This window comes from Ochotona princeps, chromosome 10 (assembly GCF_030435755.1).
Source record: "Ochotona princeps isolate mOchPri1 chromosome 10, mOchPri1.hap1, whole genome shotgun sequence".
NCBI lineage: Eukaryota > Metazoa > Chordata > Mammalia > Lagomorpha > Ochotonidae > Ochotona > Ochotona princeps.
The window spans coordinates 66,083,074-66,227,252 of record NC_080841.1 but is presented as its reverse complement, the minus strand read 5'-3'; the positions used below and the strand labels follow the sequence as shown (position 1 = coordinate 66,227,252).

At 44.2% G+C, this 144,179-nt stretch overlaps 1 protein-coding gene across 1 annotated transcript; it reads right to left on the bottom strand.

Moving 5' to 3' along the window:
- Window positions 1–35,175: 35,175 nt before the first annotated feature.
- On the bottom strand, window positions 35,176–132,876 carry LARP4B (La ribonucleoprotein 4B). Its single transcript, XM_058669546.1, has 18 exons — window positions 132,599–132,876; window positions 107,729–107,848; window positions 106,572–106,631; window positions 90,079–90,226; window positions 89,741–89,881; window positions 75,868–75,946; window positions 73,588–73,724; window positions 66,854–66,957; window positions 64,181–64,291; window positions 63,146–63,199; window positions 62,857–63,066; window positions 53,582–53,688; window positions 52,881–53,132; window positions 47,697–47,742; window positions 42,395–42,559; window positions 41,606–41,730; window positions 41,387–41,495; window positions 35,176–39,033 (listed from the first exon to the last, which is right to left on the bottom strand). Exons 2-18 carry the CDS (start codon window positions 107,807–107,809, stop codon window positions 38,746–38,748), a joined length of 2,217 nt encoding a protein of 738 aa, XP_058525529.1. The 5' UTR covers window positions 107,810–107,848; window positions 132,599–132,876; the 3' UTR covers window positions 35,176–38,745.
- Between the last annotated feature and the right edge of the window lie 11,303 nt (window positions 132,877–144,179).

Here is a 144,179-nt window from a genome sequence, read left to right as displayed (position 1 = left end):
GAATCCTGGAGAGGTGGGGAGGAGGCAGCAAGGGCTGGGTCAAGTACCTGGCTCCCTGCCATGCAAAATGAGTGTCTAGCTACTGGGTATTTGGGGGAATAAATCAACAGATACAAAAATCCCTCACTCTCTGTCCCTTTCAAATGAGTAAAAGATAAAGAGACAAACAATTAGAAGTATATGGTAACAGATCTCTTTTTAACCAATTCTACAATTTCAGCAGAATGTGTGTAATAGGGCTGCTACCAATAGCAAGCAATTATTTTTCCTCCTAATTGTGTGACTTGCAGGGCTGGTATGGTGGCATAGTAGCAGCCTAAGCCTCCTGTGGCATCTGCATTCCATATGGACATCAATTCAAGTTCTGGCTCTTCCACCTCCAATCCAGCTCCTTTTCAATGGCCTGAGAAAGCAACAGAAGCTGGTCCAAGTCCTTGGGCCTCAACACTCATGTGGGAGAGCCAGAAGAAACTCCTGACTTTGGCCCAGCCCAGCTCCAACCATTGTAGCTGCTTGGGGAGTGAACCAGCAAATAAAAGGTCTCTCTTTCTCTCTCTAACTCTACATTTCCAATATAAAATAAATGAAATCTTTAAAAATAATAGTTCTAGGTCTTGGCAAATTCTTAAAACTTAATCAAAGACCATTTCCTTCATTTGGCTTCCTTCTAAGTGACAGCCACTGAGCAAAGCCCTGGACAGTCAAGGGTGTATGAAAACAGATATGGTCACATTCCCCAAGGTTGGGTTTCAGTCTTGTGCTGGTCAGTCTCCAAAGGTATAGCGTCCTGACGTGTTGTTACCTGCTACAAGGGCTCCATCTGCTTGGGGTGGAGCCAGTGCAATAGCCTCAAGCAGGAGTTGCCCAGAGGCAAGCTTTATCTTCTTGTGATAAGGGAGACAGTGAGAAAAGCAGAGCTCCCTAAACAAGCTGCCTCCCCAGGAGGCCGTTTGCCAGCACTTTCACAGCTTGGGTTAAGGGGAGGGTCCATAAGGCAGAAGGAAAACGGGGATGGACGCTCCGGCCTGCACGGTGCAAGTAAAATGTATCTGCATACATTATGTGTTGAGGAAATGGCGGCAGACTCTTCTCCAATGGATAAAACTGGATATAGTGAGAAAAGATCAACTTTGGGTCCCGGATGTGACTCAAATGAGTTTCTTGTCATTTCAACTTCTTTTTTCACAGAGGCCTGGCCCCTTCTGAGTGCAATGCTGCAAACCAAGTTTTCCCAGAAAAACCTCTGAAAGTATTACTCAAGAGAGCTCAGAGTCTCTGCCCATGTTCTCTTGTTCATACCCACCCCACTTTTACCTATATCCTACATTCTGTTTTTAAATTTTTTATTAATATAACAATAGTGTAATTCATGTATTTCATAGGTAAAATTCCAGAAAAACAGCCATATCATTCTCCCTTGCCCCATCAACCCCTCTCCTGCCTTGCAAATAAACACATATTACAAAGCAAAACTACACAAAAGGTAAAGGATTAACTTCCAGGGTCTTATAGAGCTCAGGAAAGCCAACAACAATGAAACAATCAAGTTAGAAAATGGGCAAATGACACCAACAGGCAGTCTACAAAGGATAAATTACAAATGACCAACAGACAAAAGAAAAAAAATGCTCAGGATTGTAGTCATTACAGAAATGCAAATAACCTAACCTAATTCCAGTTAAGAATGGCTGTCATCCAAACACCAAGAATGGTAAGTGCCGGTGAGGTTGTAGGGGGAGGTATCCTAGTGCACTGTTGGGGGGAATGTAAGCTTGCACACTGATAATGAAAGACAGTGTGCAGACTCATCAGAAATATGAAAATAGGTCTATCGTATGACCCCGCTACCCCATTTCTTGAAATTTTCTTAAGTGAAATGAAATTAGCTCAATTCACAATAGCTACGACATGCAATCAACCCAGATGTCAATCAACTGATGACAAAGAAAACGTGAAATACATACACACACACACGCACACACACACAGTGGAATACTACTCAGCCATAACAAAAGTGGATGCTACTGGAAACCCTTATGCTTAGTGAAAGCAACCCATGCCCAAAAGACAACTTTCAGTCCACTCTACAATCATAGGCCTAATGCACCACCAACCATAGTATTCTGCAAGTAGAAAAACAAAACCACAGGAGTATAAAACAAGGGCTAAAAGCAACAAACATCAGGATGTCTATTTTGCTCCCATTTGTGTGTGTATGTGTTCTACGTTAACTACCACATGCCTGAGAAGTGAGCACAGATGCCACTCTGTGTCAATGGCCCTGTGAGATTCTGTGCCCCAGCCCAAGCCTCCCCAACCAAGTCTAGACAAGTGGTCCTGGTCTCAGCTTCCTTCCAGCCTCAAAGAATCATTCTAGTTAGAACAGTGACCTTCCTGGTTAACTCTGGGAAAGGTTAGCAGTCTCTGAGCAAACTTGCTCATCGGCGCTTGACTGCCTGTGCATCATGCTTCATCAGGGAGATAGTGGGGATGAACCTGGCTTTGACCCTGGCAGTTCAGCAGGAGGCCGTGCCACAGCCAGATGCTGTCCTTGTTTATTTTCTATCTTAGCACAGCTTGGCTTCTGAGAGCACCAAGTGAGCCAGGCTACTTCACCTGCCGAGTCAGGCTTCCTGAAAGCAGCCCAGGAGTCAGCATTGCAATGTTGCAGAACCCTTGCCCTGCATTCACCTTTTCTGCTTCCAAGGACATTCTGAGGCCACCGTGGTCAAATCCAGACACCACACAGGAGGTTCTACTAGCTATCCCCAAGGTCTGAATGGCTCACCTTATTCTCTGAGAAATCAAAGCAAGCAAACACAGAACAGCTTCCCTGAGCGATGCTTATCACAGTCCCAGCCTCAGGGAAGGCTGTTCATGGTTTGGATTATTTATAAGATAGGTTTACTCCAACCAATCCAAGCCATCTAGGCTGTGTTGCAAGGTCTGGCAGACGGCCAGGGATCCACTCAGAGCCAGTTCTGTTGACCGACCCGTCCCTGCATGAGGTTAGAAGCCAGGATACTTTCCATTCTGGAAAGGCAGCTTTCAACCCACACATATTGCATGCTCAAGGCAATCAGGCTGCTCAGTGTCCAAATACAGGTCCGTCTCTAACACGAGAATGATTCAAGGGAAACCTTCGTGCCATGAGTCTCTTTCTAGTAACCTGGGCTCTTGCTTGTTGTTCTGGAAGCAACCAATTCCTAGCGTTTTCCAAGTCCAAAGCCAGATTGATGCATGGTGAGGGTTGATGTGATATCTTCTCGTTGCCAGGGTGGGGGAAGGGACAACTGAAAGCCAGTTGCCTGGGAGGTGCCAACTGGATGGCTTATTTCACTTGCCCCCTGACCTTGCTTCTCTCTGGCCATCTTTGGCCTGGGAGTTTTTCTTGGCCAAAGAACGGGGCCAGAAAGGAGGACGGGTGTGCAGGGGGAAGGGCAGAACCTTAGGAGTGGGCTCCACCAAGTGTAGCTGGTGGATAAAAACACCACCTTCCTCCCTCAGGGAATAGCTGAGGAATGTTTTCTCACAGTCTCTGGAAGGTTCCTGAAGGCCTGAACCCTTAGCTGCACACATGGTCAAACAGCTAGGCAAGACACCCATCTCCCTCTACCTCTTCAACTTGCTGCTCCTGGGGTGACCTTCCAAATAAGCTATTTGCTATCTGATATGGCACCTGCTTTTCTCATGGGAGAATTCCAACCTCAGGCATGTTGCATGTGGCCTCCTAAGACGAGGAAGTTATTTCAAGTCCCTCTCTAGATTCCCCGAGCCAGTGCGCAAACTGCACAGTGGGTAGGGCCAAGTGACTGGAACACGGAGACACACAGTCATTTTGGGAAGCTTTGGGAGTTGAAGAGTTTATCAGGAATTGATTCATAGGCTGAGGTCGGGGTAGGAGGGTCATCACCTTTACAAGATTTTCTGGGGAGACTCCTGGCTCTATGGCCTGGATACAATCCTGGAGGAATTGAACGCGTAAAGGAGGATGGATTTGACATCTGAGAAATCCCACATGATTTGAACACCAAGCTGAGGGCTGCAGCTAAGGTGGTATTCCCTAAGTGGCAGCTTCCATTAGTGATGGGCAGGTAAGAGCAGGTGGGTTCTCTAACTGTGACAGTTGAGCATCTTCCTGAGGCTCAGCATGCTCAGAACATGGTGGTTTCACTTGGGTGATAGGTGGCCTCTGTTCTGACCCAGGGATAAGTGAGTGAAGCCCTACCTTGCAGGGAGGCAGGCATGGCTCAGGCATGGCTCAGATGAGCTGCGGGGTTTGCTATCTCCAGAGCTGCCCGGGTGGGCACAGCCTGAGGCAGCATGGGTCCCTGGGTTTAGTGTCAAAGGACTTTTCCAAGTCCCAGTGCAGGGGCAGGAGGCATGAGTCATTCCTTCCTACTCAGCAAGGATGAGTGTAACCAAATGTTTCCTTTAACCACTGAGTCAGCTGGGAAATGCCATTTTTAGAAGTCTCGAAGAGGCTTAGCATCAGTGAATCAGAATTTCCAATGTTGAACCAGAAGCCCCAAAGCCTGGAGGGATGGAGCACACAAGTAGACCAAGGCCTCCCACATAAGTTCCTATGCTCATAGACCTCTTCCAGGACAGGTTCAACGTGTCTGCCTGCAATTATGCACCCACAGGAGGGTCTACAGGACTGTGGCTCACAGTATATGGAGACAGAGGACAGGTCTTCAATGGAAGAGTATATAGAGATGAGGCAAGATCTACAACGAGAGGTTCTATTAGGGCCGGATCCCAGGTCTACCACAGCAGGGTCTACCAAGGGCAGGAAACCTTTTTTTTTTTCTGCCCAGGGCCTTCTGGAAATTTATAACATCTTGGACCATTCAAAAATGTAAACTTAAAAATTAGTTAGAAATTGGTTGAATTTTCAGTCCCACCTGTGGTTGCCTTGACAAAGTCAATTATTTGTGGACCTCCTGAAGCCTAAAAGCTGATGTTCTTCTCCCCCAGCTAGTGGGACAGACACAAGATCAACATGGGAGGGTGTATGATGAATTGAGTTCAGGTCTACAATGAACGGGTCTGAAGGATGAGGCCCAGATCCACAATGGAAAGTTGTACAAGAGACTGGGCCCTGGTCTGGAGTGTGGAGGCGGGCATCAAGTCTGCCATGGGGGTGGGTGTGCATCGGGGATAGGGCCAAGCCCGAGAGCATGAAGGGTGTAGAGCGATTTCCTCACCTGGCACTTAGGAACCACCGGTCCAGAGCAGCACAGTGTCCTGGGCCTCCTTCTTTTGTCATGCTCAACCTGAGCCAGGAGGCCCCAGGAGGGTGCTTCCCAGGATTTGTGGGAAAATCTAACTAAAATATTCTTTTTTAAATGCAAAAGACATCTGAAATCAAGCATAGTTTTTTGACAATACAGTTTTTCCGTGAACTTTCAAGACCCCTCTTATGGGTCTATTGCATTGTTAGGACTAAGTCATTTGGGAGCTGTGGGATGAGAGTTGGGATGTCCTGTGAAGTTGTGACTAGCTTGGTGGCCCTGACATGTCTCCCAACCTACAGCAGAGTTGTGGACACCCAGCTCAAAAGTGTGTCCCAGGGGGTCTTTCTTTGGCACAGACCTGCTAAGCCAAGTGGGAGTGGACAAGCCGTGGTGGATATCACAAACCTGAAAGTGTGGTCAGGGCTGTGGTCCCCATCACTCAGTCTTCCATCTCCCCCATCATAGCAGGAGAGAACCTGCTAGATACTAACTTTGGGGCCAGGATTCAAATGTTAAAATGGGGTTCATTAGGCTTAGCCCTGGGCTTCAGGCAGCCATAGGAACAGAAGGCAGAAGGATCTGGGAATGGAGTGAACAATCCTAAATTATACATGCGCTATTCCTGATTCTAGCCCCACGAACCAGCTGAAGACAGGGAAAGTCTGGCCATCCCAGGCTGGAGTTTCCCACCTGTGGTACTTGGGCCTCTCTTCCAGTCTAATCCCCATCTAATCACTTACTGGAGTCCCTGGCAGCAGAGAGAGCCCACCCAGCAGTGGACACATGGCTGCTACTACCTGGATATTTTCCCTGCGTGTTCACATAGGGCAGCCCAGACTTGGATTTTTGCATCTGGACAACACGGCCCAACCAACACCTGGGCTAAGCCCTGGGCTGCTGGGCTGCTGGGCTCCCAGGCTGAGGCCAGTTGGATTTGAGAAGCACTTGTGAGCACTTGATGGTTTAGTATGAGAAATACAATGAGAGAATTACAGTTTTTGAGATGAGTACATATGGCAAAAGTCATTTTTGGGTGATTGGATCTAATATCTATTCATGTGACTGCCTTGTTTTACTTGGATGCAGCTGGCATTGTATTGTGATCGGGATATAAGCAAAGAATTTATCAATTTCCAAATTCTTGACTCCCTCAGAAGAGATATGCATCCATAATAAAGAAGAGAAGGAAAAGAAACAAAGAGAGGAAGGAAGGAAGGAAGGAAGGAAATGGGAACTCTTGAGATAGAGGGCAGCCTTGGAAGGGGAAGACGTGCCTCTCCATCCAGTTTGGGAGCATTCCTGCCTGATGGGGTCCAGGCACCAGGACCATCAGCCCACCCAGGGCAAGCTGCTATTGCCTGCAACAAACTTCTACAAAGCGGCTCCCTCTGTTCCTTCATCCCACCAGGGACCCACAGGGAAAGCTGCCTTACATTCTCCACAGAACAGACCAGCCTGGCCCTGATCTCTGTGACCAGGATCTATTGTTGGGACTGAAAGGAAACTTACGGGTACTTGGCCGCTGCGTCCCTCCAGTGGAGGGTCCACCAGCAGCCCACAGGACAGGTGTACAGCCTGCCATGAAGCAGGTGGAAAAGGAGCTGAGTCACTCCTTGCTCCCACGCCATGGGCTCTTCCATGCACAGGAACAATGAGCTGTGTCCTCGATGTCACCTCCCTCCAGCTCTTCCCCAGATGGCTTCTCTCTGCCCTGTGTCCCCTGTCCTCCTGGCTCCCTTGCACAGCGCCAGGGAGCAAAATCCGCTGGCACTCCTATCCCTGTGGCTGTGAACATGGCATGCTTCTTCTAGCCCTCTAGAAACCAACCCCAACTCATTTCAAGTGTGTGGCTGTGTACTTCCTGTGCTGAACTGGAGTTAACATGCTCTATTTGAAGAGGGGGGAGAGACTTAATTCTAGCAAGGCACCAAATAGTTTTCTGTTTTCAAACATCGTTACTGATCTCTTTTCTCCTCTTTCTGTGTGATTTACTCAGCTGATTAGTTTTAAGGAGCACCTGGAGAGTAATTCAGAAAAACACTAGAGGAATTCATGGCCCGATTATTGGAAAAAAGAGAAAAAGTGAAGAGAGAGAGAGAGATGGTGAGCACTTAAGAGAGATTGCGTTCAGCTGGTCTTCTTGCAGGAGACACACCTGATACCCTCCCAGCGGAACTGAACGCAGCGAGCAGGTGTGCTGGGAATAGCTGTATGCTTCCAATCAGCTTCTGAGTCCCTGTAGTTAGAATTATCGGGAGCCTCCTCCCTGGGGGACAGAAAGGTCTTGGACCCTGCGCTGTCAGGGCTGCAGGTCACCCAGCTATCATCACCGCTGCTGAAGTTGATTCTGCAAAGCCCTGTGGAGACTCAGGTTCCCAAAAGCATGATCCTCCCTAAGCTTAATCGGTTAAGCCTTGGCCTGCAATGCTGGCATCCCATACGGCACTGGCGGGAGTACTGACTGCTCTACTTCCGCTCCAGGTCCCTGCTATGATTTGGGAAAGCAGTAGGAGATGATCCAAGTGCTTGAGCTCAAACACTTACATGGGAGACTCAGAAGAAGCTCCTGGCTTTGAATGGGCCCAGCACCAACCGTTGTGGCAATTTGGAGAGTGAACCAGCAGATGGAAGGACGATCTTACTCTGCCTCTGTTTCTATCTCTCCTTCCTTCTGTAAATCTGCCTTTCAAAAAAAAATAAATGTCTTAAAAAAAAATACGATCTGCAGTGGCACTCCCAGCTCCCACCACAAATCACAGTGGCAGGAGAGGTGGTTGTCGTGGTCATTCCTCTGTCCCTTCTCCTGCCTCTTTCCCCTGCCATCATCATGAAGTCAGAGAGCAAGTTTTCCTGGTTTGGCTGCTCCATCCTGTGTGCCAAGGTGTCCGGATGTCCAGATGTGTAGGGACCACCTGGAGGTGTTTTTTTCCCATATGGGAATGACTCAGGACAGGATTCCATCAGTGAACAGAGGCAGAAACTAGAAAGTTAAATAGATGGATTTGAGTGGTTTTCTACCACAAAGGAGCATACTTTGGACCTAGAACATAGAGCGTAGTGATCTGCTTCAAGTGATTTAAGGGAAAGACACTGTCAGGTGCCAATATTACATGATGAAGTGGATTCTTTTTTTTTTTTTATTGAAAGGAGGAGAGGAGGATATACAGAGAGGAGGAGAGACAAAGAGGAAGATCTTCTGTCCGATGATTCACTCTACAAGTGACTGCAACGGCTGGAGCTGAGTCAATCAAAAACCAGGAGCCAGGAGCTCTTCCAGGTCTCCCATGCAGGTGCAGGGTCCCAAGCACCTGGGCCGTCCTCCACTGCTTTCCCAGGCCACAAGCAGGGAGCTGGATGGGAAGTGGGGCCGCCGGGATTAGAACCGGCGCCCATATGGGATCCCGGGGCGTTCAAGGTGAGGATTTTAGCGGCTAGGCCACGGTGCCCGGCCTGTGTTCAGATGTCAATTCTGAAGCATTCCTCCCAGTGGAGATGGGGAGGACAGGGTGGGTAGGGAAAGCCAGGTGATGCAAGGAAAACTCATGGCTTCAGAGTCTTGGAGCAAATCATCAATGATGTCAGAAAAGGAAGAAGGGGGGATTTGGGGAAAGTGCCCACTAAAGCCTCCAGCTGTGCACACTGGAGTGTATTTTAATACAAAGCAGGCTGGTGTTGTCAGTTCACAGAAGGCGGCTGTTTAATAGGGCTGTGCAGGGCCCGGCATGGTGGCCTAGTCGCTAAAGTCCTCACCTTGAACACCCTAGGATCCCATGTGGGCGCCGGTTCTAATCCCAGCAGCTCCAATTCCCATCCAGCTCTCTGCTTGTGGCCTGGGAAATCAGTCAAGGATGGTCCAAAACCTTGGGACCCTGGACCCATGTGGGAGACCTGGAAGAAGCTCCTGGCTTTGGAAGGGTTCAGCTCTGGCCGATGTGGTCACTTGGGGAATGAATCATTGGATGGGAGATCTTCCTCTCTGCCTCTCTTCCTCTCTACATATATCTGACTTTGCAATAAAAATAAATAAATCCTTTTTAAAAAGAGCTATGTAATCCAAAGAGCAGTTTAGAATGTGTACTGTGTAAAAATCCCGTTCTTCTCACTGGATAACATTTCTCAACTGAAGACTCCTCCTCTCAAGAAAAGTTAAATGTCATTTATTTATCCCCCTTTGCAAGGGTAAGCATGCACACACAGTGCACATTTCGCACAGTCACACCCATGTTGGAGTGCCCAGGGTCAAGTCCTGACTCTGCTCCCAATTCCAGATTCCTGCCAACGCATACCCTGGGCAGCAGGTGATGGTCCAAGTAGCACAGAAAACCTAGGTTGAGTTCCCAGCCCCAGGCTTCGGTCTGGCCTAGCCCTGGCTGCCGAGGGCTTTTGGGGAGGGAACCAGCGGAGGGGAGCTGGCTCTCCCTCTGCCTCTCTGCCTTTCAAATAAGTCAGAGGAATAAAAGGGGCTGTGTGATGATGGTTTAGTTAGCTAATCCTCTGCCTACAAGTGCCCACATCCCTTATGGGTGCCAGTTTGTGTCCCAGATGCTCCACTTTCTCTCTCACACACAGAGAGAGACAGAGAGAGAGAGAGAGAGAGAGAGAGAGAGAGAGCCAAATGTTTATTTATTCATTTCTTGCATTTGAAGTAATCCTCGATGACACCCTTGGATGCTCCACTTTCAGTCCAGCTCCCTGCTTATCACCTGGAAACGCAGCAGAGGATGGCTCAAGTCGTTGGACTCCAGCACCCCGTGGAAGACCTAAAGAGACTCCTGGCTCCTGGATTCCAATCAGCTCAGCTCTGGCTATTGTGGCCATTTGGGGAGTGAGCCAGCAGATGGAAGACCTCTTTGTCTTTCCTTCTCTGTAACTCTGCCTTTCAAATAAAAATAAATAAATATTTTTTAAAAAGTGTTCACAGCGGGCCCGGCGGCGTGGCCTAGCAGCTAAAGTCCTCGCCTTGAACGCCCCGGGATCCCATATGGGCGCCGGTTCTAATCCCGGAAGCTCCACTTCCCACCCAGCTCCCTGCTTGTGGCCTGGGAAAGCAGTTGAGGATGGCCCAAATGCATTGGGACCCTGCACCTGCGTGGGAGACCCGGAAGAGGTTCCTGGTTCCCGGCTTCGGATCGGCACGCACCGGCTGTTGCGGCTCACTTGGGGAGTGAAACATCGGACAGAAGATCTTCCTTTCTGTCTCTCCTCCTCTGTGTATATCTGACTGTAATAAAATAAATAAATCTTTTTAAAAAAAAGTGTTCACAGCACAGAGGGACCCTAAGTACAAGTTCAAGGTAAAACACAAATCTTCCTCCACCGGGGCCAACTCCACATACCAGCCCCCCACCTTGGAGCAACCACATTTTCAGCTCCAGCCATTGCAGTCTTTTGGAGGATGAATCAGCCAATGAACTTTCTCTCTCTCTCTCTCTCTCTCTCTCTCTCTCTGTCTCTCCTCTTCCTCCTCCTCCTCCTCTTCCTCCTCCTCCTCTCTGTAGTTACCTTTTAAATAAAACTAAAACAGATCTTAAAAATAAAAAAAGAAGTAGCTTATGATACTATGCCTTTCCCTAGCCCCTTGTAGTTGAAGTTTGTGGTAGCGTTTGAAGCCCTAACCACAGGCATGCAGGCAAGCACGTGACACTGTACTGCATTCCTGCACAGGTTCCCTCTGCGTGGGTGGGGGAGAGGAAGGAACATGGCCAGGAAGGGAAGGGTGTTGGTGAAGACAGCTGTATGAGGTGCCTCCCTCACTCCCACACTGTGACTTCTTCACATTCCCCCTAGACTAGGAGGGCCAGAATGGAGACCAGTAACCCCTGAAGAGCCAGGGCCCCAAAGGCTGGGTGGAGATCTGGGGAGAAAACCCCTCACGAGGTTTGGATGAGGCCTTGCTCTGCCCCCTGCCACCCGAGGCTGGGGCCAAGCAGCCATAGGGACGGCACCTGAGCTCGCGACCTAGGAACACACCGCTCCAGATAGGGTGGCAAAGCAAGTCCACAGAGGTTGGTTTGCTGGCTCTTTGCCCAAATGCCTGCAGGAGCTAGGCTAGGCCAGGCCAAATCCAGGAGCCTGGAACTCCATCCTGGTCTCCCAGGTGGCGGGGGCAGGAGCCAAGCCCGGCCATCATCCACTGCTCCCCAGTGCCTTAGCAGGAAGCTGAACTGGAAAGTAGGGGGTAACCAGGCCACACGATCAGGCATTGCGTTGTGTGATGCTGGCTTTTCAGAAGGTTGCAAGCCACTGAAACAAAGGTTCACCCTTTCTTATGTAATTTGAAATGTCCTAATAGCCTGATGAAAGTGGGTTGGGTAAAGAGAATGTTAATAACGTTCCTTGAGCAGTTCTCCTTAATGTACATTTCAGCATGCTATCTGCAGAGCAAGTTGGAATATTTGTTCCTACGAACTCACCTGATCCTGGAGAGTGTTTTACCTACCCAGTGCAGTTCACTTCAGACCATTTCAAGAGTTTGGGGACCATGCATGGCCAGTGACTGCTACTCAGGAAAAGCAGGGTTCAGCCAGAGCTTTTGAGACAAACAATACACAGATATCCTTTAAAGGGGAAATGAAAATCGTGCCAATTTCCAGGGCTGTTTTTACTTTGCTGGTACTTAAACTAGCTGGCTATAAAACTGAATATAAACCCCCCTGATGACTCGCACATTGCATAATGCCAAATAATAACAGACAGAATGAATGCCATTTGAAAAAAAAAAAAAGCTAGCTTTTATGTCATTTGGTGGGTGATGTTTTGCTCCTGGGGGTAAGGGTGGAAGGGGAATAGGTTACTCGCCTCATCACCTGCCTTTGATCTGGTCACAGGAGACTCAGTGAAAGCCCTGTGGCTTGGGGTGAAAAGGTTGGGGAGATAAGCAGCTCCCCCCAGGGTCGACGCCAGGGCACATACATGGTTGACCCCAGATGGCATCTGCCAGAGGAAGCACAGTATTGCAAAACCTCGAAAACATCTCCCTTGGAGCACTGGGCTCTAGCCCCAAGGGGAACTCAACAAGAGTGCCTTTGTAAGCTCACAGGCAGCTCTTGGAGGCCAATGCGGCAAGGAAGTGAGGGCTTGCTCCCCGTCCCACCATCTCCACTCCCAGCCCGTTTCCTCCTTGGGGCCCAGTACTACTGCCAAAATCACTTCCTCACCCCCCGGAGGGGCTTAGCCAGCAACAGAGGAGCAGAGGGAGACCCTGTCCAGCTCTCCTGGTCCATTCTTTCTGTCCAAGTTCATTACTGTATATCTGGGCAGGGTAGTGGAGATGGGGTTCTTTTCTCCTGGCAATGGCATTGAGGTTTGGGGGTGGATAACTGAGAAGGATGTCCAAGAGTTGCTGCAGAAATCAGCAGGTCAGCTCTGGTCATCCAGGAGCCCTGCCCAGCTAGCACTCTAGCTCAAGGGATGCGGGGAAGGGCGCCGAGAGGGTCCTTGTGAAGCAGGCTGGCGGCAGTGGTCTCTGTGGAGTGCCTGTTGAAATCAGACCAGTAAAAATGGGAACTCTGTCTTCTGGGGCCTGTCTCAGTAGGGACACCTTAGTCACTGTGCCCTAGCCACACCCCACACATGCGCTCTCTTCCTGGTACATTCTGGGTTGCTGGGCAGACTCTCCTGGGTCAGGCGCTTCTGACACATGGCAGCTAGTGGGGCCCTAGAGGGAGGCTCTGGGCACTGGGAGTTCAGATGGGAACACCTGAGCGTGAAGCCTGGACTTCCTTCTGTGGTTCTCCCAACGTATGTGATGGCAAAGATTGCAATGGAAAGGGGCCCAAGGTTTTTATCACAAAGGGGCTTGCTGGTGGGAAGCAGCACAGGAGAAAGAAGACAGGGAAGACACTAGCTTTATGCCTTCTAGATAAACCCAAACCCTGGACTCTGCAGCCAATGAGTTCCAGCATTGCCTGGCTGTGTGTGTGGACTCCAAATGGTCACATGAGCTGTTCTTGCACATCGTGGTCCCTGGCCACCCTCCTCATCCTTACCCTGGTCTCCAGCAGGTGCGCCAGTGAGGTGAATACAGAAGTGCGATGGTGATGCAGGAAGGCAGGCAAGTGCTGGTCCTACTCCGGAGCAAAGCGGCAAGTGTTTGCAGATAGAGATAGGAATGCAGCGTGCAAAGAAGAGGTCTGGGCTGCTTTGGGGCTGGGCCCCCAAGGGCAGGTGACACCCTAGCACTGGCTTCTGCCTTCCTTCTCCCGATGCTCCTGCCTGCCCCGCCCTGCTCTGGGGTTGTTCCTGGCTCACTCAGCCCAGCAGGCTGCTCAGCTCTCAGCAGGGAGGAGGTTGCATCCTGCTTCTAGAACAGCACTACACCTCGAGTCAGAAAACCCAGACTCAGAAGCCCATGGAGAGCCGCTGAAAGCTCTGGCTTTGAAAGCCCCAGGTCACCTTAGCGCACTGCGTGTGCGCATGCCCTGACAACCGCTCAGGTCAACGCATGCAGTCTGCCGTGAAGTATCTGCTCCCAGCCCTGCGAACCCACCTTCGGGGGCCCACAGCTGTGCAATCCCAGCACCAGAAACGTCCACTGTCGTCCCAAGTAGATGAGAGATGAAGCCGGCTCTCCTGCATGGGGACAGTGGCCTCTAGCCTGGTGCCATCTTCATTATCCTTGACCTCCACCCCCTAAGAGATGGCCCTTTGCCAGCTGGCCTGGGTATCTGTATAAAACAACACGCAGATGGAATCATGACTTGGATGGGCATTGGAGTCCAGCATCCCAGGAGTCCTCTGAGGTTGTGTGCTTCTCGGCCGGAAGGAAGAACCACTCCATGCAAGGGATGGTCTTTGGATCACACAGCCACCGGGAAAGCTATCTGTCCTTCCAGCTTTGCACAGACATCAGCAAGTCAGCTGGCCACATCAAGATCCCAGAGCCTGACTCAGCACAGGTAGCTGGACCTGCTCAGCTTCCTAACCCAGCAGGTCATGTGTACAAAACACCTAAACACATGAGGCTGGCTCTCTTAAGACAGTAGTACATTTGGGATCGGCAGCGTGGCCTAGTGGCTAAAGTCCTCGCCTTGATCCCATATGGCCCCTGGTTCTAATCCCAGCGGCTCCACTTCCTCTCTATCTCTCCTCCTCTCAGTATATCTGACTTTGTAATAAAAATAAATCTTTAAAAAAAAAAAGACAGTAGTACATTCACAACCAAACAAAATTATCAGGGCTGGTATGGCAGTATAGTAAGTTGTACTTCTGCCTGCAATGCCAGCATCCCATAAGGGCACTGCTTCAAGTTCCAGCTGCCCCACTTCTGACTCAGCTCTCTGCTAACGGCCTGGGAAACAGTGAATGGAAACTATCTTTCTCCCTCTTTCTCTTTGTGATTCTGTATTTCACAAATATATATATATATATATTTAAAAAGTCAATCCTTTAATACAAATCTAGGGATGAGGCTTCTGTTGGATGCTGATGCAAACAACAACAGGTGCAGTTTCAGCTGGCAAAGCATCAACCCCCTCGAAAAGGCTAAAAGAATTTTCTCAGGGTTGTGGGTGCAGGAAAAGCCACAGGTCCTGAGCACTTGTGCCCTGCCATATGGCTGCTGTGACTGGGGTGTCCCCCATACCACCATGTTCCACACCCCAGGTACCCACCTGAGTGACAGAGAACTAGTGACCACTTCTTCACTTACTTATAAGCAATAGGTCACTGCTAACATAAGGACTGGCTGGTTTGGAGGTTAAATGTTCACCCCCAATTTGGTCAGCAATAGTTGGCAAAGGACTGGGGTCCCCCATAGTGCTGAACACAGCTGGGCTGTTGAGGGACGCTCCCTGGACGCAGGAGGTGGGTACGGCAGATTGGGATGTGGTCATTCACATGTGTCACATTGATAAATAAAAAGGAAATATTCCTAAATACTTCAAGCTGATTTGAAAACATGTTTATGAACCTCTCGTGTTTCTTTTTATGTTTGTTGTTGAAGATAAGCCCATGCCAGAGGATGAATGCTTGGTAGTTGTTGTATCAAATTAATCCAAAGTAACCACATGACAGTAGTCACTTCTCACCCTCTGTGGTGTACCCAAACACTCCACAGAAACTCTGCAGTGGGACGAGATGTGGCCAGAAATCAGAACAGAAATGGAGTCACATGTCTATGTTCAATACTTGAGCTCAAACCATAGTTTTTCCAGGTTGACACCCATTTGTTCTCTAGAACTCAGTTCCCTTAAAGTAAATGGACTGAGGTGCAAGCCACGGGATTTGGACTTCCAGCCACACTTCTATGTTGTGCTTATAGACCTTCCAGACTGGGCCTCAGTCCTCAGCGGCCTAATGAAAGGGGATGAAATGCTGGCCCCGGCAGAGTCCGACTCACAGCAATCTGCGTCCACTCTCCAAGGTCAGGCCAAGAGCTTTTCCTTTTTCTGCGGGTTGGCTGGTGGGATGCTTGCTGCTTTTCTTGTCTTGCTGGGCAGGGCAAGAGCTGCTCCAGCACATTGGAAAGATTAACTCGCAAAGGCTGGAGAGATGGCAAGATCTGTCCCCAAAGGACACTGGGCAAAGGGGCCACTGTAGGTGTTCTGGCTAGGTTTGGAACCTGTTTTGATGGTAGAAGTAAAATCAGTTTGTGAAAAGTAAATATAAGGTTCATTTCTTTCATTTTTTAAGATTTATTTATGGGCCCGGCGGCGTGGCCTAGCTTTTGGCTAAAGTCCTCACCTTGAACGCGCCAGGATCCCATATGGGCGCCGGTTCTAATCCCGGCAGCTTCACTTCCCATCCAGCTCTCTGCTTGTGGCCTGGGAAAGCAGTCGAGGACGGCCCAGAGCACTGGGACCCTGCACCCGTGTGGGGGACCCGGAAGAGGTTCCAGGTTCCCGGCTTTGGATCGGTACGCACCGGCCATTGCGGCTCACTTGGGGAGTGAATCATCGGACGGAAGATCTTCCTCTCTGTCTCTCCTCCTCTGTGTATATCTGAATGTAATAAAATAAATAAAATCTTTTTAAAAATTATTTATTTATTTATTTGCAAAGTCTGATATACAGAGAGGATGAGAGACAGAAGATCTTCTGTCCCATGATTCACTTCCCAAGTGACCTCAACGGCTGGTCTGTGCCAATCCAAAGCCAGGAGCCGGGAATTTTTTCCAGGTCTCCCATGCGGATGCAGGGTCTCAAGGCCCTAGGATGTCCTCAACTGCCCTCCCAAGCCACAAGCAGGGAGCTAAATGGGAAGTGGAGCTGCCAGGATTAGAACCGGTGCCCATAATGGATCCTGTTACGTTCAGGCAAGGACTTTAGCCACTAGGCCACTGTGTCAGGCCCATAAGGTTCATTTCTAAAGTAAGATGTTTAGCTGTGGGTTGATAACCAGGTAGCCTAACAGCTAGAATACAAGCCCCTGGAAGTTCTCAGAGAAACAGAACTTCAGTGGCCAAAATCGAAGAAACGCATTCTGAGAAGATCATAATTGTGAAGTTACTCGGCCACGAAGGACCCGGGTAAGGGACCTGTGTCCTAGCAACTAAACAATTTGCTGCAGCCCACCCAAGGTGCGCTGGCCCACCGGGCACCCGGTCCTGCAAGATCTTTCACTAAATCTTGCTTTTGCTGCACTTGTTAAGTCTGAATCCATCCATGAAGTGAGCTGGAGAGGCCGTTCCTCTCAAATTCAGTATACAAAACAACTGCGTTTCTACACACCGGATTAGAGAATAAGACATTGGGGTGGGGGTGGGGAAAACCACCATTTATAATCACAGCAAAAGCCACAAGTTTTCTGGATAAATCTAACAAACAATGAGTATGACGTCTGACTACAAAACACAGCGGGGTCAAATTCAGACTGTGATGGAGGTGAGAGGACTCAGAATTGCCAAGATGCCATCCTCTTCGAGCACACAGAGCCTGCAGGCCATGCCAGCTGACAATCCCACAGACCCTGTGGAAAGGAGAGCCGGCTCTAAAGCGTGTATGGAAATACAAGCAACCTCAGTGCCCACTCCTGAAAACCACACACACACCTTTGACAATGAAGATCAAAGTCGGAGCACTGCTTAACGTAAGCCATGTTAAAAAGTGACAGAAAGCAAGATCTACATGTAACTGTTGAAACCATAGAACTTCTCGGGTGGGGGGTGGGGGTGGGGACCAGGAAGGAACTCGGTGATCTTGGCTTTAGCAAGACGTTTTTGACTAAGAACCTCTCTGCTCTAAAAGACAGCTATACAAAACACTCATCAATGCCTGCCTGCCGGCATCCAATCTTACCATGTCATTGGAACACCATAGTTCTGCTTCCAATCCAGGATACTGTTAATCCCTTGGGAACCTGGGAAAGCAGTAGATAAAGGTCCACATGGGAGACCTGGATGAAGTTCCCAGCTCCTAGCTTTGGCTTGGCCCAGCCCTGGGCTGCTAGGGCCATTTAGGGAGTGAATCAGAGGAAGAAAGACCTCTCTCTTTTGTTCAAATAAATCAGTTTTTTTTTTTTTTTTTAATGAGAAGTGACAGACTGAGAGAAGTATTTTCAGAGCAGAGGACTAGCTCTGGAATACATGAGGAAAAGAGTGTTGTGGGGGGCTGAGTGGGTCCCCTCAACCTCCACAACAAAGGAGTCCTGTTTTCTTTAAGATTTATTGATTTATTTGAAAGTCAGTTATAGAGAGAGAAGGCAAGAAAGAGATATCTTCCATCTCCTTGTTAACTCTCCAGATGGCCTGAACAGCTGGAGCTGGACCAAGGCTGAAGCCAGAAGTCAGAAACTTCAATCCAGGTCTCCCATGTGGGCAGCAGAGGCCCAGCCACTTAAGCCGTCTTCTGCTGTTCTCCCAAGCCATTACCTGAGAGCTGAATCAGCAGTGGAGCAGCCGGGACTCAAACTGGCACCCATCTGCGATGTTGAAGTTGCAGGCAGTGGCTTTACACAACGCTGACCCCCTGAGGAGTCTTAAAAGGGTGGCCCAACAGGAGACCTCTGGTACTAGCTTGTCCGTTTACTGGTGCAGCAAACTCAAAACCGCTGGGGAGCAGACCTCAGAAAACAACAACTCCCATGTGTATCCCCATGGGATAAACCTGGAGGTTCTAAAGACTGAAATCCAAGGAGGAACTTCTAAGACGAGCCCTCACGAGACCCTCAACAAAAACAAAACATTGCACTGAACACTCTGCAGAGCTGAGCTGGAAGCCGGCTCGCATCTCTTTGCCCTTCAAACAAGAACAAAAAGGAAGACTCCCCACCTCCTGCAGGAAGGAACTGAACCCTGCTTGCCTGAAGCCAGGCGCAGGGCGACCCCTAGTGGCTCCGACTGGCTGTGACCGGCACATCCAGCTTGTGGAAGTTTAAGGTCCCAGGTGTGTCCAAGGCCCCAAACATCCGGGCCAGCTGGGCCAAACAAGATGTGAGGATTGAGACCCTCAAGATGGCCGAGGACTGTGTCTGCAGTAGCTCGGAGTTCTTTCTAGTTCTGTTCTAAGGAGTAAGACCAAAGCAATTCATATTGTTTATTCCTAATTCCTTAATATGTATGTTCAAGTGCGTGTGCATCTGTGATCACAATCATAAAATCCCTTGATTCACACCTTTTCCATGTGACCTGGACCCCAGGCACAAGGAAGCCATGGTCTTCAGGACTGAGCTCTGGGTACAAGAGCCTCGAAGGGCATGATTACCTAATGTTCCTCTTCCAGCTCTTAGGAAAAACTCCAGAGGAAGAGCTCTCTTGTGGTGGAAGACCAAGCGGAGCTGACTGTGTGTGGTCAACACACAGTTCACCACTGGCCATGGGCTTCCTGGAATCCTGGAAGTGCCAAAGACTTCAGAGACCTGGCAAATACTCCACATGGATGGGTTGGGCATTGTGGGCCACATCCCACACCAGTCAGAGTCCTGGCTGCTCCATTTCCTGATGATGCACTCGGGAAAGCAGCAGCAGATGGCTCAAGCACAGCTGAAGTCGCTCCTAGCAGGCCCAGATGGAGACCCAGGCTCCTGGCTTCAGCCTGGACCAGCCATGCCTCGTTGCCAGATTTGGGAGGGTGAGCCAGCAGATGGCAGATCTGTCTCTGCCTGCCAAAGAAAAATCAACAAGCACTACTTTTTAAAAGAAAAAAATGAGAAAGTGGGGCCAGTGCCATGGTACAACACGCTAATCTTCTACCTGCAGTGCCAGCATTCCATGTGGGTGCCAATTTGAGTCCCAGTCATTCCACTTTGAATTCAGTTTGTGGTCTGGTAGGACAGAAGATGGCTCAGCTCCTTGGACCCTGCACCCACGTGAGAGACCCAGAAAAAGCTCCTGGCTTTAGAGTCACTCAGGTGTGGCTGTTGTGATCATTTGGGGGAAGAATCGGCGGATGGGGGGCCCAGTGCGATAGGGTAATGGTTAAGGTCCTCACCTTGAACGCCCCGGGATCCCATATGGGTGCTGGTTCTAATCCCGGCAGCTCCGCTTCCCATCCAGCTCTCTGCTTGTGGCCTGGGAAAGCAGTCGGGGACGGCCCAAAGCCTTAGGACATCGCACCTGTGTGGGAGAACCAGCAAGAAGTTCCTGGCTCTTGGCTTTGAATCGGCGCAGCACCAGCCCGTTGTGGCCACTTGGGGAGTGAATCATCGGACGGAAGATCTTCCTCTCTGTCTCTCCTCCTCTTTGCACATTTGCCTTTCCGATAGAATAAATAAATCTTTAAAAAAAAAAAGAATTGGCAGATGGAAGATATTTCTTTGTTTCTCTTGCCCTCTATAACTCTGCTTTTCAAATAAAAATAACACTTTTAAAATATGTGACGTGTGTGGGGGGGATGTTCCTTTGTGTCCAGGGCCATGGCAGAAGCCTGGGAGGGAGGCAGGCAAGGGCTGGGTCACCTGGCCTCTGTCTCATTGACCTACTCCTGGCACTGTGAAGCAGGAGAGGCCCCAGGCAGCCAGTAGGGGCTGATTGCACCTGTACCCAGCCCAGCACCTGGACCTGCAGCTGCCAGGCTGACTGGTGCGGCAGCTCCTTGGCTATTTTCCCATTGTGGAATTGCCAACTTGGGTGGCCTTATCTCCCTGGGTTCCCCTTGCTGCCCAAGGGGACTGAGGGAAAATCAGTGTCCAGGCATGGGTTAAGCTGGGCGAGGGTTTGGGGCTAAGGACTTCTGCGGGAGGATCCATCTGCTTTGGAGAGTGAAAAGCTGCTTGGTGAACACAAAGGAGCTGCCCTGGTTGGACATCAGTGCCACCTGACCCTGACACCTAGAGGGGCAGGGATAACAGCTCAGCCTCCCCAAGACCGCCTCCCTCCCTGCTGCAGCACTACAGCCTGAGACCCTCGGGGTAGCTGTTGCTATGATGTCTCGCTTGGGTGGGAGTGGGGGTGGCTGGCAGCAAGCAGGTACTTGAGTCAGCCCACCCTGGCTTCTTTTCACCTTCTAGGGCTGTTGGACCACAAAGACCTGGAACGCCCAACTGCTCGTGACAGGAAGTTGGGTGGGTGTCCTCACCCCTCCTCCCTTTAGTACACTCACAAAGTCCTTAAGATGGGCAAAATGGGCTGGTTAATGTGGAGGGAGGCCTCGTCTACCACATTCCCCTCCACCACCTCCATAGTGACACTCAGGACCCTGGAGTTCAGGAAGAAAACACAAAACTGGAGCACACTTGAAATGTGCAAATGGTGCTATTTCCCAGAAACACTGGCAAGTATGAAAAACATGTTTTCTGAAAGGCACTGCATTAAGACAGTCACTGAGTTGCCCGTTTGTTTTGCATGAACCCGGCATCTGTGTTGGGTTTTATAAAGCTTGAAGCTCAATCCCAAGTGCATCGCTGTGTACTTGAGGAATATAAGTTTTGCATCAAAACAAGCCAGGAGTACCACTAGACAGAACCACACAGAATGGCCAGGATGGAAATGTATTCGACCCTCCCAGTGGCCAATTCATACAGCTGAACCCAATGCAATTGTAAGCAGGACACATAAACCGCCAACAGGAAGGGGGCGCATGTGTCTGCAGGAGCTGGGCAAGGTGCATGGATGGCGGTATCCTGTGTACACAGCTACAACAACTGCTGTTAGAACAACGAGGCTGGCCATGTTGGTGGGTGGAGTCCAGATGAGGAATGAATCCTGAGGGATACCAAACGACAGGGCCACTGACCTGTCAGGTAAGTGAGGAGACTGAGTCCTGGTGGTTTGGGGGGAAGAGACCTGAAGATCTTTATGGGTCAGACTGATACACCAGTACACATGGAAGTCCTGGATTGGACTTGTTAGCATGGAACATAGCTGATCACCACACACCAGCGCACATACAAGCTATGGCTGGGGGTCTGCCTGGCAGGGCTAGATCCCAGTACCTGACAGTGAGTGTCAGATTAGGGGATGGGTCACATTAGACTGGGCCATGACACCAACCAGCAGGCAAGAGAACCAGGACCTGGGTTGGATTCTGTGGGGGATATGTGGGCCCAACCCTGTGGAAATACAAGTCCCACTGGTTAGCTTGAGAGTTGGGATGACAATGGGCTGAGCTAGGTGTGAGCCTGGAACTCACTGATGCTTACCAGTACTGGGGCTGGGCAGCACCTGCATGGGCACCCTAAAACAGGGTGTGAGGCATGCCAGGCCGCACCAGCTCATACAAAGGCCAGGATGGATCGGGCAGGCCATGCCAGATAAGGGCCAAGCACCCACTGGCATGTGTGAGATCTGGATTGGGAGTGGCCTGAGTGGGGGAACCTGGGAAACTCCATTAGTGGATCATAGCCCCCGCTGATGAGGTCTGGGTGTTGGGCAGGCTGACAGGGTAGCACCATCCGTGGGCAAGCATGTGAGCTGGTTTTGGAAGGGGGCAGACTGGGCAGGGCTGAGCAGACCATAGCAAATGCAGAAGCCAGGTTGGAGTGCAGGTCATACCAAGCTAGGCTGTCATGCTACTGTTGAGCTACTGGTTTGCATGAGCCAGGGATGAGAGCAGACTGAGCAGGGCCAGGCTGCAGCACCTGCCAGTGAGAGTTAGGACTTGGGGCCACGTGGGCCAGGCTGCAGCACCCGAAGGCAAAGGCCAAGACAGGGGAGGGACTAGGCCAAGCTAGGGCAGAGCAACCACTAGAACGTGTGAGTTCTGTGGCTGGGATCAGGCCTGGTTGTGGAGCTAAAGGGATGTCCTGGCTGGGTGTGGGTTCCACTGATGAGCATGGAGGCCAGAGTTGGGGCTGTAATCTGGTCTGGACATGGATGTAGCATCTCTCCACGTAAGTGTGGACTGGGTCTGGGACCCGCCAGACTGGGCTAGACTCCAACACCTACTGGTGATCATGAGAACCAGGATGGGCGTAGGGTGGGCTGGGCTAGGTGTCTGCCCCTGCTGAGCCGTGTGTGAGCTGTGTCTGGGTGTGAACTAGACTTGGCTGGGCTGTAGCACCCCACAGTAAGAACCAGAATGGTGAGGCCCAGTCAGGAAAGGCCACTGTTCCTACTAGGAAGGGAGGTAGACTAAGTAGGGCTGGCCCATGGACCCACTGGTGTGTGTGAGATCTGGCATTGGGAGAGGTTCTGATGGAGCAGTTTGGGGGACTCCTATGATGGAACACAGACCCTGCAGCTGAGCGCAAGAACCAAGACAGGGAGCAGCCCATACCAGGCCAGGGAGCAGCACCCACGGGCTTACCATCAGCTCAGGTCTGGGATGAGCCAGGCTAGGCCAGTTCATATTACCTGCTGGCAAATCTGAGAGCCAGAATGGTGTGTGGGTCATGCCAGGTCTGGCCGCAATACCAGCCAGTCCACATTAGGGCTGTTACTGAGGGCTGACTGGGCTGGCTAGGCTGTAGTCCCCACCAGCGTGAGTTGGAACTGGGGGCAGGCCAGGCCGGGCCAGGCTGTAGCACCCACTGGCAAATGCTGAGGTGAGTTAGGCCATGCAAGACTGGGCCGCTGCACCCAACCAGCACACATGAGACCCAGGGGAGAGCAGGCAAACCTGGTATGGGGGCTGCAGGGAGCTCCCCTGCTGGGTCACTATTCCCACTGGTGAGTGTGAAAGCTGGGACTGGGGGCAGACCAGACTGGGCAGGGCTACATCTGTTGGCCTGCATGTATGCTGGATCAAAGACAAGCCAGGCTGGGTGGACTGTACCTACTGGTACATGCATAAGCCAAAGTGGGTGAGGGTTGGTTGGGCTTTGCCACAGCATCAGGTGGCAGATGCTGGCATGGGGGACGGGGACCTCTGTTGTGCTAAATTGCAGTACCACCAAGAGAATGCAAGATCTAGGAGTGGAAGTGAGTCCATTAGGGAAACAGTGGGCACCTCCCTCTTGGGTTATCACTCCAACTGGTGAGCATGAGAACCAGGACCTGGACAGGCATGGCTAGACAGAAAGTGGCACCCACTGACATATGTGTGGGCTGGGTAGGGGGGCTGGTTGGGTTGAACTAGGGCTCAATGTCTACTGACAAGTATGAGAGCCGAATGGGATGTGGGACAGACAGGACCAGTCTGCTGTACAGACTGGCAAGCACAGGGAACCAGGGCAGGGGACAGGCCTGGTGGGGGTTATTGCAGGTTGTTCTGACTAGGCTGCAGCTCCCACTGGTTTGTGTGGGAGCTGAGTGTGCAGTGGGCAGGCTCGGGCTGGACTGCAACACCCATTAGTTTGCATAGGAAGCAGGACTGGAAACAGAACTGACCCAGCAATTGCAACTAACAATGTGAGCGTAGGCCAGTTTGAGTGACAGACTGTACTGGATCCTGTATTGGCAAGCACACACAAGAATTAGGTCTGGGATCACCTCAGATGAGGTTTCTTTGGGAATCCCCCCAACTGAACCACTGGACTCAGAATTAAAATCATGGAGAAAATTGCAGGTTCCACGGTCTGACTGCAGAATGCATGTGTCAGAGCTGGGCCTCCTCAGTGGCTTAGACGGAGCAGTGGACAGCATATCCAGAAACACATGGAGGATATGGCAGTACACTGGAGCCTGCAGAGGACACCTGGTACCATAACAAAGGACAGAACAAACTGATCAACTACTCCAGCAACAAGTTGGCAGTGAATACCTGGGCACATGGAGACTCTAAGTTGGACTATATCAGCCAGTGGAGCCTGAAGAGATTTCATCGTGATTGGAGTGGCGAGATTGGCAGCAATACAAAAAACTGTTAAACTATGAAAACCACTTGAGCAGGACCCTTGGAGCATGCCCCACATTGGGGCCCTGGGATGGTTGGGAGGCTGGGTGGGGCTTCTCCCCTTATCTCTCCTCTCCACCCCCCAGATACAGGAAGGAAAGAAGAGAATGTGGAAACAATGGTCTCACTTTCTCCTAGCCCTTGACCCTCCACACCCTAATCAAATATATAAAAATCATCAAAAATTAAATTTATACAATTAAAAAAAAAGAGGCTGAATACCTCCAAACTACATATCTATCTTGTTATCTTGTGTTCATCTGAGCCACCTGCTGGCCATGGAGGTCACAGGCCCACACATGATTTTCAAGCCACTTTTGAAGATGTCTCTAAATGAAGTGAACACAGCTGTGGCGTGGTGAGGTAAGCCACTACCTGCAAAGCAGGTATACCTTGTAGGCTCTGGTTCAAGTCCAAGCTGCTCTACTTCTGATCCAGTTCTCTGCTAATGCAGCTGGGAAAGCAGCAGAAGACGGCCCAAGTGTTTGGGCCCCTGTCACCCTTGTGAGACCTGCTTGGAGCTCGTGGATCCTGGCTTTGGATTAGCCCAGCCCTGGCTATTGCAACCATTTAGAAAATGAACCAGTGGGTGGAAGAGCAATCTCACTTTTCGCAGGTTTTCCCCCACAGATTCCTTTAGTACCCTATTGCCAGAGTGGATGAGCCTGCTGCCTGCCACCCAGCCTCCCGGCCCGCGAGAGACAAACAGACAGACAGGGGTTCTGTCTAACCAGTTCCGATTAATTGGGGAAATTCAATTCCTTATATAGGGTAAGGGATAGCCTCAGGCCGGGAATTTAGGGAATTCCAGGAGGGGAGGAAACTAGGAGCCAATTACTAGGAGAATGACTGCAGAAGCCACCTCCCATAGGCCGGGGTAGGTGAGCAAGATGGCCCTGGTCGGTGGAGCAGGTGGTAAGGAGGAAGCTTGGATCCCAACCATGAAGACTCCCACAAACTATTAATACGAGCAACAAGGACTACATCCCAACTGCCTAGGAGACCACAGGGAATTGGATGCCCTCGGAGGCCGAGTACTCTGAGGTCACCCACCCTCAACCGGAGCTTCCGCAGGGGATGGAAGAAATCCAAACACTACCATGCAGAAGCCAACGTCATCGGAAAGACAACCAGAAGCCCTGAGCTGTTCGCAGAAACAGAAGAACAATAAACGTCCTTCGGGACCAGGGAGGAGAGCTTTCTCTGGTCCGAGCCTGGCTCCACCTCTGGACCCCCACCCTCTCTCGCGATGACCATCGGGATCGCTTCGAAAACCCCTCATAGCAAACAAACAATCATACAAACTAAAAAAACCTAAAATAAATAGACAAACAACAAAAAGTAGAGCCTAGAATCTGACAGGAAAGAGCTGGCGTGGATTGGCTCATGCCTCGCTGGGTGGGACACAAAGATTAGTCACTCCTCACCATGGTGTTGGGGATTTCCCTGCACACCCCCCCCAAAAGCAAACAAACAAACAAAAAAATGTTCAGCACCTTAATTGTCGACAAATGTCTTGTTAGAGTTACAAGTCAGTCTAGATTACCCTAAAATCTGCCAAGATCAGCAAAATTATACTTCAACACAACAAATGGCTAAATACTAAAATGAAATAGACACGAGACAGCTGAACGGTACCTTATAGCCATTTTAAGGTATATAGCAGCTGGTCCTGTATATAAAACTAAAAGTGAAATGTCAATGAGCTAATCATAGGTTGTGGTTAAGAACTTGCTTTTTTTTTTTTTTTTTTTTTTTTTTTGTAACACTGGTTACTCACAACCATGTCAATTCCATAATGTTGCAAATTGCTGTTGGTGTTATGTCGGGACTCTTGGTTGAATGGGATGATATTCTGCCAGCTCTAACAACGGACCAGAAATGGTCTCCCCAAGAGACTGTGCAACCCATCTGGACAATAAATAGCTGGACTCTATGCTTGGTATATGTTTGCAAGGAAAGAATCTTGATTGAATTTGAACTGTAATACTGCATCAAGGTGGGGGAAGCCACCAGGGGGGAGGGGCGTGGGGGGGGTGATTCCCAGAGCCTATGAAACTGTAACATAATGCAAAATAATTAATAAAAAAAAAAAAGATGGCCCTGGTCAGTCAGTATTTCCTTGGAGCTACGTGACTCCTGCCCTGGTTCACGCCCAGGGCTCTGTCCTTGGCCGCCATCTTGCCCGCCAGTGACTTGGACTGTTAGTCACCATCTTAGTGATTTAGTGATCTCCTTGCCCCTGAGCCCCACAGCTTTCCCTCTGTCACTAACTCTCGAACAATTAAACCTTTGAAAACAAAGCTTTGTGAGATGAAATTGATGGGATCTCACTGAAGATTTGTGCTTGGTGGCTCTCCCGAGGAAAGATGCTCGCAAGACTGTGGCAAGCAGCCTTCCCGGGACTGGCCTGATGGTGTGGCAGCCTAAGCCTCTGCCTGTAGCATCTGCATCCCATATGGGCACTGTTTCATGTCCTGACTACTGCACTTCCAATCCAGCTCCTTGCTTATCACCTGGGAAAGCAGTGGAGGATTGCTCAAGTCCTTGGGCCCCTGCATCCACGTGGGAGACCTGGAGGAAGTTCCTGGCTCCTGGTTTTGGATTGGCTCAGCTCTGGCTGAAAATTGCTTACTGTCTTTCCTTCGCTCTCACTATGTAATATCTGCCTTTCAAATAAAAATAAATATTTACTTTTTGTTAAAAGAAAAGACCGTAACATTCCAGGAAGAAGTAGCATGAGCTTGGAAAGTCACCCTGTCCCCACACATCCAGTTTCCCTGAAGACACGTAGGGACAGTGCCATGGGAGGGTGGCTTACAGTGGGCTCACACAAGAGGTGGCATGCTGGCAACCCAGTCTCATCCATAGGACCATGGTGGGCCTTGTGGGTGTGTCTGTTTATCTGTGTGAATTGTACTGTTCTAAGCAAACGCTGGATAGGCTGCTCCTTGGAACAAGAGGGGTGCTAAAGAGGCTGCGGACCCCATGCCAGAGGGACTGGCGGGTCTGCAGGAAGACTGTCCCAGCTACTCCCCATTGATGAGCTTTCCCCACCCCCTGGGACGGGCCCACCTGAGTTTTTAACAGGAATGACAGGGTCCAGCTACTGCTGGTGATACTGGCAATCGACTTACAAGCACTGGGTCATGTCCCAGCCACTTCATTTTCGATCCAGCTCCTAGCTGATGCCCCTGTAAAAGGAGCCGAATGGCCTTGGATGGAGTTTTCGGCTTCCTTGCCTTCTCCTGGCCCAGTCCCAACAATTATGGCTGACTGGGGAGTGCACCAGCGGATAGAAGCTTGCTTGCTCACTCTCTCTCTACTATGCTTTCTCTATAGTGAAAAGGCACACTGCAGGGCAGTGAGTCTCCTGGAAGATGGCAAAAATGCCAGCACCGCAGGCAGAGGATCAGCTTTCTCCTCTGGGCTCAGGGTTTGGGTGCTGCTGGTTTTCATGGGTTTCAGGCATTTCCACGTTCGGACTGGAATCTTGCTTGCTCTTCCCAGGGCTTGTTACCACATCTCAGCAGATGCAGTCAGCTCCCACGTGCCGAGTTCTTTCAGCTGGAAACTGGGGTTGCTCCCTCCCTCCACCTTTCCCCCGCCCGCACTGTCCACCAGGTAGGCCTGGGACCCTCCTTCAGCTGCTGCTCTCCACAGAAGCCTCCCCAGTGAGCTCTCTCTCCCCTCACTCTTGGTCGATATCCTCTCCACTCTGTTTCCCACAAGGCAGCAAGAACAATCTTCTAAAGCATAAATTGCTTCACTCTGCATTTATTCAGGAAACTATTACGAAGGGTTTTTGTATGGTTCCAGATCCCAGGGAGGCAGTCATGCTATATATAAAATATATGTACAAATTCTGCCCTGAAGAAGTGTACATCCTACTGGGGACCTGAAACTCATAAACAAGATAAACAAAGCATCTATTAGATGCTGATGGAGCAGCATGAGACAAATAAAGCAAGAAGCACAATTCCCTCAAGGGGACAGTCAGGGAAGGTGTCATTGGGCAGAAGCCAGGCTGAAGTGGGGATGCAGAGGCCAGCACAGGAAATGGCGGCACTGGGGAGGAGGGCTGGGGTGCCCAGGGTGGGAGGCCTCCAGGTCACGGCCAGCTCTGTGCTCTCTGGCTTGGTGAGGTGATGCCACTGTGCATGACTGTGAGCAAAGGCCACCTTGGCTGGTGTTGTCAGGGACCAAGGCCATGAACAGGGTGGCCAGCGAAGAACTGACTGTGATGCTTCCATGTCCATGCGTCCAAGCAGCTTCCAGGATGGCTTGGGTGGGAAGAGGCATTCGCTGCTCTAGAGTGGAAAACCGTGCAGGTAGGTGTGGGTGTAAGACTTGAGAGAAGAATAACTAACTGAAGGGAGCTGTCAGCAGCATGTATGAGGGTGAGTTGTTTCCCGTTGAGGATGTGGCAAGTTTTTTGCTTTTTGCACCTGTGCATGGTGACTGGTGTTTATGGAGAAGCCCTGCAGGGCGACGAAGGGGTGTGCAGATGGTGGTGGCGGGGGTGGGGTGTCAGCCTGTGGCTGACATTTGCTTGTGGCCATCCATCATCACACGGCCTCACCCAATGTTTGGAAAAGACCAGAGTCATCCACCCCGTGCCAGGGATTGTCTCAGGCACTGGGGAGAGGTGAGCAGGCAGCTGATGAGATCTGTGGGAGTCGGGTTCAAAGCAAAGAAGCAAAGTAGGTAGATGGGGGACACAACAGACAGTGGGCAAGGGCAATCTCTAAGTGCAGAAAGTAGGGGGGATGAGGTGGGTGGCCCAGGAATCTGAGATGGAGTCCATTTGCTTTGAAGAACGGATCAGAAAGTGCAGCTGATGACAAGCAAGGATTGGTTCAAGCATGAGGCACGTGGAGACTATGCTCCTTGTTTACAGGACTGTAAGCCAGCGAATGATGTAGCACGGCTCATACTGTGAAACAAACCCCCTGGTTGACATGGTCAGGGGACTGGAGATCACCTAAGAGGCTTTCCCAGGAGCTGTCTGGGGGCTGTCTTGTGGAGTCTGCTGAATTCCCTTAATGACAGACTAAATAGAAGAGGGCAGTGATGCAATCAGGGTGGCCTGGGTTTGGGCCTGAGCTATTGGATGACTGTCTAGGTCACGCATTAACTGAGATAGCGTTTCTCTGGAGAGCAGGAACAATCAAAGGTTAAGTGTTAAATAGAACACCTCTGGGATCAGGACCCAAGTCAGGTGACCATGTCAAGTCAGTGATCAGACACAAGAGCCCGCAGTGTGAGGGGCCCTGTGGGGTTGGAGGTGAGCAGCCAAGCGTTAGCTGCCTCTTTGTTCCCCCAACAATGCCAACTTTGGATAGGGACCTTCCTCTTTGTCTTCACCTGCCCTGGGTGGTGGTAGTGGGTATGGCATGAGGGGTTGATTTAACCGGTCTCAAAGCTTACTCCCTTGATGGGGCGCCAAGTCCAGGCAAGAGATGAGAAACTTGTTCATTCATAAAAGCCACACAAAAAGAAATTCATTCTCCCTGCCACCCTGGGGTGCTTTGTCTGCAGTACCTCCAGCTGGTCAGGAGGGCAGCCTTGTGCTCTTCCTCCCTCTGCAGTGACAGAGGCCTGGTTCTGCAGCCCAGCAACGTGTGTGCTGGCATTTTTGCTCTCAGGTGACAAGGGGCAGGGTGGGGGGGGGATGGAAAGTAAAGAGTACATTTTTAGAGTCCTGGTAAAGTGCAAGAGACTAATGGGGAAAAATGTGACTATGGAAGAGAACGCACTAAACAATTAGTTGCCGGAGGAGCAGAGGAATCAGCAGTGGAGCTTGAGGGCATGCCCAGTGCAGCTGTGGGCCCTGGAAGATGGGAGGGCAACTGTGAACTGGGCCTTCTGCGAAGGAAGAGGACTTGGATGCTCTCATCTGTGTGGCATGCTTCTTCCCTGCCCTCTAGTGTGAAGCCAACCCCAATGGCTTTTGCATCTTTGCATACAAGGCAGATTCCTACAAGGGCTTCCTGAAGCAGACTCCGTGAGGACTGTAGCTGACAAAGGGGCGGCCCAGCAGCTTCAGCATGCTCAGCCATTGGACCCACCTCTATGCTCCCAGCTCACCTTTCAGGAAGTGTAAGGTTCACCCAGACTGTCTCTTCATAGCTGGCGGGGGATCTGATCAGCTGCCTGGGCTGATATCCACACACTTGCCCACGGGTCCACCTTCCAGCATGCCCTGTCGGTAGGTCAAGGTTGCAAATGAGACACATGCTGCGACTGACTTGTAAGATGCACTCCACCTTTTGCTGCCGAGTTTCAATGATGCTGTCAGGAATTGCTCTAAATACTTGTGATCAAATTTACTCTTTGGAATTTCTTTTTCCCAAAAAATAATGTACTGGATGCAAACAAACCTGACATGAATATAAACTGGATTAAGACAAAAGGGGACCTGCCAACACATGCAAGCATACCGGGAGACTCAGGAAGGAGTTGTGGCCTCAGGACTGGTTTGAAACAGTGTTGTACGTGATGTCAGAGTCCACCACTCCATGCACTCTTCAAAGCAGCCTCAGAGGAGTAAAAATGGTTCTGCCGTGATGGCCTAGTGGCTAAATCCTCATGCTTTGGGATCCCATAGGGGTGCCAGTTCATGTCCTGGTTGCTCCAATTCCCATCCAGCTCCCTGTGTCCTGGGAAAGCAGTAGAAGATGGCCCAAAGTCTTGGGACCCTGCACCTGCATGGGGGACCTGGAGGAAGCTCCTGGCTCCTGGCTCCAGATCGGTACAGCTCTGGCCATGTGGCCACTTGGAGATTAAACCTGTGTATGGAAGATAACTTTCTGTCTCTCCTCTCTGTAAATCTGCCTTTCCAATAAAAATAAAATCTTAAAAACAAACAAGCAAAACGTTCTGCTGTTTTCCTCTCAGATCTCAATGTCCTCAACCCAAATCACCCAGAGGAAGTTTCCATGTGTTATCTTCTAACTCATTACTTACTTGTGGCCACATGTCCAGACTCAGTCACAGTGGTTACAGGAATGATATACCTAAGAATGAGGGGTCAAACCACCCAAAATGTCTGGCAGAGAACAATGGACAATTTCTGAAAGAACCTGGAAGCTGTTGGACTAGGGCAAGCATAGGTTGGAGAGCACACTCGGTCACCCTAACAGCATCATGGGCAGGCACTGCTAGGATTCCATCCAAAACGGGATCAGGCTTAGAGAGATCTGACAACTTGTTCAAGACTGTGTGGGGGCCCAGAGTGGTGGCCTAGTGGCTAAAGTCCTCCCCTTGCATGCGCTGGGATCCCATATGGGAACCAGTTCGTATTCCGGCAGCCCCACTTCCCATCCAGTTCCCTGCTTGTGGCCTGGGAAAGCAGTTGAGGATGGCCCAAAGCCTTGGGACCTTACTCCCACGTGGGAGACCCAGAAGCAGCTCCTGGCTCCTGGCTTTGGATCAACTCAGTTCCGGCTGTTGCGATCACTTGAGGAGTGAACCAACAGATCGGACGGAAGATCTTTCTCTCTCTCCTCTCTGTATATCTTTCTAATAAAAATAAATAAATCCTTAAAAAAAGAAAAGACTGCGGGCAGAGGATACCTGCAGAGGTGACTGAGTCCTGGAGAGCCCCTAACTGGATCAGTACGGAGAGATTTGCCCCTGCCCCTACCTCAGTAATTCCTGGCCCAGAATTAAGACTGGAAAAATTATAATGCCCAGTGAGGCAAGAGAAAAAGAAAACAGAAATTGGAGAATAAAAAATGGCAGACATAGCCATACCATGTCAATAATTCCTTTAAGTGTTAATAAACTAAATACACAGATTGGCAAGAGTAGGTTTAAAAACATAACCCAACTATATATTGTCTACAGGTAACTCTCTTCTATACAACGACATAAATGAGTGGAAAGTGAAAGGACAGAAAACTGTATGTCACAAAAACCTTACTGAAAAAAAAAAAAAAACCACCAGGAATGTATACATTCATATTAAATAAAATAAAGCTTTACAAGAATTTACTAGGATCTAATAGAGAGCTTAACAGCAGAAGGGTGGATCCAATAAGCAGACATAACAATCCTAAACACACATTCACCAAACAACAGTTTCAAAACATAAAGCAACAACAGACCTAGAAAGAGAAATTGCAAAACAAACATATCTACTATTATAGTTAGGGACTTCAACACACACCACTCTCAATGATTCTAAAAACAATTAGAAAGTTACCACTCAGGATACAGAATTGAATACCATGTCCACCCAAGAGGAGGTAACTGACATTTACAGAGCATTCAGGGTCAAAGCTTATATTTACGAGAGCTGAAATCATAAAGCATTTGTGATCTCAACAATATCATTAGAAATCAACAGAACAACAACTGGAAAATCTCTAGACATCAGAGGATACAATGTGCTGCCAATTTATCTGTGGGTCAACAAAAAATGGTGGAAAGTGCACAGAAGTACCCGAGCAGTGACGACTGGGACATTTCTAACACTGCTTTATGAGAAATCAGTTCTTTTTGAGCAATACCAACTCTAAGAAAGCTTGGGAAAAATGAGACAACTCGGCAGCTTGTAGCTGGGATAATTGGATGGCAGGTTACACTTTCTTGAAGGTGTGTGTGTGTGCACACATGCCAGGGCCGCTTTCCTTTTTTCTCTGGCGACTCCACTGCCTATAAAATAAAATCACCACTTGCTGCACCTCCACTACTAATTCTCAATAACTGTTAGTAGGCTGAGTAAACACTCCTATGGGTCTGAGGTGCTGAGCAGTGTCCTAAGTTACACACTCATGAGGGAGTAAGCCCAGGGGCAAAAAAAAAAAAAAAAAAAAAAGGCATTTTGAATTTGCAAAATTAGATTCAGGCTGAATCTGAAACCTTTCCAGGGGTCCAGGGGTAGTAGCAGCACTGGTCACAGAATAGGCTCCGGGCATGCAGCAGCACACCCTGGTGATCTCTGTTTTCTGTTACTGCTAAGGCAGCCACTGGGCTCTGAGCTCTTTTCAATTCTAATACTCGGAAATCACCCTCCAACTCCATTAATCATTTCCTTTGCTCCAGCGAGAGAAAAGAATTATGCACAGTATAACTTCTCCATGAACAAAAACTCGTATTTCTAATTTCATCTTCTCAGACTTCTTGAAGTGCCCTTGTGTTTAGAATCTGTGTAGAATTAGCCTTCCGGTTCTCCACATTTCACAGTTCAATTCTAGAAAGGTCACAGAGAAACACATTAGCTCCTGTGTCAGTCTCGGTGTAAAGATCCATGGTCAATGGCTGCTACCATGGTGGCCACAGGGCAGGTGTATCTAGTTCTCCATCCTTTAAGCTTTCCTAAACTTGTTCAAGTACAACAATTGGTTCAGTAGGTGTAGGATGCAGAAAATTGTTTTTTGCACAAGTACTCTACGTACAGCTGTTGAAAGTGCAGAGGCACCCTGGGATAAACAGGGGATACTACCGCAGAATGACAAGTGACTCTCAGAAGGGAACCATTTTACTTGTAAACACACTGTGGCTTTGCATTAACAGAAATTAACGTTACAGCCAGCCTTCCAAATGTAAGGGCATAAAAACATTAATCCTGCACAGATAGGCATGAATCTAGCTATGCAAGAAAAAAAACCTGGTCTTGAACAAAACTATTAGGGGAGGTTCTTGCCCTGTGGCATGTGGCGTGGGTGTGGGAGGTCGGAATGCACTCCTGAAGCTTAGTCTCCTGGACACTGCCAGCTTGCCAGGGCAGGGCTCAGTCTCCTGGTTTGGCTGAGCACTCCCGATGCAAGGCACAAGTTCTACAGATGCTGGGAAGCCAAATGATGAGGCCTCTCTATATGATGGTGACGTAAATGCCTGTAATTCCTGCTCCTGGGGAGAACACATAACCGTAATTCTCAGCAATGTAGATGATGGATGAATTAAGTGCTTTGATGTCCATATAGAAGTAGCAGACACATTATAGTCAGCTGGGAAAGGATCCCGGTGTATTTGGACAGTAACACTATAAATAACAAAGGGACATTAAGTTGATACCGGAAAAAGATAACTTTCAGAAGGCAAAAAAGTAAGTTTAGGTTGCAACCTCAGACAACACAAACACATGCACAATCAAGTCCAGCCAGATTAAGACACTATCTTTATGATTCTCAGTGGGGAAAGACTTCTCAAACAAGACCAAGACTGTCAAACCATAAAAGGGAAAATTGATTAATTTTACTATACAATTAAAAGTTGCTACTCTAAGATAAATGATAAACTGAGCAAAAACATTTGTAACATTTATAACAAAACAGCCAAAATAAAATCAATTCAGTGTGATTATCTAGTCGTTCAACAGGAAACAGAGAGGACAAGGCAATTCACAGAAGAGGGAGATCAGTCAATAGACATCCCAGATAGTGTGGCCAACTGACAGTTTTCACCCATCTTCGCCTGGGGTGGAGCCAGTATCACTAACGTCACTGCTCTAGCTTCATGAAGTGAGAACTCAGTGTCTATTCCAAACAACCTCATGCAGACACGGCAGGGGTGATGGTATCCAGCCAACCCTGATGCAGGGGTGCTTATTTTTGTGGTAAATCACAGACGTGATGACTGTCTTCCCAGGAATATGTGGTTTATAATGCTGCCTCTGAATCCCAACTAGCACCAGGCACAGAGGCCTTTATAACACAAGCAGCTTGGACACCCACGTTTCCTTCTCATTTACAATGATGAAGATACATTAAAAAAATCATTTTTATAAAGGATGTGTTGTGGCAGAACTTTTTAATTTAAAAGAAAATCAAAAGAAAAACTGAACAGTGCCTAAATCTTTATTTTTCATAACCTACATTTTTTTTTCAAATTAGACAGTTTTACACTGAATGACACAAAAGGAAACTTAAATTACCAATAGTTTACATGTAAGCTTGATTCCAGTCTTAATGAAAAGAAGAACAAAAGCAAAAAACCCTCAAGCACGCTTCCATATTACACTCCCATTTTGTGGATTGGCAGCTGTGAGTGCTCCTCAAATCTTCGATTGTCTGCTGCTTTCCGTGTAACAGGCTACAAAGCGCACAAAACCCACAACTCTAACTCACTCAAGAGGATACAAAGACAGGTATGCACCATTAGTCACCTGTTGTGAGACACCGGACCAGTTTTTAAATGTAAACTGCAGACATCCTGACTACTACAGCAACGTAAGACATTCGTTAGACTGGATGATGGCAACCAGGGATGCACCGACAGGGGGACTGATGGCAAACATCATGACACCAACTCGTAAGAAAACAACTACTCCACTAGAAATTCATGTCTGGTGAAACGCGGCCAGGCTTTTATTCCTATATCTCCGGATGGTGAGTTAACACCGCACAATTCACAAGTTAAAATATCATTTGTGATTGCTGTGTCTCTGATTCTGTAACTTGAGGTACTGCTTGGCAGGTGTGAGTGAGGAGGTGTGGGCGGAAGAGGAAGAACAAGTTAAATTTTTTAAAAAAATGTATGAAAGCCACATACTATCAAGCTGTATGTGACATCCCACAGCCTCTGTGTCATCACATCACAGCTTCCTATTGCAAACAACTTCCTTTTTTCTTTTTCTGGGTGGAAAATCTCAAAAGTAGTATCAGACAGGATTTTTTCTTTTTTCTTTTGGACATTAAACAGCTATTTGGCATATCACCTTTGCTTAATTAAAAGAGTGCTATAAAAATCACATCTGAGCAAGGTTTCAGCTCTTGATGCCACAGACTGTCGCTGGCTAAGGGGTAACCGCAATGTACTGACCTTGTCCAAACGGCAGCAGAACCTGCCAAGGCAACCCCTTTCCTGAGTGACGCGCTATGCCACGTGTCCACCTGCCTTCCTGCACGCAGCTCTTAAGAGCTTTACTCTTGCTCACAACCAACCTAGCACAGCTGGCTCTAACCACACACACTATGCTGCTAAGCTCACCCGGCCGGGAAGGACTTCTCATTATTAAAAACCCACTTGGTATTTGGAGTTGAGTGTGGCTGACAATACCTGGGCACCTCCTCCAAAGAAGTGACATGCAGGGCCCAGGTCTCAGAGCGTTTATAGCGTATTAGTAGTCTGGGTTTAAGAGGTCAATAAATTATTTGAGTTTTTGTTCAGCAATCTGACAAACACAAAGAAATTACTTTCCGTGTTCCTTTCACAGGCATCTGACACATACAAGCACTGTGTGTATTTCTACATCTTTGAATAATGACTATTGCTAGGAAGGAAATGGCCAGACACATCAGGCATGCTTTCCTCGGTAGGATAAATCACACTTTGCATTGCATGACTTTAACTTAGCAGATTCTCTTCCACTTTGACTTGAAGGCCCTGCTAGCTTCTGCTGTCTACTACACCATACTTGAAAACCCATTCACATTAGATATGATGAGTATGCCTTTACATACTTGGGAAGAGTATGAAAACACCTGATGGCTTCTAGCACGACTTTCCATTTCCCTTTTGTAGCAAAGAAGCAAAATCAGTTCAGCACACCAGTATGCGGAGGGGGGAAAAAAAAACAACAAACCTCAACAAATTAAAATAATATTCAAACCACAACATTTAGTTTATCTACATCCAGCTCAACATCAACATTTATAATATATCAATAATTTTTATCAGATTTTCTCTGTAGGGTACCTTTTTAATATGTTCTGATTATTTACAACTGTACAAGCAAAGCACACTCCCAAGTGCACATATTTAATACAGTATCAACTATTTGCATTTACAGGATTTTTTCAACAATCTGAAAAAAGATCAACTGTTTTAAGATCCTTAAGGTATATTACAAAAACTACTGCTAGTTCTTGTACTACGGTATGCTTACTCAGTAAAACTAGCGACAGGAGATTCACATGGTAACTGAGTAATTCTGATCCACTCATGCCAACCCAGGGGCCGGTCTCCATGAACTCTAAGCTGTCTTATACAAAAGTTAAGGCAAAGTCATTTTCAAGTTTAAATAAAATTCAAGTCTTTTAAATATTGGATGGAAATAATTTTTTTTTTAAGAAAAAGAAAAAACAAACCTCAGTCTTGTTAAATAACATTTTGTGGAATAAACTGTATGGTTACATGTAGCAGAAAATATTTTAATGTCTGCTGCTTAGAATACTTAAAGAAAAAATTTAGGCATTTTAAAACAAAATAATTTATATTTAAATTTATTATAAACTTGCTAACTTTAGTGCATCCTTGTTCTTCAGAAGTGCAACACTTCCAGAAGTGAATCAATGAGACCCTCGTCTTGGAGGTAAAAAGAGCAACAAAACTTTGTCCTCCACCAGCCAAGGGGGGGAAACCACAAACAGCATTCTCTCACCAGTACAGAATGTTTAAATGCATGTGCTGCTGCAGAGGTTCAGGAAGACTAAACAAGGAGCTGACTAAGCTGAGGACTCTCTGGTGAGAGTGCTAGGGGGACATGGACAGAAATGTGCATGAGCAGGTGCACCTGGCGAGCAGCCAGAGCAGCCAGCTCACAGGGAGCAAGACATCATGGTACAACTTCCTGGCAACGTGTCAGTGGGCAACAAAGTGTATTTTCACATAGGTTCTATTCACAATGTGCTTTGAATCGATTTTACATAATAGCCACTTGAAACTGGAGGGAGAAGCTGGCTACTTGCCGGCAGGACAGCAACACTCTGAGCTTTCATGTTTCTCTAGGGTGCTCAGCAGGTTCATTCCGCCCACTGGATCAAAAAAGGCCTATGTGTACATGTGTACGCATTTTTAAATGCTAACATCACTTGTTAACAGTTTAGATGAAAGCACAGCTCCCATACCAATGTGTTAACGACCTGACAATGCCAAACCAATTTCTTCTCCCCGAAGGTCAAGGCTGCCCTTACCAGCCCTCATCCACTTGTGTGGGCATCTGAGATACACACTTGCAGATCAGTTATTTTTTTTTAAATGAAGTAGCACAGTTCCCTTAATTTAGAAAAACTTACTACAGATAGCTTGCATTCAGAGCCACATGGAGGCTTCATTAAAAAAACAAACAAACAAAAAACCCCCACTAAAACAAAAAACAACATCAATCTGTTGGGATAAATGCATTTTCTATCCTGAAAAAAATCAGACTTATGCATCACCTCCAGTTAAGCACCAACCTAAAATAAGGTTTATATTAATTAAATCCTGAAAAACAGATTTTTCTTTTTTTTTTTTTTTTCAAGAGGGGAAGAATCCGACTCACAGAAGAAAAATAACTTGCAGGCTTTCCATGGGCCTCACATACACTGCAAGTGCCTACCCAGCAACTCATTCTCGTACTTGAGTGGGATGAGTGTTTCGTTTGTGGTTAATACAGCTGTTTGCACCCCCTCTCAGATGCACGGTTTTCACTGAGGAGATTTGGGGGGCGTGTTCTGTTCTCTGTTCAGACGCTTGCCGACAGCCGGGGGCGAGGGCCGGCGTCCTGGCTGCCTCCTCTGGTCCTTGGGGGCTCCGGGAGTGGACTTGAGGCCAGGGGGCTCCCTGTATCTCTCCACTGGCTCAGCAAGCTTCTTCTCCTCCTTCCCACAACCGACAGTGTTCGGCTTTTGTTCTTTTTGCGGCTGCAATGGGGAGGAAGGAGGATCTTTACTTGTTCTCTGACAAATCTCTGCGTAACTGGGCTTTCGCAATTCCTGGAAACACACAAACATGGAATCATGAATCAAACAGTTTCTCCAGGGATGACACGGGAAATAAACCATACTTCCAACAAAAACAAAATTCTCCATTGCAACCAAACAGCCATCATCCCCAGCGCTTTCCTTTTAAACTTCATAGCTCCTATGCAACACCAACTTTCTCTCCAAGAGACCGCTGAAATACCACTTAAAAATGGGTAAAATTAGAAGAAGTGCACGAAAGAAAACTGCTGAAAGAAATCTAAGAAGGGGTCTAAGAAAGAAAGAGAAAAAACTCCTAGGGCCCAGCCCAATAAATCAGTGGCTAAATCCTTGCCTTGCATGTGCCACAATCTCACAGCGGCTCATGTCCTGACTGCTCCACTTCCCACCTAGTTTCTTCCTTGTGGCCTGGGAAAGGAGCCGAGGATGGCCCAAAGCCTTGAGATCCTCCACCGGCACCCACGTGGGGGACCCGGAAGAAGTGCCGGGCTCCTGGCTTCAGATCGGCTTAGCTGTAGTCATTGTGGCCACTTGGGGGAGTGAACCAGCAGACACAGGATTTTTCTCTCTCTGTAACTTTGTCTTTCCAGCAAAAATAAATAAATCTTGAGAGCCTCATTGATGTTTAAAAAAAAAAAAAGAAATTTCTAGAAAGATACACAAATACTGCTTTCTCTTGTATTTCCTTTAGCACACAAGGCAAGCCTTCACCAATGGAAGGCTCTGAGGGGGTGGGTCTTTTTCACACTAGTTAAGACACCACTTGGGACAACTGAACTCAGAGTGCTTGGGTTCAAGTCTCGCTTCTGCTTTAATGTCACCTTCCCGTCTTTGCAACAGCAAATGGTGGCTCAAAAAGGTAGGTCCTGGGCCTGGCGGCATGGCCTAGTGGCTAAAGTCCTCGCCTTGAAAGCCCCGGGATCCCATATGGGCGCCGGTTCTAATCCCGGCAGCTCCACTTCCCATCCAGCTCCCTGCTTGTGGCCTGGGAAAGCAGTTGAGGATGGCCCAATGCATTGGGAGCCTGCACCCGCGTGGGAGACCCGGAAGAGGTTCCAGGTTCCCGGCTTCAGATCGGCGCGCATCGGCCCGTTGCGGCTCACTTGGGGAGTGAATCATCGGACGGAAGATCTTCCTCTCTTTCTCTCTCCTCCTCTGTGTATATCTGGCTGCAATAAAAATGAATAAATCTTTAAAAAAAAAAAAGGTAGGTCCTTACCACCTCATAGGAGAGAGTTCCAAGGATCCTGGCTTTAGTCGGACCTACTCTCCTCACTTGAAGAATGAACCAGGGGAGGAAAGATCTCTGTCTGTCCCTTTCTCTGCCTATCAAATAACATAAAAGACATAAAATTGAGAAAGAGGGGGGCCAGTGCCATGACATAACAGGCTAAGCCTCTGCCTGAGGTGCTGGTATCCCATATGGGGACCAGTTCATGTCCCAGCTGCTCCACTTTCACTCCAGTTCCCTGAATATGGCCTGGGAAAGCAGCAGAGGATGGCTCAAGTCCTCGGACCCGTGTCCCAACATGGGAGACCTGGAAGATTCTGGCACCAGTTTGATTGTTTTGGTTGTTACTGCCATCAGCGGGTGACCCAGCAATGGAAGATCTCCATCTCCTCTCTAACTGTGCCTTTCAGGTAAAAATAAATATTAAAATCTTTCCATTTTTGCTAGTTCTTTTTATTTTATTTATTTAAAGGCAGGAAGAAGAGAATGAGGAAGCAGCCGAAGGAGGAGGGAGGAAAGGAAGGAAAGAAAACAAGAGAAACCTTCCCTCTGCTGGCGCCGAATGGCCACAAGAGCAGCAGTTGGGCCAGGTGGAAGTCAGGAACTAGGAACTCCATCTGGGTCCCCCATATGAGCAGTGGGAACCCAAGTTCCTATACTTTCAATCACTTCTCCTCAGGTACATTAGCAGGGAGGTAGATTAGAAGCACAGTAGCTGTGACTCAAACCAACACCCCAATATGGGATGTGGACGTCCCAAGTACCACAGTACCTATCCCAGTTTTGCTTAATTCTTCAACACACAAGACGCAAACTTACAGTTAAGTATTAAATTGGGCATCAATTCTATGGAACAAGAGAAACTAGGATCTTGCTATCACCCAAGAAAACTATCAACCAACACTGAAATTAAGATGATGTTATGGTTGTGAGAAACCACCAGAGCAGTTAATGGCATATACTGGCAAATGTTCTGGACATTTCATAGAGGAAACACAACATGAACAGACACAAACAAAAATCCATGAAATTCCACTTGTTTGTTTAAAGATTCAGTGCACGCAGAAGGCTGTAACTTTCCATCACACCAGGGGCTATGTGATTGCTGTATGAGGGCAGAGGCTGGCTACTTACTGTGGCAGCTCCATTCACCTGCACTGATTTACATGCAGTTGTAGGAAGGACAGAAGGGACTCTGTCCACACTGTGGGTTTCCCTCTGCTTTTCTACCACCTTGGGATCCCTGTTTTAAAAAAAAAAAAAAATGCCACCAGATCCATGAACTTCAGGCAACATCACAGGTTACTGAAATAAGTAAACACCAAAAAATGTTGGCAGAACATGAATACTCACTCAGGTAAATGGGCTGGGGAAGGGGATCGTTCATATGTTGCTGATACAGCACAAGAAGCCGGCAGCGAGGGCTCTCTGGGGACCACTACAGGAATAGTGTTTGTACTTGCGTCTGCATTGAGGCTCTGAAAAACAGCAGTTAGTTGACAACAAAAAGCATTTGTCAGATCTTTGCCCAAGGGGTTATGGGTCTAATACAACTACGGAGAGCTCTAAATCCTCCCCAATGTTGCTTTCTGTCTTCTGGTTGGGATAGTAGATTGAGGGTGGGGAGGTGATGTTGTCACGGTGGAGTGAGACACATGGTGATCTGATGAATAGCATTAGGCAGCATAAGGGATGCACGCCACCAGGACCACTCCACAAGACCTTTCTGGTCCTTGGTAGAATGTTTGCTAAGAGGGAAGGAAATGTCTCTTCAGACTCTGAAGAAGCTTCAGCACAAATTCTGGCATTAGAACAAGTCCCTCCTTCAACTCATTACCTGCAATAGGACCGAGAGATAATGGGAAGAAACACGCTTCCACTTGTACATACAGTTCATATGAATTCTTGGAAGGGTGATCCCTGCTGCTAAGAGCATCAAGAGCCACTGATATTGCAGGGAGGTGATCCCATACTTTGTGCCACCTGTCTCATGCCCCACTTCTGTGGGAACTCTGCAAATCACTAAACTCTTTAAACTGTTCATGACTATTAAAAAATGCATATAAAGAGCTCGATGAAATGCTTGGCAAAACAAACAAAAACCAGTGCTCTGTAACTTTAGACTTCTTATCTGCACCTTACCCTTTCTTTTGATGATCCAATTATTAAGTTGGTTAGTCTGTTGTCAAACAAGTCCTCTGTCTTCAAATTGCCGGCAGCTCCAGGTAGTGGTGGGAAGTTGGACAGACCCAGTTCAAAGCTTGGTGATGGAGGCTTTGGTGGTGTTGGAGACTGAGTTTGGCTGCTCTGCAACAGAACAACACTCTGTAAAGTCACACAAGGATGAAAACAGCACAAGAGTAAGACAAACAATCTTCCGATTTCCACACTGGTCTAAGAAGTCTATGAGCAAACACTGCATGGATAATCCAACCATTTGTAGGCTTCACCCCACAATCAGATGTTGTTTATTATATAACTTCAGTCATCCAAGGTAGACCCCTGAATCTGAACTTTTAAGACCAGTCAGTGCTGGCCAAGAGGTGTGTCACAAAAGACATGTAACAGGCACTGTACATGATGCAGGCCCTCTGAAATCCAGTGTATTGAATCAGCTGGCAGAATCTGGGCAAAGACAACAGGTATGTATGCCAAGCACAGAATAGCTGTTAAAAACAAAGGCAATGCTATAAAATAACAGACACTATCAGACAGAAATTGTAACAGCCCAAGTACAGACCTCATCCTTATTTACCTCCAGACAAATAGTGTGTGAGTATACCATTGTGTACATAGTTTAAAAACAAAGCAACAATACACTTTCTCTACTTGATAAGCTGTGTGTGAAATTCTGCATAGATGTTCATTAAAAAAAAAAAAAAAACAGATTAGCAGTAGCCAAAGGCAGACAGAGGGGCTCTGGTTACCTGAAAGCTGACTTACTGGGACACGGTGTCAGATAACACACTCTTATCAGATTCTTTGACTCCAAGAAAGTAAACTCTGTATAACAATGCCCCTTGTCATTTATAAGTTCAAGATCTCAGTAGAAAGGCAATGATATATTTTATTGAGAAACTATTGAAATTACTTTAATAAATTAGAACATTTTGCTAAGTATCTAATTCCTTGGTTTAAAGATATAAGGTATAGAAACAAACAAGAAAATGAGTTCATGTTTATGTGAAATTTGACTACTACTTTACTTGGAAGGCTGAGCTACCATGATCAGAAAGTGAAGCTATTTGGCCTGGCGCGATAGCGTAGTGGTTAAAGTCCTCGCCTTCAACGCACTGGGATCCCATATGGGCGTTGGTTCTAATCCTGGCAGCTTGTGGCCTGGGAAGGCAGCTGAGGCTTTGGGACCCTGCACCTGATGTGGGACACCTGAAAGACGCTTTGGATTGGCTCAGCTCCAGCCGTTGCAGCTGCTTGGGGAGTGAACCATCAGACGGAGGATGCTCCTCTCTGACACTCCTCCTCTCTGTATATCCGCCTTTCCAACAAAAATAAATAAATCTAAAAAAAAAGAAAGAAAGAAAGGGCCCAGTGCCGTGGCCTAGTGGCTAAAGTCCTCGCCTTGAATGCGCCCCGGGATCCCATATGGGCACCGGTTCTAATCCCGGCAGCTCCACTTCCCATCCAGCTCCCTGCTTGTGGCCTGGGAAAGCAGTCGAGGACAGCCCAAGGCTTTGGCACCCTGCACCTGCGTGGGAGACCCGGAAGAGGTTCCAGGTTCCTGGCTTCGGATCGGCAAGCACCGGACGGTTACAGCTCACTTAGGGAGTGAATCATCGGACGTAAGATCTTCCTCTCTGTCTCTCCTCTCTGTATATCTGACTTTGTAATAAAAATAAATAAATCTTTAAAAAACATATAATCTAATGGAGCTATAAATTACAGACAATATCACCTCAAAATACTTTTTGGAGGCTTCTTAAAAACACAGCGGAGATCAGCACTGCAATAAAGAGGATTAAGCAACTCTGTTCAGCACCAGCATCCCACATGGATGCCAGACTGATTCCTGGCTACTTCACTTTCATTCTGGCTCCTTATTAATGTGCTTGGGAAAGCAGTGGGAGATGGCCCAAACGGCAGCGTCCTTGTACCCACGTGGGGAACCTATTCAGAAGTTCCTGGCTTGGGCCTGGCGGCGTGGTAGCCTAGTGGCTGAAGTCCTCGCCTTGAATGTGCTGGGATCCCATATAGACACCAGTTCTAACCCCGGCAGCCCTACTTCCCATCCAGCTCCCTGTTCGTGGCCTGGGAAAGCAGTCGAGGATGGCCCAAAGCCTTGGGACCCTGCACCCGTGGGGGAGACCTGGAGGAAGTTCCTGGTTCCTGGCTTTGGATTGGGGCAACACCGGCCGTTGCGGTCACTTGGGGAGTGAATCATCGGATGGAAGATCTTCCTCTCTGTCTCTCCCTCTCTCTGTATATGTGACTTTCCAATAAAAATAAAACAAAGCTTTAAAAAAAAAAAAGAAGTTCCTGGCTCCTGGCTTTGGCCTGGGCCAGTACTAGCTGTTCTGACCATTTTAGGGAGTGAAGCAACAAATAGAAGACCTCTCTCTATAACTCAACCTTTCAGATGAGTAAGATAATTTTTTAAAAGTGTATGTTTCAGAGATGAATACAACTTTGCAAAAGATAAGTGCTTTTGGACAATTTCCAACATTTACTAAGCCTTGATTTTTAGGAGCTGAAGAGACAGCAGCAAGCAGCTAGATGCCAGAGCCTGCAGACAGAGCTGGACGCTGAAGGCAGCATTCACAAGTTTTCAGGATCTGAATGCCTTGGAGTGAGGCATGAATGTCATTCCTAGTACTAAGGGGCTGGTCAGGTCCAAAATCTCACAATTTATTACTATATATATATACTTTTGAACAAATGGCATAGTTTCTATAATAAAGGTAATATCTGAGTCATATTGTTCTACTTCTAACTGGTACACGGGTTTCAGCACACAAATGAAACAAAATATAATCAAACCAAACCAAAACAGACATGCCTAAGGACCATGTCAGGGCAAGCAGACAATGCCAGCAGGTTTTATGATAGATAATCAGAAGAAACCAGTGTGGTTATTCTAAATGGTCACCGGAATTCACGGATTCCGGCTGCAATTAACCAATACATATTGTCTCACCAAATGGTCCACTAGATCATGCCACAATGTTCTCCCATTCCTTGAATTTGAAAAGTCTCATACCAACCTCCATTAAGCCCTGCACAAATATTCTCTACTGAAGAAACTGCACACAGAACCCAAGAAAAAAATGGCCATGTCATATGCACTTACCACTCACTAATTTGCTACTGATTTTTGAGTTTGTCTTGTGTCTAAGTCATAGCAGAAGGCAACAGCATTTTGTACCAAGTGGATACATGTTAAAATGCTTTAAGTGGGGGCCAGCATCACGACATACCTGGGTAAGCTGCTGTCTCTGATGCTGGCATCCTACATGGACATAGGTGTGAGTTCTGACTGCCTCACTTCCAACTCAACACCCCTCCTCCACCGCTAATGCTCCTGGAAGAGCAGTGGAAGATGACGGCCCAGGTGCGTGGGCTCCTGCCAACACAGTGGGAGGCCCTGAGAGGGTTCTGAGCTGCTGCAGCCACTTGGGAGTGAACCAACAGATGGAAAGTTCTCTCTAGCCCCTACCTTTCAAACAATTAATTCCTTTAAAAATTAGCATCAAATGGAAAGTGCTGTCCAGCAAATTCCTCCACAGGAGGAACTTTCTAATTGCCAACACTGCTAGCTGTCCTGCAGCTTCCTATAACTAAAGTTTTGCTTTTGGCAAGTTCCTATCCCACAGCCATTAATCATGGTCCCAATGTTTGAAGTAGAGAATTCAAGATTCAGCGCCCAGTTTTAAGCCATGTACAGTTCTGAGCGGAATGCAAATTTCTCACACTGCTTCACTACATCTTTGCCAGGCAGTGAGTCATCCCTCTGTCCAGCACATTCAGGTTGTGTAGTACTGTGCTGGTTAGTCACTTGGCAGCAACCTCAGTTTTAGTGGTAGCAGTGATTGTGGTGACATAGTCCACATTCAAGTTCATAACGGCCAAAGTGCAATCTGGTGAGGCCGGCTACTCTGATTTGCCGCAGAGAAGCTGGAAGCTGCTGCTTAACTTAAAGTGAAAAGACGAAAGTTTCTAATTTACCAAGAAATCTATCTGGAAAATCATGAAGAAGGAAAATGAAATCTTCATGATTTTTGCTGCTATAGTTCGAACAGTGCAGGAAAAGGTTAATGGAGATGCAGAGAAAAACCAAATTGCAAAACTCTTTAAGGTGAGAGTTTAGCCACTGAGCCCCATCATGTTGGGTCCATCTGCCTTTCCAATAAAGACAAATAAATCTTAAAAAACAAATAAAAAAAACAGGGTGGGGTGGGAGGAGGAGGCAGCGCTAACTTGACAGCCCTTCCCTGAGAAACTGTAAACAGGATAAAGGCTAGACAGCATACACACTAGATGACTCCAAAACCACACCCAGGACCCCTCCTCCAAGATCAACTCTATTATTTTGGGGACCTTGAGTCTTAGGCTCAACCTGAACTTAAGTTCTTGGCTGGCTTCCACTCTCTTCAAAAGATCTCCTTTTTTCTCCTATGATAAACTTTTGCTGTTACACTTAAGATCTGTGGAGCTGCATTTGAGGCTGAGGCATTTTCCGAGGTCCAGAAGAATCTGTACCTTGGTCCTTACCTTTCTACACTCTACTCTCACAATATGCTTAGGGAGACGGAAAAGGGATTGATACCACTTGCTACTTCAGTATTTCAGGCTTTCATGGAGGGTCTTGGAACAGATCCCCAAGAATCACAGTGGCAGGGGAGGCACTACAGTTGGCCTACCCTAGCAGAGTAACTGTTCTGGACCCCAGCATGCAGACTGTACCATGGAAAAATGCTAGGGAAACTAACAGTTCCAACATGCACTCTTCAGACTAGCAAAAATCAGTTACTATTCAATGGATATCATAGTAAGAGAAAAAATCTGGGCCCAGTGTGATGGCTCAGTGGCTGAATCCTGGCCTTGCATGTGCCAGGATCCCACATGGGTACCTGTTCGTGTCCTGGCTACCCCACTTCCTACCCAGCTCCCTGCTTGTGGCCTCGGAAGGTAGTGGAGGACGGCCCAAAGCCCGGGGCCTGGCACCCGTGAGGGAGACCTGGAAAAGGCTCCTGATAGGCTCAGCTCCAGGTGCTGCAGCCACCTGGGGAATGGACCAGCGGACAGAGGATCTTTCTCTGTTTTTCCATATGTCTAATCTGCCTTCCCAATAAAAATAAATCTCAAAAAAAAATTTTTTTGAAATACCGTTTCTTATGTCTTAACTTTTATTCATTCAATTACATATCACCTTTAATTAGTAGGCAGTTAGACTTGAATGTCATAGAAGTAACATGCTTAATGTACTTACCGTAAACTTCTCCTCTCTTTTCTTTCTATAGCCAAAGGAATTCTTCCTAGAGGAGCAGAAAGCAAAACACTGTTATTTCCCCACTGACCACACAATTTTTTGTTGTGTATACGTTTGTGCTCACATATTTCAAGTATGCATCAATTTACAGTCATTGCTACTTTGTAACCATTCCAAAACTGACCTGAAACTTTAAAAATCTAAGTATAACTGCGAATCTCATGTATTAATATTCTTTAAAAACAGCAACTCATGTGATAGGCAAACATTGTGGCAGAGTGGGATAAGCGCCACCTGCAGTGCCTGATGGAGTCCATGCAGTAGGTGTGTATAACACAAAGGTGTGAAGAGAACAGCTCCCTGACTGGCAGGGCCCGGGGAGCTACCAGCTGCTTAGCAGGGCTGAGTGGATTCATCTCTGACCACCTTGACGCAGTTTTCACTCCCCTTCGCATGGGCACTCAACCACCCCACTAAGAATTTTGTAATCTATTGAGGCATTGTCTGCCCCTGTGAGATGGCTTTTACAACCAATGTGAGCTTAAGAGTTAATGTTACTGAGGATGTCCTGGTGAGTGGGCCTTTAACTACACATAGGAGTATAATTAAGTCTGTGCTGTTTACCCATTGCCATAAAATCTGGCCCAGATATTTAGCATGCTTTCTGGGAAATGGCTTGATAAGAGGGACCCTAAAAGTTATCCTGTTACTGTGACCCTAAAGGTCATTCTGCTATGACAAAGAATATAGTTACTGTGACCCTAAAGGCCATACTGCTATGACGAAGAATATAGCTACTGTAACCCTGAAGCCTATCCTGCTAAGGCAAAAAAATATGGTTACTGTGGTCTTAAAGGGTAGCCTGTCCTTGCAATTCTTTAGAATATAGAAAATGTAGCTGTTTTAGTTGTTTTCATAAATTTTTAGCTAGAGGAAATGCAGGGTGATTTCACTAACATCATAAAGATATATTTTTGATTATTGTTTGATCACTTATGAAGTTGTAGAGCCTGCAGTTGTAGAGGAATGTAATGTTTATAACTTTTTGTCTTAGATTTTCATGTTTTTTCTCTCTTGATGTATTTCTCCCATTTAGTGATAGATAAGTTGAATAAGAATTGTATTAGGAGTGTATTACTGTATAAGATGTGTTGTCTACTAAGAAACTCTTGGTTGCAACGTTGGAATGGATAATGCTTTGTCTAATACTGAAACAATTTGTGGAATTGTCTTTGGAAACACTCATCCATTGTAGAGTTGAAACTTAAATAGAGTAACTTAGCTCATTGCTAACTGCAATTCTTTCCGCCGTTTTTACCCTTGCTTTACTTGTTTGGTTAACAAACTGTGAGCTTACAGACCTATGGCCAACTAATGTCAATAACCCCGATCCCCATAGACCAAGGCCCCAGTCCTTTTAACTCATACGTAATTCAAGGTAGGGGTCTGGTTGACACAGATGGCGCCTAGGTTATAGCCCAGACCTGAGGAGAGCAGATGAAGACTGGCAAGCCAAGATAAGCCAGGAATGTGGAATCCTTCCTCAATCATTTCTCAAAAAGTTGTAAATTGTGTCCCCCTGAAGCTATGTCAATATGCCCCTAAGAAAAAACTTTGTACTGCTTCTGTATAAATAAAGTGGACAGCTTTCTCGCTTTGTCCACTATGATCAAGGAATCTGGTGGTCCGTCTCCTTTCTTTCTCTCTTCACGCCTCATCCACGCACCCTTCCCGAGCTCCGAACCTCGGCCGGAGCTGGACTCCGGCAAGTGCCCGTTCAAATCCTGGGTGCTCCATTTCTTGAGCCCCTGCAATCCAGGTGGGATGGAGTCCTGGTCCCTGACTTCACTCAGCCTGCCCAGTTCTGACTGCTGTGGCCCTTGAGGACTGAAACAGTAGCTGGACTGCCTACTTTTCTCTCACACTGTCTCTCAAATAAGTAACTCTTTAAAAATCAAAAACAAAACATATATAAAAAAACTTTATGAGAAGTTTTAAATTTTATGTTCATATAGGAAAAATAAAAGGAAAAGATTTACTGACAGGATTAACCTAAGGACTACTTGACATTTTCTAAACATAGGAATACTCATTCAGTTGGAGTGATGCAGAATAAATAACAACTTGTTTGACAATGGTAGTGAAGAGTTATCAAATGCACATCCCTTCAGTGCTACTGTTTCAATGGCTTAGGTCTCACCACAAAGGATCTCTAAAATCAAGCACTTCCTAGCTGTACTTCTGGACAGTATCCCAGATGTCTAACAGCAACGCTGGAACACATATTCTAGTTTTGAAGTGGTGACCTCATACTGGGCCTTTATGGTGCTAAGATGCCTAAGACACTTGCCCTGGAGTTATGGATTACTTTCAACTTACAACTTTATTTATTTATCCATTATTTTAACTGAACACAAAGACTTCCCAAGGGCTTTGCCTAAAAGGACTTCAAAAAGTTCATGCAGAAATGGAATGGAAAGGAAGGTGTAAGAGCTGGCATTGTGGTACAGTGGATTAAGCCACCACTTGCAAGGTTGGCACTTCCTGAGTCTAGCTCAAATCCTAGCTATTCTGCTTCTGATCCGCTTCCTTTTCATGCACCAGAGAAATCACCAGAGCACAGACCAAGTACTGGGATGCTGCTAGAGCCGTAGAACTGGATGGAGCTCTGGGCTCCTGGATTTTGTGGCCATTTAGGGACTGAACCAGAGAATGCGAGATCTCGCTTTTTCACATAGTCACTGTCTCCTGTCTTCTTCTTTTCCTAGTCTAACTAACTTACAAAAAAAATAAGACAGGTTTATTGAGCTGTAAGAAAAAGTTATCAATGCATATAAGGGACTTTTAAAAGTTTATTTAAGTGTGCACTATGAAAAAAATGATTAATTTCAACTTTTTTCAAAATACATTTGTCTTTATATTTTTTTTCCATGAATTTTTGGAAGCACCCTCACAATACATAAGCTTGAAAGGGGATTAGAGATAATCACAAATGACTTTACAGAAAACAAATAAGCAGTCTTATCTAAGATGACAAAGTTAACAAGCACAATGAGCTTCGATCCCTCAACTTCTCCGCCAAGTATGGGACACTCTATGAACCTTTGCACTAACCCTTTGACAAGAAGCATGACACAAGCCTTCAGGATTTTGGAATAAAGTCAGGCCACCTCCTGCAGAAAAATCTGTGCTCTTTTGAATGCAGCAAACAATTTTGGAAATAGCTCCTGGCTTTCTATTAGACCCTCGCTGAGACTACATGCCTGACTATGGGGACACCAAGTGACAAGTTATCACAGATGCAACACGAATCTCTAAAAAGCTGAGCACAAATATTAACCACTGACTGCTGTACAGTGACTCAATGACCAGTGCTCCCTGCCTGTGGCAACACGGAGTCTGTGATGGGTCTGGATCACAGACAGGCACACAGAGGTGGCCTCAGGATGACACCCTCCCGGGAGCATTCCTGAGAACCACTGGGTCAGGAAATCCTCTTAGCATGCAGAACTCTAGATGTATTATGTCTGGGCGTGGAAGTGGTACAAAGAATAGACTTGAGCTGGCTCAAGAGCAGGCAGCTTTGGTACTAGCCGGATGAAAGACCTTTAGGAGCTGGAATTTAAAGACTAACAATAAGGAGACTGAGGAGAATGGGTGTGGGATGGACAGTGTGAGCATCTGAGTGGCTGTTATTCAAAGAAGAAGGACAAGTCACATACAGGTTTGACACAGGGGCAGCCCTTCACCAGGCAGCCTGCTCATACCTACGGACAGTGTCTGGCCACAGTGGCTCTAGTCCCTGGACAAGCACAAGTTTCACTTGTTAGAAGAGACACGTGTCTGAGATATAGACCTGAATACCATGGGGGTCTAGCAGCACCACTCTGAGCATTCTGTGTGATCAGCAGTTGATCTACAAACAGTAGCAGCAGCACCCTGAGGTGGCAGGCCAACTCGGGGCCTACTGGTTATCAGACCCCATCACTGCGAACACAGAAAAGCCAAGTAAGGACAGCTCTGGGAGGAAGCAGTTGTGGGTGGTCTCAACGTGTTGTGGCCCAGTGCAGTCCCACAGACAAAGGCACAGTTCTGGCACCAGGAAGAGAAATCCCTGTTAGACTGCAGGCTCGTGCTTTCTGTCCTTAGAACTCTGAATGCTGCTGGTTTGGGCATCTCACACTTATAACAGAAATGGAAACAGCCACCTGGCACTTGGTGTTCCCCAGTCTCCTGAATGCAGTGAGGGTAAAATTCAGGTGACTGTTGTAGGTGGGGGAGGGAGAAGCATGGCTGGATCTCGGGTGTCCTGTGGAGTGCCTCTTATCCAGTCCCACCCCCAGTGGAGAAATAAGGTGGCACATGACCACCGTGGGTCAATTCCCTCATGAAGAGACCTCATTCACCCTTCTTGAGGTAATCTTGCCACTTCTCAAGACACAATGCTAAGAGCAAGAAGAAAGTTACAAGTACTGGCTATGGCTTCACGGAGTTACAAAAACTAGATTGTGAAAACTAAGACATGTTCCTAGGCTTGCTGTATATACTTATCAGCATATGTTAGCTCTTCTGTTTTATTATTTGTGCTTGCCATCCTTAAATTAGTTTATTCAGGCAATAGCATGACTTCCTTGATGTGGGGCAAGGTAGGCTCTATTTCGGTAATATCTGTATCTGTTAGGCAAAGGCATAAACTTGTCATTGCTCCCTTTTGGAGGTTCAAATACTGATGAAGGATCCTCACTGGTTAACAGGCTACTCTCTCTCAGCTTCAAACCTGCTTTAGAGTAATTTGTCATGATAACATGCCCGAGATTCTGCAAACCCTATTTTCCTCACTAAGAGCTGGAAAGAAAACAAGGCAAGGAAACCATTTGACAAAGCTTGGAAGGCACCCCTTTGCCAGGGGCAGAGACCTGGAGGGCCAGTGACAACCACCAAAGTGAAACTGCAGGCACAAACAATGAAGTCTGGGTGCTGATAAGCTCCAAAGTCTCTTCAAATGACAGTGACCTCGATTGCTGAACTTCATCTACAATCCTCATGGAACAATTTTGTTTTATAGAAAAGATATGATTTAAATAGTAAATTCTTGGATGTTTATTGTCTTCAGTTTGAATTTCTGTGATACATTTAAACATTAGTAGTTTATGACACATTCAGCAAAACATGCAAACTACTCACCTTCCTCTCCCTAAACCAGGAGAAGATTCAAGACTACCTGGCTCCACACGTCCCGTTCCTATCTCTCTCTTGGCATAAGCTGAAGGGTTTTGTATTCGTGTTCTTGTTTGCCCTGTTTGCCTGGTCTGTGAGCTCCGGACACCATTAATTAATCGATCTGCAGTAAAGTTAAATATTGAAGGACTTTCTAGCAGCCCAGGTCCTCTCTCTGTACTCGGAATCGCATGGCGCAGGTGAGACTTAGTAGGATTCCTGAAAATAAAATGCACATGGTAAGTTAGAAAGCGACCAATGTAGTACACTATAAGCACACGAATGTGCTGTCTAAGCTAAAAATCAGCTTCCTTTTTTTTATAAAATCTGAGTTATTCAAAACAGTCAACATATAAGATAAGAGATAATGCAAATCTATCACGTGTCAAGGCCCTCCTCTGCTGTTTGCTAAGTCCAAGTCCAAGTTAAACAGCAAGCATACAACGGCAAGCCACTTCAAAAGCCTTCTCTGCAGGAACTCTCTCCTTTATGTAGGAAACTACAGCACTGATTTTGTTGTTTAATTTTTATACAAGGTTGTTATCAGCTTCAAATTGTTTTACTTTTCAGGAACATTACCTGTATTCAAATATATCACTTAGGATAGATACTGAAAAGAATTACCATGAAGTAAGTGCAAAGGCTTTAGAATAACTCATAGAACTTGCCTGCTTCGAGGAGGATACTGTCTGAGTGAAGTCAGAGGAGATGCTGCAGGCTTGAAGGTTGGAGACGTAAACCCGTTTATAAATCCAGTATTTGGAAATGGAGTTACCTAGATGCAATAAAAAGCACATAAGTACACCATCTATAAAACAGACTTGGGCTATCTTGTGTTAGCCTAGGAAATTTCCTAGTCCTGTCAGAGATGTTGGGCCAGCACTGGGGTGCAGTGAACTAAGCCTCTCTCTGCAGCATCAGCATCCCTATGGGTGCTGGTTCGGATCCCTGCTGCTCAACTTCCACGTGGAAAACCGAGAAAATGCTCCTGGCTCCAGACCATCCTAGCTTTGGTCACTGTGGCTGTTTGGGGAGTGAGCCAACAGCTGGAAGGTATCTTTCTTTCAGTCTCTGTCTCTTCCTCTCTCTATATTAACTCTTTCAAATAAAACTAAATAAATCATTGGAAAAAAGAAAGTGATGCTTTAGCCTATGCTATACCTAAAAATAAATATAGATTGGAAGAGCATTTTGTAAGATTATTAGTAATGGCTAGTATTTACAGAGATCTCATAACAACTAGATTAGGTCTAAGAAGTTTACTGCATCATGTGAGTCAATCCTTAGAACAATCCAGAAAGAAGAAACTTTCTACATGTAGGAACTGACACTAAAACACAGAACTTGGCTCAAGATCACATGGAACATTGCTGTCAGGTGTTGTGTATAATCTTTAGCCTGTTACAATAGCACCTACATTACTGCTAACAAGTAATTTCGACAAACACATATTCACCTCTGAGAACAAATATTCAGATATAAGTGTATTATATAGCTCAATTTACTTTCTTGAGAAAGCAATTAGAGATTTGTTTCTAAATCAAATTATATACTGTTCATATAAAACTAAACACACTCCTTGATAATGCAAAGGTGATTATTTCAAAAAACTGTATATATACACTTTGAAAATATCTCCACGTCCCAGCCATCTCCTCTATCCTTATACCTAATCTGAAAAACAAATCTAATATTATAGTACAGCAGTTCTCTGTAAACTTAACACACTTGTTGAAGTAACTGAAATTCACAAATTACTTACTGAAATACGCTGCATGTGGATTTTTTGCAGTTATAAATTACTTAGAAATATTTTCACATTTATATCGAATAAACAACGGTTTTACAAATATTTCAATTTGTCAAAATCATAGGGTTTTATTTTTCATAAAATAAATGAAAAGGCAATTAGAAAATTTTTAGCAATAACACTGTTGTACTCTGCAGAGAATATTCTGTGCTCCACTTCCAATCCAGCCCCTTGCTAAATCAGCTGGAACGCAGCAGAAGACAGCCCAAGTGTTTGTGCGCCTGCCTCCAGTGCAGGACTCGCCTGGACCTCTGGCTCCTGTCCAGCTCAGCTGTAGCTACTGCAGCCACTGGAGAGCTAGCCAGCTGATGGGAGACCTCTGTCTCTTCCTTTCTCAAGCAAATAAAAGATTTAAAAAGAAAGAAGTAATTCTTTACTTCTAGTAACTTTAATAAAATATCTCAACTTAGGGATATCTATATATACTTACTGATACTAATTTGGCTGATTTTTAAAACTAGAACCTTTAAGAGCACAATCATTTCAATGTTTAGTTTCATGCAAATTTTGCTATGAAGATTTTTCAGATCATTAATACTTATTCCTCAAGTCACAATTTAAGGTGAAACATGATATACAAATAACCTGACATAACATTAACCACAAAATTAGAAAGGGTCACTGAGTCCTTAAAAGATAGGACCCTGTTGGGCTGCTGGGTTGCCACCTTAGACACTGCATTCCATACTAGAGCTGGTTTGAGTCCCAGTTATTATGCTTCCAACCCAGCTTTCTGTTAACAGACCTGGAAGGCAGTCACTGTGACCCCTGACAGAGCTCCTGACTTTGGCATGGGCCACAACACTATTGAGCCCATTTTGGGAGTGAAGCAGCACTCAGAAGATCTTTGTCACCCTCCAACCTTACCATGAACATTGCTCTGCATTTCAATAACTAAATAAACTACATCTTAAAAAAAATTAGACCTGAATTCTATCAGCCATTTAAAAAATCTAGATGTAGAAAAATAAGATAACACTTAGTGTTGAAATACTTAAAAAAAAAAAAACCCAAAAATGAAGAAAAATATCACACTAATTTCTGGTTCTGGGACATGCAGTTTAACTTTCTATATAAATGGGGCCCGGAGCAATAACATAGTAGTTAAAGTACTCGCCTTACTCGCACCAGGATCCCATATAGGCCCCGGTTCTAATCTCGACGGCCCTGCTTGCAATCCAGCTCCCTGCTCCCTGCTTGTGGCCTGAGACAGCAGTTAAGGACGGCCCAAAGCCTTGGGACCCTGCACCTATGTGGGAGACCCAGAAGAGCTCCTGCCTTCAGACTGGCTCAGCTACAGCCGTCGCAGCTGCTTGGTGAGTGAACCATCGGATGGAAGATCTTCCTGTCTCTCCTCCTCTCTGTATATCCACCTTTCCAATAAAAATAAATCTTAAAACAAAAACCAAAACTTTCTATATAAATGAAATTATTTCAAAGAACTTGATAGCTTTTTGGGGCTTCCAGTCCCACCTGAAATTTTCACTACATTTACAAGTATGGATAATTATCTTTGAATAAAAAACAAAAAATGGATAAAGAAAAAAAAAAAACAACACAAGTAATGCTTCTTAACTAAACCTTATTGGGGATGGGAGTATAGAAAAAAGTTATTGGACACAGGTCAGGATCAAAATAAAAATCATTTGCCAGTTCAAAAAAGAAAAACTTCAAAGACAAAGAAAAGAACTAAAAACTTTGTTAAAATTTCTAATTCAGTGCTTGAGAAATGGTACAAGGTGCCAAGAACCAGCCTAATTCAAACTAAATCACACCAGAAGAGCCAACAATCCAAACCTAAATTCTGGAGTTTGTCAATCATAGCAAGACAGATAAAGGCTAGCCATTTCACACACGAACTTTTCCCCCACAGAATTCTAACGTTTTAGTAAGTTTCTGCTCAAGAGTTGAAAAATACAATTTGCCAGTAACATAGTAATTTAATATAATCAGTTAATAGGAATTAAAACCTATTGTCTCTCTTTCCTTTTGCTCAAATATAACCTGTAAGAGCAAATTAGAGTTCTAATGCAGGGACCCAACCACATATTCTTAGACCAGGTCCAAATGGACACCAGAAATCACAAGCTGAACATCAAAAACAAGTTGAAAAAAATCACTAACTCTGGATTCCAAAAAAGCACAGTACAGATAAGAGATTAAACTGGAGAAATGGAAGAAACAACTGAGGGCAAGAAGAACTCAAAAGGACAATCACAGTCGTTAGTCACATTTTAGAAATATTTCTCAATAGCAACAATCTGCAGATTATACTTCAAGATGGTGGAATAGGGTAAGGACACATTTAAACAGACAGAGAAACATTTAATCAAGATGAAGCAGAGAGGAAACATTCCAGGAAATAGGAGAGGACAGAACAGCAGCAGAGGGGTACCTGGAGACTGACAGACACAGGAAAGCAACGAAAACAACAGTGTGATGTTGCAGTGACTGATACTCCAGCACGGCAATCTGAACTCCACCAGCAGCTGGAATTCCACCAGCAACCAGGTGGGAAGGAACTTTCACTGGGAGCTTGGGAGGTGAACCCAGACAAAGAACTGTCCATCCTGATGGTTTGATTTGACCAGGAGCAGAGACAGAGAGGCAGTTTCCAGACGGGCAGTGCGAGAACAGGGTGGATCTCATAGCCCAGTGCACCTCCCAGAGCCAAACTGGGCGCCATTTTGTTTAAGGAGGCAAGGGTTATGGGGCAGGACTACATGTGCACAGAGCTGGGAGTGAACTCACTTCTGACTCAGTGAACTGCAACAACGTGGCATCCTATAGCTTCCACCCAAGACAGGTTCAGGTAGCCCTCAGACCTGATGGCCAGCAGATCAAGAACTGTACTAGTGGTACATCAGGAGCCGTTTCTTACAGTACGGCAAAAGTTTTAGAACTGCAGGGGACAACAGTGAGCTATGCATGTGCTGAGCATGATGGGAACTCAGTAAGTTCAGTGGATTGCACTGGTCACACAGAAAAATAATACCAACTATGGCATCATACGGGTCCAAACAGGACCTTGAAGCCCTCAGACCTAACAGCCAACAAGTTCCAGCAAGATCAGCAGAATCAACAACCTAGCTATATAGCATACTTGGTATCTCCCTTATCCTGGGACCTGTTCCAACCAGAAGTGGGAGAAAGGTTGTACAGACAACACTGGAACCTCAGCACAGTATCACAGGAAGTAGAGATTGGTGAGCCAGGAGCCAGGGCTATGAAGACCACGGTGGAAATCTAACATAAGAAGCTAGACCTGGAACTTGCTGGAAGGAATGGCACAACTACTGCAAAGAGCTGTGTACCAACTGCAGTAAGTAAAACTGAACTGTAGACCTGTGGGTGACAGAGCTTAGAAACCTGCCCCAAGGAGAAGACTCTGATAACCAGAAATACAATGACCACGAGCAAAAGAAGAGACAAAGGTAAAATGAATATTAGTGACAACTCCTTTGCAAAGCAGCAAAACCCTATGCCAACCTCAGAGTTATTTGAGGAAGACATCAAGAAAATGGGGGATACAGAATTCAAAACACTGATATAAAGCTTCTGATCAACAATAAGGGTCATGTAAAGCAGGCATTCAAGGAATTCAAGGAATATGTCAAACTGGAAATGAATCAAATGAAAGCTGATATATCAGAAATGAAGAATACAGTGCAGCAAATTCAAAGTACAGTGGAGACTCTCCAAAATAGAATGAAGCAAACAGAAGAAAGAATCTCAGAATTGGAAAATATTTCCTGTCACCAGGGGAAAACAAACAAAAAGCTGGAAGCAGAGCTGGATCAGGCCAAAAAAAAGTATTCTAGAATTGAAAGGCACTATTAAAAGGCCAAATATAATATTAGTAGACTGGATTAAAAAATAAACCTCATCTATTTGTTGCCCACAGAAGACATACATACCAACAAAGATCAGTAGAAACTATCTCATGGATTTTGAATTTTTTGTTGTTGTTGTTAGTTTAATCTCTTCAAAACACTTTCTTCTGATTAAATTCTTCAATGACTCATAGATCATAAAATAACATCATTTTCTAAAAGAAGCTTCTTAATTTTCATTTCTTTAGCGGCACATTACTAATTCAGTAGCATGTTACTTAACTTCATGGTGTTAATTTTTTTTTCCTTACTGTTGTTGATTTTGTTTTTGGCTTTTCATTTAAGGGGATGTATAGCAACGGTGTAATGGAGACTATCATATCCAGATGTGAGGATACAGTGCAGTAAGCATCTCTACTTCCAGACAAAGATGGACTTACAATGAAACTGCTTACTATATCTTGACAATAGGATGCTGGACTCTCTGCCATTGTCCTTGTCCACAATGGCAGACATATGACTGTGTGTGAAGAACTATACTATAGTAATTATATTGGGAACTCAGTAACGGGAGAAGGAACTGGGGCACGGATAAGGGAAATCCCACGATCAATGGAACTGCATCATAAAATCATAATAATAAAAAGCAAAAAAAAAATCTGGGGGAAGGGGCAGAGTGCCTGCTCTAACACTGCAGGTACACACCTACCAGAGTCTCCCTACAACCATCAATCACCACCGCCACACACATGTGGGAAAGAGGCATTGCCAGGGAGCAGGCAATTGGGGATGGGTCAAAATGGGAGACACTGAGAGCTTGTTCTATATTCATAAAATGATTTATTGAGGTTTCTACAGACCAACCCATTGCATTTGCAGGTGACTGAGGGAAATGAGATGTAGTGACTCAGAAAGGGCAATCCAGAGGACCTTCTTGGGTCAGGCCAAAGCACATCCTGCATGCACAAGAGTCAGAGCTGGGGGTAGACTGGGACAGGTTAGGCTGTAGCACTTGCTGATGCAAGCAAAACCTGGGAGTGGGCCAGATTAGGCTAGGCTGGGTGAAGCTAGGCTTGCATGCATTAGAACTGGGAGATTGGGGATGGCACAGTGGGGGCTCATTGGGGTCACTCCAACTAGGCCGCAACACCCTCAAGTTCATGTGACAGCCAGGGCTGGGGATGGGCCTGACCACACAGCTGCACCTACTGGTAAGTGTGTTGGCTCCTACAGGGTACAGGCTGAACCTGAGTATGCATCAGCTGGTGCATTTGACAGCAAGGTCTCAAGACCTTCCAGGTGAGGTTTTTAGGTGGCTCCTCCACTAGACCACTGCACTTGATCCCTAGCCTCAGGAAATATCACAAAAACATGTGGTTTGAACCTAGAGCACATGTTACAGGATTAAGCTATGTCAGTGGCTGACCCTTGTGCAGAATGGGCAGCATATCCAGAGCAACACGTAAGACAGAGAGCCAGTTCATCTAAGCCAGAAAAAGACTTCGAGTATCTCAACAAAAGATGGAGAAGACAGATTGAACAACACCCTACAACAGGCTCCACAACAAGCACCTACATCTGTGGGCACACACTAAGGTAGACAAAGACAAACTCTAGTGTAATGGAACCCACAACTTCTCAGAACAATCAAGACCATCTGAGTAACTCCACTGGAACATTCTTCCTCTACTCTGGCATCTCTAATGTACCAATACAGTATGATAGCAAGAACTGACGCAATTCCTCTCCCAAGACCAGCCCCTGCAGACACAGGAAGGAAAACTGAAACACTTTTTTAACCACCTCCCTCCAACCCCCACTCCAACCCTCTTCATCCTAATCCTCTTCATCCTAAATGGAGGTCCTGATGGGGCTGCAATTCCCTCACCTTTGTAACAAATATTAAAAAAAAAAAAAAAAAAAAGTTTTTTTAAAGTTTAAATTTAAAAAGCAAGTTTCTTACTATTGAGATTAACTAAAAAAAAAAACACAAACTGAATTTTAATCATTTGTATGCCAATTTTCTTTTACTGCAGCAGTCACAAACTTCTGATTATCGGCCCCTTTGGGAATTTCCCCTAATTTGTTTATCTGCCCCTGCCTGTCCTTCACACTCTTTTCTACGTTTTCTGCTACTTGGGAACCTTAAATGACTTCCTCTGAGTCATAAGGTTAAAAAAAAAAAAAAAGCCCACCCCATCTCAGGACAGTAAAGAAACTAGACAGCTTGGTTCTTTTCAAGATTTATTTATTTTCACTGCAAAAGATGATCGGGTTTTATGGGGAGAAGAAGAGACAGAGAGAAAGATATTCCATCTGCTGGTTCAGTTACCAAACAGCATAAGGGCCAGAGCTAAGTCAATCTGAAGCCAGGAGTTGAGCTTCTCCATGAATTTCCCACATGGTAAAGCATCCCCCACTGCTTTCCCAGGCCTCAATCAGAGAACTGGATGGGAAGTGCAGTAGCTGGGACCCGAACCAGCGCCCATATGGGATCCAGGTGCTTACAAAGTGAGGATTTAGCAATTGAGCCATCACACTGGGCCCAACAGTTTGGGTTTAATAATTCACCAGCCTTCTTCCCTAGCTCTCTGAACCCATTCTAGGTTTTAGCTCAGAAGCACCTACTACTCCCACTTACTCCTGTGTGTGCTTCTGTGCATGAAGTTTATTTTCGTGAAGCTTCCTTCTTATACCACATCTGATAAACTCAATGCTAGCTAAACCATCTGAATGATAAGTTTAATGATAGTTTGTATTTGTGGCTATTACCTATTATTTTGTACTTGGGCTTAATGTATATCTTTTCCAGCCTGGGGTTTTTCATGGACATGTATTTTTTTAATTTTCTAGTTTCCAATAGGCAGCAGCAACCCAAATTTAATCAACTCCTTTTCTCCTAAAGTCTTTATTTTCCATTCCTATCTTCTCGTCTATCAGTGGCAACATCCCTGCAAGACAGGTTACCCAGATCTCAGCCATTTGACCGTCAATATCACCTGGCCTTTCCTCAGACTTGTCTAAAAATAGCCTGCAAATGATCTCTATTCAATGCCTCGGATCATAATCTATACACTTGACCTTTGCACCTCTCTTATTCAGACTAAACTTGTACTGCCACCTCATGCAAACCTGCTGCTCACCTTCTCTACACCTAGACCTACACCTGAAGGATGCTTCTAGTACATGTTGCTGCTGCATTTATCCCATTCCATTATGTCTCCCTAATCACAAACCACAGGCCTCTTGATCTTCTTACCCTCTGTAGCAGCTTAGCTGGAGGAAAATGATTGGACCCATTAGAAACATAAATTCCCAGAATGATTGCCTTGTGACTGTTGTTGAAGAACTTTAGTATTACAATAAAATAGAGGAAAACATTCCGGGGGGGGGGGGGGGGGAGGGTGGATGGGGAAATCCTTGAGCCTAAGGAACTGTATCATGAAAAATAAAAACCAATAAAGTTGTAACTTAGCCCTGTAAAAAACAAAAGCAAAAAAACATAAATTCCTACCATGACCCTTCACACAGGCCAAAATCTGTTTTAAAAAAAAATCAATGTCGGGCCTGGTGCAATAGCGTAGTGCTTAAGGTCCTCTCCTTGAACGCGCCAGGATCCCATATGGGCGCCGGTTCTAATTCCGACAGCTCCACTTTCCATCCAACTCCCTGCTTGTGGTCTGGGAAAGCAGTCGAGGACGGCCCAAAGCCTTGGGACCCTGCACCCACATGGGAGAACCAGGAAGACGTTCCTAGCTCCTGGCTTTGGATCAGCAAAGCACCGGCCGTTGCAGCCACCTGGGGAGTGAATCATTGGACGGAAGATCTTCCTCTCTGTCTCTCCTCCTCTCTGTACATCTGTCTTTCCAATAAAATAAATAAATCTTTTTTAAAAAAAATCAATGTCAAACCACCCCTGAAGCTGGTGTGAGAAGCAAAGCAGAGCTTGTGAGACAGCATGGGCTCTACTAGCCTGTTAAGATACCTCTTTAACAAGTTGTGCTCAGAAGGTCATCAGTTCCATTACAGCTCTTGTCAAATACTCTCTTTGAAGAAGAGAAAATGCTGGACAAAATGAGAAAAGGACTGGGCAAGAACCATATCCACAGCATTTTTTTTTTTAAAGCTTAACTACACAAATGACTGTTATTAGCACCAAAGTAAAGTCAAAGTCCACAAGGTTACCCAAAAGTTTATTTTGGTATGGCGAACTGCATACATATCTGGCTCCCCTTCTAGACTAAAACTTTAACCCTTTAAAGTACACATTTCTGTGAGTGACAGCCACATGAAGACTTACCAAGGGTGGATCGAGATAGCTATGCGTTGTGGACCACGTCTGGGGTGCAATCAGGCTGTAAAGAGGAAACTGCTGTTGAGGACTGTATACTGGAGGTAAATAAAATGATGTTGTGTAACGCTGCTGGGTATAAAGGTTCATGTCGAGAGGTCTAAATCCATTCTTTGGCAAAAACGTGTTTATAGCTATCGCCTTTGCTTTTATCCGTGCCTGTCAGAAAACATGTAGTTCCTGTTAGAAACCTTAAGAACAACAACTGGAAAATAAAACAACCAAGAATCTTATTTACCTTAATTGGCTTTCCTTGGAAAGTTTTGACTTCTTCTCGCAGGTATCTATAAGCCTATGGGCAAAATCATCCAAAATGTTACTCTGTTAATCTTTACACCAAATAAGTAGATCATCAATTTAAAAAGTAAAAAATTTTTAATAGGTACAAATATAGTAGACAAGACCTAGTACAGTGATTCTTAACGTTCTTTGTACACAGATCCCTTAAAAGTAACACCCCAAGAGCCACAGAATTCTAACTAAAACCCTCAGAAACAAATTTGTGCACAATTTTTGTTAAATATTATTAGACACTATTACAAAGACTACATGCTAAGAATCCTGACCTAGGGAAAAACGATGACTGTGATCCTATTATTGATCCCAATTTGAAACCGGGATTACGCAGTTGAATAAAGGAAATGTTGGAAGGACAGAGGATTAGAATTGTAATATTCAAGTAATTACATATAGACATCCTTGCGCATCACCAAATCAAATCTACATGAACCTCCCGACATACTGTGCAGGCTCTGGTACTCTGATTCAACCTCATGCAACCACTGTGTTCCACAAACACAATGATTACCATCTCCCACTTACTTCTCCCTCTCCAATTAAAGGACACAAAGAAGCCTTTCTGTGTTTTAATTCTTTATAACTTTATAAACAAGATGTTTCCTTTCAAATGCAAGGAAATAAAATTGCTCAACTGCTATTTTCTCCTTAAGAGGTTACACATCTCACTATCTTAAAAGCATTGTGCTACACACAATGTTACAACATACAAATATTAAGGTAAAAAATTTCCAAAAGGCCTCTGCAAACAGTAAAACCTTTCTCTGCTGATTCTCTTGAGCAGTTTATCTTAAAACGTCTTTAGGAGGTCACATGCTATATCTAGGCTACAAAAATTACCTATTAAAAAACACCCATCCAAGTTTTTACATCCTGATTTTAGCTGAAGCTTATATTCCAACTTAATGCCACAATACAAGAATAATTGTATCATAATGCCCAAATTTAGTCCCATTACATGCTAGTAAGAATTTACCTGTTGTGCATCAGCTTCTGTTTCAAATGTAATAAACCAATTATCATTATAGGCAAATTCACAGTTTATGAACTTCGGTAAATTATTTCCTTTAAATAGTGCTTCTACTTCCTAAAGGAAAGAAAGGTTAGAAATTTAATCAAGGTCCAATCATTAAGTCTAACACATGTTAGTGCACTTCAAAATAGGCTAAAAAGCTGGGTGGGGCTTCCACAATCAGAATCACAACACCACAGGAAAGTAATACAACTTGTTTACACCTGTTCCTGTTTTCCAGCTAAGCTAAATTAATGGCAAAAATGCTATCATCTTTCCACTATGTCAATAACTGTACTTTACTTTCTTTAAAAAAAAAAAAAAGAGGGGAGTGACTTAAAACTTTTTTAAAAAATTAGCTTCTGGCCAAAATGGACTAGATTCATTTTGTCATAAGACACAACTGAAAACAAAGAAAATATATGCAAAAAAAGGAGGGTTTTTTTTTTTTTTTTTTTTTACACTGCGTATTGGGCAATAACCGATCCCTCAGAGAGGGGGCATTAACAAGATGGCCCCAAAAGTGCCCAGCTCACCCTTGAGTTTTGAGGCTGCAAGAGCCAGAGGGGCAACTGTAAGCTCCGAGCTCAGCAGAAGGCACGCCCTAGGCCCAAGAAGGCACGCCCTAGGCCCAAGAAGGCACGCCCTAGGCCCGCAGCATGAGGCTAGGAACAAACACCTGAAATGGTTATAGGAGCACCTGCAGATGGAAGGGGAATGACTTTACACCAACCAGAGCAGAAAACCAAACTAACTCACAGGACATTAAGAAGAATTACGGAAAAGGGGAACGGGGACAGTGAACACCAGCCTAGAGGAAACATTCTTCTGGTTCCACCTGACAAATATCCCTTAAGGATCAAACCGGCTTTAATTTACTGAACTGCATTTCAAAATAAAGTTCAAGAGTAATTATAAAAATGTTCAGAATCAAAATCGACCTGCTTACAATCTTAAAAAATTATCAAGCAGGTCAAGAAACAATGAGGTGTGACCTATAGTAAGATCAATCAAATTAGATCTAAAAGTGTTGCTGATGTCTGAATTAGTAAGACAAGGACATTAAGACATATACACCATTGAATATATATAATCCATATGCTCCAAAGGAAAATATTTAAATGGAGGTATGAGCACTAAAAAAAAATTCCACAATGAATATTTGGAGATGCGAAAAATAAAGCCTGAAATGAGGAGTACATGAAATTGAATTAATAATGGTTACTTTCTGAAGGGAGAAGAAAATATTTTTTAAATGGCATAATGAACTTCAAGTACAAGAAATTAGAAAGCTATCCCAAGACATACTGCAATCAAATGGCTTAAAACTATAATAAAATCTCAAAGCATTTAAAGAAAAGACTTGTTATACACAGAGAAATGAAGATAAAAATGACAGCCTCATTATCAGGAACAATGCAGACTGGAAGAGTAGACCATCTTAACTGAAAGGGTTGAGGAAAAAACCCTTGACCATCAAGAAGTCTATACCCAACAAAAACATCTTTCCTAAAATATTCTCTCAACATACTAAAACTAAAAAAAAATTATCAGCACCTACACAAAATATAAGTTGTAAATACCAAACATAAAATAATATTTTAACATGTTTTTTAATCCCTTTAAAAGAAAATTAAAATGTAATAACATTGCTAGAATTAGGATTTCATGGAATTAAAATATGAGAACAGCACAAGATCTGAAGTGGAAAATTGGAAGAACACTATGAGGTAAAGAGAAATGCTATCATACTAAATAAAGATAGATACGACTAAAAACGCCAACTCTAACCCTTAGAGCAATTACTAAAAAAAAGTTAAACACATTAGCAAAAAAAGGGAAACAAATACTCATTTAATTCAAACAAAAGAGAAAGAAAAAGACACAAACATAAAATAAACAGATTAAATTTGAGCTCAGCCACATACTAATTAATAAAATGTGATGTCTGCCACAATTTAAAGGCAGAAATTTTCACATTTGGTAATATAAGTAAGACACAGGGAGAGGTAGAGACTAAAGGAGTCTGAATAACGTGGACCAAAGCAGAAGCCAAAGGTTTCAGGGGTCCTCAGCACTTTTCACCTTTTACTTTATCAGGGGTCTTGTGTAAACTATTTTTAATACTTTCACTATTTTAGCAGATTACTCTGCTAATACTCTGGATATTTAGTCTAAAAATACAAAAATCACTGGCAAATAAAAGAGTAAATAAACATCATAGCCTTTATCTGGTAGCAACTCCACTGGTGCTAAGGGAACATGCCTAAGATCCTGCTGTCATAAAGGTACTTCTTTTGAAATGCTACTTAGCATAAAATGTTTTTTAACTTACAAGTCAGTATTCTCACTTTTTACTTAAATAACCTTCTCTTCACCTTTAATTGCTACTACTGAAACGCACAAACCTTACTTATAAAAGAGTTATAAGAGTAATGTATAAAGTATTTCTTAGATGAAAGGCTTGAGAATCATTTCCCCCTCAAATGAGTTACATTCTAATGATAAAGATGGAGTAAATCTGAGGAAATAAGAAAAATTCATGTAGAAAAAGAAAAAAAATTAAATAAAAATGAACACACACACAAAAAGCCATGGGAAGATGTTTAACTATCCTTGATAAAAGAAATTACTTACTTCCACAGGAGTAGACTCAGATATTTCACGTAATATTACTATGCAGCGATTTTGATTTGGCCTTACTTTTTCTCCCTTCTCATCCACCTGGACTAAAGGTAAAGCTATAAAGAGAATTAAAGTCAAAGGTAAAAATAAGCATTGGAACATGACACTCTAATGCAATGTAATACACTGCAACACTAAACACCTTAGGCCTACTTTAAGCAAAGAAATCACATAGTTTGATAGTCTAACACAAACTATTAAAAGGTTTTAAAGACTGAACTTCTTTAAAACAGAAAATATGGCTATTTCAAAGACTTGCAAGAGTGATAATTTATGTAACACTATGAAATAAAGTTTGTAAACTTCAAATATAAAGAGTAAATTAAAAGAGAAGTAAATTGACTTTTCTTTCTGCAAGACTCTAAAATAATTTTGTCACAGCTTTTTAGTTAGAAACAGTTCTAAGCCTCACACACAGTTCCTAAGTACCCTTCAACCAGTTCCCTCTAAAGTTACACATGACAGAACAAAACTCTAACACACTGCCAACAAAACCATGCCAAAGTTGGTACAGTACTAACTAATGAAGGCCTGAGATCCCACCAGTTTTTAAATACACTGATTTGTGTTGTCAGTGTCATCTCCAGCAGAGCCTGTTCTAATCATAATCTAGGATGACCGGTGTTCACTACCAAAAAGACATAAATTGACAAAATCAGGAGTGAAAGCAGTATTATCACTATAGGATTCTTTCATTATTTAAAGGTTAATAAGGGAGTGTTATTAAGTTACAAACTAAGAATTTTAACAACTTACATGAAAAAAAAACATTCAATACACAAACTACAAAATCTCAGTCTGGAAGATGGTATCACCTAGAAAAGATGCTTTATCTACGGAAGAAATTTGCATGGAGAGTACTAAAACAACTGAAAAGTAATCTATCCTATGAACCAGAAATCCCACTCCCGGGAATACATCCAAAGGAAGTGAAATCTGCATATGGGAAAGTGACCTGCAACCCTAATTATGGCAGCACAACAGTGAAGACATGGAAACAACCCAGACGCCTGTCAAAGGACTAGATAAAGAAACCGTGGTACACCTATTGCATGGAATACTACTTAAGCAACTTAAGAAAAAAAAGAAGAAATTTCACCATTAGTATCAAATGGTCCCAAATACAAAACATTATGTTCAATGAAATAAACCAATCCTAAAAGGACAAATATCATATGTTCTCAGTTTTATAAGGCAATCTTCATGCAAAACACAAAACAAGTAGATATATGGGTAAACATGTATCTACACATATTCTCTTAGATGAGCGGCAGAATGAAGACCAGCACATCAGGAAGAAGATCCATGGTACTTTGCTACTCCTAAAGAAAAGGAGGGCTCTCAGTGAAGCTGTTAAATAATATATGGGCCCAGCATAATAGCCCAGTAGCCAAAATCTTCGCCTGGCATGCGCAGGGATGCCATATGCATGCTGTTTTTTTTTTTTAAGATTCATTTTTTATTGGAATGTCAGATATACAGGCGGAAAGACAGAGAGGAAGATCTTCAGTCTGCTGGCTTACTCCCCAAGTGCCCTCAATGGCCAGAGCTACACCTATCTGAAGCCAGGAGCCCAGAACCTCTTCCAGGTCTCCAATGCAGGTGCAGGGTTCCGAGGCTTTGGGCCATCCTTGACTGCTTTCTCAGGCCACAAGCAGGGAGCTGGATGGGAAGCAGGGCTGCCGGGTTTAGAACTGGTTCCCATATGGGATCCAGGCACATTCAAGATAAGGACTTTAGCTGCCAGTCCACCACACCATGTCCCAACTGTTTCATTTCCAATCAGCTTCCTACTTATGGCCTAGCAAAGCAGTGGAGCATGGCTCAAGTCCTTGAGCCACTGAACTCATGTGAGAGACCAATAAGAAGCTCCTACTACAGACTGGTTCAGCTTCAGCTGTTGTGGCCATTTGGGAAGCAAACCAGATGGAAGACCTCTCTGTTCCTCTGTTTCTCAAATAATAAGATTTAAACAAAAATTTTTTATGTAAAAAATGACACCAACTTGATAGCATAATTATTTTTTCAAAGATTTATTTATTTTATTACAAAGTCAGATACACAGAGAGGAAGATCTTCCGTCCAATGATTCACTCCCCAAGTGAGTGCAACGGCCGGTGCTGCGCCGATCCGAAGCTGGGAACCTGGAACCTCTTCTAGGTCTACCACGCGGGAGCAGGGTCCCAAAGCTTTGGGCCGTCCTCAACTGCTTTCCCAGGCCACCAGCAGGGAGCTGGATGGGAAGTGGAGCTGCCGGGATTAGAACTGGCGCCCAAATGGGATCCCAGTGTGTTCAAGCAGAGGACTTTAGCCACTAGGCCATGCTGCCGGGCCCAGCATAATTACTTTTAAAAATCACAGAAAAGTGAATACTTGCTAAGCCATTCCATGAAGTCAACATGTCTCTGATATCCAAAGTAAACAAAGACATTGCAAAAGAAGAAAACAGCACACTAATATGTCTCAGGGACACGGGTCCAAAAAGTTAGTAAGTCTTGGTAAAGTGAGTACAGTAACATAAAAACAGTAGTGAATCATAAGCGAAGGTTATCTCAGTGAGAAAACATTGACTTATCAAATGAAAACTAAGTAATTGAATTCACCATATTAGTGGATTAAATATCTGGCAAAAATCAACATTCATTCCTGATACAAAATTTTCAGCAAGTTAGGAAGAGAATTTCCTCAACCACATCCCCTAAGAAAATCCTACACCTATTAATGTTTCAATGCCTGATACTTCCTCTTGCTTCCAAGATCATCAACAAAGAAAAGACATGTATTTCCTCCACTTTCATTCAATATTGCATTGAAGGCTCTAGTTCATTCAATGATGTTACAAACAGTAACTTAGGGCATACTGATTATGTTTAAAGGGCAGATCTTTTTATTGAAATATCAAGCTTACTTAGTACAAAATAAATACAATTAACTAATGAAAGATGTAAGCTAAAATTTATTGAGTTTAGTCAGACTTAGCATTACAAAAATCAACATGTAAAATTGAAATGCATTTTCTGGGCCTGGCACGATAGCATAGCAAATAAGTCCTCGCCTTGCACGTGCCAGGATCCCACATGGGCGCCAGTTCTAATCCCGGCAGCTCCACTTCCCATCCAGCTCCCTGCTTGTGGCCTGGGAGGGCAGTCGAGGACGGCCCAAAGTCTTGGGACCCTATACCCGCGTGGGAGACCCGGAAGAGGTTCCAGGTTCCTGGCTTCGGATCAGTGTAGCACCAGCCGTTGCGGCTCACTTGGGAAATGAATCATCGGACAGAAGATCTTCCTCTCTGTCTCTCCTCCTCTCTGTGTATCTGACTTTGTAATAAAAATAAATAAATCTTTTTTTAAAAAAAAAAGAGAGAGAGAGAGAGCTTACTCTACTGCCAATAAAAAAATCTGAGGAGCCAGCAAAATGGCTCAACCAACTAATCCTTAACCTTGAGAGTGCCAGGGTCCGACATGGGCATGAGTTCATGTCCAGATTGCTCCACTTTCCATCCAGCTCCCAGCTTATGGTCAGGAAGAGCAACACAAGGTGATTCAAAAGCCCTGGGACCCTGCACTAGTATGGGAGAACCAAAAGAAGCTCCTGGTTCCGGCTTTGAATTGGCTTAGCTCCAGGCACTGTAGCCATTTGGAGAGCGAACCCATGGATGGAAGATCTTTCTCCTTCTCTTTGTAAGCCTGCCTTTCTAATAAGATGCATAAATCTTCAAAAAAATCTGAAATTCAAATGACTTGCCAATTATGGCAAGGATGTGAAACAGCTATAATTCTTCATCACTGATGATGTTCACTGCAAAACAGACCAACCACTTTGGAAGACGGGTGGTTTCACAAAATTAATCATTTGTCTACCTACCATACAGTGCGGACATTCCACTCCCAGCTATTCACCAAACACCAATGGGAAGCATATATCTACCATTTTACAGTCACAATAACTTTATCTGTGGTAATCAAAACCTAACAGAAATTTTAATGTCCATTCATTCTCTGGTAGCCAAAAATCAACCGTGGTATATTTATTTAATAGAATACTACTCAATAAAAGAAAGTTATAAACCACAAAATAGTATATGCTAAGAAATTAGATCTACTCCAATCCTAAAACTTTACAAAATGCATTCTAATCTATAGATGAGCATTTGCCTGGAGAAGCAATGGAGGAAACTTCTGGCAGGCATGTTCATCACCTTGATTGTGGCAGTTTCATGAATGAATAATATATCAGCTTATTAAATGTACACTTAAAACATGAATAACTTAAGATATCAATTTCAACTCAGTTCTGATAAGCAAAACACTAAGACATAGATGAAAACCTCTTTGGTTCTCCCTTCCCAATATATTGTACCAAAAAGCATTTTAGTTCTATTTGTATTTTTATACCATTCCTATGTAGCTGCAGATTCAAGAAAAAAGTTTTTTTATAAAAACATTATACATATGTATCTCCAATATATACATGTGTATTATTTATGTACTATCTAAACTTTATATACATAGTATCATCCTGAATCTGAACCGATTAGGAAATACATATGTACCAACATGATTTTAAAATTTATTATTACTGAAAAATACAGGCTTTGTCCATTTTAATAGCTCTAATAATAGTGTTTTAAGTACAATTTAGTATGTTTATTGTCTTTTTTCAACTGCTCGTTTCAACCACAGTAAGTATTAAAGCAAGGCATTTAAGTAAAATATACTGATAATGCACTAAATGTGTGACTTTTATATATATATAATAATATAATATAAAAATTGCATATAAATATAGAAAGCTCAATCAACACTAGTTATAGTAGTATTCAAATTAAAACATTTATCAAGATAAATCACTTTGGGAATGGCGGTAAGACTAAAGCTTACTTATGTCACCTTCTTCAGAACTCCAAAAACATTATAATATGTTGGTTGTATTCTCATTTCACACAGTTATTATATATACTATATATATATTATATATATATATATTTCTTTCTTTCCAAAAACTGAGTGCAGAAAGACTATTGTATGCTCAAGAGCTAATTACAAACCAGTAAAAGGAAACACAACATGGAGAATCTTCACAGGCTATATGATTGACTCTTGGTCAGCAATGATCAACTGACAAATTATCCTCAGTAAAATTTGCAAAGGATGTCTAAAAGGAATAATGGAACATGGAATTCATAGTACTAATAAAAAAAACAATTATTAAACAGAATACAGATAGATACAAGAAAGCTATTCATGTTTTAAAGACAAAATCAAATTCAGCTGATAATGACATGATCAGAAAGTCCAAGACCACCTTCAAAACCAGCGTTATGCTGGGCCCAGCAGCCATGGCCTAGCGGCTAAAGTCCTCTCCTTGAACACCCCGGGATCCCACATGGGTGCTGGTTCTAATCCCGGCAGCTCCACTTCCCATCCAGCTCCCTGCTTGTGGCCTGGGAGGGCAGTCGAGGAAGGCCCAAAATTTTGGGACCCTGCTCCTGCGTGGGAGACCTGGAGGAGGTTCCAGGTTCCTGGCTTCGGATCGGCGCAGCACCGGCCGTTGCACTCACTTGGGGAGTGAATCATTGGACGGAAGATCTTCCTCTCTGTCTCTCCTCCTCTCTGTGTATCTGACTTTGTAAAAATCAATAAATAAATCTTTAAAAAAAAAAACCCAGCGTTACAACTTCTGTTAAATTTACACAAGAAAAAAAATGCCGCTAAACAGGAAAAATTTCTGTACATTCACCATAGCGAGAGATATGAGTAACTAATTCAGGCACAATGTTGAAGCATTCAAAAAATGTAGGCTGTGGTTAGCGAGAGGTGGCACAATTCATATGGTGTATTTAATTAAGACATCACTCAGAACTCTATCATAAATAATTCATTAGTCCTAAGAAGGGAAACCACAGAATACACTTGGTATTTGCAGTCTTAGCTTAATTTGACTTAAAATTATAAACAAAATAGATTGATTGCAGAAGCTTAAGTCTTCAAATCAGAGGACAAACACACAAACTATAGTTGTGACATTACAGGCAACACCTTAAACATTTGCATGTCTTAATGTTTCTGTGGGTCTCTGATATAATGTTTAAGTATTCTCTGATGAGAAAAACTCACTTAAAGGAAACATTCAATTTTATCTCCTCAAATCCTAAGCAAGTTTTAAACTCTTTTAGTGCTAAAAATGCTAATTAAAGTATCTCCAATTTTAACCATAAATACTGATGCTTTTGATCTATGAAAGTAATAGCTATATTTAAAAATCTCCATTAATCCAGTAAGTCCCAATTTTCAACTTTGTGACTCTTTCAATGACACAATATTTGTTTCAAAGTCATCATAATTGGTATCTTATCCAATTAATAAATGTGTATAGGTTCCTATATATGGAACGGTGGGGTATAAAGGATTGACATGATTCGTTTCCTACTTCCAGTGACATAATCTATTTGAGCATTTATTGTGAATTCAAACAGCACTCCTCTAGACTGTCAAGAACAATATTCCAATTATGGAGAGAACAGTACTAGAATTCTGGGGGACCGATCACAAAGGAATGGGAAGACCAGAAAAAACTTGACTTTCTGTCATATTCCTTAACATTTCACAGATGTAGATTTAAAGGTTCACACTGTCAAAATTAATATTATATAAAAAAGTATTCATTTCAAATTGTTATTCACTTACATCTTAGCACTTCAACAATCAAATCCACATCAGTACTGAGTTTCTTGATATGGTCAAGGTTAGCTACCGTTGTAATTGGCACATACTGATCACTATCCATCTGTGATATAAGATACATGTCACTAGCAAGATTCTCCCTGTTGAAAGAAAATGATCTCTTTTAATCAACATTTCTATAAAAGGCAGTTTCATCTGTTACAGCACTGATTTTTGCAAGCAATATGAGTGTGGTAGGGTATTGCCTGGAGTTAAATCTAAGCCCAAGGCCCATCTGGTACCTGCTCTCTGTCTAGGTGTAAGCAAATACTTTTCAAAGACACCTGGTGAGGCAGGCAGAGCAGAAGTAAAAGCATACTACACTTCATGTAATCAAAACTAATTAGCAGATTACTCTTTTTTAAGACACAGTTATTGTTTATAGTAGCACAAGCTGACACCTGGGATGCCCCCATTCTATTACCATGGTGTATGGGATTGAGTCCCACAGCTCTGCTTCCAGCACAGCATCCGGCTAACAAGCCTAGGAAGGAAGCAGATGGCGGCTTCTGGAATTTAATAATTACTGGAGTAACCCCTGTCTGCCTTCCATGAGAAGGTACAGCGGGAATTCCTAGGTCTTGGTTTTGGCCTTGGCCAGACCTTGCTGCTGGGGGCATCTGGGGAATAAGCCAGTGAATGGCAGATCTTCCCACTCTCTGTCTCTGCTTTTCAAATAAACAAGTAACTTTAAGAAACAAAAAAACCTTGTAGCTATAGTTCTCATGTTCATCTTTGTTCTACATAGCATTTGAGCAGCTTATTAAAATTACACACAGAATTTCTTTTTAAGTAAGGAAAATATGGAAAGGCCAGGTTAAAGTCAATACCCCAAATGAATGTTGTTTAGTCTGGAACACTTGCTAGAGAAGCGGCAAATCCAGCTCTGGCTTCCTAGTAGCCAGAATTAAAAAGAAGGAAATAGGATCAGTATCTTTACCCATAGGGTCAAAAGGTAAGCCATAAATAACTAGTAATGTAGGCCAAGATGACTTATTTCCTGTCATAGTGGCCATATGGACACTTCCTGTGAGTTTCCAGAAATGTGTAACATATTGAATTAGGTCCTCAAAAAACCCCTGAAAACTAAGTATACTAATGGGTTTCACTGGAGCCCCTTCTCACAATAGCCGTTTGTGAAAGTCAATGACAGTCACAGTTTCTCAACTTCTGCCACAGCATCTTTTTGTCTGTAAAAGACTGTAAGGCAATACACTTAAAGTTTCTAATTTGTTGAGTACACAGAAGAGAAAGGCAGACTCAACACAGAACCTTTCCACCTACCCCACAAGCAGCCCTACTGCCTTTCAGTGGCTCTAAGATCTCAAGGATCTGCAGAAAACACGGGAAGGAACCATTTCTAACAGAAAACTTTATAGATGACCAGTTACCTTCAGACTTTAAACAAACAAACAAAAAAAATCACATTTGTGGCTGACTTGATCGCTCAATTGGCTAATCCTCCCAATGCAAGTGCTGGGATCCCCTAACAGCGCCAATTCATGTCCCAGTTGCTCTACTTCCCGACCGACTCCTTAGGGTTTGGGAAAGCAGTAGAGGATAGTCCAAAGCCTTGGGACCCGGAGACCATGTGGAAGGCCAGGAAGAAGCTCCCAGCTCTTTGCTGTGGACTGGTTCTACTCTGTTACGCCTATTTGGGGGATAGAAGATCTTTCTGTCCCTCCTTTTCATAAATCTGATCTGCCTTTTCAATAAAAATACATAAATCCTTAAAAAGAAATTACATTTAACTCAATCCCATCTTTCTATATATTCAGGCTAGCCATTTTAATTTTGAAGGCTCTACAGTTTCAACAGAAAAGATATTCAGGGGGAAAATAAACCCAAAAACATGACTGCCATACTAAAACAATTACCTGTGACAGTTATTTGCCACATTTTGAGAGATGATAGAAGGGCACGTCCTGTCAAACTTCAGTGACATCGAAGGCTCTATCATCACAGACTGATTCAGTGGGTCTGGAATAGGTCCAAGAACCCATTTCAAATGGTAATCCAGATAATGGTCGTCAGGAGGGATTTATGATTTTAACTTTAGTGGTCACTGAGCTGAAGATTATGTCTAGGTCTCCAATGCATCGAAACATTACTATTCCACAATATTCTAGCATTTGTATTATCAGGCATATACATTCACTTTACATAAAATATCATATTTGTATCGAATAACTAATTGGTACCATCATATACAGTAAGTACTAGAAAAATCACTATCAGCCTTACCTAGATAAACAGAATTCCAACGTTTTTTTAAGTACTTCTCGAGGATCTTCCTGGCTTTCTGGTTGAGATTCATTTCCTCCTGTATAAAATAATAATCTACTCAGGAAAAATGGCTTAATATTTACCAGCTAGTAATTCAGTAGAGCAACTGTAATATCTTTAGTATACAAACTAATATACTTAGAAAAGTACACAAGAAAAAACACTATTATTTTATCAACTAAAAAAATTGTAAATCTGTGTAAAATCCAAATATCTCCTCTGCTCCCCCAAAATAAGAGCCATATAACTTTTTAAAAAAAAAACCCTAAATTCTAAAAAACAACATTTCTCTGAAGATGCCAGGTGATTTGTGCAGCTGTGTTCACAAAGAACCCCAGTCAAGGGGCCACAGGTCTAGTGGAGTGGAATGGTGCTCAGACTGAGCCTGCCTTCCCGACCCCTCTGCAGACCCAGCACACTAGTTGTTGTGTTGAATAGAAATTTATATAAATTCCTAAGCAAGAAGCACTGAAATGCTATGAACAAACATGTTTACTTTGTATCATACACAGATCAGACTAATACAACAGACACTTGTATCTTGGAAGTTAAACACTATGAAAGGCAGACAAAATGTGGGCATTTAGAACAAATAACACGATTCCTGTTAGCACTGTACCATAAGCTGCAAGAAAATTCATTTCCACTAGCAAAAAAGAAAACTGCAGCATCAATCAGAAATCAAAACAGAGCCAGGCTATTTGATGGGACCAAAAACTGTAAACAAAACTCAGTGTCATTCTTGACCCACAAGGTTCTCCTGATCATTCCACTTGAGTTCACATTCCCATCTCCTAAATTTAGTAGATATTTACTGTGAATTTCCTACATGAGAGAAACTGCTACAGGAACTGTGAATTCAGATTAACGAAGGCAAAGCCTCGTGCTCTCATGAGGTCAGTGTTCCAGTGGGAGAGGCCGACGGTAGATGAGTAAGAACTATAAACAAAATGCTAGACACACACATACAGCCAACACAGAGGAAAGCAGACCAGCAGAGGTGGCAGAGTGCCATGGTGCTTTATAGGAGTTGCCAGGCAATCTGATGAAAAAGTGGGATGCATGCCAAGGTGGGAAGTACAATTCTAAGTGCAAGTGCAGTAGGCACAGGGTTCCTGAGGCAGGAGTCTTGAGGAATCAAGTCAGAGACAAGGTGCCAGGGGCAGGCTACAGGTGCAGTAAAGATACTGCTCAGGACGCCCACATGCTCGACTACTGTTTCAGTTCTACACCTGCTTCCTGCTGATATCAACCTAGCAGGCAAGCATTCAAGTTCTTGAGTCGCTGCCATCTGATGGGAGATGGAACTGAGTTTGGGTTCTTGGCATTAACCAGGTCCCACCATAGCTATTTGTGGGCATGTAAAAAAGAGAACCAGTGGGTGAGAGATCTGTCTGTTCTGGAGTTTACTTTGTAAGAAAGCTTTCAAATACGTTTCTTCTTACTACTGTTTATTTCTTGTAAGTGAGCTTTCGTATTACATCTCACACAGACAGACCACTTAATCTGAACTGTGGAATTTATGGTATTGTATTACCCTTCCAACATTTCTGAAATTAGCAGCCATATCACTCATTCTTTTCACTGTGTGTTCCAGCTGTCCATCGATCAATCTAAGTAGCTATTTGTCAACTTTACTGATCTCAAATATTTTACTTCCTGGATTCTTTTTCTGAGTTGATTCACTCCTTCCTAGTTCACAGATTTTACTTCCACCTTTGTAATATGCTGTCTTCTGGTTTTGCATGTCATTAACCCAGGATCTCAAGCTGCAGAGCTCACTGACAATAGGCCTTTCATTTTTCATATATAGTTTGGTCTTACTAATTCATCTGTTAACACTATTTTTGCAAAAGCAATATGTAAACTCTACCTAAAAACTAAACATCCTCCAAGAAAAAATACAAAAAAATATCACAGACAATTTGAAGAGATGGGGCAAGTATCACAACCACACAGAGTAGTGATAATGCAAATCATTAAACAGGCATTTACTATACGGATAAATTACTCAAAAAGGCTCTAATGGATGTAAGTGACAGCATGCAAGAACAGTGGGCAACTTAAGTGTGGTCTGCCACGCATACTGGCAAACCAGGGTAGGGACGGGCCTGGTGGGGGTTACTGTGGGTCGCTCTGACTGGGTTGCAGCTCCCACTGGTTTATGTGAGAGCCGAGTATGTGCTGGGCAGAACCAGGCTGGACTGCAACACCCACTGGTTCCAGTGGAAGTCGGGGCTGAAAACAGAACCAATCCAGCGATTGCAACCACCAGCTGATCGGGGCAATGGACTGTGCAGGGCCCTGTACTTGCTAGTACATACAACAATCTGGTCTGAGAACACCTCAAAGTTTCTTTGGAGATCTCCCCAATCGAACTGCTGGACACAGAACCCCAACCAAGAAAAGACAGAAGACAGAACAGGTCAATCAACCACCTCAGCTATATGTTGGCAGCGAAATACTGGACAAATGGAGACTCTGTGATGGACTATGTCAATCAGTGGGTTCTTCAACGACCTCATCGTGCTTGGAGTGGCGAGATTGGCAGCAATTTATAACTGGTGAACTATCAAAACCACTTGAGCAAGTATCTCAGAGCATGCCCCATATTAGGGATCTGGGGTGGGTGGGAGACTGGGTGGGGCTTCTCCCTCAATATCCCCTTTATCTCAGATATATAAAGGAAATATGGAAATAATAGTCTTACCCACTTTCCTAAAGCCCTTGTACCTTTTTACCCTAATTAACAATGGTAACTAAGTAACTAAAGATTGTCAAAATATAATAAATAAAAAAAGAAAAAACAAAAAGAAATGTTAAAGACAAAAACACTGAAACAGAAATTAAAAATGTCTGTGATAGGTTCATTAGGAAAATGGACATTGTTGAGAAATGTCTCAGCAGGATACAAAAATGGAATGGCATTTATAGAATAAAAATAATTAGAATTAGAATAAGAATTAGAGTAAGAATAGAATATAGAATAGAATAGAATAGAATAGAATAGAATAGAATAGAATAGAATAGAATAGAATAGAATAGAATATGTTTAAAACTGAAAAGCAGGGCCAGTGCAGTAGCACAATAAGTCAATCCTCTGCCTGCAATACCAGTATTCCATTTGGGATGCTTGTGGCCTGGGAAAGCAGTAGAGGACAGCCCAAAGTCTTGGGACCCTGCACCCACGTGGGAGAACCGGAAGAGCTCCTGGCTCCTGATCAGCTCAGCCCTGGCAGTTGTTGCCATTTCAGTAATGAACCAGCAGATGAAGACTGTTGTCTCTCGTTCTCTCTATAGATCTGCCTTTCCAATAAAATCAATCAATCTTAAAAAAGTAAATAAGTAAACAGGCACCTGCAGGGTAGCCTAGTGGCTAAAAAGTTCTTGCCTTTCATACCCTAGGATCCCATACGGGTGCCAGTTCATATCCCAGATGCTCCACTTCCATTCCAGCTCCCTGCTTGTGGCCAGGGAAAGCAGTCAAGGATGGCCCTAAAGCCTTGGGACCCTGCACCCGCATGGAAGACCCAGAAGCTCCCGGCTTCTAGCTTCGGATCAGTTCAGTTCCTACCTTTGAGGCTACTTGGGGAATGAATCAGTGGATGGAAAATCTTTCTCTCTCTCTCTCCTTTTTTTCTGTAAATCTGACTTTCCAATAAAAAAATTAATAAGTCATTAAAACATTAAACATTGAATTACTATGTGATACAGAAATTTGATTTCTTAAAAAAAACAAAAAACAAAGAAAAAGAAATCTGATTTCTGTGAATAAACCAAAAGAATTAGACCAGGGTCACAGAGAGGAATTTTACATCTATATTGTACATCTATATTCACAATAGTGGAAGCAATCCAAATGTCCACAACAGAAAATAAACTGAAAAGCTGGGCCCAGTGCCGTGGCCTAGCAGCTAAAGTCCTCGCCTTGAACGCCCCGGGATCCCATATGGGCACCGGTTCTAATCCCGGCACCTCCACTTCCCATCCAGCTCCCTGCTTGTGGCCTGGGAAAGCAGTCGAGGAAGGCCCAATGCATTGGGATACTGCACCTGTGTGGGAGACCTGGAAGAGGTTCCTGGTTCCCGGCACGCACCGGCCGTTGCAATCACTTGGGGAGTGCATCATCGGACGGAAGATCTTCCTTTCTGTCTCTCCTCCTTTCTGTATATCTGACTTTGTAAAAAATAAATCTTTAAAAAAAATTAAAAAATAAATTGAAAAGCAAATAGTTTGTATATAAATGCACATTATTCAGTCTTAAAAAAGAAATTCTTACACATGCTACAAATTGCATGACCCATGAATACACAAAAAAGTGATATTAAGCCAGTTTAAACATGATATGATTCCATTACATGTGGTAGCTAGACTAATCAAAGTCAAGATACAGAAAAGATTGCTAAAGTATTCAGTGGTGATTGTTGGACTGAGAAAGTGTTAAATTTTTTTTTGAATTTTTAAATGAATATAGTTTTAATGTATGTAATATCACCAAACTGTAAATTTAAAAACTGTGATGATAAAAAAAACTTTAAAATTTTAAATTACCAATATTAAAAATCTCTGTCAAGATGCTCAACTATGTGCTACGAATATTGTAAAAATGAACAGATGAAAGTCAATGATGCTAAAACTGCAAAACAGTGAGAGCAGTTACATTACTTTCAGGCACAGCAGACTTAAAGCAAGTTACAGCATTATTACATAATGATACAGGGCTCAACCATCAAAACTGCAACAATCCTGACTATGCAGATGTCCTACCATATAGTATCAAAGCACAGGAGCCAAAACCCGGGACAGACACTTTAGCAGACAGTTGGGCAATTTCTTAGAAAACTGAAAGTGAACTTTTGGCATAACTGTACACCATGATATTTACCCAAATGAGTTAAAAATTATGTAAAAATCTGCACAATGACATTTATAGCAGCTTTATCATAATTACCCAAACTTGGAAGCAACCAAAATGTCTCTCAGTAGGTGAACGAATTAAGCATATTGTAGTTTGCCAAACCATGAAACAGGATTTGGCACTAAAAGGAAACATGTTAACAAACCCCAGGGAGACATGGAATAACCTTAAACACAACTGAAAATGCTACACATGCTTGAGTCCAACTTTTGGATATTCTGGAAAAGTAACACTACAACATAAAAGGATTAGTGTGGTCAGGGATTGGGGGTGGGAGGCATGACTAACCAGTAAAATGATTGTATAATACTATAATGGCAGATACCTGTCTGTGCACTTGTCCAAATCTGGACAATGTACAACCAACAATTAAAACCTAATATAAACTACAGATTTTGGGTGAAAATGGTGTGACTCATGTAGATTTATCAAGAGTGCCAAATGCATTAAATCTTTTGGAGGAGGATGAAAATAACAGGAAGAGGCTATGCAATTGCACAGACAAGATATGTGGGAACTCTGTGCATTTTGTCTTATTTTGTTTTGAAACTAAAACTACCCCAAGAAGGTGCTTGTGAAAATATAAATTAAAACCACAGTAAGACTCCATTAATTATCAACTGGAATGACTGAAAGTAAAAACATAAAGAATGTTGGACAGAACTTAATATACAACTAGAGGGAAAACAAAAACTTCACCGTCACTACAGGATATTTAGAAAATGTCTGTGGACACTACTATAAAAAACCCGATGCTGGGGCTGGCACAGTGGTACAGTATGTAAATCTTCCTTCTGTGGCACTGGCATCCTATATGGGTGCCAGTTGGTGCTCTGCATGCTTCACTTCTGATCCAGTTTCCAGATGACGACCTGGAAAAGTAGCAGAGGCCAGTTCACATGCTTTGAACCCTGCACCCAAGTGGAAGTCCTGGAGGAAGCCCATGGTTCACAGCTTCAAAACAATCCAGCTCTGGCTATAGTGGCCACTTAAGAAATGAACCAGTAGATGGATGGTCTGTCTGCCTCTCTCTCAGCAATTCTTTCAAGTAAAAATAGGGAACCACTGCCAGCTTCCTTTCTCCTTTACAAAGCTGAAGCTACTGGTGGCTCCGCTCTCTTTTGTGAGCTCTGAGGTCCAAGGACTTGCGCTACAGACTGAGATCACACATGTGTTTTGAGCTCAACGGCACATGTAAGGAGGGGAAAGAGAGAGGCCCCAGTCCAGTGTGGTGTGCCAGTGGACCAGGCCTGGTGTCTTGTTCACGCACTTGTGCCCTAGGCGAGTGGAGAGGTAATATCCCAGAATGTGCATGAGCCAGGACCGGGTCTGGGAACCTATCTATGATCTTGGTTCTCTGGTGAGCAGGACGAACCCCAGGACAGCCTGCAACTCCACCAGAAGACTGGGTTTAGAAACATCAGCCTGGGGAACCCCCGTGCTCCAGGGCACAAGGACTATGGATTGATCAGGGAAGGGGATATGGAGATGTGAAGGAGGGAGGACTGCTGAGGGAGTATGTTGCAGATCAGGAAAGACTTCTTGGAAGATTTCCACTGACAAGACCGCTCACTATACTTGCAAGTAAGTGAAGAGGCTGAGACCATAAGGTTTGGAAGGAGGAAGCCGGAGAACCTTACTGGGTCAGACCAACGCACCAGCCCACGTGGGAGACCTGAGTTGGGCTAGTTAGTATAACCAGCGCTGACCACCACACACCAGTGCACACAAAAAGCTAGGTCTGGGGGCTTACCTGGCAGGGCTAGATTACAGTACCTGCCAGTAAATGTCGAACAGGGACAGGTTGTTAGGTTGGGCCATGACACTAATCAGCTTGCAAGAGAACCAGATTCTGTGGCGGATATGTGGGTCACCCCTGTGGAACTGCAATTTCTGCTGGTTTGCTTAAGAGTTGGGGCTGATGATGGGCTGTGCTAGGCATGACCATGGAACCCCCCAACACTCATAGGTATTGTGATTGGGAACAGGATGGACTGGTCCAGGCTACAGCAACTGTAGGCGCACCCAAGAACAGGATGTGGGGTGGACCGGGCTGCAACATCCACCAGCTCATATAAAGGCCAGGACTGAGCAGGCAGACTACATTGGGTAAGAGGATAGCTCCTGTTTGCACATGTGAGATCTGGGAATGGGCCTGGTGGTGTAACTACAGAAATTCCCCTGGTGGGACGTAGCTCCTACTGGTGAGCATGTGATTCAGGCCTGGGCGTTGATCAGGCTGGGCAAGGCAGCTCCATCTATCAGCAAGTGTGTGGGTTGGTTCTGGAGGGGGGCAGATAAGGCAGGGCCAGGCCAACCTTAGCCCACTGGCATGTGCAGGAGCCAAGCTGGAGTGTGGGTCATGCCAGGCTAGGGTATCACACCCACAGATTTGCATGAGTCAGGGATGGGAGCAGCCTGGGCTGGGCTGGGCTGCAGCACCCTATGAGAGTTGGGACTGGGGGTGGGCTGGGACAGGTCAGGCTGCAGCATCCAATGGCAAAGGCCAAGATGGCAGACAGGTGATGCCAAGCTGAGTCAGAGTAAACACTGGTATGTGTAAAATCTGTGGTTGGGAACAGGACTATCTGGGAGTTAGCAGAATGCCCAGGCTGGTTTGTGGTTCCCACTAGTGACTGAGAGAGCCGGAATGGGTGTGGCAATCTGTGCTGGACATGACAGTAGTGTCCCGCACCACGGGGTGTGGACTGAGCCTCGGGTGTGCCAGACTGGGCTAGACTCCAGCACCTGCTGATGCTGATGAGAACCAGGAAGGGTGTAGGACAGGTTAGGGTAGGACTAGGTCTTTGCCCTCGCTGAATATTGCAAGAGCTCTGTCTGGCCGTGGACCAGGTATGGATGAGCTGTAGCACCCAACAGTAAAAATGGGAAAGGGTGCAGGCTGGTGGGGCAAGGATAAGAGGTAGACTAAGTCAGTCTAGATCAAGGACCCACATGTATGCGTGAGATCTACCACCAGGAGGCAACTTCACAGAGGAGCCTGGGGAACTCCTCTATCAGGACGCACTCCCTGCAGGTGAGTGCAAGAACCAAGGCTAGGAGGAGCACAGCACAGGCCAGATTATGGTACCCACTGGCATACAAGTGGGTCAGGTCTGGGAGTGGGTCAGGCTGGACCAGTTCATAACACTCACTGGCAGATCTGAGAACCAGAATGTGGTGCAGGGCAGGGCAGTGCAGGGCAGGATGGCTCAGGGTGCAACACCAGCTAGTTCACATTAGGGTCAGGACTGGAGGCTGGCTAGGCTGGGTTAGGTTGAAGCACCCACCAGCATGAGCTGGAACCAGGGACAGACCGGGCCAGGCCAGACTACAGCACCTGCTGGGCAAATGCCAAGGTGAGGCAGGCCATTCCAGATTGGGCCATAGCACTCAACAGTACACATGAGACCTGGGATGGGTGGTGTGAGCCCTGTAACTGGGTTGCAAGGGGCTCCTCTGCTGGACTACTGCTCCCACTGGTAAGCGTGAGAACTGGGACCAAGGCAGGGCAGACTAGGCTGAGCAAGTCTACACTACCTGTTGGCCTGAATGTGAACTGGGTTAGAGGGAGAACCAGGCTGGGCTCACTGACTGTACCCTTCGTGCAAGCACAGGCCAGAGTAAGAGCAGGGTGGTTGGTCTTTGGCACAACATCAGCTGGCAAATGCTGGGACCCGGGGGGCAAGTCCTGTCAAGTTATACTGGATAATCACCTGCAGAATCCAAGATCTGGGAATGGGAGTAGGCCCAGTAGGAAAATTATGGGTACCTCTCTAATGGGTTGCAACTCCCACTGGTGAGCATCAGAAACAGGGCTTGGAGTGGCCCTGGTTAGAGGGGGGTGGCAACCACAAGCATAAGTGTGGGCTGGATAGTGGGATTGCCTGGGTTAAGCTAGGTTTCAATGCCTATGAACATATATAAGAGCCGAATGGGATTTGGAACAGATTGGACCATTTTGTTGCACATACTGGTAAGCATAGGAACCAGGGCTGGGGCAAGCCTAGAAGGGGTTATCGGGGGTTGTTCCAACTAGGTTGCAGCTTCAAATGGTGCACATGAGAACTGAGTGTGTAGTGGGCAGGGTTGGGCTAGGCCACAGCATCCATTGGTTTACATAAGAGATGGGGCAGGAGACACAACTGACCAAACAATTGCAACTACCAGTGTGTGTGTAAGCAGATGTGGGTGACAACTGAGCAAACACACAAGAGCTAGGTCTGGGATCACTTCAGACAAGATTTCTTTGGAGGGTCTCCTCAACTGAACCACTGAACTCACAACTCCAACCATGGGGAGAATTGCAGGTTCTGCAGTCTGACTGTGGAGTGCATGTGTCATAACTGGTCCTCGTCAGTGGCTTAGATGGAGCTATGGAGAGCAAACCGAGATGCACATGGAGGATTTGGCAGCCAGTTAAAGACTGCAGAGGATATCTGGTACCATAGCAGAGGAAGGAAGGAGGGCAGAACAAATTGGTCAACTATCCCAGCCAAATGTTGACAGCAAATATCTGGGCAAAGAGACTCCAAGGTGGACTATATTAGCCAATGAACCTTAGAAGGATTTCCTCATCCTTGTATTTCAGAACTAATGAAACCACTTTAGCAGAACCCTTGCAGTATGCTCTGTGTCAAGGAACATGGGATGACACTGGGTGACTCTTCCCCATCCCCTAGTACCGAGATGGTTGGGAGGCTGGGTTTAGTTTCTCCCTTTATCTCCGTTCTTCCCCAGGATAAAGGAAGAAGAAAAAGAAGAAAAAGAAAATCCTCGACTCTTCCCACCCCAATCAACTACATAAACCATCACCAAAAATAAAATAAAAAAGTAAAACAAATCTTTAAAAACAAAAACCTATGTATGTCTTTTAAAAGTATTTGCACCAAGAATAAATTTTTCACTTTCCATCAGCTTTATGAAGAACACTTGTCCTTTGCAAAACGGCCTTACCATTCCTAAAAAAGGCAAACACATCCCTAACACACATTCATCTATTCCATTCAAGGGACTGTCTTAGACAAATGAAACTATACACAGACACAAAGTCTAGCCTACAAATGTCCACAGTGGCTTTATTTGTAAAGTCTCCAAATGAGAATAATCCAATATTCATCAACAGAAGAAAAAAACACAAAATTGGCACATACACATTGTACACTACCACTAGGAGATAAGAAGGCACCCGTTATTAATGTATGCATGACTAGATCTCAAAATTAAAGAAGTCACACAAAAAGAACACACACTGTCAAATTCCACTTATACAGTTTTGAGAAAATGCAAACTAATCTACAGTGACAGGAGGCAATTTAATGGTTTCCTGGAGAAATAAGACGATACCAAAAGAAAAGGCACAGGAAGCTTTTCTGGCAGTGACATTTTCATTACCGTGACTGTGGTGGTAACATTTCGCGGTGTGTGAGTACACATAACTTACCTAACTGGGTGGACAAGGAAATGAAGAATGAGGTAGACATTTGGTGCAGTGGTTAAGATGCCCCCACCCACTATGACAGAGCGTGCATTCACATCCTGGCTAGCTCCTGGTTAGCTTCTGGTTCCTACTAACATGTATCTTGGGAGGGAACCAATTATTAAATCCCTGGGACCAATAAGGGAGAACTGGGTTTCCAGCTTCAGCTTAGGTCAGCCCTGACAGCTGTGGACACTGGAGGGGTGAGCCGGCAAATGGAACATCTGTCTTACCTTTCAAATAAAACAGAACAGAAAACCAGCAATGAGGAATGAGAAAGGTGAGCAAATATAATGTTATGAAATTATCTAACTCTCTGTAAGAAAAACAAAATTTATTTAAAAAGCTGGGGTATTCCTTAAAGGCATATTTATTGTACTGTATGTATATTAAATATACCTTCCTAATGCTCTTCCCAAAACAGGAGGTAGGGAAGGTATGACATTGTTGCCTAGCAGCACTCCACTGGGTGGATATGACAATGTTTGAGGCACTTGTCAAGTAACTATGACAGAAGTTGGAGCTGGTTGCAGGGAATTCCAACCTTAAAACGAAGATTTGAAAAACAGAAGCAGAGAAGAGAAGAGATGTGAGACCAATGATGTCATTCAGCAAGTACTGCAGCACTATTATACGGACCAAGGTACAAAACTGAGGACAAAATCTTAGTACTAAAACAAAGACTGTTTATCACATACCCTTCAAACACATTTCTGTTTGGTATCGAACTTTTGGCAGTAAAGAGTGTAATAACAAGAAATGAGGGTATGTTTTCTCATTCACCTTGCTATCGCAAACTCAAGTGTACCTTTAGGCAGAACCAAAAAATGATGAAAACATCTGACAACCTCTACTCAATTTCCATCAGCCAATTCAAGGGAGTTACCTCCTCTACTTAATTGCCCCTATTCAACTGTTAATAAAGAAAATAAAGCCTACTCCTTAGGTCTGTTGGATTTCAGGTACAAATATTACATGTCAACGAGAAATGTAAAATCAGGGGTTACTGTAGACTCTGGCAGACTACTCCTAGCCTGCAGTGCCGGCATCATGTTGTGTGCCAGTTCAAGTCCGTGCAGCTCCCTCCTAGTGGCCTGGGAGGGCAGCTACCTCTGCCCCTACACCCACATGAGAAATCTGGAGGAAGCTCCTGGCTCCCACCTTTAGATTAGCCTAGCTCTGGCTGCTAGAGCCATTTGAGGGGAGAACCAGTAGACGGAGGATCTGTCTCTCCCTCTGCAAACTCTCACTTTCAAGCAAAAACGGATGACTCTTTAAAAAAGAATAAAAAAAAAAAAAATAAGCCTAACTGACTTGTATTTCAGGTTAAGCTAGAATCAAAATCGGAAATAAGCATTCTATTATCTATAAGCATTTCTACAATGGCAAACATCCTGGCTCCCCTTGCCCTCCCAAAAGAACTAATCTGATTTTGTTCCTCTGAAAATAGCTTTAAAATACATCTTTTACAAAAAATGAACTTGCGGGGCTGATGCAGTGACTCATCAAGCTAATACTTTGCCTTGCAGTGTCGGCATCCTATCTGCGCACCCGTTCAGATCCCAGATGCTCCACTGCTGATCCAGCTCCCTGCTGTGGCCTAGGAAGGCAGCAGTGGAGACCCAAAACCTTGGAGACACAGCAGCTCCTGCCTCCTGGCTTCAGACAGGCCCAGCTCCAGCCACTGTGGCCACTTGGTGAGTGAACCAACACATAGAGGATGCTCTTTGCCTCTCCTCTATAAATTTGTCTTATTTAAAAAAAAAAAAAGAAGAAAGAAAGAAAAATAGAAACCTTTTAAAAGCTAAACTTCCTTTGGATTTTCTAAGCATATTTTTACCCCTTATGATTCATTTTTTATCATGCTCACCATCTTCTATATTGTAAATGTTTGCTCAGTCTGGGAGTTGAATCATTTAGATTTAGTACGAAATTTAAACAGTTTACTTGATTCTCTTTTACTTCTGCCATTAAGACACTTACCCCTTTCATTACAATGCCTGTGTATTTTTTTTCTCATTTAGAAATCTGTCTTAAATGATTATCATTCCTTTTTTTTCTTTCCATTACAAAGTCCAATGAACTCCAATATGACTCAAAAAGAAAATGAATCAAATTAAGATATGTTGGTTCTTCCTTATTTAGATTTAGAAAATTCCTAGGGGCCTGCATTGTGACACACTGGGTTAATGTGAAGCTGTCAGTCCATATGAGCACTGGTTCGAATCTCAGTGGCTTCACTACTGATCCAGCCCCACACTAACGTGCGTAAGAAAGCAGCAGCAGACAGCCCAAATGTTTGGGTTGCAGACTCATGTAGGAGACCCAGATGGAAGATCCTAGCCTTGGCCATTTGGGGCATGCGCTAAGCAGATGAAGATTTCTTTTTACCTATTCTGCCTTCCCTCCTTCCTTCTAACAAATAAAATCCTACATAAATGAAACTCCTTGTGCAAAAAACTCACTCAAGCAAATTTAAGATGGTCAATTTAGATTTATTCATTTTATTCCTTTATAAACAACGTGTTTAACTCATTTGACAAAAAAAAAAATCATTATTTAAAGCAGAACTCTGTATTAAAAGTTTAAAAAACTGATCTAAACTGAGAAATACCTAATATTTTCCGAGGCTCCGTGACCCATGGTAAGCCAACAAAGTCTGTGCATGATGACCATGCCACAAACCACTAAAATCTGGCTCCCCAATCACTGCGTGTATCTCTCCCATACTTCCAAAAGTCCATGGCAAGGGAGATAAAATGAGGGACAACTGAGGCCATGACACGATGATGACAACAAGAACGAAAACATCAAAAAAGTTGCTGGATATGTTTGCCTTCACAATCACAGTTCCAACAACATTTATCTCACTAACTAGGTCTCCATCCTCACCTGCTAACTTTCCACACTTAGAACCACCCCATGAAAGAGCCTCTACATAAGAATAGAGGGGCTTCCCGCTTGACAGCTGTCCTTGGGTTTTGTTTCTTTGAAGCCACTCACATTCCTGTGAAATTTACCTTACCAAATACCTTTTTTTCCTTATATCACTACCAACAACAATGAAGTCAAATCCTCACAGGCTTTTGAGACTCTTAGCTGCCCTTACCTGTTGCAACATTACCTCTTCATACCTCTCACCCTACCTGAATGTCGGTTACAGCATTCATATTTCAATTTTGTTCCTAGTTACTTACTGACACTTCACCCTACAAATAACCTTAGGCTTCTTCATTAAACACGATTCATATTCAGGTGCTACTTAAGCTTCATACTGTCCTTGATGTCTTTCCCAAGCAGAACCTCTCAACCCTCTATCCCCATAGCAGCTTGGAGCAGAATGAAAACCAGGCAATGGAAGAAATAATGTTTAGTTAAAGCTTTAAAAGCCCATACTCTATAAGACAATGGATCCATAAAATAGCTTTCCTTACCTGTTTCACTATTTTCAGGTAGAGATTCATATTCTGCATGATCCAGGGCCAGAGCACTCATGTCCGTCTGGCTGGACTCCTGTACATCTGGCAATGTTGCATTCTCGTGGCTTTTGTCACCATCACCATTGACATCCAATCCTGCAATTTCATCCCAAAAGGTTAGAAGGATCACTTTCCCTTAAAAAAGGAAGAGAATCTTAACTGGAAAGTGAAGGGTCTCTGACACCATACATATGTAAATTAACTACTTAGAAGAGAGAGGAAAAAAAACCTGCAATCAAAGGGGTAGACTGAAGAGCTAACCTGGCCTCACCCAGACCAGGCTCCAGACTCACCCTGCTGGCCGCAGTCTGCATGATGGCCGGCCGTCTCCTCCCAGGCGGCGCTCACACCAACAGCTGCACTACTTGCCTCCAAATTTAACATATGAGTCCCCCATACTTTTGCGTTAGGGTTAAGCTCTGAAACCTTGGTTGCTGGTACCTAAGAGAAAATTTTATATATGAATCTGTGCCCACATTTCAATAAACCAAAACTGTTAATTAGTAATGTAATTAAAATTTATCTACATTAAAGGAAAAATTACAATTAAAAAAATTTGCACATGCTTCTGGGATAAAAACAGGTTCAAAAGTATTTAAAAAAAAAAAGAGGTTGCATTTACAATTTAACTGACCCTTAGCTTCTTTTTTTTTTTTTTAAAGATTTATTCATTTTATTACAGCCAGATATACACAGAGGAGGAGAGAGAGAGAGAGAGGAAGATCTTCCGTCCAATGATTCACTCCCCAAGTGAGCCGCAACGGCCGGTGTGCGCCGATCCGAAGCCAGGAACCAGGAACCTCTTTCGGGTCTCCCACGCGGGTGCAGGGTCCCAATGCATTTGGGCCTTCCTCGACTGCTTTCCCAGGCCACAAGCAGGGAGCTGGATGGGAAGTGGAGCTGCCGGGATCAGAACCGGCGCCCATATGGGATCCCGGGGCGTTCAAGGCGAGGACTTTAGCCGCTAGGCCATGCCGCCGGGCCCAACCCTTAGCTTCTTATTTCCTCCTAAGCACAAGACGCTGTGGAAGCTGAGGGATGAGTGTCACATTCCCAACCTTCAGGAAGATCTCTCCAAGTGTTCAAAAGTGTGTACCTGATAAATACTGGTGATTTCCTAGACTAGCTAATATGAACCACAAGTCTAAAATTTGCACATCACAACACAATGTAGAAGGATTTAAAATATTTTAATGATTTATTTTTATTGGAATGAAAGTTTTAAGAGAGACATCTCCTATTTAAGAGAGTGCATCTCCTATGCACTGATTCACTACCCAAATGGTTGCAACAGCCACAGCTTAGTTGATCAGCAGCCAGGAGCTTCACCTGGGTCTCTCATGTGGGTGCAGTGTCCCAAGGTTTTGGGTCGCTCTCTGCTGCTTTCCCAGGTCATAAGCAGAGAGCGAGATGGGAAATGGAGCAGCCAGGACATGAACCAATGTCTATATGGGATGCCAGCACTACAAGAGAAAGGATTTGCCTGTTGAACCACAGCGTGAGCCCCAGACGGATAAAAATGTTAGTACAGAGGTTCAGGCACTCACATTGAGCTAAGGCTGTAGAAAAAGGTGATGGCATTGTGATGTAGCAAGTAAAGTTGCCACGTGCAGTGTCAGCAGCTCATATGGGTGGCCAGCTCAAGACCCGACTTTTCCACTTCCAATCCAGTTCCCTGTTTATGGCCTGGGAAAGCAGCAGAAGATGGCTCAAGGGCTTGGGCCCCTGCACCAACATAGGAGACCTACAGGAAGCTCTTGGCTTCTGGCTTACAACTGGCCTAGCCTCAGTCACTACGGCCACTTGGAGAGTAAAAACAGTCAATGAAAGATCTCTTTCTAAAATGCTGCCTTTCAAAGTTGTAAGCAAATAAAAAGTTCTTTCTGTCAACTAAGGTCTGCTGAAGTAGAAAGATGAAATATATCACACTTTCAACAGAACTTCCTGTTTCCATCTCTGAAAGAATTTCAATACCACCATAAGGGTTATTTAAAACACAAATTCCTGGCCCTACTAAAGCAAGTCACATAATGAAGTGAGGTACCCAACCTCTAAAATCCTAACCTAGGGCCCGGCATGATAGTGTAATGGTTAAAGTCCTCGCCTTGCACGCACCGGGATCCCATATGGTCACCGGTTCTAATCCCGGCAGCCCTGCTTCCCATCCAGCTCCCTGCTTGTGGTCTGGGACAGCAGTAAAGGACAGCCCAAAGCCTTGGGACCCTGTACCCGTGTGGGAGACCCAGAAGAGCTCCTGGCTCCTGGCTTCGGATCAGCTCAGCTCTGATCACTAAGATGATCTGGGGAATGAATTGGCAGGCGGAAGATCTCTTGATCTCTCCTTCTCTGATTCTGCCTTTTCTGCCTTTCAAACAAACAAACAAACAAAAAATAAATAAATAAATAAAACAAAACAAGAGGGCCAAGCCATGTCCTAGCAACTAAAGTCCTTACATTGAATGTACCGGGATCCCATATGGATACTGGTTCTAACCCCGGCAGCCCCATTTCCATCCAGCTCTCTGCTTGTGACCTGGGAAAGCAGTAGAGGACGGCCCAAAGCCTTGGGACCCTGCACCAATGTGGGAGACCCAGAGGAAGTTCCTGCCTCCTGGCTTCGGATCAGCACAGCTCAGCACTGGCTGTTGTGGGCACTTCGGGAGTGAACCACTGGACAGAATATCTTCCCCCCCAACCCATCCTCCTCTCTTTATATATCTGACTTTGCAATAAAAATAAAATAAATCTTTAAAAAAAGAGAGAGAACCCTACACAGGAGCCAGTGATTAGAACAGTAGGTTAGCTGTGAGGCCAGTATCACATAAGCCAACAGCTTGAGTCCTGGCTTCTCCAATTTCAACCGGGCTCCCTGCTAATACTTCTAGGAAAGCAACGAAATAAGGTGCAAGCCTTTGGGTCCCTTGTACCCATGTGGGCGACACAGAGGCTTGGGGCTTCTGGCTTTGGCCCAGTTAAACCCTGGACACTGTAGTCATTTACAGAATGAATCAACAGATGGAAGATCTTTCTCTCCTTCCCTGTCTCTAACTCATTTTCAAATAAACTGAAGAAATAAATCTTCAAAAATATATATTTGCAACTTGGGGGATGTCTTCTTGGCATAGTAGGTTAACCTCTTATCTATGATGACAGCATCCAAATGAACTTGGTTGTTCTAGCTGCTCCACATCCATTCCAGCTCCCTGCTAATGTGCCTCGGAGGGCAGAATAAATAATAAGGTTCAAGTACAAGGCACCTGCCTGTGGAAAGGCAGATTTATAGAGAAAAGGAGAGATAGAGAAAGATTTTCCATCTGCTGATTCACTACTCAAATAGCTGCAATGGCCAGAGCTGAGCTGATCCAAAGGCAGGAGCCAGGAGCTTTGGGTCATCCTCTGCTGTTTTCCCAGGTCACAAGCAGGGAGCTCGATGCTGCAGTCTTGGGACCAAAGTCTTGGGACCCTGCACCCACATGGGAGACCCGGAACAAGCTCTTGGCTCCTGGCTTTGGATCAGCTCAGTTCCAATCTTTGCGCTCACTTGGGGAGTAAAACAGCAGATGAAAGATCTTTCTGTCTTTCCTTCTCTCTGAATCTTCCCAATTAAAAAAAATAAATAAGGCCCAACATTGTAGCCTAGTTGCTAAATTCCTCCCTTTGCATGTGCCAGGACCCCATACAAGCACTAGTTCTAATCTTGGCGGCCCCACTTCCCATCCAGCTCCCTGCTTGTCTCCTGAGAAAGCAGCAGAGGATGGCACAAAGAGTTAGGACCTTCCACCTGCGTGGGAGACCTGAGAGAGGCTCTGGGCTCCTGGCTTTGGATTGGCGCAGCTCTGGCTATTGCAGCCACTTGGGAAGTGAATCAATGAACGGAGTCTCTTCTGTGTCCTCCTCTCTGTATATCTGACTTTCCAATAAAAAAGAATAATAATAAATATTTTTTTAAAACGTAAGTAGGTATTACTGACCCAGTTTCACAAATAAAAAAACAAGACAGGAAAATGTCAACTTGCTTAAAAAAAAAAAAAAAAAAAACATGGCAATTGGAAAACTGAGTTCTAAAATCAGCAAAGATAAAACTCCTTCAACAGGAGTTAATGAATCCTTGGAATATGTACACATTGAGACCGTGGGTTGATGTGAGGTGGCAAGTCCTCATTCCTGGGTGCTGGGACGTTTAGAAAGTCATAAGTGGCTTTCCCCTTTCTCTCTTCCTTTCCCCCAGAAACAAGAAGAAATAGCAAATTTGGAAACAATGAGGTTCATCCAATTTTTCCTAAACCTTGATCCTTTCCACCCTGATCAATCATATAATCCTAATTTCTTTTAAAAATGAAATTAAAAAAATCATAATTAGAAAAATATGTTCTAAAAATCAGCAAATATAGAAGTCATTCAACAAAAGTTAACTGAGCTCACATAATTCACATACAAAATATTTTATATTATGTGAGAATTAAGTCTACTATCATTTCTTCAAAATATGGGTATTCTCTTGGCAGTTCAATAAACTTAAAATGATTACTGAGAAATCTGATTTCATCTGCTTGGCTATTAATAAGTATTATTTATCCACTGACAGCTTATGGCTAAGCAATGGTACTTTTTTTTTTAAAGATTTATTTATTTATTTATTTTAGATTTATTTATTATTATTGGAAAGCCGGATATACAGAGAGGAGGAGAGCAGAGAGGAAGATCTTCCATCCACTGGTTCACTCCCCAAGAGAGCCGCAACAGCCAGTGCTGTGCTGATCCAAAGCCGGGAACCAGGAACCTCTTCCGGGTCTCCCACATGGGTGCAGGGTCCCAAAGCTTTGGGCCGTCCTCGACTGCTCTCCTAGGACACAAGCAGGGAGCTGGATGGGAAGTGGAGCTGCCAGGATTAGAACCGGCGCTCATATGGGATTCCAGCGTGTTCAAGGTGAGGACTTTAGCCGCAAGGCCACGCCACCGGGCCCTAAGCAATGGTTCTTAAAATCAGAAGCAAACTGATCTTAATAACCACTTTGTGATATAATTTTATAAAATAAGCAACATTCCTTTTCTTAAAACAGTGGAACATCCCCAAATTCTGATGCTGTAAAGAAACTCTTCTACTCACCACTGCCCCCAAAAAATTAAAAAAAAAATTAAACTAATGTACTAATTCCTAAATTTCTGTTTCATTGATACTAAGAATGACTGGACAAGTTCTTGAATAGATATTAGAATAACCACTGTCAGACAAGGGACAGGAAGGTGGGATATACGAAACAAGTGAGATAATAGAAGAAAAGAGGTAAGGCCCAGCACAGTAGACTAGTGGCTAAACCCTTGCCTTGCATCCACCAGGATTCCATATGGACACCAGTTCGTATTCCCAATCCTCCACTTCCCATCCAGCTCTCTGCTGGTGACCTGGAAAAGCAGTCGAGGACGGCCCAAAGCCTTGGGACCCTGCATCCACATGGGAGACCCAGAGCAAGCTCCTGGCTCCTGGCTTTGGATCGGCTAACTTTGGCCATCGTGGCCACTTGGGGAGTGAACCAGTGGATGGAAGATCTTTCTCTCTGTATCCGCCTGCTGTATATCTGCCTGTCCAACAACAAAATAATGCAACAAATCCTTAAAAAAGAGAGAAAGGGGGCCAGCACCATGGCTCAAGTGGCTAATCCTCTGCCTGCAAGCACTGGCATCCTATATTGGAACCAGCTGGACTCCTGACTGCTCCACTTCCAACCCATCTCTCTGCTAATTGCCTGATGAAGCAACAGAGGATGGCCTAAGTGCTTGGGTTCCTACTCCCCATGTGAGAGATTTGAATGAAGGTGCCACCTCCTGACTTTGGCCTAGCCCCTGCTCTTGCTGCCATATGGAGAGTGAACCAGTTGATGGAAGACCTCATTCTAACTCTCCCTCTGAAATGAGTATCTCTTATTCAAAACAAAACAAATACTTTCTCAAACCAGAGGGCTTAACTCCATTTCAGCAATCTGAAAAAGAGTTCCATGATTATTCTCACTGAAAGACAGAATCGATTTTAGTGTGAGAAGTAGCAAACTTAAACTTAGGCACATACAAAAGTAGCATAAAGCACGCAGTTTTAGTAAGTGTATGTTTTACAAATATTAGGGTCTAATGCTAAGGGAAATGAGCCAATCCCAAAAGGTCAGATACCACATGTTTGCGTTAATTTAAGAGGATATGATGTTATGTAAAACATGTTATTTTATGTATATTATGTCATATGTTGTATATAAACTAAAACTGATTTGACAATGAGGTGATCACAGAAGATGGTTAAGAAATTGCAATTGTTTTTAACATACTGGTTACTCAATACTATAACTATTAGTTACACAACGAAGTTAATTGTTGCTGAGGGTAAGTTGGAGCCTTTAATTGATCGGGTTGATAGTCTGATGGTTCTGCCCTTGGATCGGACAGGGTCTTCCCAGGAAGCTGAGGAACTAGATTGGACTATGGGATGTTGGACTCTGTGTTTGGTTTATGCTTGCAAAGAGGGCATCTCAACTGTACTTGATCAGTGGATATGCAACAAGGTGGAATATTCCACATGGGGGGAGGGCGGGGGGAGAGGTGGGGTGATTCCCAGTTCCAACGAAACTGTATCACATAATACAATGTAATCAATGAATAAAAAAAAAATCACACACACACAAAAAAAACAAATATTAGGGTCATTGGGAATAGCTGCTGAAGCACACTGCATTGCCCATGCGACAAGATCCCCTCAAAAGGGCTCCATCTGCACTGGGGCAGGGCAGACACAGCAGAACTGACCAAAGCTGTGTGTGGCATGCTTTAGTGACAACAAGAGCTTATACACATGTTTTTGGGTTAAATACACTAAACACGAAATTTATTTTCTCCAGTTCAGAAATGGTTAAAATGACACAAAAACATTCAAGCTATTATCCACAATTTAGAATAAAAACCCATTCATTTTATAGCAAACAACTAAACTAGCAGATCACAGCATAACACTGAAAAAACATACTTACTAACTGCCCAGCTCTACTGTGCCATCCCCAAATAACACCATCTTGAGACATTGGTAGCTGAAATGGGGTCTGTTGCAGCGAAAATGAAGCAATGTCTAAGTCTTGAGGCTTACTAAACAGCTGCCCATTAAACATGTGCTTATCTTCTGTTACATCTTTTGTGGTGGTATTGGTGCAGAGATAACCCACTTGATATCCACCATAACCACTCTCCAGTCTTTCAGAAAGCATCTGACTTGGTAATCCTCCCACTGGATAGTAGGGAAATCCATTCAGAAACTGGGAGTAGAATTCCTCTGGAGAATTCTGCCAATCCATTTTTGAAGGACTTGCAGATACACCTGGGGTATTTTCTGTGAGTGGTGCCACATGGTCACCACATGGTGTAACAGTGTCTCTGCTGTCAGCTGAGGTGACGGGTATGGCCTGGGATGCGGGAAAAGGGGGAGCCATGGAACTGTCTACTTGGGTCGGGTCAACATGACCCAAACAGGAATATGCATCAGAAGTGTCATATAGCTCTGCTTTTTCAGAAATCACCTGAGAATTTCCCACACGATGCATATCATCATTTATGGTAGATTCTTTATCTGTAGATCTGGCATGATTTTCTCTAACATGGTATGCATATCCATTTGATCCACATGACCCTAGGCAGTCAACAATGTCAGGATCAACACTGTTTTTTTCCAAAGAAAGTTTATCTTCTTCACATGTTAGTTTTGGTTCACTCAATCTTGATACTCTATTACCAAAAGAAAGAGAAACTTTCTCAGCTGCTTCTGAGTAAATCTGCTTCATTTCTGGGCTTTCCTCGCTACTAACTGAGTTCTCTACTACTTCTGACTTCTGTATTTTAACTTTTGAATTCAAATTTTGGCTTAAAGGTGGTAAAGAACTAAGGTCTTTGCACTCCCTCACTCTGTGGGTTTCACATATTTTCTCAACTTCGTAAGTTTCAAATTCAGGGTTTTTTATTACACTAGAACTAACACAAGTTAGTACATCCTGACCGGGCATTGCTCTGCATTTTAGCATACTTGTCTCCCAGTCAGAGGTTGATTTAGTGTCTGTCTTTACATGTTCTATGTCATCTTTACTTATCCCTGTAAAATTAGCACCTAGTGATTCTTTTTCAGCCTTTTCTGCTATGTGATGGGCACTCTGTTGTTCATGTAACACACTAACTGAATTCTTCACATGTGTTTCACCCTCTGGTTTGTGACTCACACTTGAGTGTTCTTTGGCAGAGGACACAGGCACACTCTGAAGACACCTGGAGTGCTCACAAGACTTGCCACTTGGGGAGATTCCCTGCATAAGTCCAAGTCTTGAGTTTTCCATGTTAGGCACTGTCTCCTCACAATCCACACAAGTTAAATCACAAGCTTGGGTCTGAGCTTTATCCACTGGGCTACCTGTACACAGGTTTGGATGACAACAAGATTCTAACTCATGATGTTCAACCTCCAAAGAGATAATTTTATCCTCATCTTGGTAAGAACAATTTCCAGATCGCAAAAACAGTTCTCCTCTGTGTGCCAGTTGGGCACTCTGGGTTTCTAGGTTGCTGTCTCCTGTCCCATGTTCCTTAATCAGTCCCAGCACTGGGAGGGGTCCAAGTTTGGGTCCATCACTTTGAAGCAGGTCTGCTTCCCTGAAATCAGCATGAACTGGGAGATGCTCATTTCTAAAGCTGACTGAATCGATAAACCTTTCGGGACTTAAATTAATTCTATTCAGATCATTGGAAAGGATACTATCTAGTTTTTTAACATTGAAATGGAAGTGGTCATTGTCTTTTAGTGATTTTACATAATTATTTTCTCCTACCTTTATACAGTCTAAACTCTGATCAACATTAACAATTGTAGCCTGAGGTTCATTGTTCTCTTCAACACAGAAAGTGTCAGTAAGTAAATTTACAGGTGAATCACCCATCTGACTTCCTATCCCTGAACTACGGCTTTCTCTTTCTTCAGGTAGACCACTCTCACATTTTAGTGAGAATTCAGGAAACATGTCAATAGCATGCAATGTACTATTTTCTGCATTTGTCCTGAAAGACTTAGCCTGTACTTTATCAATGTTCACGTCACACGGTGGATTATAGTCCATCAAAAATTTGGAATTAGGTGTAATTGTCTCGCTAAATACTTCCTTTTTAGCAGCTAAATCCAGCACTGATTGGGATGATAGTTCTTCCTGCTGTGGCTTTAACTCTTCTTTCCCTGGTATGGCATGCATGACCGAACATTCTTGCCAGTTGTCTGCAGGCCGTTCTGCCCGGTGAGTGCCCTCAGAGGTAACAGCTGAGTTGCATTCTTCTCCTGCAGCTGTCCCAGACTCGGACGCCCACAGTTCCTCTTCCACATTCAGGCAGTCGGGATCTATGACACATATACTATAAAACTCGGTCTCGCATGCATTCTTAGATGACCCGTGACCAACACAAACAGAGTTTCTTTTCTTTTCCTTCCTTTCAGACAAGTCTAAAGAGTTATTCTCATTAAAATGACTAATTTGAACATTTGCTACTATTTCTTTCTTACAGGTAGCCAGGTAGCAGCGCAGGTGGTCACTTAGAAAAGTTTCTTCCTGCAGCCTCTGGTCAGAAGGCAGGGGCACATAAGAGAGAGGCCGATCATCTACTGAACAATCCTGTCTTTCATTGCTCACCAGCAGCGGATCACTGACACTCCCAGGAGTCTGTGCAATAACAGCAATATCCGAATTTCCGTCACTCTCACTCAGATCTTCATACCTAGCTAAGATCTTACAGCTCGAAGAGGAAACAGAATTCAGTGACTGCTCTGGCCTCTGACCCTGCCTGTGCTCAGAGTTCAAAACTCTTGTCCACATATTAAGGTCAGCAGCTGCCCATTTGGCTCCCTTCTTAACATTGTAAATCTCCTCACCTTCAAGGGTATCAAATAATGAAGATAAAGTTTTACTTATCTTGTTCTCCGGTCGCTCCTCCTCCACAGATTTTTGTAACAGGCCAATTTTGTCACTGTCATTGCCGCTACTTAAGTCCTTGCTGAAGCAACAACCCATGTTCAAAAAGTTCAAAAACTCGAACTATAATGCTTGTCCTTTACTGGACCTCCATCTCACACTAACTTGCTATGCTTTCTGAGGAGAAGGCAACACCCAGATGCCAAAAATAACTCCTTGCACAGCAGTCACAAGTTCCTGTCACTCAAATACAAATCCTAAACCAACAGAGCTGCCTGACGACTACCATCCCACACAGACCGCAATCCAATCAGCATACAGAATCTACATCCACAGGCTCAGGCCTGGCAGCAGCAGGGGGAAAAAGACAGGAGCTGTATTTTTCTATTAGCCCATAAACTCAATTTTTATAAAGTGACAACTTAAGGAAAGAAGTAGACTTCTGGTTTCAAAATAGTAATTCAGCATCTTCTGAATTACAATTCATAGGATGGCAGCAACCAAAGGAGTTAATGTGTAAGTTCCCCCAAAGTAAAACCTTTTCCTTACAATATATAACTGTTTATATCTAATGTGTTAGTGCTACAGAATAACTGCGACAGGGATAAAAATGGAATGTTGTAGGATATGTATATTCAAGTATTTATGGTCAAATGACAACATGTTATCTAGTATTTGTTTCCAAACATTGCAGCAAATAATGTAAACATGACAACTGCTGGCTATTACACTGTGTGGGGGGAAGAAGGAGGACAAAAAGGGTAGAGTAAGTAACCATTCAAGTTCATAACAGGTATACTGGAGTTTATTATTTTACTACTACAGATGTCAGAAAAATTGTAATTAAATAGGAAAGAACAAGCCCAAAGAAAGAAAGTCAACAGCACCTGAAACAGATACATGGCCCTTCATCTTGTTAATGATAATTCTACATCTAACCAGATTACTTACACAGCCATGATTGTGAATTTATATAAGGGTCTTATGCTGTCATTTGTTATTTTACTTGTAGTATAAGTACAATATTCTTACAATAAGATTCTTACAAAAAAAAAATTCTTACAATAGTTCTGACATACTAAAAATTAAAGTCCATTACCTTCACCAGAGGAGAGATTTTGCTAATCCCTAAATGATGACTCATGTCATACTAATGATTTTTAGGAAGCAAAAAGTTTATGATGAAAAAAATAGGAATAAATAACAGGGATAGGAATATACTTTAATTCAAGTAGACTATACTCCATGATGATGATGATGATGATGATGATGATGATGACAGCAGCAAATACTTTTTATAGCACTGTGTAACACAAAATGCTTGTTACGTGTTAACCCACACTTCTCAGCAACCCTTGGAGTAGGTGCTAGTAACCTCCTTCCTTAGATAGGGTAATAAAAAAAAAAATCACTGAGAGCATAAGTAACTAGCACCAGATAACTAAACAAAATTCATGCAACACAGTGCTACGGTAACTACAATGTTAGCACAGCTCTAAGAACATCACATTCTTAGAATCATTCTTTTGTCTTTTTATCTCATCTCTTATATTGTCCAGCCATCCTTTCTCTGATATTATTCTAGTTCTAGTAAATAACTTCAAAGAGGTCATCTGCCTCACATCCATTAAATACAAATTTATGAACTCATGTGTTACACAAATAAACACAGTATTATGTTTTTCGGGTGTTGGTAAATACAAGTTTCTTCAGAGCACTAGAAACTAGGGATGTTCCCCTCTTCCAAGAAGTAAGGTTCACTGTGGCTTGGCCTGTTAAGCCTGCACCTGCAGCACATTTCACAATGAGCTGCTTCACTTCTAATCCACCTCCCCACAAACGCATCTGGGAAGGCAGCAGGGGATGGTCCAAGTGCTTGGGTCCCTGCAGCCGTGTGGGAGACCCAGAAGCAGCTCTACATTCCTAGCTTTGGTTGTTTATGCCATTTGGGGAAGATTTCTAGGAAGAGCTCTAGGCTTCTGCCTCTCCTCCTCTGCCTTTCAAATAAACAGAAAATAAATTTAAAAAACAATTAAGGTCAGTGTGCTTCTAGGTTTAACAACCATTATTTAGCCATGGATTGTCAGTGGAAAATAACACTTATACAGGTTAGCAGAAGAATCTGGAGTTTCTGATAACCACTTGCACAGAGATATAAAAACGAAAGGTAAGGCATAAACAGTAACATTCTTCATAAGATCCTGGCTTTCAAAGGGACATTTTCTATTTCAGCACACCAAGGGAATAGCTTAAGCTTCTTTAGGTTTTAGTTTGCTTGTTTATAAAGCGGAAAGGGCAGAACATTACCTAAAGGCATTAACAGATACACAGGTAAAAGGAATAAATGAGTTAATGTATGCTAAGTACTCGAACAGAAAACTATAATTAAGTACTCTCAAACGCTGCTATAATTATGATAATTGCCACCAAATAGTCTTCTGTTGAGGACATACTTACCGAACACCTAAACAACCTGGGATATATAACAAGGAACAGAAAAGAAACAATATCCAGCATTGCTGCAGCTGGCATTCTAGTCCAAGTAGGCAGATAATAACACAATCATTATGTAACAGAGTTGGAAGATACCAAGTGCTTCCTTCAGTCAAGTGGACTGGGCAACGCCAGAGTTGAGGACACTGATGCAAACCAGGGCCACTAAGAAGCTGAGACACAACCTCAGAATTGTAGGAGATGAAATCATGTTTCATCAGAGAGAGCAATGGTGTTGCATTCCACAAGAATTGAGGAGCCTACTGAATACCTCACACCTGGTGCATTGGCTTAATTAGCTGATTCTCCACTTTCAAGTGCAAGAGTCCCACGTGGGCACCAGTTTGCATCCCCACTGGTCCACTTTCCACCTAGCTCCCTGCTTGTGACCTGGAAAAGCAGTAGAGGATGGACCAAGGCCTTGAGACCCAAAACCCATGTGAGAAACCCACAGAAAGCTCCAAGCTACTGGGTTTGAATCAGCTCAGCTGGTATTTGCAGCCATTTGGGGAGTAAACCTGTGGATGAAAGATCTTTCTGTCTCTCCTCCTTTTCGTAATCTACATTTCCAATCAAATAAATAAATCTTTAAAGATAAGTAAATAAAGTAGGGAACCTGGAAAATGTCAACAGGTGATAGAGAGACAAAGGCACCACACATGGCTGCCCCGGGCACCCCTAGCACTCAGGCTTCGGAGTCCCCGCTGACTCCAGAGTTTCAGCACAGCAGAGTGGCAGATGCCATAGAGAGGGGGCTGGAGACTCATAACTCAGATGTTGAGGTCCCCACTGTCTATGATTAAGCACAGAGTGGCAAGTTCTGACTTAGCCTTTTTCTTTTTTTTAAATAAAGATTTATTCATTTTTTTATTGGAAAGAAAGATATACATAGAGGTGGAGACACAGAGAGGAAGATCTTCCCTATGATGGTTCACTCTCCAAGCGGCCGCAATGGCCAGAGCTGAGCCAATCCGAAGCCAGAAGCCAGAAGTTTCTTCCAGGTCTCCCACGCGGGTGCAGGGTCCCAAGGATCTGGGCCGTCCTCTACTGCTTTCCCAGGCCACAAGCAGGGAGCTGGATGGGAAGTGGGGCTGCCGGGATTAGAACCGGCGCCCATATGGGATCCTTGTGCGTTCAAGGCGAGGACTTTAGCCGCTATTGCGCCAGGCCCCGACTTAGCCTCTTACAGAGACCCTCCAACTATGTGAGGGACAAAGGAGAGTTACGGGGCAACCATGGGGAGGAGACTGCAGTGAGCCAGGTGAAGGCCATGAGCTTCATGGGACCAGATGTCCAAAGAAACAACCTGAACATCTGGAAAACGCTGGTGCCCAAAGTTTAACTGTTCTTTTAATGAGACCCTCTTAAGTATCTAACCTGAAAATGTTCCTCAATTTGAAGATACACTTTTCACATATTTGCACAATTTCTACAATGACAGTGTACTTTCAAGTTGGAGCCAAAGCCTGCAAGGGGCTTGTCAGAATGTTTTTGCAGGATCTAGGTTGTTGATTCCCCACATATATTTAGTTCATACTCTGGAAGTGTGCATGTTTCTGTCTGTATGATACGTACAGTACTCCAACATGTACAAAATAACAGTGCCTGTGGACAGCTGCCCACAACCTGTGTGGATTTTTATAAACTGCACTTCAGACATTATAAGTTAAGGAAGGCTGCTAGCTGTCAGGGAGAGAACTCTAAAACATCTATCATTTCTGCCCATCAGTTGACTCTTCTCTTTCTACAACTGTCTGTATGCAATACCACATAAATTGATTTGGAAATCAATTATTGAACAAATCCTTCCCAGAAACTAAACATACAACCCTTAAAAGGGAGTCTGCAGAAAACTCCAAAATTTACTATGCAAATAACAAGCAGCAAAGTTAACAATTTTTTAAAAAATTGACAGAATTTTCCTAATATGAGAGAGACTTTAGTTACCTTTTCTTACAGCATGAAAGACTCACTCACAGATGTCTATCACGAGACTCTATTTTCACTAGGAAAAGCTTTGGTTACAAATTATCACTTACACTTGGATAAAACTAAGACTAGGACACCTCGGACCCATGTGCCAGGGGCTAACTGGAAACATACTGGGTTGTTTTACAACTAAATCACTCTCAAGTGAAGGTAATTTCATACTTCATATAAACAAATATTTCCAAGATACAAAGAAAATTAATCACTGTCCACTCTACTTTTCAGATTCCTTCTAGCTTGTGAAATATTGGTAGAAACCAGAGTTTAATCATTGCACCTGTGTGCTAACACAGGGAAATTTATTGTAGACTAAGCAGAGTAATCCTTTTATCACAGTATGCTTCAATCAAGCATAGAATATTCAAAATGACCCTCCTCGACTACAGAATGAGGAATACTGTCTTCCCTATTTCTAATGTTTCCTACCTACATGTCTGCAGTTAGCCTGTATCCAAGGGACACTCAAAGTTCAGCAATGTAAGTGCACACATCTTATTAGGGCTGCTTGTAGACATGCAACTTCTCCATGTCTAATGTATCATCTATCTTTCTCACTCATGCTCAGCTTTGCTGAAGAAATAGATATGCAAATTTTATTGAGTAGTAACCTGCATGCTCACAAGATACAAAGCACCAAACTAGCTATGTCCTATTTAGAAATAAACAGGACACAAGGAAGACCCATTTACACATGAAGAAAGTACATCTCTGGTTGCCCAAGGATGGGGAAGAAACCGGATTAACTGCCAGTGGACATACAGGGAAGTTTTAGTGGGGCATGGAAATATTCTAATACCACATTGGCTGGATAATAGTCAAACAATTCAGTAAATATCCTAAAAAAAAAAAAAAAAAAAAAACCTGTATACTTTAAATGAGTGAGTTTTACAGTGTCAACTACAGTTCAATAGTCACTTTTAATGGATGAACAGAACACACCCTAGTTTATAGCTTAATAAGCAGATGTACACAAGCTCAAATAGTTCTATGAATTCACTCATTATAAAATGCTCTTATATTCTTATCAGTAATAAAATTTTATAACCTAATAAATATGATATTTTTGGGCTTACTGATTATCTAAGCATTAAGTAGTCACTGTCTTACTATATTTTTAGATGGAAGGAAGCTCCATGACTCCAACAAATACTGCCAATGGAAAGATGTAAGCCTGCTCCTGAAACAGGCAGATATTTAGGCATCTCTACTGCAATGCGCCTTTTACTTATACTACATTCAACTTTGTCAGAAAGAGTAAATCTTTTTTTTTTTTAAGATTTATTTATTTTTATTACAAAGTCAGATATACAGAGAGAAGGAGAGACAGAGAGGAAGATCTTCCGTCCAATGATTCACTCCCCAAGTGAGCCGCAACGGCCGGTGCTGTGCCGATCTGAAGCCGGGAACCAGGAACCTCTTCCAGGTCTCCCACACGGGTGCAGGGTCCCAAAGCATTGGGCCGTCCTCGACTGCTTTCCCAGGGCCACAAGCAGGGAGCTGGATGGGAAGTGGAGCTGCCGGGATTAGAACCAGCGCCCATATGGGATCCCGGGGCGTTCAAGGCGAGGACTTCAGCCGCTAGGCCACGCCGCTGGGCCCAGACAGACTAAATCTTAAAAAGACTAGTTCCATAAACACTACTAAATGTATTCCCTTACCAACCATAAAAACTATAAATATTTAGTCACCCTACTTTTTTATATTTTTTAGAAACCTATAAAGAATACCTTTCTGTTCACACCCATTAGGTATACTCTGAATACTGCTAGTCAGAACATTCACAGCAATTACATTTATAGAAACAGAAAAAAGATAAATAATTTAAATGCCTTGAAATCAAACAGCTAGCGGGTGGCTGGTACCATGATGTAGTAGGTTAAGCCTCCACATATGGTGGTGGTATCCCGTATTGTGAGTCAGCTCCTTGTTGATGGAAAATCAGCAGAAATCACTGTCTTTGGGACCCTGAATGCATGTGGGAGGCCCAGAAGTTCCACTCTTTGCTTCACACTGGCCAGCTCCAACCACTGCAGTCATGTGGGGAGTGAGCCTAAGGACAGAAAATCTCTTCCTGTTTCTCCTTCTCTCTTTATAAATCTGCCTTTCAAATAAAATGGGCCTTTTTTGCTTGCTAGAATCAGATAGTCAAAGAAATTGTAGTAAATCAACAAAGAAAATACTATATGCAAGTAAAAGGATATAAGGATCACATCACACTAAGTAGAAGTGATTATCTACTACAACCATTTTGTTCTGCAACAAACACTTCATAAGGAAACTTCTGACAGCCACAGTTATATGACAAAGCAAACTGATTAATCTTGGGGATTCATTACCTGACTCAAAGCTGGGATGGAACTTGTTTGCGAAGTGGTTTGAGATATAGGACCATTCATCTGTAAAAATGAGAAAACCAAAAACACATCACTGTAACATCAAGAAGACATAGCTGTATCTTCAAGCAAAACCAAACCTGCTGAGAAAATGCATTCTTATGACAAAAAATGTAAACCTGGTATAGCTCACTTAAGTCAAATTCCTCATGGTCTCAATGAGGAAAAGAATGAGGAAAAAAGTTACCTAGAAAAAAAAAACTCCGAACAGACTTTGCAGAACTCTCAATTTATTTTCCTAAGCTCATAACCCTTTTGTCAAATCACATCTTAACAGCTTTCCACTTCTGTAACACACTCAGCATACACTTGAAACTCCCCTACAGACTTCTGTTTCTGCAGACTCCTGTGTCATTTAAGACTTATTACTGGCATTCAGCCTTTGACACAGAGCCGGGAAGCCGGAGCTGGTGCCCTCAAGAGTCCTGGCTGCCAAGGCCGAGTACCTGGCCCAGACCATTGTGATGGGTGTGCAGGTGGTAGGAAAGGCCTTTGTCCCGGCCCTGCGGCAAAAGTCCAGTCGGGCTGCAGCTGACGCCCAGGGCCGTGACGGCCACCAGTCTGCAGCCACTTCCAGCCTCTTGGGTCTCAGCCTGCAGGAGGCCCAGCAGATTCTTAACATTTCCAAGCTGAGCCCTGAGGAGATCCAGAAGAACTTCCAGCACCTGTTCAATGTGAATGATAAGTCTGTGGCGGCTCCTTTTACCTGCAGTCCAAGGCGGGCCGAGTGCAAAAGAGTGCCTGGATGAGGATCTCCAGAGAGAGGGCAGGTGCCCAAAATGTGACGGCTTAGCTCTGTCCACCTCCACCCTCTCCTACCTCTAATTTATACTTCGGTAATAAGTGTCTGCTGTTTGTCTCAAAAAAAAAAAAAAAAAAAAAAAAAAAAAAATCACTAAATAATTGTGCATACTTTTTTCTTAATAATCTTTTACTAAACGGTTCTCATCCATGAACATTAGAGATGGGATAAACATCTAAATGCAGATTCTAACATACTCTAGCGTTACTTACTGATTTTCACGCTAAGTCCACTGTAGACTTCTTCATCACAAAGAGAAGAGAAACGGACCTCAGCCGTCACTCCCAATGGCACTCACCAGATGAGAGCTGTCCTTGCACTCCTGCACTCGCTGCGCTTGCGGTTCAGCCACAACTTTAGTGTCCTGATCAGAAGTCATGGGCTCCACTGGGAGAAGTTGAATGCTAACTTCAGGATGCTGTAAAAGCAAAAACGATAAATAGGTCGTTTGCAGGGCATAATTTCAACTGATTCTTAAAATTAATATTTATTTTATTTTATTTGAAAGAGCAATAGAGAAGAATGGGGCAATTGTCTGAAACTTCCCAGGCATTAGCAAGAAGTTGGATTGAAAGAGGAGTAGCCAGGACTCCAATCAGCAATCCTCTGATATGATGCCAGCATCAAAATCAGCTGCTTCACCTGCTGTTCCACAACATACTCCTCCCTCACAACACTAGATTCAAAGTAGCTTAAAGAAATCTACCCACCGGGAACATCTTATTCATCAGGAAGTGATACGTCATCAAAAATATTTTCTTCCTCACATCAATTTAGAAGTAGTGACATTGTGAAAATACAAACCAACTTACACCCAGAAATTAATGCTTTTTTTAAAACATTTATGTATTTTTATTAGAAAGTCAGATTTACATGGAGAAAGAGACAAAGATCTGCAATCCAATGGGTCACTCCCCAAGTGGCTGCAATGGCTGGAGCTGAGCTGATTCGAAGCCAGGAGCCAGAAGCTTCTTCTGGTGTCCCAAGTGGGTGAAGAGTTCCAAGACTTTGGGCCATCCCCAACTGTTTTCCCAGGCCACAAACAGGGAGCTGGATGGAAGTGGAGCATCCAGGACATGAAGCAGTGCCCATATGGGAGCCTGGCGCATGCAAAGTGAGGACTTTACCTACTAGACTACAGTGTCGAGTCCCACAAATTCATGTTTTTGTTTTGTTGTTAATTAAAGGTGCCAGAACAGTCACCTATCAGGTTAATAGCATCCCATATGGGCGATGGTTCAGGTCCCAGCTGCTGTACTTTCAATCCAGCTCCCCGCATATAGCCTGGGAAAAAAGCAGAGGCATTAAACAGACAATAAAGGAAACTTAATCTGGTGGTTGAGTCCCCAAGTGGTCATGGCTGAGTCTGCAAATGGTGACATCAGAGAGATAGACCAGGTAGAAGTGAGGAGCTTCACTGGGTCTCCCGTATGGATGGCAGGGACTAGGCACTTGTACCTCTTCTGTGTTTTTCCAAGCCATTAGCAGGGAGCTGAACTGCAAAGTAGATCAATCATGGTATGAACTGGTGCCCACGTGTGATGCTGGAATTACAGGTGGCATTTTTATCTACTATGTCAGAGTGCTTGAGCCCTAGTTACACTGTTTCTGATCCACTTTCCTAATGATATGTACTCTGGGATGTAACAGGTGATATCCAAATTACTAGGGTCCCTGTTACACAACATGGAAAATCAAGATGGAGTTCTGCTTCAGGCTGGTTTGGTCTCGGCTACTGTAGGCTTTTGAGGAAAGAACAAATAAATAAAATATCTCTTTCAAACTGGTTCTTTTTCAAATAAAATAAAAATAGAAATATTTCAAAAAATTAAAAATGGAACCACTGCATGAACCAGCAACTCCATTTCTAGGTTTAAGTCCAAAAGATATAAGATGTGTATGTATATGTGTATGTGTATACATTTATTCATATATACATTTATATAAGCGCAATGTACTTTCATAGAAGGAAGTTTTAAAAATCAGTCTTATGGGAGAATCAAGATGGCAGAATAGGGTAAGGACACATTTAAACAGAGAAACATTTGATCAAGATGAAGCAGAGAGGAAACATTCCAAGAAATAGGAGAGGACAGAACAACAGCAGAGGGGTACCTGGAGACTGACAGACACAGGAAAGCAACGAAAACAACAGTGTGATGTTGCAGTGGCTGATACTCCAGCGGCATTCAGCTAATGGCAATCTGAAATACACCAGCAGCCAGAATTCCACCAGCAACCAGGTGGGAAGGGACTTTCACTGGGAGCTTGGGAGGTGAACCCAGACAAAGAATTGCCCGTCCTGCTGGTCTGTTTGATTTGATTAGGAGCAGAGACAGCACAGCAGATTCCAGACAGGCAGTGCGAGAACAGGGTGGATTTCACAGCCCAGTCAGCCTCCTATAGCCAAATTGGGCACCATTTAGCCTAGGAGGCAAAGGCAAGGGAAAGGACTGAGCATACGCTGAGCTGGGAGTGAACTGTTTTCTGACTCAGCAAATGGCAGCAATGTGGCATTCTACAGGTTCCACCCAAGACAGGTCTGGTTAGCCCTCAGACCTAACAGCTAGCAGATCAAAAACTCTAGTAGTAGCACATCACGCACCATTTTGTACAGTGTGGAAAAACTTTAAGACTGCAAGGACAACAGTGAGCTGCGCATGTGCTGAGCTTGCAAGAACTCACTGAGCTCAGTGGACTGCACTGGTCCTGCAGGAAAATAATACCAACTACGGCATCATATGGGTCCGTGTGGCACCAGACCTAATGTCCAACAGGTTCCGCCAAGATCAGCACCACCAACAACCTAGCTATATATAGGACACCTAGTGTCTCCCTAATCCTGGGACCTGCTGCAACCAGAAGTGGGAAAAAGGTTGCAGAGACAACAATGCAGCCCCAGCACGACAGAACAGGAGGTGGAGAGTGGTGATCCAGGAGCTGTGGCTGTGGAGACCATGGTGGAAATGTAACATAAAAACCCAGACCTGGAACTCGCTGGAGGGAATGGCGAAATTGGCTGCAAACAAAGAGCTGGGTACCAACTGCAATAAGTAAAATCACATTGTAGACCTGTGGGTGACACAGCTTAGAAACCTGCCCCAAGGAGAAGACTCTGCTAACCAGAAGTACAACGACCAAGAGCAAAAGAAGACACACAGGCAAAAGGAATACTACTGAAGACTCCCCTGCAAAGCAGCAAAACCCTATGCCAGCCTCAGAGTTAACTGAGGAAGACATCAAGAAAATGGCGGACACAGAATTCAGAAAACTCATTTTAAAGCTTCTGATCAACAATGAGAAGCACATACAAGAATTCAAAGAATTTAAGGAATAGTTTACACAAGCAATAGCACCAATAAAGCAAATCAAGGCTGATATATCAGAAATTAAGAACACAGTAGAGCAAATTAAAAGTACAGTGGGGAGTCTTCAAAATAGCAAGCAAGCAGAAAAAAAGAATCTCAGAATTGGAAGATATTTCCTGTCATCAGGGGAAACAAACAAAAAGCTGGATCAGGCAAAAAAAAGTATTCGAGAATTGAAAGGCACTATTAAAAGGCCAAATACAAAAGTTATTGGAGTCCCAGAAGGTGCAGAAAGAGAAACTGGCTTTACAAATATATTTAATGAAATAATAAGGAGAAATTTTCCTAATCTAGAGAATTGGGAAACAACATCCAGGAGGGGCACAGAACTCCCAACAGGCTTGATTAAAAACGATCTTCACCAAGACACATGACCATCAGGTGCTCTTCAATCGAACATAAGGAAAAGATCCTTAAAAGTGCACGTGAGGGCCCAGCAGCGTGGCCTAGCGACTAAAGTCCTCTCCTTGAACACCCCGGGATCCCATATGGGCGCTGGTTCTAATCCCGGCAGCTCCACTTCCCACCCAGTTCCCTGCTTGTGGCCTGGGAAAGCAGTTGAGGATGGCCCAAAGCTTTGGGACCCTGCACCCATGTGGGAGACCCGGAAGAGGTTCCTGGTTCCCGGCTTCGGATCGGCGCACACCGGCCGTTGCGGTCACTTGGGGAGTGAATCATCGGACGGAAGATCTTCCTCTCTGTCTCTCCTCCTCTCTGTATATCTGACTTTGTAATAAAAATAAATAAATCTTTAAAAAAAAAAGTGCACGTGAAAAAAATCAACTGACATATAAAGGAATGCCCATTAAACTCACAGGAGATCTCTCACAGGAAACTCTACAGGCAAGAAGAGAATGGAGTGACATATTCCAGGTTCTAAAAGAAAAAATTGTCAGCCCAGGATAACATATCCAGCAAAGCTTTCTTTTGTCTTTGCAAATGAAATAAACTTCTTCCACAGTAAAGAAAAATTAAAAGAATATGCTTCTAACAAACCTGCCCTACAAATGATACTTCAAGATGTTCTCTTGACAGAGAAGAGGAATAGCACCTACCAAAACCAAAGGCAAATGTGAAGAACATCCCAGTAAAATGATAACAGAAGGCTAAATCAATGAACAACCCATTCCTAAATTGACAGGACCAAATTACCAGCTATTCTTATCAACCCCGAATGTAAATGATTTAAGCTCAATCAAACGTGATAGAGTAGAAGGCTGGATTAAAAAACAAAACCCATCTATTTGTTGCCTACAAGAGACACATTTCACCAAAAATCAGCAGAAACTATCTCTCATAGATTTCGACTTTTTTGTTTTTGTCAGTTTCATCTCTTCAAAAACACTTTCTTCTCATTAAATTCTTCAATGACTCATAGATCATATAATAGCACCATTTTCTTCAAGAAGATTCTTGATTTTCATTTCTTCAGCGACACATTAGTCATTCAGTAGCATGTAATTTAACTGCATGGTGTTGTTAATTTCTTTTTTCTTCCTCTTGCTGATTTTGTTTTGTGGCTTTTCATTTAAGGGAATGTACAGTAACTGTGAAATGCAGACAACATATCCAGATGTGAGGATACAATGTAGTATGCATCTCTAATTCCAGATAAAGATGTACTTACAATGAAACAGTTTACGATATCTTGACAATAGGATGCTGGACTCTGCCATTGTCCATGCCCACAATGATGGATATATGACTGTGTATGAAGAACTATACTTCAGTAATGATAGAGAAGGAACTAGGTTGGGGGAGTGGATCGGGGAGGGGATAAGGGAAATCCCAGGAGCCTATGAAACTGTATCACAAAATGATAATAAATGAATAAATAAATAAATATTTTAAAGACAGCATCTGGTTATGAGTACGCCAATGCTGGGTGCCAGATCTAAACGTATAATTAAACAACCACTCTACTGAGAATAGATTGTTTGTTTTTTCATCTTTGAGTACACTGCACTTGTATTGAAAAAGTCAGCAATGAGAAAATATAACTTTTATACTACACTCTGCTAAAGAGATCATAAAATCAGAAATTGCAAAAACTCATTTTTTTAGGATTATCTCCTCAGGATGTCATCCTGACTAATTTCCCCCTTGGTTATACACTGAACACTGCAAGAAAAAGCTATTTCCCAAATCTGGAACCTTTGTTTATATAATGCAGCATATTTACTTCATCTAACCTAATTAACATTCAACAAAAAAAGTTACTTTCAAAAAGATATCAAATCCCTGGGTCCAATTATGGAAGTCAGTATGGAGAGTGCTCAAGCAACTAAAGCCTGATCTATTGTATGACCCACCAATCTCACTTCTGGGAACACATCCAAAAGAAATGATACCTATTAAATGTACCTTGGAAAAAATTACTAGATTCTGTCATTGCTTACACCTAAAATGTCATGAACCGCGTAAAGAGCAAAATGCTGTGCTTAAAAGACTACAACTCAAGGACTATATTGTTGCAGAATGCAGGGAACAATAGGGAGGGGAGAAGGGGAAGGAGAAATGGAGCAAAAGGGAAAACCCTATACCTACAAAACTGAAAATGGAAAATACAAATTAAAAAAAGAAGAAGAAAAGAAGAAAATTCCTGGGGCTAGCACTGTGGTACACTGGGTTAGGCTGCTGCCTGCAACTCTGGCATCCCATAAGGGTTCCGGTTGAGTCCTGGTTGCTCCACTTCCAATCCAGCTCCCTATTAACGCTCCTAAAAAATTAGCAGTAGCTAGCCCAAGTCCTTCGGCTTCTACACCCACACATAGGAGACCCAGAGTTCCACGCTCTGGCTTCTGCCTGGTCCACTCCTGTCCATTATGGCCATTTGAGTGCGAAGTGAACAAGTGGATGGAAAATGTCAAAATGTCTCTCCCTAACTCAAAAACTCAATGAATGAATGAAAGGTCTGTTAGGGGTTCTTAGGGGTCTCCCCTAGTAGGCTGTAGCACCTGATCGTACACATGGGAGCTGTATTGCAGAGTGGGTTGAATCACTGCACTCATATGCACATCAAAGAACCAGATTGGTGGACTGGCCTAATAGGATTCCTCCTCCCCACCCAAGTCCCATACTCAGGAAGTGATCCTGCTTTGGAGCACATGTTGTAAGGCTGGGCCAACTCTGCTGCCATCTCCTGTGCAAAGATGAAAATGCCCTGATACACACAAAAGACCACTGGCTCCTCTAATGTACCAGAGGATCTCTAGTACCTCAACAAGAGCAGGAAAGAGAGCTGTCGAAACAACATTTCGGGGCCCGGCAGCGTGGCCTGGTGGCTAAGGTCCTCGCCTTGAACGCCCCGGGATCCCCTATGGGCGCTGGTTCTAATCCCGGCAGCTCCACTTTCCATCCAGCTCCCTGCTTGTGGCCCTGGGAAGGCAGTTGAGGATGACTCAAAGCCTTGGGACCCTGCAACCGCATGCGAGACTCGGAAAAACCTCCTGGCTCCTGGTTTCCAATCAGCTCCACTCCAGACATTCAAGCCACTTGGGGAGTGAACCAGTGGATGGAAGATATATTTGTCTCTCCTTTCTGAAAAATCTGCCTTTCCAATTAAAAAAAAAAAAAATTACTTTCTATGTTGTGCCAGACGTGCCAGATTTGCTATACCTAACTCAGCAGCACACTGTGCTAGAAGTCCAATGAACTATTCCCTGCATATCATGTCCTCTCATTTCTACCATCGCCAAGTCCTAGTTACTCCAGTCTACTCATGTGTTGCTAACGTATCCGAGATGTCTCCTGCTGCTTATTGATGCACTTTGTTCACTTGGCTATCCACTGACTTTGTCGGTGGCAAATGTATCTAGGGTCCAGAGCAGAGGGAAAAAAGCATTTTTGAGAACTCATATGCAATACTACCCTTTGCACAAAGCACAGTACTGATCCAGTGTCTTTCATATTTTATTTTTACCTTCTTTCATGACACATCTTTGCAAATTCCATTTTGGATTTGACTTTTGTTCAGTAAAAACGCTTTTAACAGATGCATATGAGTACATATTTATAGGCCACTGGGTGATGTTTGCACACACACACAGTAAAATTCAATTAATCTCCTCAAACTTTAATATTTCATCAGGATGAAAACATTCAATATACTATAGCACAGAGAGCTGCAATGCCTGCATCTCATACCAGAGTACCAGGTCTAGCCATAGCGCTCTGCTTCAAATTCAGCTCCCTGCTAAGGAGTAGCCCAAGAACTTGGCCCCTGGTAACCCAAGGAGAAGACCTAAACAGAGCTCTGAGCTCCAGGCTTCGGCATGACCGGGACATGGCCAATGCAGACATTTGGGGAGTGAGCTGGCAAACAGAAGATTTTCCTTCTCTCCATGTGTTGCTCTCCATTCAAATAGAGCTTAAGTTAAAAAAAAAAAAAAAAAAAAAAAAAAAACCCTCCAAAATACTATCTCCTAGCTTTTGAATAAATAAATTAGCATTTTCTATAGGTACAGTTATCCGACAGAATCCCAGAACCTCTTCCTCCTATCCAGCTGTAATCTAGTACCTGTTAATCAACCCCTCTATTTCCTTGCCCCCTTTCCTACCTAGCTTCTGCTAACCATGATTATACTTTTAATTTCTACGGAATAACACTTTCTTTTAAAGATTTCATAGAGGAGTCCACACAGTACATATCTTTCAGTACTTGATTTATTTCAGCTAACCTGAGCTCCAGTTGCTATTGCACACTACAAAGTTTCACCCTTTTTAAGGCAGTGTAGTATTCTATTATATATATATATATATATAAACAATATTTTCCTAATGCATTCAACAGCAAATAGATTCTGAGGTTGTTCTCATTTCTTCACAATTGCAAATACACCTGAGACCAGGTAACTCTACCACAGACTGATTTCATTTCCCTTGGGTATTTACCCACTAGTGGGCTTGCTGAAAAATACGACAGTTCTATCTGTAGCTTTTTTTTTTTTAAAGTTATATGCCGACTGACTTCTTTTTTTTTTTTAAAGATTTATTCATTTTTTTATTACAGCCAGATATACAGAGAGGAGGAGAGACAGAGAGGAAGATCTTCCGTCCGATGATCCAAGTGAGCTGCAACGGGCCGATGCCGGGAACCTGGAACCTCTTCCGGGTCTCCCACGTGGGTGCAGGGTCCCAATGCATTGGGCCGTCCTCGACTGCTTTCCCAGGCCACAAGCAGGGAGCTGGATGGGAAGTGGAGCTGCCGGGATTAGAACCAGCGCCCATAGGGGATCCCGGGGCGTTCAAGGCGAGGACTTAAGCCGCTAGGCCACGCCGCCGGGCCCTCTATCTGTAGCTTTTTAAAGAACTTCAAAACTTTTCAACAATGACTGTACTGACTTATAATTGCAAAAAACATATGTAAAGGTTCTCTTTTCAGCATATCATTGCAAATCTCCGTGATCCTTGTCTGTTTAATAGTCTATCCAGGGTTCCACACAGCCGTCCAGCTGCCAGGATGTCATATGGGTGCCAGTTCGTGTCCCAGATGCTCACTTCCCTTCCAGTTCCCTGCCTGTGGCCTGGGAAATCAGCAGAGGACGGCCCGAAGCCTTGGGACCCTGTAAATAAGAGGGAGACTCAGAAGCTTGGAAGAAGCTCTTGGTTCCTGGCTTCGGATTAGCTGCACTCCAACCATTCAAGCCACTTGGGCAGTAAACCAGAGGATGTAAGATTTTTAATTCTGAGGCCCAGTGCAGTTGTCTAGTAGCTAAAGTCCTTGCATCACACATGCCAGAATCCCATATGGACAATGGTTCTAATCCCGGCAGCCAGCTTCCCATCCAGCTCCCTGCTTGTGACCTGGGAAGGCAGTCAAGGACGGCCCAAAGCCTTGGAAGACCCGGAAGCCATGGGAGACCCGGAAGGGGCTCCAGGTTCCTGGCTTTGGATTGGCTCAGCTCCAGCCATTGTGGCTGCTTGGGGAGTGAATCAACGGATGGAAGATCTTCCTGTGTGTGTGTATATACATATACACATATATGTGTGTGTGTGTATATATATACATATATATACATATATATACACATATATATACATATATGTATATATGTATATATACACACACACTTTAAGAAAAATAGTAGCCCATCCAACTGGAGTGAGGTCATACTTGAACTTCCCTGATAATTAGTAAAGTTAAACATGTTTTTTTGTTTTGTTTTGTTTTGTTTTGTTTTTTATTCCCCAGATGACTGCAACAACTGGGGCTGGACAGGCCAAAGCCAAGAGCCAGGAACTCCAGCCAGGTCTCCCACATGCGTAGCAGAGGCTCAACACTCACGTGGGCCATCTCCACTGCATTTCCCAGGCCACTGGCAGGGGGCTGGATGGGAAGCAAAGCAATCAGGACTCAAATCAGCACCCATACAGGAGTGCAGGTGGGGCTTCACTCACCACACCTGAATGTCAGCCCCACTAAGTTTTCATTAGGGATTTGTGCTATTGAGTTGTTTGTCTGTATTTTCTGCTTATGAATTCCTTGTCAGATAAATACGCTATACTTCCTCCTGGCCTATAGTTATTTCTTCAGTTTTGTTGGTTGGTTCCTTTGCTGTGCAGAAGCTTCTTAGTTTAATAATGTTCCATTTATCTGCTTTTGCTTTTGTTTCCTGTAATATGGGGATTCACCTAAAATAACATCTCACCCATTCCAACGTCTGCTACCATTTCCCCTGTTTTTATCTAGATGTTTCTCAGTTTCTGGTCTTAACACTTAGGTCTAAATTTATCTTGAGTTGACTTCTGTGAACTGTGAAACATACCCAAGTCCTGCTTCATTTTTCTCCATGTTAACATCCAGTTCACGCAGCACTGTTTATTGAAAAGTTCACCCTTTTTCCGGCACATGTTCTTAGCATCCCTGTCAAACGTCAGCTCACTGCACATGTGTTTGCTTTCTTCTATGGCCTCTAGGCTATTGCACTGATTTACAGATCTGATTTTACGCCAATACTATGCAGCTTTAATTACTGGAGGTCTGTAATATTATTTTTAAATTCTGAGTATATGGTCATTTTCCTAAGATTACTTTTTCCACAAAAATCTTCTCTCATTTACATTTAAAAACAAAAAAACACTGACAAATGTAGTGATATAAGCTTACACTTTTAGCAACAGAAGTCAGAACAAATACAATCACAAAAGGACCCCTATGAGACCCAGAAGACCTTTCCGGTTCTTCGGTTTCCTTAGCCACACTTTTCCCTACCTCCGTCGAATGTTCTTCCTAAGCATTAAGAAAAGCAAAAGCTAAAAAACAAACAAACAACAAAGAAAGAAATGGAAAAGCAAAAGCTCCCTAGCGCTATGCAACTGGAAGAAAACACAGTGCCTTAAATCATCACTACGAAAGTGAATACAAGAATATTTAACCGTGTTTCTTCACTTGGGCTTTTCCTCTACTCAACTAGATGTTTTGCTACTTTGTCCCACAAGCCACAATCATAATGCAAAAGATTTCTAGTTTATTTCTTTGAAGTGTAACTGAACTAACTGAAAAATAATCTGAAAGGCGCAATGCTCTGGAGTGATCGTTTCCCAGTCTCGTGTCTTTCCTTCCACTTACCTAATTCAACAATTTTCGTTCATTCTGAGATACTGTGAAGCTGCCCTATGAATAATTTCTTTTGCACTTTTTTTTATTAGGTTACTTACCATCTCAGACACTTGTTATCTCTTGTGATGAGAGAATTCAAAAGCTCTCTTCTATCTACTCTGACCTATTCAACATTGGTTTATATAACTGTATCGATGGATGCAACTGACCTTTGAAGCAAACTGGTCTGGTTAAACATACAACCAACTGACAGCAGCAAAGGACACACAGCCAACAGAAGTCTAACAGCCCCAACTCTGACCAATCCATAGCTATCCCAGCTTTCACAGGAACAACGTATCTAATCTGGTGGCTGACTCAAGGACCATATAATGAAGGAGTTTTTACCACACTGCCCCATTGGGAGTTAGCTCTCAGTTTTTCACTGTTTTTGGTCACAACTGTGTGCTGAATTCCAATCCAAGTACATAAGCTAATGTCTAGCGAACCTTTCTATAATCATAAACTCCCATAAATCAGTTTTAAAAAGCCATTCTCAATCACTTTCATTTACAACAAAACACTGACAGCTATAGGAAGACAACTTCATTGGATATCATTTATAGAAGGACAACTGACTGGATATACAAAACAAAAAGAGATACTTCCAGCAAGGGTGTGGAAACAATTGATGAGTTCCACAGACAGGCTCATGGGAACTCCCATAATTTCAAGTAAGCTCCTGGCTGTTGATATATAAACTCATCAAAGCCTCCTCCCTTAACCTATGTGACCCTCTGTAAGAGCTTGATGTCACCAATGAACTTCGGCTAGTAACCATCAGTCAGTAGTCCACAGGTGTGATTATCAACAGATAACCACCTTTGAACTGAATTATCTTCCTTCTTCTCATTTCTCCAAACTCCACTGAAGACTTATCATCTAATCATCTCTCAGCTAAAACCTTCTGACATCCTGCACTCAACAGCAAGTGGAAAAAAAGAAAAAAAAAAAAAAAAAAGAAACATAGCTACTGAGATGTTACTCCCCACAACCTCACAATTCTGAACTGGGTGTTCTCTGTGCTCACAAACCCTTTTATATTCAGGAATATTGCACATCAAATTATCATAATCTTTTCAATTCAAAATTTTGTTGGGAGGGGGGAGCAGCTTTGTAGCGTAGCATGCTAAGCAGCCATCTAAGATACCTGCCCTGTACTTTTTACTTCTAATACAACTCCCCTGCTAATGCAGCTCAGAAAGCAGTACAGGATGGTCCATATGCCTGGCCCCTGCATCCACACGGGGGAGAGGGGGATTTGGGTGAAGTTCCTGGCTTTGGTCTGGCCATTGTAGCCTGCAGATGAAAGATTTATCTAATCTTTCTCTCAGACTAATAAACAAATCTTCCCTCCAAAAAAAAGTTTCCCAGGGACAAGTGCTCACCAAGAGGCTGGTTAAGATGCTTGCACGCAAACAAACAAAAAATAATAACAAATAAATTTTTTTAAAAAAAAGATGCCTGCATGCCATGACAGCAAGCCTGAATTTGATGCCTGCCTCACACTCCTGATCTCAGATTCCTGAAAGGTAGCAGTGATGACTTAAGTAAGTGGGTTCCTACCACCTACAGGGGAGACCTGGATTGTGTTCCAGAACTGACTTCACAAGAATTGGGGAGGTAAGCTGATACACATGGTACTTCTCTCACTCTGACACTCAAATTCTGTTAAAACTTTTTATTTATTTATTTATTTGAAAGGCAATTGAGGGTGGGAGAAAGCAAATCTCATTTTTAGCTGATTCTTTCAAGGGTCATCTCAGCCAGGGGTGGGTTAGAACAAAGCCAAGATCCTGGAACTCCATCCAGGCCTCCTAATCCAGTGGCAGAGGCCCAAGCACTGGGCCACCCTCTGTGCCTTTCCAAGCAAAACAGCATAGCAGGGGGCTGAGCAAGGGGCTGGACAGCCAGCACTCAAGCCATCCTTTTGACATAAATGATAGCATTACAGATGGAAATTAGTTCATTAACACTCAACACTGGCCTCTTAAATATTCTTCTAAATGATTTTTTGAAAGTTAAAGTTATAGAAAAAGAGGGAGAAACTGAAGACAGAGAGATTGATCCGTCACTCACTAACTCACTCCCCCAAATGGTTGCAATGGCCAGCACTGAGCCAGGCTAAAGCCAGGACAGGAGCTTCATTCAAGTCCCCAAAGCCGGTGGCAAGGCCATCTTTTGCTGCTTTCCCAGGCTTTACCAAGGAGGTGGATGGAAGAGGAGCAGCTAAGCCATGAAGTGTCACCCATAACAGATACCAGTCTTGCAGGCAGTGATTTTTCCTGCCATGTCACAATGCCAGCTCTTGGTCCCTAAAATACTTTTCAGAAAGTTTCATTACCGGTAGGGCAGGAATATGTCTACCCTGCTCACCATTATTCACCATACATAGTACGCTAAGAGCAAAATTCCATTAAACTCATGTTTAATAATTTCTTCTTTTATGACAACAAATGTAAAAAGAGTTCCCTAGCACTTAAAACATAAAACAAAAAGTGAAATAATTTCAAGTAAAAGTCTCTGCTGCTGACATTCCAAGTGAAGAGTTAGCAGGGGAAAAAGGCAATAAAGGATCCAAACATAGTTAAATTAAAAGTGCTACGGCCCAGCAGCGTGGCCTAGCGGCTGGGGTCCTCGCCTTGAACGCTCCGGATTCCCATATGGGCCCTGGTTCTAATCCCGGCAGCCCCACTTCCCATCCAGCTCCCTGCTTGTGGCCTGGGAAAGCAGTCGAGGGCAGCCCAAAGCTTTGGGACCCTGCATCCATGTGGGAGACCCAGAAGAGGTTCTTAGTTCCTGGCTTCGGATCGGCGTAGCACTGGCCATTGCGCTCAATGGGGAGTGAATCATTGGACGGAAGATCCTCCTCTCTGTCTCTCCTCCTCTCAGTATATCTGACTTTGTAATAAAAATAAAGAAATCTTTAAAAAAAAAAAAAAGAACCAGCACCCATACAGATGCTGACATTACCGTAGAAGCTTAGCCTACTACACTACTCTGCTGGTCTCAAAACTGACAATTAGAATAAACATATTTCAAATCCCAAAATCATTAATTAAAAACCTTTAATTTTGGTCTAATATTCCCAAGAATATATATCCAAGACATAATACAACCTCTAATTTGTATATAAAGCTAGATTACAACTCAGGCCACTTGAGATTATATGTCCCTCCCAACACACAATGTGCCTGAGTCACAATAAAGCTTTTTTTTTTTTTAAGATTTTTTTTTTTTTTTTTTTGGAAAGGCAGATCTATTGAGAGGAGAGGCAAAGATCTTCCAACCGTTGGCCACAACGACCAGAGCTGAGCCAATCCAAAGCCAGGAACCAGCCCGGTGCAATAGCATACTGGTTAAGGTCCTCGCCTTGCACACAGCCGGATCCCATACAGTTGCCGGTTCTAATCCCGACGGCCCTGCTTCCCATCCAGCTCCCTGCTTGTGGCCTGGGAAAGTAATCGAGGAGGGCCCAAAGCCTTGGGACCCTGCACCCAGATGGGAGATCTGGAAGAGCTCCTGGTTTCGGATCTGGAGCGCAGATCCGCTCACTTGGGGAGTGAACCATCGGACGGAAGATCTTCTTCTTTGTCTCTCCTCCTCTCTGTATATCCACCTTTCCAATAAAAATAAATAAATCCTTAAAAAAAAAAAAAACAAAGCCAGGAACCTCCCCCCAGGTCTCCCATGGTATTGGACCATCCTCCTCTGCTTTCCCAGACCACAAGTAGGGAGCTGAACTAGAAGCAAAGCAGCCTGGACTCAAACTGGCACCTATATGGGATGCTGGCACTTGGAAGTGAGGATCAGCCAATTGAGCCAATGTGCCAGTCCTCATCACAATAAAATTTCCAAGTAAACTAACACAGTCAGTTAAAATTTAAATCAGCCATTTAAAATTTCAATCAGCTCCGATAACTTTGCATTATTAAAGCAAGGCAAGAAAAAAAAAGCAAGGCAAGAATTTGTATCAACCTTGTAGTGTGGAATATGTTCATGACATTTTCACTGTAGTGTCTGGGGATGGAGCATTGGTGTAGCATGTTAATCCCACACTTGCAGTGCCAACATCCCATATGCATGCCATTTCAAGTCTCAGCTGCTCTACTTCTTATCCAGCGCCCTGTTGGTTGCCTGCAAAAGTAGCAGAGGATGTCCCCAGTCCTTGAACCCTGCACCCACATAGGAATCCAGGAGAAATCCAGGGTCATGCCTTAAGACAGGCCCAGTTCCAGCCACTGTAGCCAATTGGGCAGTAAATCAACGGATTGAAAAATCTGTCTCCAACTTCTCTCTTCTGCCCTTAAAATAAAAATTAATAAATCTTAAAAAAAACATAAAACAAAAAACTTTCTGGGTAAAGCCTGCATCCTTTTATACTTAGAAGCATACACTTTATACTGATACCTGAATGAAGCCCTCAAATACACAGCATGATTACAGGGTTATCATTCCAAGAGTTGGGTACTATCTGCAATGGGCTAAAAACAAGAAACATCCCATTTTTTCTTGTTCCTGTTTCAGATGGTGTAAGGCAAACAGTTGCCAGGTTTGTTTCCCAAACAGTAAAGTAGGCGTTTTGAAGGATAAACAGAAAAACACAGGTTCCCAGTTCTCTGAATACTAGGTATGTGGCTGAGGGTGGGACTTACTGCAACTGAAGGCTCTCTGTGGTTAAAATCAGCAAGACATACTTGAGAATAGCAAATCGAGAGCCAGGAGGGCTCACAGTAAACCTCTGGCTCAAGTTTCAGTCCACTACCCACCTGGCACCCAGCTATTTGGGGAGCATTTGGGGAGTGAACCCATGGATGTTATATTTCTCATTGTCTGTTCCTCTCTCTCTCTGCCTTAAATTTCAAACAAAAACAAACAAAAAACCTAAAAAACAAACCCTTACTATCTATTAGCACTATATAAAATAGCAGTCCACTAAAATTCCCAAAATGACAGTGAAACACGCTTTCAGGGATTGCCATTGTGGCTCACTGCATTAAGCTGCATTCTGCAACACAAAGTCCCAGCTGCTCCTCTGCAATCCAGCTCCTGCTAAGGTGTCTGGGAGGTGGCAGAGTGGCTCAGGTGCTTGGATCCCTGCTACCCACACGGGGGACCCAGACGGAGCTCCAGATGCCCAGCAGCAGCCTTCTCCAAGCCCAGCTGTTGTGGCCCTTTGAGAACTAAAGCAGCAGATGGAAGATTTCTGTGTGTCCCGAATCTCTGTGGGGATGTATGTGTCACTCTGCCTATCAAATAAATAAAACTGAAACACACATACCCTATGGACTCAGTGTAGTAGTTCAGTGGCTAAAGTCCTCATCTTGCAGGATTCCATATGGGCACCAGTTCTAATCCCAGCAGACCTGCTTCCCATCCAGTTCCCTGCTTGTGGCCTGGGAAAGCAGTCGAGGACAGCCCAAAGGCTTGGGACCCTGCATCTGCATGGGAGACCTAGAAGACGCTCCTGGCTCCTGGCTTCAGATGGGCTTAGCTCTAGCTGTTGCAAAACCCTGGGGAGTGAATCATCGAACAGATCTTCCTCTTAGTCTCTCTTACTCTCTGTATATCTGGCTTTGTAATAAAAATGAATAAATCTTAAAAAAAAAAAAAAAAGAAACCAAAATGTATGCTGATATACAATCTCACAGCATTCTCCAGAAAAGTAGTTTACTATTAACTGGAACTGTGCCAGGTCACAGAGAATTTCCTAAAAATTCTACATATCTAAATGTTTCCACAGTTTTACTTGACACTCCTATTTTATTTTCCAAGTCTTTTTTTGTTTAGGCTTTATTCTCCTGTACTAAGTCCTGAAGGATAAATTATTTGAGATGAATTTCATCAATATATACAAAGAAGTAGAGAAAGCTGTGGGCAGCTGCAGGAAGTACACACAGGGCAACTGCACAGCACAGACCTTCACACACGGCCCTTCCCCTCCCTAGACAGTTATGAAGAAACAAACTGATTCAGCAGTTACGCACTTGCACAAGGGTCTGTGATCCAAGTGATTTGCTGAAGAGCAACCTAAACTAGCATCTATCCTGATAACAACTATCACTAGAGATACACACAGGAACCACTGAGGCGTATGACAGTGAAATCATGCAGGCAAAAGACACTTTCACATCAAGCTTCCACATGTGCAGTACTCCAGAAACACACTACACGATTCCCAAAATAGCACTAAGAACACACAAGAAAATGTTTTTATCTTTCTGGGTGTGCAGGCTTAAAAGTCCATAAAGACTCTAAGTGTACTCTTAAAGGTTTTTGAGCCCTTTGAGTACTGACAACCAACCAACCCTTGGAAATGTGTAAACACAGCGCTCCCATACTGAGATGTTCCGAAACATGAATTTGCTGATTAGTGTTTTAATAAAATCTAAAACAAATACTTTTAACAAATGCCAGCAAGTAAAAAAATAAACAAATGCTTGCAGATTCAAGGCATGTTTTTAAACTATTTTAAAGGGTATTTTAAAAACATACATGACTATGTGTAATACAAATTAAAGCGGTTCTAAGCAGGCTATTTTTTCAAACACCAAACAGTAAAAACCAGAAATAAGAGGTTTGTTCCTTCCCACATCAGCACATGCCACTCTCTCGGATAACAAAACCATTCTCTCACCCCAGCTTAACCCTTCCACTCAGAGCCTCTGGCAAAAGGCCACCCTGCTTCTTCAGGTCTCTGACTTCCCAGCACACTGAACTTGACTATTTTAGTATGAGACTCTCTACCTGCCTCAATGGACAATAAGCTCCAAAACAAAGGACAATTTATCACCTCTGCTCATCGTTCCAGGCCTAGGATTTATTCATTCAATATTTGGTGACTATTAAGTATCCAAGTACTAGTCTAAAACGTTCACAGCCTTATCAATGAAAAAAAAGAAACAAAATCCCCAACCTGTGCTTGCAACCAAACACAAGGCAGACTACACATACTATGGGGCCCGGCACAGTAGCCTAGTGGCTAAAGTCCTTGCCTGGCACGCACCAGGATCCCACATGGGCACCAGTTCTAATCCCAGCAGCCCCGCTTCCCATAAAGCTCCCTGCTTGTGGCCTGAGAAAGCAGTTGTGGACAGCCCAAAGACTTGGGATCCTGCACCCGCGGGGGAGACCCAGAAGAGGCTCCTGGCTCCTAGCTTCAGATTGGCTCAGCACCGGCCATTATGATTACTTTCGGAGTGAGTCAGCGGATGGAAGATCCTCTTCTCTCTCCTTTCTGGATATCTGAATTTGCAATAAAAATAAAATAAATCTTAAAAAACATAGTGTACTATGTTATAACATGAAAGGTAGAAAAATAGGGCAAAGGCGGAAAATAAGGAAAGCATGGCACAGGAAAAGCTATGGATAACTCTACAGCAACAGGACCACACAAAGCATGAAGCTGAGGAAACAGCAGAGCCCAAATGAGAGTGGAATATGATCTGAAACACAACCAGGCACTTTCCTAATTCCTCCTAGACCATGTCTTTCAGAAAAGTTCTTTCATCTTTGTGCTTGTAATGTCCAACCAGGTAGAAACTCCTGCCTGAGTCTTCTCTCTCCTATCAGGACTTGGTGCAAAGAGGGAATTCTGGGGCCCAGCGTGGTAACCTAGCAGCTGTGTAGTTCTCACCCTGAATGTACAGGAATCCCATATGGGCGCCAGTTCATGTCCCAGCAGCCCCTCTTCCCATCCAGCTCCCTGATTGTGGCCTGGGAAAGCATTCAAAGACAGCCCAAGGCTTGGGACCCTGCACCTGTGTGGGAGACCCGGAAGAAGCTCTACGCTCCTGGCTTCAGATAAACTCAGCTCTGGCCACTGCTGCCACTTGGGGAATGAATGAACAGATGGAAGATCTTCCTCTCTGTGTATCTGACATTCCAATAAAAATAAACAAATCTTACCAAAAAAAAAAAAAAAGAAAAAGAGGAATTCTGTTAAAAAATGGAACACTCCACTGAAGAAAACCTTTTTTTAATATTGTGACTGGTCTGGTTCAGTTAACACTGTATGCAGTTAGCCCAGCGTGATAGCACAGTGGTTTAAGTCCTCACCTTGCACATCCGGGATCTCATATGGGAGCCAGTTCTAATCCTGGCAGGCCCGCTTCCCATCCAGCTCCCTGCTTCTGGCCTGGGTAAGCAGTCGAGGACGGCCCAAAGCTTTGGGACCCTGCACCCGCGTGGGAAACCTAGAAGAAGTTCCTGTCTCCTGGCTTGGGACTGGTGCAGCACCGGCCATTGCGGTCACTTAGGGAGTGAATCATCGGATGGAAGATCTTCCTCTCTTTGTCTCTTCTCCTCTCTATATCTGACTTCCCAATAAAAAGTAAATAAATCTTTAAAAAAAAAAAAACCACTGTATGCAGTTACAAAAAAAAATCAGGCAAAATTGTGACAATATAAGGCAGAACCATGGTATAGTGGTAAAGCAGTCCCCTGCAGCACCAGCATCCCATACACGCTGGCTCAAGTCCCAATTGCTCCACTTCCAATCCATCTCCCTGCTAATGCGCCTGGGAAAGCAGCAGAGGTTGGTCCAAGTGTTTGGGTCCCTATGTCCATGTAGGACACCTGGAAGAAGCTCCTGGCTTTGGACTAGCCCAGATCTGGCAACTGCTGCCACTGGGGAATGAAGCAGCAGATGAAGCTTGATACCTTTCTCTTTCTGTCTCCCTGTAACTCTACTTTTCAAATAAATAAATCTCTTTTTAAACTGTGTAAACACAACTTTTATGCACTAAAAGAAACTTTCCAACATTTCCAAGACTCTCATTTATGCTAACAGAAACATGCAAATAGTCATACATGATGAGCAAACAATTTCTCTAAAACTGCAGTGGCAGATATTTTTAGGCATTCTTTTCTCTCTGTAGCTGATCTAATTTTACTAAACATCTACAGTGTACTAGGTCCTGCCATGAGCAAAGAACTTAAAAACATAAAAAGCAGGATCTCACCAAAACGGAACTTAATTTTGTGCTAGACAAGTTGAAGGTACAGAGTAGGCCCAGCATGATAGCACAGCGGCTGAAGTCCTTGCCTTGAATGCACCAGGATCCAGTACCGGAGCCAATTCTAATCCTGGTGGCCCCACTTCCCATCCAGCTCCCTGCTTGTGGCCTGAGAAAGCAGTCAAGGACGACCCAAGGCCTTGGGACCCTGCACCCGCGTATGAGACCTGGATGAAGCTCCAGGCTCCTGGCTTCGGATTGGCTCAGCTCCAGCCGTTGTGGCTGCCTAGGGACAGAATCATCAGATGAAAGATCTTCCTCTCTTCTCCTCCTCTCTGCATATGTGAATTTGCAATTAAAAAAAAAAAGAGAGTGCCAGGAAAACCAAGAAGACTACAGCACAACCTCAGCAATCAAGGTGATTACTGAAGAACTTATGAAATGTCCTTCTAAGAACAGGTTGGAAGCTACGTAAAAATGCTTTAAACTTTTAAGATTTATTTACTTTTCTTGGAAAGACAGATATACAGAGAGGAGGAGAGACAAAAAGAGCTTTCGTCCGATGACTCACTCCCCAAGCGACCACAACAGCCAGAGCTGCACCAATCCAAAGCCAGGAGCCAGGAGTTTCTTCCATGTCTCCCACACAGGTGCAGGGTCCCAAAGCCTTGGGTCGGTCTCGACCGTTCTCCCAGGTCACAAATAGACAGCTTGATGGGAAGCGGGGAGGCCAGCATTGCAACTAGCAACTATATTGGATCCCAGCACGTCCAAGGCAAGGACTTTAGCCACTAGGCTACTGCACCAGGCCTCTGTTTTTAAAATTTAAGGAGGAGGAGGAAATTTGTGGGTGGGAGAAAGACAGGGGTAAGGAGCAGCGTTCAGCTGAATGGTAGACAGACAATGAGGATGCAGAACAGGCAGTCGTGCGGTATGCTAGAGTCAGGACCTGGGCAGTCCTCATCAGTCTGTTTTCCTAAAAAAACAAGTTTAGGGCCCAGCATGATGATTCGTTGGCTAAACTTGCCTTGCAAGGTTCGGCTTCGCATATGGGCTCCGGTTTATGTGCCAGCTGTTCCATTTCCCATCCAGCTCCCTGCTTGTGGCCTGGGAAAACAGCAGAGAACAGCCCAAAGCCTTGGGACCTTGCACCGCATGGGAGACCTGGATGAAAGTCCAGGCTACTGGCTTCAGATCCATTCAGCTCTGGCCACTGCAGCCACTTGGAGAATGTACACTAGCAAACGGAAGGTCTTTCCCTCCTTCTCTGTGTAAATCTGCCTTTCCAGTAAAAGTAAATAAATCTCTTTTAAAAATTAAATTTATTAATCAGCTTATAAAGCAAAGAAATATCTTCCATCTTTTGGTTCACTCCTCAAATCCCTGCAACAGACAGTGATCAGGCTGCATGCCAGAGTCTGGAACTCAATCCTGATCTGCCACAGGGCTGGCAGGAGCCCACCTACTGCAACCATTACCTGCTGCCTCCCAGGGAAGGAGAGCCAGGACTTGAACCCAAGGACTCCAATAGGGGATGAGGTAACCCTGATCAGTGTCTAAAAAGAGCCAAGCAATAGTAGCTTCTGGCTATAATGTGAGCACAATGATTTGTGTGAATGACAGTGTAACTTCAGAATTTATATACATCAAACTTGATGAATATCATTTTCATTGCAGACAGTCTCAAAGGTTCTTGATTATCAAGTACTCCCTAAAAAACAGAACAGCATGCTTTTAAGCTTCGGTTAAGTATGAGATAGTTTCATTATCAGAAAGCATGCTATGGCACAAGTCTCACCAGCACGTGCAAAAGGCCTGACACGCAAAAAAGAACAGGACGATGACAGAACACATAAAATGCACAGCATCAACTGTGTAAATCCTTGTGAATAAAGCAGGAATTGTGACAGATCCAGCAGAAAAAAGTGACAAGACAGAGTTTCAAAGGCACTGAAAGGGACAAAAGGCCTGTGCATGAGGTGGGAGGGGCCAAGGAAAAGGAAAAGCAGCAGCTGAATTAAAATGTTCCCCGTTTTTTAAGAAGACACTTACATGCCAGAAAAACAAAGTATTAGAATGCTAAGGGAAATTTTTTTTCCAGGCTGGAATGTATCTCCCCTCTCTTCTTAAGAGAACTGAAACGGCTTTCTACTGCATAATTCCATACTGTAATCAAAAATAATTTTATTCTAATGAAGATATCACCAGGAGAAATACAGTGGTCCCAAAGATAGCAACCAAAAATAATAATTCAGAGAAAAAATTTTAAATTGCACCAAACTTTCATCCTGGTCGCACCCTCTCAGGAGGTGGTGCAGCATTTACTTAACTCTGTAAGATTTACCAGAACAATACGAACTCTTCACATGAATCAGGCTCTGCAACAGAGCACAAACAAGAAAACCCCTGTAAGCCGTGGCCATTTTTAACTATGTATTTTCCATAACTACAACTTCAGTGTGCAAGTTTTTTCTTCTCCCTACCAGAAAAAAAGTAGTGGTAGTTTTACAAAACAAATTACAGAACCATATTGCTCAAACTTTATGCACTTACCAATCTGAAAAGAGTTTCCTTAAATGTGAAGTCTACCAGAGCACAGCATGTACTCACGAAAGCACTTTTAAAACTTACACCAATAACACTAAGAACAAATTATATTTCTACACATTTTTACAATTTCAAAAGACCATCACAAACACAACTCAGCACTAAAGCTGGAAGGTCCGGATGCTAATCCTTGCTGCCACTACTTCGATGGAGAATGTGAATGCCAGCAGGACTTACAGCAACAGCAAAACAAACTGGTGAGCTACTTCTTGGTTAGTAACTCTCACTACAAAACTGTAAACGCTGTGGCAAATCCATTCCTTCCGATCCCCTAACTGCACTTCAGCATTCTAAGATTATGTTTTACAATATTTGAAGATTACTTCATAAAAAGCAAATGACTAGGTAATTTGTTTCCACAGAGTTTAAGTATTTGTCAAACTTTCTGCATATGCTCGAAAATTAAATTCAAAAACCAATCTCAAGGAATAGCAAATAAACTCAAATTTATACTGAAATTTGCTACCATGTCTGCTTCTCTTCTTACATCAACAATATGAGTATTAGGCAATTTTGTATTCCTAATCATCATCTATTTATTAGTCCTCAAACAGTAACTCGTGTCTCCAAATACTCATTATTCTCACAACTTATTTTCTCTGGGACCAGATACATGTGATCAAGAAAAAATAAGAAAAAGCTCTGCTAATAAATTAAAATGATACAAGGTAGGATGTTAAACATTGTAACTCATAAATAGTAAAACTAGCAAAGCCAGGCCACACCTCAGGGTCGGTTACAACAGTTCTAGAAGGTAATACCATCATCATCCTCCTTTCACACGATCAGAAAACTCAGGTTAAACCCTCATGAATACAATGATACGCCTGCCTTTCCTGTAAATAAGTCAACTCAACTCATTAACTTGTCAAAATACAGAGTGAAATTTATTTCTAACCAATACTAGTTTCAAAGGAAGTACACAAATCAGATTTACGGCCGAATAATCAACTTGCTACTGGGATGCCTTTCAGAGAGCACTTGAGTAACTCAAGCAAACCTCAGCGAAGCTTGATTACAAAACTGCGTCTCTGTATGTTAAACACAGAGAAAAACTGGAAAGCCACACCATTTCAATTTCTGTAAATAACCCTGACTGTAAAGCAGGGGACGCTAGGCAGGTGGGGGAAGTATGGACACTGCACATTGAATATGCTACCTGCCCTCCACAGATAAAACGAGCAGCACAACCCTCCCCTCTTGCGGTCTTCGCAAATTACAACTAAGCACCATCTTCCAGTGCATTTTAAATACTCATCACAAAAATGAGTGCAGCTAAACATTCTTAGGAAAAAAAAAAAAAACTTCCAGAAGCAATAATAGAGCGTATGTTTAAGTGACAACGTTCACCTTTGGGTCACTATTTTGTTATCGTGTGTGCTGAAAACCATTACACTTCATGGTGACACAAACTGCAGGGCACAGGCAAGGGAAATCACACCATTCCCTACCCCCACCCCCAGTTATCCAAAACTTCGCATTTCCACTTCACGGTAACCTTATGGTGCTACCAGTGTAAGAGTCTGAAACAGGAGCAAGATACAGAGTTTTCTAGCGTGAACACACTGAGCGAGAGCAGCAAACAGGCCGGCCGAAGGCTGACTGCTGCAGCCAGAGACGGTTTTCCACAGGTTATTTTCTCGAGTTACATCTCAGCCGAAATTTAAGGGCGTTTGACATTAAAAGGATAAGGGAGAGTGAGATCACATCACCCAAAGTTGCAAAAACACGAAGGGGGTGAATAACGCCTTAGCCTATGCGCTGCTCTAGTGAGCCTGCCAGAATAACGCTGTAAAAGTTCCGACTGGACACCACTGACAAGCAGGTGCCCAAACGCTTCGGACCGCCTACTCAGCCGCCACTGTGCCCCAGGCCCGCGACCGGCAACCGGGAAACCTTCACACGGACTTTTTTTTTTTTAATTTGAGACTGCTCCCGATCTCTGCCTCGATTCAAATCCCAGCAAAAAGGGAAAGGGGAGCATTCCAAGCATACACACTTGAACAAGAGCCCCAACTTCCTGGTTCTAAAGGAATGCGCTGCCCCAGTGACCTATCCCTGCCCGGGCACCCCCGGCGGGGCCAAGGGGGGCGAGGCCCGCCGCCGCACTGCGGGTCCCCGCGGCTGGCCCGACCTGGGGGCGCTCGCGGCCCGCGCCCCCAGCCCCTGGTCCTCGGGCTGCTGCACCGGCTGGGCCTCGGAGGGCGACCCCCTGGCACGGCCAGGACCCCGGGCCCTAGTCGGGGTGGGGGTGGGGAGGGTCTTCCTGGGCCTGGCCTCCCTCCAGGCTCCATTCGGTCCCCTCAAACCCCTGGCCTTGCCAACTCTTGCTTCCCTCCCCCCCTTCTCCGGCCTTTCGGTCCTGCTGCTTCTCCCCGACCCCAGCTCGGGGTCCCCGACACCGACACCCACACGCTCACACACACTCACCCCGACTCCCCCCCGACCCCGGCCCGGACCCCACACGGGTAGGTGGCTCCCCCTCCCCGACCCCGGGCCCTGCCCTGCCAGCCGCGGGGCCGCGTCCCTCCGGGAAGATGGCGGCCCAGTGACAGGCGGGCGCGGGGCGCGGGTCCGAGCGCAAGCCGGGGGCCGGCCGAGCCGCTCCGCCGACGACCAGAGGAGGCCCCGCTCACCTGTCAGCGCCGCCCGCCCCGCCCGACCGGCCGCCCGCGAGCTCCTCGCCGCAGTCCCGGTGCCCGGCGGCCGCGCCACACACGCGGGGACGGCCGAGGAGGGAGACGGCAGGAAGAGGCGGCGCGGCCGGGCCGGGCCGGACGCAGGGACGAAGGGCGGGCGCGGGCTGGCGGAGGCGGCGGCCGATGATTCCCCTTTCGGGCCCGAAAATATCTCAACCTCGAGACTCCGGATCCCCAACGCTCCTTCCCGTTCGCATGAGAACACACAGCTCCCACTTCCGGGGCCCTGAGGAAGTCCCACCCCCGCGCGCCCCCGCGCCCCTGCCCTCGCGCACTCACCAGCCGGGCCCGCCGACTGGCGCTCGGGGCCCGGGAGAGCCTCACGTCTTGACGGAGCGCCACTCTGATTGGAGGAGCCGGGCGCCCGCCCCGCCCCGCCGCTTCCCCCGGCCTCTCGGCGCTCTCCCTTCTGGCGGCACCTGTGATTGGCGCGTGCGCGCACGCCGCCACACCACGCCCCACGCACAGCGAAGGCTCCGGCCCACGCACTGCCCGCACGCCTAGCGCCCTGCTCCCTGGGGTCGCTGCCTGTGCTGCATCGCCTGGCTTGGGAGCTTTCTCAAGTCCCGGACCCTGGGCCTGCTGCTTCCATAGTCCTGTATTACCGACAGCTGTGCCTGGGGCTGGGGAGCCCCACCCGCTCCCCGCACACCCCGAGACCGAGTTCTGCCCACGACTGCCACCTCTGCCCTTGCCTGGCAGGTGTCTCCCCGCACGGCCAGCCCTCCCTACTCCTCCTGCCCGCGGTCCGGGCACTATGTCCCCTGTGCTGCTCTCCAGTTGGAGCCATCTGCATGCAGCCCCAGCTTCTGTCCCGTTTCAGGCCAGCGAGACCCCAGACGCCACCCGCGTACCCTACTCCTCGCTCATCAGAGGCCCTGGGTCCGGGAGGCGCTGACGGGCGTGAATGAAAACCCGGAAGATGACCCTGTTGGGGCTTTGTGGTTCCTGCAAGCGAAGGTGTTCTCAGGGGCTTCTCCGTGACATCGCTGCAGTCTAAGTCAGAACGTGAGAACTCAGAGTGAAATATGTTGCAACCCAAGGAAAGCTTACCCACCCCCTGGTCATAGAGGAAACTGTTGCCTTTTTTTAAAAAGCTTGCTCTGATTTCCTGTATTCCTGCTGATGAGAATATGTATATGTGTAAGTTCCAGATCTCCTCCATCACCATGTAAAAAGGCTTGTCTGGATTACAACCACCCATGATTATTGTGTGCTACGTACGCTGCTCATTTGTGCCTACTCATTCATGGTAGTCCCGTGCTGGCAATTCTCCATTTTGAAGGAAAGGAACCTTCTACTGCCTAGGTGGATGAAGCATTCTCATCAGTATTGGGTGCCGTATCAGTGATACCTTACCACATCCTAACTTGAAGAAAATTTGCAAGTTACATATTACAACAGTGTGTTTAACCTTAAGAATCGCTGAAGACAGATTTCCTCTAACATGAAAAGCATACACACATTAAAAAAACTCTCGCTTGCCAAGATAACTTGTTCAATGAGTTGATGGTGGGATCTTTACATGTAACATTCAAAGAAAGGAGTTTGCTCTTGTCCCTAGGCCTGAAAGAATAGGTATTCTGTCTCAGACTGCTAAATCAAACTTTCCTTGTTGTGTTTGTTGATTTGGATCTGCAGTCTAGCAGACATCTGCATATACAGATATATTCCCCAATTAAAGAATAATAACCCAAATTATGTGAGAATATCAAAATGATATCTCTTCCTGCTTACTCCTCTTTTTTTTTTTTTTAATCTGTATTTGAAAAGAAATACCTGTTTGTCATCTTGGGGAATGTGCTTTTCTAATATGTAAAACATGCAAATGTCAAATTTCTAAATTTTGTTAGTATGAGTTTCTCAAACTCTCAGTAAGATACTCCCTCACTCTGACTTCCGATGTGAAGCAGTTCTGCAGAACACCTCTCCTCCCCCCTATAGTTCTGCTTGTCACTCCTCAGCTTTTTATGAGCACTCCAACCCTGCCATTCTACGCACTGTCAGTCACTGTGCCAAAAGGCAACATTGCCTTAAAAAGTGATTACCAGCCTCTGTTATCACTGGCATCCTGCAGTCTGCTATGGAGAACGAAGTTCAAGGCCTTCACAGACCAGTCCTAGCCTATCTCCAGCCCAACATTTAGGTTTCCTTCCATACCCCTTAGAGTTAGCTTTCGACATCTTCACCTTCCAGTCACATTCACTGATCAAGCATGTTTCTTTTTTTCTTTTTTTTTTAAGATTTATTTTGTTTATTGGAAAGGCAGATTTACAGAGAGAATGAGTAACAAAGTTCTCCCATGCACTTGTCCATTTTCTAGAGGACCACAATGGCCAGGGCTGAGCTGACCCAAAGCAAGGAGCTATTTCCAGGTTTCCCATACAGGTACAGGGTCACCTGTATGACTTTGGGCCATGTTCCACTGTTTTCCAAGACTGTAAGCAGGGAACTGTATCAGAAGTGGAGCAGATGGGCCCGGCGGCATGGCCTAGCGGCTAAAGTCCTCGCCTTGAACGCCCCAGGATCCCATATGGGTGCCGGTTCTAATCCCGGCAGCTCCATTTCCCATCCAGCTCCCTGCTTGTGCCCTGGGAAGGCAGTCAAGCACGGCCCAAAGCTTTGGGACCCTGCACCTGCGTGGTTGGCGCGCACCGGCCGTTGCGGCTCACTTGGGGAGTGAATCATCTCATGGAAGATCTTCCTCGCTGTCTCTCCTCTTCTCTGTATATCCGGCTTTCCAATAAAAATGAATAAATCTTTAAAAAAAAAAAAGTGGAGCAGAGCCTGGCACAGTAGCTAGCAGCTGAAGTCCTCACCTTACATGCATCCGGGGTCCCATATGGACACCAGTTCTAATCCCAGCAGCCCTGCTTCCCATCCAGCTCCCTGCTTGTGGCCTGAGACAGCAGTCGAGGATGGTCAAAATCCTTGGAAACCTGCACCCACGTGGGAGACCCAGAAGAAGCTCCTGGCTCCTGGTTTCGGAATGGCTCAGCTCCAGTCGTTGCAGCCGCTTCGGGAGTGAATTATTGGACAGAAGATCCTTCTCTCTGTTTCTCCTCCTCTCTGGATATCTGACTTTGTAATAAAAATTGAAAAAATCTTTTTTTAAAAAAAGCTGCATTGTCACAACATCATCCCAGCCAATTAACTCCCCAAGGATGGAACAGCTCATCAACCTTTAACACCAATGTGGTCTTGGAACATAGGACCAAGTTAATGAATGCAGAACTAATCAGTAAATAAACCAAAACATCATTCCCACAGAAAAAGCCCAAGTTTCAAAAGGGTATCTAAAATTATCTTTTTCTTGTAATATCCCAGAATTTTCTATGAAGAAATAAACATTTTTTCTCCATTGTGTATATTATCTCATATGTTAACAAGTTCATTTGTGATTTAACCACTTTGAAATGTGTCTCTGATCATTAAGAACTGTTTGCCCCTTGATTAAGCAGATATTCACTAAGTCCCTCCTCTGCCTCAGGGAGCGCTTGAGGAGTGAGAGGCAGGGGCTGGTCAAGTGCTTGGGGTAGGAGCTTCAAGAAGGAGTTTTCTGAGCCAAGTTGGGAAGGAACCAGAAAGTGATAATGAAACCGAGGCCAGAGGCCAAAAGTGCATACCTTCCCGCAGAAGGAACAACAGATGGGAAGTCAGAGACAGGCAGATCCTATTCAGTGAGTCAAGATTTCAAGTAGCAAGAAGGACCCCTTACAAGATTTGACTATGGAATATCTCTGACCACAAAAGCCATCAGAATAGGAGCATAGTACGGACTGGCTCAGTCAAATTAGTTGCAAGTATCAACATTAGTAAATACAGAAATACTTTGGAAACAGAACAATGCATGATTTTCTACAGATACTTAGAAATAAATTAGTAAAAAGTCGTTGAGGTTAGGAAAGATAGGAGACGCTCCTAACAGAAGAGTGTTGATCAATAACTGAAGAAGCAATGAGTTTAAACAAGACCTTTCTGCAACTATCATAGGATTTATGTTGGCAAGAACCATCCATGAAAGCTAAAGTCACCAGCTCATAGGGGTGTTGTGGTGCTGTCAGTCTGCTGCTGGGATGCCCACATCCCATCTCGGCTCTGCTTCTGCTCCAGCTCGGTAGCAGTAGGCAGTTAGGGAATGAAGCAGAAGATGGAGAATATCCCCCACTTCCACTCCGTCTCTCTCTGCCTTTCAAATAAACTAAAACAATTTTAAAGCATTTTGAGAATCAGTCACTGGGCTTATTCTCATAAGTATTCTCCAGTTTGTCATGGAACAGGTTAAACATGCCATTTTAAACCTCATCAATAGATTGTTGCTTATTCACTTACAATGGCTAAATATGGTGGACTCCATCTGAATCAGATGGCCAATGTTGTCATCACCGAGAATGACCTCCAAGAGACCTCATGTGCTCTCTCATGCCAATAATGCAGAAACTAGTCCTGAGGAACAAACTCAAATTGAGGAACATTCTGCAGAACAATTAGTGCATATTCTTCAGAAATGCCAAGGTCATAAAGCAGCTATTTGGCTTCTGGGGTGGCACCTGAGTTCCGTATCTGAGTTTTGGGTTTGAGTTCTTGCTGCAACTCCTAACACCAGTCTCCTGCTAATGCAGATCTTGATGGCCAACAGGCAGGTCAGCAGGTAAAGGCTCAAGTGTTTGGATTCCCACCAGCAACATGTTTTGCGTTTCAATCTGCTGCATCCTCTGTTGCTGGAGGCACATGGGGAGTGAACCAGGTAATGTCTCTATGCATCTCAGATTGAACAATGAAGACATCAAGACCATAGAACAGTTGAGGAAGTTTTCCAAATTAAAGGAGGCTGGAGAGACAACCTAATGTGAACTCCTGGGTTAGCTCCTGGTATCAGTGGGAAAACCATTACACAACTGTAGTCATCTACAGGTTTCTCAAATGCTTTAGTGGCCTATTCATGGTTCAAATGATCTATACTAACACATCAATGGATGCCCAGTCTCTCACTTTTGAATAAATCCTGTTCCGCTTAGGTAGTATATAATGCCTACATTATAAATTCTTCTTTCTGATGGTAAAACTGGGAGAGAAGAGCCTGGATTAAACATAAGGTACCTTAAGCTGGCACAATGGCTCAACTGGACAATTCTCTACCAATGAGTGCCAACATTCCACATGGGCACAGGTTTGTGTCCTGGCTGCTCCACATACCATCTGGCTTCTTGCTTGTGGCCTGGGGAAGCAGTGGAGGATAACGCTAAGCCTTGGGACCCTGCACCAATATGGGAGACTGGAAGGACATTCCTAACTCCTTGCTTCAGATTGGCTCAACTCCAGCCATTGTGGCCATTTGAGGAATGAATTAGCAGATGGAAGATCTTTCTCTCTGCCTCTCCTCTCTGTAAATCTGCCTTTCCAATGAAAATAAATAAATCTTACACTCATGAATTAAAAAGGAGTAAGATAAAGCCATTGCCATACAGGATAAGTTAAACCTGTCTGCGGCACTGGCATCCCTTTATGGACACTGGTTTAAGCCCTGGATCTTCCATTTCAAATCCAGCTCCCATTTAATGGCCTGGGAAAGCAGTGTGTGGGCCTCCGCTTCCACATAGGGGGCCTGGAAGAAGCTCCAGGCTCCTAGCTTCAGATGGATCCAACTCTGGCTGTGGCAGCCAATTGGGGATTGAGTCAGCTGATGGAAGACTCCACCCCTCTCTCCAACTCTGCCTTTCAAATTAAAAAAAAAGAAAAAAAATGTATATACACACACACACACACACATACACAGAGAAAGCAAGGTTCCTAATGCATTGCTCAACAATCAGTAAAAGGGAGCAGGGTTCCTAGGACATTCCTCCTTTTCTCCTTGGAGGAAGTAAAAGGTGGGGCTGAGTCTGGATGTGGCAGCCTAAAACTCCATGTGGTGTTGGGTGGGTAAGTACCGGTCGTGGGTAAAGAGGATCTCCGCAAGGGCACAGAGCAGCAGAAGGGGAAAAAATTAGCTGGATGAGAACCTGCAGAATAGATTGTGGATTTAAGAGGATCTTATCTTAAGCGAGAGCCTTGTTTTCTTGGGATGTATTTTATAACACCCTGGGGCTAGCTCCTTTCTGTAAATCCACAGTAATTACCTAAGCTGCTCCACCAAGCCTTTTGAAGCTGTGTTTTTGTTTTCTTTGAAAGTCACACCATTCTGGCAAAGGTTGGAGGCCTTGAGCTGCAGCTTATTTACATATTATTCCTTATAAATAAATATCATGTGGAATATTTGACTTACAGCATACCTAACAGCATTTAGGCATAAAAATATCAGATAGGCCTGAGGAAAGATTGCTGTTTCTTTTTTTTTAAGATTTATTTATTTTTATTTATTTATTTTTTTAAAGATTTATTCAGTTTATTACAAAGTCAGATATACAGAGAGGAGGAGAGACAAAGAGGAAGATCTTCTGTCTGATGATTCACTCCCCAAGTGAGCTGCAACGGTCGGTGCTGCGCTGACCCGAAGCCGGGAACCAGGAACCTCTTCTGGGTCTCCCACGCGGGTACAGTGTCCCAAGGCTTTGGGCTGTCCTCAACTGCTTTCCCAGGCCACAAGCAGGGAGCTGGATGGGAAGTGGAGCTGCTGGGATTAGAACCGGCGCCCATATGGGATCCCGGGGCTTTCAAGGCGAGGACTTTAGCCGCTAGGCCACGCCGCCGGGCCCAAGATTTATTTATTTTTATTTTTATTACAAAGCCAGATATACAGAGAGGAGGAGAGACAGAGAGGAAGATCTTCCGTCCGATGATTCACTCCCCAAGTGAGCTGCAACGGGCCAGTGCGCGCCGATCCAAAGCCGGGAACCTGGAACCTCTTCCAGGTTTCCCACGCGGGTGCAGTGTCCCAATGCATTGGGCTGTCCTCGACTGCTTTCCCAGGCCACAAGCAGGGAGCTGGATGGGAAGTGGAACTGCCGGGATTAGAACCGGCGCTCATATGGGATCCCGGGGCTTTCAAGGCAAGGACTTTAGCCGCTAGGCCACGCCGCCGGGCCCGAAAACATACATTCTTAAGTGCAGGAACCTCATCTCAGAATTTGTATCTACATCATCTTTCAAAGAAACTGATTTATTTATTTTCATTGGGAAGGCAGATTTACAGACAGAAGAAAAGACAGAGAGAGGATTTCCTTCCACTGGGTCACTCCTCAAATGGTTGCAATGGTTAGAGCTGAGTTGATTTGAAGCCAGGAGCCAGGAACTTCTTCCAGGTCTCGCACATGAATGCAGGGGCCCAAGACTTTGGACCATCCTCCATTGCTTTCCCAGATCATAAGCAGGGAGATGGATGGGAAGTAGAGCAACTGGGGCACAAGCCAGAACCCATACGAAATGCTGGAGCTGACGGGTAGAGGATTAGTAAATTGGGCCAGCCATCACACCAGCTCCCAGACTGTGATATCTTAGCTCAGAGCAGAATAGCTTCTCTCTTTCTTTCTTCCTTTCTTCGTTCCTTCATTTCTTTCTTTTTCTTTCATTTTCTTTCTCTCCCTTCCTTCCTCCCTTCCTTCTTCTCTCTCTCCCACTTTCTCTCTATACTTTTTATTGGAAGGTCAGATTTACAGAGAGAAGAAGTAACAATGAGAAAGAGGTTCTATACATTGGTTCACTCCCCAAGTCACCGCAACAGCAGGAGCTGAGCCAATCTGAAGCCAGGAGCCAGGAGCTATTACAAAGGCTTCCATGTGGCTTCAGGGTGCCAAAGCTTTGGCCGTCCTCGACTGCTTTCCCAGGCCACAAGCAGGGAGCTGGATGGGAAGCAGGGCTGCCTGGACACGAACCTGCACCAAATGGGATCCTGGTGCATGAAAGGCAAGGACTCTAGCCACTGGGTAACCACACTGGGCCCCAGAATGGCTATAATTCTACCAAAAGATTTGATTGTGTCTTGTCACTTAGTTCTGATTATGTAATCTCCTCTGAATGCAGATGTGAGTTACTTTCAATCTGAAGGCAATCAGAATTCCTTGCTATATACCTTCATTCTATCACTACATCCTAACAGGAATATGGTTCATTTTGATAAATTCTATCCTACACCAACTCCCATCTTACCCCAAATTTTAAAACTGATACTCAATGAACATTTGTGAAAACCTTATTTATGAAGAAGCTTCTGGCTCTTGAATCCAGATCTGCTCAGTTCCAGATGTTGCAGCCATTGCTGCATGAACCAGAAGGTAAGAGACCTCCTCTCTCTGTGTCTCTTCTTCTATCTGTAACTCTGCCTTTCAAATGATGATGATGATGATGATGATGATGATGATGATGATAATGTCTTTTTAAAAAAGCGTATCTTTTTTTCCCATTATTTTAATTGATTACATTGCATTATGTGACACAGTTTTATAGGCACTGGGATTCCCCCCCTCCTGCCCCTCCCCCCCCCCTCCATGGTGGATTCCTCCACCTTGTTGCAGTATTACAGTTCAAGTTCAGTTGAGATTCTTTCATTGCAAGCATCTACCAAGCATAAAGTCCAGCAGATAAATTCAACGGTTTCTTGGGGAGACCATCTGTGGTCTGAAGGTAGAGCTGGCAGAGTATCATCCCGATCAATTAAAAGCCCCGACATTACATCAGTAACCATTTATAACGTTATGGAATTAATTGACATGGTATTGAGTAACCCATATATTAAAAGAGAAAAAAAAAGGAATGCAAGTTCTTAACCACATCCTGTGACTTCTACATTGACATTTCAATTTTAGTTTATATACAACCGGGTTCTATACACCTTAAAATGGCTATAGATTACTATTCAGCTGTCTCATGTCTATTTTAATTTTAGTATTTAGCAGTTTATAGTGTTGAAGCATGATTTTGCTGAATCTGGCTGTTTTTCGGGTAGTGTAAACTGGCTTATAACTCTAACAAGGCCTTTGTCTACAGTTGACGTGCAGAACAGTTTTAGGAGGGGTGTGCAGAGAAATCTTCAATACCCCAGTGAGGAGTAACTAATCTTTGTGTCCCACCTAGTGAGTTTTAAGTGCATCCCCGCCAAACTGACATACAAACCATAACATCACATAATTTTTTTTTTCTAGGCATACTAAAGAAGTAATACCTAGGATATGGGCTGTGTTCTCAGGACGTAACAGTGCTTGGGGGCAAGTAAGACAATACATACTCAGACACTAAATAACTGAAAGACAAATTTGGCTGAACAATAAATGGGTTGAATTACAAAGACATAGTGGCTTTTCGGGGATAGGTGAGGAATTTAACTAGCAGTGCCATAATTTCAAAGATTGGCACCATTTTGCTTCCTGAAAAGGAAGAGGGAGAGTATTCAAATCATGAATGCCAGCATGAACATAGTAGGTATACAGAATGCTGAGAAACTGGATGAGGAGAAACACAAGGGGCGTGTTGGGATGGCACCAAGAGATAATATGAGAGAAATAAGCTAGTCCTGAGTGAGCACCAGATCAAGGGGTTTTGATTATCTTTTTTTATGGTTTATTTATTTTTATTGGAAAGCCAGGTTTACAGAGAGGAGAGATGAAGATCTTCCATCCACTGGTTCACTCTTCAAATGGCACAACAGCGATCTGAAGCCAGGGGCCAAAAGCTTCTTCCAGGTCTCCCATGTTGATGCAGGGGCCCAAGACTTTGGGGCATCCTCTGTTGCTTTCCCAGGCCATAAGAAGCGCGCTGGAAGGGAAGTGGAACAGCCAGAACATGAATCAGTGTCCATATGAGATGCTGGCACTTTAAAGGTGAAGATTCAACCATTGAAGCAACATGCCAGGTTTGGTTTTGCCTTTTTCTTTTCTTTTTCTTTCTTTTCTGTTCCATTTCTTTCATTTATTTTCCTTTTTTTTTCTTTTATAACATTTCTTTATTTTAACTGGAAAGTCAGATTTACAGAGAGAAGGAGAGACAGAGGGAAAGCTCTTCCATCTGCTGATTAACTCCATAAGTGGTCACAAAGCCCAGAGCCGAGCTGATCTAAAACCAGGAGATAGGAGCTTCTTCTGGATCCCCCATACAGGTGCATGGGCCATTCTTACTGCTTTGAGTCATTCTCTACCGCTTTCCCAGGCCACAAACAGAAAGCTAGATGGCAAATGAAGCAGCCAGAACACAATCTGGCACCCAAATGTGATCCTGGCATGTGCAAGGCAAAGATTTAACCACTAGGCTATCATGCTGAGCCCAGTTTTAATTATCTTGAAGGCCATTGGGATACCTGGAGAATATGTCTCTGATAAAAATTCAGTTTAGTTTACAGGTAGAGTTTGATTGCAGAAGGTATTGAATATTGAGGAGAAATCTGAGACATAAATTTTGATTTACCAAAATTACTGGCCTCAGGTAGGAACGTTAGTGTTGGCTGGTTAGGAGTCCTGCTTCCTCTAAGACTGCAGGAAGCTCAGACCTCTGAACTCCAGTCTGGAAGACCAAGTTGCATACTGAAAATGAGCCCTGGGCTGGAAGGATAAAGACATGAGGCAGTTTGGAAACATGGCTGCGAGGCATGTGCTTGCAAGAAAATGAGTGTTGAAGATTTCCTCGCTGCTGCCTCACCACTCAGAGATGCCACCTACCACCTTTCTAAGCTGCTACTTACAGAAGTCCTCCTACTCCCATCTAGGATTGCTTCAGCAGGGTAATTCCTGGTTCCCAATGACCTTGATGTTTGTTTTTATAACTGATTGCAATGGCAATTGGTGTTCTTGTAATCTGGTCTTCGATGGCATGTTTAAATACTGAAGCAGCAGTATTTCCGTGTGCTGCATCCTTATTTAAGCACATGTTTTTGAAATGTAAAGTATGTGTGTTTTGAACTATACATAGACAAGGACTCACTTATCAAGTTTTGAGATACACAAATGTGCCTTTATTTCAAAGACATCCTAACTACATTCCTTCATTGTTTGAAATTCTCCAAGGGAATCTATTTTTGACGCAGTTTATATTTACCATGTTATGTTGTGCATTTGAGCAAACTTTCACATGAGTTTTACTCTTTTCTACTTTCCCCTTACCAGCTTATTTTATTTTATTTTTTTAAGATTTGTTTTTAGTGGAAAAGCAGATTTACAGAGAGAAGGAGAGACAGAAAGATCTTCCATCCAGTGGTACATTCCCAAAATGGCCACAACAGCTAGAGATGAGCCAATCTGAAACCAGGAGCTTCTTCTGGGTCTCTCACATGGGTGTAGGGTTCCAAGACTTTGGGCCATCCGCAATTGCTTTGCCATGTCCTAATCAGGGAACTGGGTGAGAAGTGGAGCAGCCAGGATTAGAACTGGTGCCCATATGAGATTCCGATGTGTTCAAGGTGAGGATTTAGCCACTGAGCCATTGTGCCAGTCTTATTTTATTTTTACAAAAAAAGATTTACAAATTTACTGATTTTTTTTTTAATTTTTAAAGATTTATTCATTTTATTACAAAGTCAGATATACAGAGAGGAGGAGAGACAGAGAGGAAGATCTTCCGTCTGATGATTCACTCCCCAAGTGAGCTGCAACGGGCC

Coding starts and splice junctions, on each gene's coding strand:
- LARP4B (XM_058669546.1), bottom strand. CDS start 107,809: ATGACTTCTGATCAGGACACTAAAGTTGTGGCTGAACCGCAAGCGCAG. Junction 64,292..66,853: donor CTGAGTCTACTCCTGTGGAA/GTAAGTAATTTC, acceptor TCTTTCCTTTAG/GAAGTAGAAGCACTATTTAA. Junction 47,743..52,880: donor CCTGGTTTAGGGAGAGGAAG/GTGAGTAGTTTG, acceptor CTGCTCCTCTAG/GAAGAATTCCTTTGGCTATA.